General features: G+C 37.2%; 4 protein-coding genes across 4 annotated transcripts; 3 read left to right on the top strand and 1 right to left on the bottom strand.

Annotated features, from left to right (window-relative positions):
- The first annotated feature begins 31956 nt into the window (after positions 1 to 31956).
- LOC145771949 (gonadotropin-releasing hormone receptor-like) lies at positions 31957 to 48610 on the top strand. The gene is made up of 8 exons (XM_082583723.1): positions 31957 to 32061; positions 33630 to 33813; positions 35438 to 35544; positions 39965 to 40087; positions 41177 to 41387; positions 43379 to 43548; positions 45312 to 45442; positions 46013 to 48610. Exons 1-8 carry the CDS (start codon positions 31957 to 31959, stop codon positions 46197 to 46199), a joined length of 1218 nt encoding a protein of 405 aa, XP_082439849.1. The 3' UTR covers positions 46200 to 48610.
- Positions 48611 to 49758: 1148 nt separating this feature from the next.
- LOC145771806 (gonadotropin-releasing hormone receptor-like) lies at positions 49759 to 72108 on the bottom strand. The gene is made up of 8 exons (XM_082583536.1): positions 71898 to 72108; positions 68682 to 68874; positions 60649 to 60755; positions 57710 to 57835; positions 57094 to 57304; positions 56232 to 56407; positions 55795 to 55940; positions 49759 to 51308 (listed from the first exon to the last, which is right to left on the bottom strand). Exons 1-8 carry the CDS (start codon positions 72006 to 72008, stop codon positions 50987 to 50989), a joined length of 1392 nt encoding a protein of 463 aa, XP_082439662.1. The 5' UTR covers positions 72009 to 72108; the 3' UTR covers positions 49759 to 50986.
- LOC145771805 (uncharacterized) lies at positions 69541 to 116596 on the top strand. Its single transcript, XM_082583535.1, has 10 exons — positions 69541 to 69720; positions 90876 to 91106; positions 92189 to 92464; positions 94956 to 95166; positions 100297 to 100408; positions 112689 to 112851; positions 114153 to 114293; positions 115293 to 115396; positions 116184 to 116305; positions 116450 to 116596. Exons 1-10 carry the CDS (start codon positions 69675 to 69677, stop codon positions 116526 to 116528), a joined length of 1485 nt encoding a protein of 494 aa, XP_082439661.1. The 5' UTR covers positions 69541 to 69674; the 3' UTR covers positions 116529 to 116596.
- An 11736-nt stretch (positions 116597 to 128332) lies between these two features.
- On the top strand, positions 128333 to 143801 carry LOC145772782 (F-box/LRR-repeat protein 17-like). The gene is made up of 10 exons (XM_082584659.1): positions 128333 to 128515; positions 131646 to 131768; positions 132553 to 132704; positions 133282 to 133399; positions 133805 to 133936; positions 136044 to 136291; positions 136818 to 136894; positions 137313 to 137452; positions 141604 to 141824; positions 142270 to 143801. Exons 1-10 carry the CDS (start codon positions 128381 to 128383, stop codon positions 142313 to 142315), a joined length of 1392 nt encoding a protein of 463 aa, XP_082440785.1. The 5' UTR covers positions 128333 to 128380; the 3' UTR covers positions 142316 to 143801.
- Positions 143802 to 144179: the final 378 nt, after the last annotated feature.

Here is a 144179-nt window from a genome sequence, read left to right as displayed (position 1 = left end):
TTGACAGCGATAAACATTGTTTATCGATGCTTTTCTGTCATTGGCGATCTCACCTGTATAACTAGATAACAGCTACCACATGAATTAGTGATTCGGTACTGATGAGCCCGGCCTGATGGGCTAAATGCATGTCTATCGCGGTCAATTTTTGCTACACGCGACTGCCAAGAAAAATACCAAACACATAAACCATAGTAAGTCTCGAGGCTGGCATGTAAACTTCACTTATGGCGAGCGACACGCACTACTTTCTCACAATGCTTTAGGCTTTTAACAATCCTTTCTCAGCTCTCCAGATAGTTAAGCAATATCTTTTACCTATCCACAACGAAACGATTGTTTTTGAAAAACTAAGAATAATAAATTTTAAGAGCGCTTTTTCATGGTAACAATTTTCAAAATGCAACTTCTTCAGAAGCTTTATCAGCTTAAAAACAGCAGCACATCCTCTGTTGAGAAGCAACTATTACTTTTGAACATTTTTGACAACAGTTTTGATATATTTTGTTTTGCTTTTATTTTGACGCAAAATCAATTTTCTTTATTTCGTTTCAATTCGTTTCATGTTTACTTCGATTGTGATCATCAGAATGCCCTTGTTGAATATTCCATTCATTCGCTGTGTATTGAGAGCTTTAGTGGAGAGCTTATTGTAGGCTTACTACTGACAAATTAAAATCAATCAAAACCACAGGGTCATGATTGCATACAAACGTCAAAGAATATTAGTCTAAACAAGAGAAAAATAATTTCAGTGTTTTTGGTTTTTATGTAACAACGTCAGAACTTTAGACCCTATAGCACACAACCGACCCACGATACTATATTTGCAATAAACCTTAATCACCATCAACAACTTTCGTTGATCAATATCTAATAAAATTAAGAATCTCTCTAACCATCGGTGTTATTAGCCTACGGCAAAAACTGTACCTGCACATTTCGTGGCATAAATAGGGCTCTATATGAGTTATGACGCCACAAGCACTTAAATGCGATATCTCCTGTGCAATTGTCATAAGCAATATACGTTACTGCAGGTTACTTTAACGTTATAAAGTAAATGAAAAACCGATCACAAACATTCTTATGCAGTTTTTGGACCAAATCCTTTCTGTAGCAGTTATTCGGCTTTTGCGGACATTCCCAATGTCTCCAGGCGGTGAATCATTCTGTCCGTCCGCTCCGTGGTTAAGAGCTCGACTCAAAATCATGCGGCGCTGGTTCAGCTCTCTGAAGGTGCGCTTGAGCAACGCATTCTAAGGACTACTCTCCGTTCAGCAGCAACGAGAGAATAGAGTAATTCCCCGGTAAACAACATTTCGACAATCGGAAACTTTACTCTGTCAATCTCGGTGACCGGCCCTGCGTCCAAAGAACGTTGCGTTGGTTTTTTTAATTATGTTATATCTTTTTGTAATAAAACATGTTAAACCCGGTAAGGTTACTTTGTTTTGTTTGTCTATGGTTTTACGAAACTGCAAACAATCCAAAGGAACATCCTCATCTTGTGCGCAAGCAAGGCACACAAGCTGCAAGTAAAACTAATATTGCCAACTGTGATGGTTACATCCCATTCTCTGAGTTGAGTTGTAAGCCGTTTGTCATCTGTCAATTGCTTGTATGTTTAGAATTAAATCTGACACTTCCTTTTCTGCAGTAAATGTTCAACTTGCTGGTCAACAACAAATTCTAAACGAAGATCCGATTATATGATTTTTGAAGATATATAAGAATATCGATTCAGATGTCAGAAGATATTTCATCTTCTTGAATATGATTCTTGAAGGGTTTTTTACGCTGCTTCCTAAAAATTTTCTCATTTTTTTCTAGCACATCAGGTTTTAGAGAAATGAATTTTTGTGGTTGATGTTTAACCTATAGCGACCCATACAATGGTGCACAATGCGGATTTTAAAATGCGTTGTGATTATCAGTTACATTTTAGAAACGTATTTTTTTATGACTAAATAGCCTATGTAGCCTAAATTACTTAAAGTTTAAAGTGCAAATATTTTGAAAATCTTATGTGCAGGAGAAAAACCGAAGGCAGATTTGGAAGCAGTGCCGAAAATTTATCTAGAAAAGTTTCTGGTATCTCTGATTAAAAACAATTAGTTAAAATTTGTTGACCAGTGACTCTATAATGGATAATAATTAATTATCCAAAAGTATGTTTTGAATAACTTTCTCTTTTAAAGTTTTAGCAGTCAATCAAAACATAGCCTACCCCGCTAATCGCGTTTACACCAAACTACAAACGCTACTACAGAAGCAGTATTTTCCAGTTAGAACTACACACAAAAATGCAGACCACAATCAAGCCCGCCAGCTTAGAACGGCCAATTAATTCTGTTTTTTCCATGACAAATTAATGGTAATGAATTATCTCTCTAAATAAAACATCCGTGATTCAAACCCAGCCTACGTTATTTACAATTCTTGTGTCGGTGACAATCTTGAATTTTAAATTAACAATGTTTTTGCTCTAAGTCAGCAAAATTTGTCCTAATCACAGGGATTGAACGTCTGATCGATATTAATGTCTTATGATGTTGAATCAATATAAAAAAATATATGGATTTTGCGAGGTTGGTTTCAAGTGCAAACAAGAGGCATGTGAGCCAAGTATGCTACGGTATGAACTGTCTTGTCAAGACGAAGACACCAGCTTTCGATGAACGTCGATTGCACATGCTTTCAAACGCAATGCTCGCTGCTCCACTGTAGTGTACAGTGAGTTTGCTTAACTGTTTTATTTGCATCAATAACGCACGTCTACAAAGGATTGAAGCGGATAGACAAGCACAATAAACATAGCTTGGTTGGTTGCTTTTAAATCTTTATCCTCGAGCTGACAAATCCTTTGAAAGGTAATTTCTGTTAGTTTCGTATGCTTGTAAAATATAGAGGCTTTTGACGCAGGGTCGGTTACCGAGATAAATGTTGTTTGCCGAAGAATTATTCCATTCACTAGTTGCCGCTGAATGGAGAGCAGCCCTGAAATGCGTTGCTCAAGCGCACACCCGAGAGCCAAACCAGCGCCGCGTGATCTTGAGTTGAGCGCCCACTGAGCAAACGGAGCCGACAAAGACATAGCTAGGTGAAAGACTTTGAGAAACCGACCTGTCACATCCCACGGCTGGTAGAGACTTTGGGTTGGCAATGCATCCGGAGAGTCCACCAGCTTAGGGGGCCAGGCTGAAGAGTCGAATTACCTGTAGAGGGAGAGTGTGGATTGACAATGGGACACGTCCGCAAGATTTTTACTCAGCCTTGTTGACAGAAGAAAGGTCGGTCCATCTACATACACTGCACAATGTACATCCTTGGCGACAGCTGTTTTGTTTGTTTCCTTTCCACAAAAGTAAGCAGCAAACCCAGCGCTCGAGAGCTCTGTGACGTGAAATAGTGGTGCGATACTAGTCGACGCGAAAAATAAAAGGGGCACTTCCCGGCGCTCAATAACTGCCGGCTTCAGCGATCCCACTTCTGCACTACGCAAAAGGAAGCTGTCTCCCTGGTCCGCTCCGCCATCCTAAATTTGGGTACGGGTCACGTAGAGTTTTCGATTCGCACTCCCCCTCCACAGGTACCTCGACTCCCCAGCTTGGCCCCTCGACTCCTGGTCACAGCGGTAAACCATAATCTCTTCGTGGGAAAATTGTAACATAAGATTCCCAAATCCGTTCGTCTGCATGTAATGACCGAAAAATAAACACTCTTTTGAAACGTCTATTCAAAAGTGTATTCCTGTAAAATCAGCCCGCGGCTATCGAAAATGGGACGCAACACCGTACGCCTCTAAAACTGTCACTACAGAACAGATTACTTGGATAAAAGACGGAAAATTTGTCCAGCTAGCAAGCACCAAGCAAACAGTTAAACTTGCGACTGACTTCCAACAAACAATTTTACGAATGACTAGAATAATTTGCGATATCTCAAATGCACGTAGACAGTAACTGTGACGCAATAATGAAAGACAATTATGAAGTCATTCAAACAGGTGTTCAAGCGGCTAATGCAATATTTCATCAGGTCTTACGACCGATGGTGCAATATTTGGACATTTTCTAGCAATTTCCATGACGTAAGATGCCAGCTAGGTTAAGTAGACCATAACGGTTTTATATGACGTTTGATTTGGTGAATAATTGTCGGGAACAACTCCCCAGACCTAAGCTGGTGGACCTCCTCTTCTGGTGCATCACCCTCTCAAAATCATGCTGCTCCTCGGCGGGGTGTGGCGGGCCGGTGTCTTAAAGTCTTCGACCTTGCTATGTTTGTTGTGCTCTTCTCGCCACATCAATCTTTTGTAACCATGCGTTGTTGATGCCAATAAAATAGCACAACAAAGTGAAAAAAGATCCCAGCCTTATTGGCGAACTATCTCTCTATTTGTTGTCAACACTTCCTACACTCGATTACCGAGAAACATATGAAACATGTAGCCTACCATGGTTTTCACCAACAATATTTTGAGAACATTTAACCGGAACTTATCAGAATTGCAAAATGCAGTTCAACGTTGCAAATTCAAAACCTAAATTCCGCTCTCACGGAATCTAGGTCACGCTTCCCCACAAATGCTACTCTCACAGAATTTAGCTCACCACATTCGTATTCTGAAGCGCTATAATTGTGTAACCGGTTTCGCTTCATAATTCTCACGATAGGCTATCACTGATAAAAAGCACCATATTATGAAATAAGCGGGGAATTGAAAAATGCACACACTCAGGAACAGACTTTAATAGGGAACAGACAACACGGAAGAAAGGTTAAATTCACGACGGGAGAATGTCGCTTTTCTGACACCCGTCGCAACAACTAAATTGGTTAGAGACAGAATAAGTACTTTTCAATTTCCCGAATAAGAACTTGTAAAATTGATTAATAATAAATATATTTAATATTACATTTAACTTGTTTAATTTTTGTAGGTAGCCTAATCATACCCCTAGACTAGACAGACTAAATTATCTTTTTAATGACAAAAAAAAAAAGCCTCAGGTAACTAAAACCCTAAACATCCTTTCAGAGAACAAGAAACAAGAAACAATATTTTGAACAAAGATTGCAAACACAAATTTTATTGTTTATCGTTTTGTATCTAGCCAGAGTCGGAATCGAGCATTTTTTTAACGACTTCGACTTCGGGCAGCAACTTTCCAAATGGTACCATGAAAAAAGCCCCTACTTTGAAATTTGACCAATCAGAGTCGCCCTTGATTACTTTGAACTTTGTTTGGTAATTACAGAAGAAAAAACAGCAATAGCAGTGGTGGGAATCAAACCCACGTCAATGAAATGACTACCATCGCCCTAACCCTCTGCGCCAAGTCAGCCGATGGCAAACTTAATTTAGCTAAGAATTACGTTTTTCCTTTGTTCTTCCGAAGTTTCAACATAGGGGATTTTTTATGGTACCTTTTGAAAGTTGCCTCCGGGCACGCCAAAACCCTTCCGACTCCACAGCCCTGATTGTAATACCAAAATAAAAATTGTTCACTAAATGTTTCAGTAAAATTTTCTTTTGAATTTGCTAAGGATCCAAGACGAAGGGTTGCGCGACCAAAATAAAGAACAAAAGCAGAAAGTGTCTCACTAAATTGATGAAAACAAGTATTAGTTAATATAGAGCTTTCGCCACCCATGTGTAGCTTTGTGAGTTCAAATCTTATTTAGTAAATAGAAAGTTGGATAAAGTAGATTCTATTTGAATAAGATGTGTAGGCCTACTGACGAAGCCACAAAGGCCAATGCAAAGAAAATGCCCGAAAAAGCACGATAGTTTGCATGGTTGTGTAAGCAACAAAATTAGGGGTTTGAAGCAAATGCAGCATCTTGATTTAGGCACTTCCATAAAAGGTTATTATTACTTTATTACTATATTACTTTATTTATGGCAGCCAAAATTAACATGACACCGCCTTAAAGTACTTTCATCTCTTTATAAATAATATTACACATAAATATGATTAATTAAACTACCATTCAACGTTTTATAAGCAGAGAAAACTTTTTCTCAAACCGTAGAAAATTTCATTATTTAGTAGAAATTTTCATTTTGCACTCTGCAATGCTTGATGCAGATTTATCTGTAGATTTCCATCACGCATTGAAGCGGTGATCTGATAATGAAATTTTCTACGGTTTGAGAAAAAGTTTTCTCTGCTTATAAAACGTTAAATGGTAGTTTAATTAATTATTTCTGAAAGTTCCTTGGTTTCATATTACATAAATATGAGTGCGCCAAATGCAAATTCTACAGTAAACTACATATTTGTGCAACTTGTAATTTTTATAATTGATATAATTTTAGGGCTTTTTACTTAGCAACTTTTGCGCTAATTTGTTGTAAATTTTTTAGCCAAATCTGCAAATGTTTTGACAAAATGAAGAGGAGGGTCAGCTGCTCCCCCCCCCCCCATCGATCGTAAGCCTATGACTTCAGTGAGTAGATTTTGGCAATTTCAATTTTTAAAATTGTCATGTCAAAATGAAGTACATTTTAGCTTGGAGTTCAAAATCAAAAATACATGGGCCTCCAAGCATGATAATAAATTTGTAGGCCACTTTGGCAACACCTGTGTAGCCTATATTGGTTGTGCTGGTCGCCATGCTTGCAAGCATCGATGGTCCTGTCAGGCGAAGTAAATACACAGTCACCTACATTGGAGCGGCTGTGAATGACACCCCAGACTAAAATCGCTCCAAACACGATTAATTTATAAATAGCGTCATGCGAAACAACAACAACGCGTTGCTCAAGAGCTTGAGCAACGCACGTTTACTGCTCTCCATTTAGAGGCATCTAATGAATGGAATAATTCCACGGCAACAAGACTTCAACAATCGAAAAACTTCACTCTGCCAATCTCGGTAACCGGCCCTGCGTCAAGAGCCTCTACAAGTATGCGAAACTACCAGGAATAACCTACCAAGGCTTTGTCAGTGCAAGGATAAACATTCAAAACCAAACAACCAACCAACAACCGTGGATGTAGTTCTTGCAGTTCAATGTATAATGACGTTTCAAGTTCCTCTTGATGTCCTCATTGCTCAGAGACTTTTAAATTTATACATTAAATTATGTTTTTCTTTATCCATAGTCCAAATGTTATAATATTTTCTTCGAACTTTGTTTAACAAAAACACATTCTTTTTTGCTTTCATCAAAAGTTGGAGAACAAATTATTGATCATTTTTTCCTGCTAGGTGGCGATATAAAGCTTTCTGGTGTAACGATATCAATTATAAATTTTCAACCCAAGGCCCATATTGAAAGATGTTTGCTGCCTATGATTTCTTGTACAATTTATTTTGATTTAATCACTTCAAATCGTTCCAAAGCGATAGTTGCATTTGAAAACTGATGGTTGAAGCTGGCAACACTGCTTCAGAATCAATTTGTTATTATTTTGGCAAAGCATCTCAAAATGTATCAAGTTTTTTATGATTTGTTTTCGGGTGAGTTGATAGGTGTTAATACTGTCACAATGCGAAACATCAAAACTAATATTATCTGCATGGACTGTTCTTTTGTTGCACACACTGGTTAGCAGCATTGCAGCTTTCAATTGCGGTCAAAATGGACTTCGGAACTAGTTCGCTGCACTCTTTGCCCTTCTATTACTAGAACGTGGTAGTATTGCAGACTGCAGTATAGTTGGTGCCGATTAGCATTGTTGTCCGTTGTCCCAGCTGTAATATTTAACCTTGGAGTTCTAACATTTTAAAAAGATCATAAGCATAGACTTCTATGTCATAAAGTGAAAAGTTTTATTTGAAATGTTTTGCTTCAGCCTGAGAAAATCTATTTAAAAGCGTAATTCAGACACTTTTGCATAGCTTACTTGTAGAGGTGTTTAACTACTGACCCAAGCCCTGTCACTGAAATGGACCGAATAATTTTCTACTTTTTGACTTTGAGGGCGAGTGTTTTCTCTAATATATTCCTTCCATTGGGTGACGCTACACGGCAAACTGTCCTAGATCATAAAATTTGCTGCAGAACTTTTCATGACGAGATTTGAACCGCGGCTGCTTGATCTATCTTTGTATTTGTTATTTATGGAGGTTTTTGTCGAGTGAATTAATAAAACGTATGCTTACTATGACAACGTATGCTTACTATGACAAGTATGCTTACTATGATATGTTGTAATGAATATGATTCAAGAAAAATTTAGGTTTGAATAGGCCACAATTGATTTCATCAACAACCACAAGTGAGATGGCTGGCGACAGTTAGGAGCAAGCAGTGAGTTGTAAGTTAGACTAAATAGCTCATATCATAGTAAAATCTTAACGACTTCTATAAATGTTTTGTAGTCTGGTTTTTCTATGCAAATTGCAAATCAACAAGTTGCATTCATGCATTGTACTTGCCTGACCTTTCAAACGCATTTTACGTGCTAGAAGTGACTATGCTATTCTATAAGTAACTTTTTATTTAAATAAGTTGAAGGTGTTATTATTATAAAGAAATCGATTTTTTTATTAAGCGATGTTAATAGATAAGATTATTGTGCAAAAGCCAGAAATTGATGAAAGCAAGTTAGCAGTAGGCCACTACTACAAACAAGTAACTTGTTATTTTTATAATGCTTTAGGAGTTTACCGGAGGGGTTGTCTTTACAAAATCTATAATTTTATTTAAGTCAGCTTACCATTGCAGCTAAACAGGTCACTAACTAGCGCACTTTCTTGTGGTAGTTAGGCTTCGTGGTAGCAATCTGTCATAATTATGCGGGAGTGTGGTCATGAGACAAAATAGTGAGCGGACAACATAACATAAAATAAACGTAAGCTAATACAAATTCAACAAAAAAGATGCCCCTTTAGCGAATAATTGTTTGTTGATCCTGGGGTTGTGCTGCTTTATTTGGAGTGCCTCATGAATTTTATCACTTTAAAATTCACTTTTAAATCACTTTTATCACTTTTATATCACTTTTAAATCACTTCTTGTTGCCAAATGAAATTTACTTTACTAAGTCTAAAGTACGTTCGGACGGCTAGTGGCAATGCAATTGCTCTTTCATCTTCTATTCGCATTATTTCGTTTCAATCATGGCTGCAGCATAAAACAAGGTCAATCACGTTACTGCACCTTGATTGTAATCAAGCGTAGTAAAAGACTGTTTATCAGACAAGTGGGCTAATGCAGAAACAGGCTGCGTTTCTACTTCTTTTGCAGGCTACCACCTACAGTGGGCCGTGGTACCACTGTAGGATAAAACGTTGATGATGACATCACTTTTTTATGATTTCATAAAGATATGCATTTTGTACCAACTCAGCGGCAGAGTGGTTACCGGCTTCGGAGCTAGTGCTAGTAGGTTTAGGTTCGATTCCAGGTCCGGTCATACCGCAGGCTTTAAAATGGTACAGATTGTGTTTTTTTTTCAACTACGCAGTGGAGGATAGGTCGGGTAAAAATGTCATGGCATTTTAAATGTTATACCAAATTAAAAATGAGCCATATCGCTTAAAGACCTTTTCAATCAATCAATCAATGGTTTTGTTGTCAGAAACAGGCAGTAAATCCAGTAATGTAATCAGTAACAACTCTAGAAGTTGTAGAGCAACAGTAAATAAACTGTAACATTATTATTATGATTAGTAGCCTAATGTATTTTTGTACAACTACATGGTGTAGATAGACTGATACCAATCACCACGCATTTGTTTTTAAAATTCTTTGCGCTCTTTCTCATGATTTTGTATTAGACAAGACTGGTGCTTCTTAAGACCGGACAATAGGTTTTCCAAGACAAATAAATTTTTCAACAATAACGGAGATGTTTTTTTACAGTATTACGTTTTCCGTTTTCTTGCTTCGTCAGGAAAATTTGACTCTTTTCGGTTCAAGTGTCCAATTTACTACGTTTCTTCAAATTAGGTCGGATTAGCGAGGTTGCTTGATTAGCCAGGTGTGCAAGAAACTGTCCTCAGAAGCGATTTGAAGGAAAGCTGAAATAATTTTCAACACTGCTTCAGACAACGTGTTTTTTTCTCCAACGAGTCAGGATTTCGAGACTTTATGTTTTGTAGTTTTGCTGTATACGACTTCACCAAAACAATGCAGAATTGTAATATCACAGACAACGTTTATGTTGTTTTATGATGGAGAAAAGCAAAGAGAAAAACCCGTTTAGTAAATCTGTGTTGAACATAGAGATTTCTAGCCCTGGAAGCGCATCCGATGCCAGATTACAGCTTCAAAGTTTTAACTGAATTGCTCGATGAGAAAATTTTTCAACGCTTATGAAACCAATTTTATACCAACCAGTTTTCAAGCTTTCTGGATTCTGTTTACGACTGAAAATATTTGTACATGTTTATTTATGTCCATCGCCCCACCCATTATTAGGTAACGTTGTATTGATGACTCATAATAGCCTGGCACCTCTAGTTTTGCTTCATTGCGTTCAGATGACTAGATAATTTTCCGACAAAATTTTTGATTTTAAAGACTTACATAAGACACAAGATTCAGTTTGTTTTTTTATCAGGGGGTGTCTATTTGTGCGACGACACATGGAACGTTACTTTCATTTTGTGTTATTAGTGTCCGCACGAAAAAAACATTAACACATGCTCGCGATACAACATCACGTCAAAGACAGGTAACTATGCACCGACCCTAAAGGATTTCAGAAGAGCATAAACAATTGTTTAGCTGAATAATGGAAGTATGGCTGCAGCTAGCTGGGAGGGTGGTCGGTAAAAAGCCATACCAAAAATATATATACGGAAAATATCCATAAGGAAAATATCCATAAGGAAAATATCCATAAGGAAAATATCTATACGAAAAATATACATGCGGAAAATATACATACGGAAAATATACATACGGAAAATAGCCATACGGAAAATAGCCATATAGAAAATATTCAAACGGAAAATAAGGAGAATATATGGATGGAAAATATCCCAACGGGAAAATACTCCAACAGAATATAATCTCGAGTGGAAAATTACCACTCGAAAAATAAAGAATGAAGGTAAAAATCCATACAGAAAATATCCATACGGAAAATATCCATACGAAAATATTCCGACTAGAAAATATGAGCACAGCTTAACATTCCGACTGGAAAATTAAACAGCCATTAGTCTTTTCTCGAAAAATAATGAGATGTTCCAGTAGGGATATTTTTGGTATGGATTTTTCCTACATTCGCTAGGAGCACGGCAAACGTTACAACAGACAAGACACTGATGTTAACCCACAAATTTTCTACCATTAAAAAACTTCCTTAAAGGTTGTTGGAAAGGCTCAACCAACCTTCATGTTTGTAACTGTGCCAGTAGGCGCGGTGTGTGGGAATTTATAAAAGCCTTGACATCGAATTTTTCCCTTTTCCTCACTTTAACGCACTAATCTTTTGCAATCACCATTTGCAGACTGTTTGTTGGTATACAGAAGATTTACATACAATCTTGAAGTTGCCATGCTGAGATTTGGTTTTAAATTGAACTTTCTGCCATGGGCTTTAAATCAAAGCATTGTTGATGGTAATCTAATGATATGCTACTGAGTGCCCCAGTCGGCCAAATCAACCATTATCAGTGGTGTTAACGGGGGGGGGGTCCAAGGGGTACTTATGGACCCAGGTCCGGGATAGGGGGCCTGGGAATTTGAAGAAACCGCCTCGTATTCTTTGGATATTGTGCGTTTTTCTCCAAAGTACCTTGATTTGGCCCCCGAGAATCTCGTTGGTACCGGGACCGAAACATCCTCTCAACGACCCTGGCCATTGTTACATTGATTTAACGTCTGCAGAAGTTGCATCAATGTAAACAAGACAAAAAGTGACAGTGACTGAAATAAACTTTTTCTCTAATCAAAGCAATGTAAATATTGTGTGTTGATGTTTTTAGTGTTAGTGTGTTAGTGTTAGTGTTTGCTCCTGAAGTCTGTTTGCTTTCAATTATGTTGGAAGCAAACCGATAAAAGCAGATTGAGACGTGAAAGTCACAATTTTAACCAAATTGTCTTTAAACTTGCTATGATCTCACCCTCTCATGACACTGGGTTGACGTTGTGAGATGCACCTGCAACATTAGAACAAGATTAGAAACTACTTCAGTCACTGAGAGATACTAATAGTTATAAGCATAAGATATGTTAGACGATGGTATCTCCCAACACTTGGGTTTGCATTTGTGAATTGTAGGCTTTAATTTTAAAATATTAGGTTTTTGAATACAGTTCAAGCGCTCCTGCTTGTCTGCGGTAAGATCGATGCAATCATGTATTTCACAACATGAATCTTGAAATTGCATTAACATTACATTAGGAAATGGTTTGTGAAAAGTTGATCAGTTGAACGTAATTTTTGCACATGTAAAAAAGGCAGATTTTGTCGTTTAGGTATGCACCTCGCATATATGCACAGTTCATAACAACTTAGTTTAACTTGGGTGACCTCCATCAAAGTTTTCACTCAACGCCAAACTACAATCTCTTTTGCTCGAAAATGACAATTGTCCTTGCTCATTAAAATGTCGTTTTCTTGGAAGTTTATGCAACATTGATAGTTACGTAACAATCAGTAAAATGATGTACAAGCGCCTTAAATTGTTGTGACAGCTTTGGGCATTGGGCGGCAGCAATAAAATTCAATAAGCCTCTTGACGTAAAAAAAACAGACAAGTTTAATTTTCGCCTGACTAATTAGCTTAACCTCATGAGACAGCGTTGAAACGCCTTTTTTGTGACTGAACAAGAACTTTCTGGTCCTTGTCACGTCATAATCGCTTTTGGTGATGCAGAAGCAGCCTGACTTTGTTGAATTGATCAAACTGATCGGAATGCTGTGACCTTTGACCTTGTAGTTGACCTTCGCAGATAAACCTGAGGCCAAATTTTTGGCGTTATCTTAATTAAATGCGTGAAATGCCACCGCTAGTAAAATTTTGAAACAAGTAGAAAAATGCATTTTTTGATCATTTTTTTTTTAAACAAGAAATTGTTAACAGTAATCCCACTTATTTAGTCCACCTCGGGACCGGACGACTTTGGGCGTATTAAGCGGGGGACGATTTTTTGTCACTCCTATTAGTCCTATACATTCAGTGATTCCGGACCGGACCAAATTGGGCATGATAAGCGGGTGGGCCTATTAACCGTGGGCTTGATAAGCGGGGACTAATGTCGAATAAATAACTTTAAGCCAAGAATTGCGAATGAAGATAACGGTATGAAACATGAAGTTGATTTATTTTAAGCTTTTTGTATTTAAATCACAACCGTGATACCGATAAGCTAGCTTCCAAGTCGAAAAGGTTTCAAATTTGTAAATTAAGTTCTGAAATGAGACAACCTTCAAAACCTCAATATCCTAAAACAGTTATGATCTCTGTGGTGAATTTTATGATTGAAATAAACACGACATGTTGAATTATCGCAATTACTCTCGTGTAGTTTTTTAAAGTTTTAAGTTTTTATGCAAAAAGCCAATGAAAGAATTATATGGGCCCAGTACTAAACAAGGCTTGCCCACTTACCAAGCAAGACATCTTCACTTTCAAAGTGATTTCAAAGTGATTTGCATATTTGTTTACTTTTTCCAAAATGCAAAAGAGCAAGACACTATGTTTTGAAACAAAATTGCAAACAAAACCTTTCTTGTTCACCTTTTTCATCAAAATGATTCAGAGTTATCCCTTTGTTACCTACTCCGACTCCGTACACTTTAAAACCTCTCCAAATCCCACTCTACGACTCTTATTCGGACTTTGCAGCTTTGCAAACAAAACAGCTTGAAGAAAACAAAAATTTATTATAGGGAAAAAAGCTGCTGATAAGTTCATCCGGAAAAGAGGCAGTTTGCACGAAAAAGAAAAAGTTATCCCTAAAACAACAATCCGGAATGAATGAAACAGCATCACTTGACAATAATACTCCAGAGATCACGAGATATTCACTGTCACCGCCTGGGCCTACAGGAAAATTGCGAGATTGTAAAATCACCCCAGGCCCAAATCCAAAACCACCTCCTGGCAACACCGCTGTTGATCTCATTCGTGTATTGCTTCTTCCTTTCAGGGTAATTCTGACCAGCAAAGGCAAGTCCAAAAGGTCGCCGGTACGACACCGCTCAAGATCATGTGGTTGTGGTATTGGCAAGACACTTAAAGCAGGGATGGGCACTTGGGCAGCCTTAAGACATGCGCGGGTAAAAATGAAGTAGTGATAAAGCAGAAGCGGGCGCAACGATGCTTATTCAACAACAATAGTCTAGGCCAACTTCTTGTTGCCGTGGGCCGCACAAAAGCTGCACAAGAGGTGAGTCCGGCCTTCGGGCCGAAAATGGTTCATCTTTGTGTTGAAGAAATGCCCTGAAAATGGACACGAAGATTGCTTTCTTACCTTCGAGTCCATTTATTTGAATCTTCAATTATTGGACAAGAAATTGCAACGTCGCTAAACGTTCAAACTACATGAAAGTTGCGATATGTTTTTGCTGCAACAACATGGTTCTACTGCTGTCAGTTTCACATTGTATTTCGCAGGCTGAGCAGCCAATTGGTGAGAGCCACCAGCCCATTACACGGCGTTCGAAAATATGTCAGTTCGACTCCTACCGGGAGCACGCGGCAGTGGTTGGTTAAGGTACATCATTGCGTGCTTGAATTTGGAAGAGCAGACTATCTTCTTCGTCACTGATTAATTGTTTGCAAACGTTGAAACCGATTGCTTTGCTGTCTGGGGCTTGCAAATGGAAAAATTTTTAGTCAGAGAGTCTGTTGCTGGATTCTTTGCACCCCACCCTCTGCAATGAACTACACAAGCTCATCTAGGCCTTCCCCAGATTGGCTACCGTGTTTACTACATCTTTCACACAGTTTACACAAGCAATGTCACGTATGTCACCCTAAAGAACGATTACGATCACTTTATGACAATTTTGTTTACTTGATCAACATTATGCTCAATAATCCAAATCTGAAGGAGCTTTTTCTAAGCTGTAAATGCCGTGAGCACATTCCTTGTTCTCCAGTGTTGTCAATAGAATTTTACGTCAAATATGAACGACGAGCCGTCGAGAGATTGAAAAATAATTCTTGCAACGCAAAAGCTCATGGCGGATTTAGCAGGAGTTGTCAACATTGTCAATTTTTCGGCCTATGGTGTGGAAATAAATACTTGATTGCTTGCGTTTAGTTTCAGCTTGGCTCTGTATGACCTCTATTAATTCAGCTCGCTATTCAAACTTTTCCGAAGCACATTTCTGCAAGATTTTAACATCAATTAGCATTAAGTTAATGGATAAAAAAATTGATGCTGGGTAGGTTGAAGTGTTTATGCAGAAAATAAGCCTGATCAATTCTATTGGTTTCAAGCTTTCCCGCATGTAGGCATTCTGGCCAGGTCTTGTGGTTGTCTCAAGTATGCGATTGTTTGCTTTATGTTTTGAATAATTTCATGTTGTTTACAAAACTTGAAAGATGTTTGGTAATTGAATTAGGTCTGGGGTAAACATCTTAACCTGCAAATCAATAATACTTTTTTACATCAAACTGACGTTGGCGCACGTCGAATAAATGATATTGACTGGTTTGTTGGCTAAGATTCATTTCACTTTACCTGAAAGCAAAATGCCATCATGACATGCCAAGCAAACTACAAGCGTGGGGAGGGAGAAAATGTTTAGATCATCAGCTAAGAAAGAATTGGTTATTTATATATTTTTCAAAAACGTTTGACAGAAGTTGGATAAGGAGGTAAATGTTCAAGTTTAGAATCGATCGTAATAGAAAATAGAACAACAGCGTAACAAGCTGAAGAAGCAAAAAAAAGTAAGAAAAGAATCGGTTGTTTTGGAGCAAAATGGAATAAGAAAATACGTGCTTGACCAATCTGAATAAAAGCACAGAGCCGAAATGCAGAAAGTAAAGTAAGCAGGATGGAACAAAGTAGTTTGCAAGATGTTTTAATAGAACAAATACCTAACCTTTTATCTTTTTCCGGAGATACTTCTATTACCCAAATGCAGTGATTTTCAACAGTTGTTCCGCGTAACACTTGTGCTTCGGAAAAGATCGTCAGGTATTCCGCAAGAAAATATTAGTTGGCTATTAGTTCCATGGAACACCGATCGAAAATCATAATGACAAGCGTCTGTCTTTCTTCAATCATGAACTTTGTGCTCATCTAAAGTCTAAATAGGCCCAGATATCGCACTGAGAAAAACTGAGTGAATAAAGTGTTGTTGTATTGTTTAATTTATCCCATTAATACATAGAATTTTTTTTTAGTGTTCCACAAGATTATTTTAACGCATAAAGTGTTCCGTGGCTCAAAAAGGGTTGAAAAACACTGCCTAGTGAAACCCGATTTAACCAGCTTTGTATCAAACAAACAGAAAGGAACGAATCATTAAAACACGGATTACCTTTTTACTAAAATAACTCAAAGAAAGGCTGTACTAAAGGTGTTTACCATGTCATGCTCAGCAGACCATGACGAATGACGCCAACAAAGTGGACATTGTGAGCTGTTACGAATGTCTACATATTTTTGAGTTTGAAAATAAATCAGCTATTTGTAGAAGGAATTGATGAGGTTATAGTGAAAACGGAGATGTTATTTTTAGTTTTAATGTATGCGCTGTAAACGTTAGACTGAGCTCTATTTTACCCTTACCGCTTGTACGATTATATCATTATATGAATGTTCGTCTGAAAATATCTACGTTTAGTACAAAAATTTACGGTTACCTATTGTTATAGAGTAGAGCATCTGATTATCTTTTGTCTATTGATGATTATTATGTTGTTGTTTCGTATGACGCTGTAAGTCCAAGCAGTTTTCACTTAGCCAATCTATGAGCACGTTGTTACATTGGTGAGCTGTGCGGTATACTCCTTGAAGCTTGATTACTGGGCACTTCAATCTGTGGTCTGATTTGGGGCGTTGCATTTTGGGCAGTTCGGTTAAGTTGTCATCTCCTTCGATCAAACGTTGTCATTTGTTTTGGTTTGTTCTTATGCAGCTTGCAGTAGACCATACTTTTCTGGTAGCCGTGTCAAATCCTGGGAGAGCATTTGTTGGGTCTCCGAGTAATTCTCCACCAGGAAGGATTTTGTTATTCCAGAAGTTCCACCGCTTCTTTGTAATATTAATTATATGAATATTATCATTAAATATTAATGCCCATTGCTTGACAGTTTTATTCCAAAAGGGATCCAGAGCTCAGGATAAATCAAGTTTATCTTGTCTAGTATAACCTCAGGGTCCTCAGCACTCCAGGTCTACAACTTGAAGAATTCCAGAGTTTGTTCATGCTTGATTTAAATCGCTAGTTTACAAAGGTTAGCATGAAAAACAAAAGTTTCAGTGATTTTCCAAGAAAATCTAAAACTGGGAATTTTTTTGCAAATTTAATATGTATTTTTATGTACCTGTATTTGCATCAGACAGACATCAGAGCCAGTCAGACAGTGTTGCATTGAAGCCTAATTGGGCTGTAACAATAAAAACCTCAACAATAAAATTAATCTTCTTATTCAAGTTGAGCTGTAGTGTTTGTTTGCAATACTCTGCATGTCACATAAATGCAATGTTGTTTAGGACAGCTAGGGGCGAGTTTAACTGATGGGGGGCCGGGGCACTTTTAGGTCGGGGGCCTCCCATGAAAAAAATTTTCGCGCCAAGAGCGCGAAAAACTTTGCTAGGTAACTTAAAAGTCATCCACACCGCTACAGCTTTTACGCCAAGCTCAGTCACCACCTTGTGCCTAAAAATTAACCTTGAAAGAAAGAGGAGGCATTTTGCAGAATCTTCAAAGGCTGAGAGAAAATAATAATAATAATAACACAAAATCACATTTTTCCACGTCGGGGGGCCCTTCAAAATGGGGGCCCGGGGCAGCTGCACCCTCTGTCCCCCCTAAATCCGAGTCTGAGGACAGCCATCAGTATTTACAACCTGCTGCTATAAAGTGTAGCCGAATTCTATTCAGAGGGTTTGTATATGTTGCCACTATTGCTTTATCGTTGCATTGTTTTTGGATCTATCGATTTATGAAGTTACGAACAAGTTCGCGTTGGGAGCCAATTATGAAAAGGTTTCACTTCACATGAAGATAAATGTGAAAACAAAATTTAATGCATTTTAAACTACGAGACATTAAAAGCTGATTTTAAATTGAACACTTTGAAAAGAAACCTTAATAAATCAGTCAGGTTCGAGAACTGGTTTAGTTTATTGGCAAAGCTTTCGCGACCGTAAATGATGTTTCTTCATAAAATAAATAATGAAGAAGTAAATATATTGATGAAGTTCATCTTCATCATAAATATATTGATGAAGCTTTTTCCACCGTAAAAGCTGTTTCTTCAGTATCTTATTCAAATAGAATACTTTTCTAAACAGATCTCTGTTTGCTAAATAGTTTTACTTTAGTAGCTTTCTCGAAAAGAATCAAAGATTGATGACAATGGTTTGTTTTGTGGATTTGAATACAAAATGTTTTCAGAACTGAAGCGATTCCTAAAACATGTTTCATCACATATTTTGCTTAAGCTGAAATTTTACAAGAGAGTTTGCTTAAAAGATTCAAATCGCATTTTGAGTAGGTGAAAATATGTCCTTGCATAGTTTAGATCGAACCCGTGCAATTGATTGAGCAAAGATCTTGTATAGTTTATTTTTCCTGCCTGGAAATGAAGTTAACTAAATCAAAAAGCGCTTGAGTTAATCTTGGTGGTATGCCGAGATTGAGGAGCACGATAATCTCTAATGAATCTTTTAAAATCGTTATCAGACTCATTTTCGTTCGCTTCTAACTTTGCACATGAAACAAAGTATTTGCCATGCTACTTTTACGTTAAGAAATGTAAATTGCACAACATGTAAACAATGTGGTTTTCGTGAACAACAACCTATTTTTGAATGTCGTTTTTGCAACCAATTATGTTGGATAAATGTAAGTGAAAACGTATTTACAAACGGCGAGCTTGACTTTAGTTGCGGCATTTTTATGTAACAATTCCTTCTGCATCGGCTTGCTAATGTACTGTATGTTGCTGGCCTGTTCTTATGACGTTTGTTCTCGTTGACTATGACGTAAATATGGCCGTGAGATAGCCAAAAACTAAGCAAATCTTGAAACGTGTGTAACAAAAAGTTGGAGATTTTTATGTGAGATTCTTTAGAAGTTATCGGAGTTTGAAAAGTAAAACTGCTTTCAATCAAGTGTTTCTAGATATGCATCTGAAAAGACAGATTTAGAAAACTTTCATCATCCTCATCTTCTTCCCGCCAGTTTCGTATTCTTGCAGGCGATTTAAACCACTGACGGCAGGGTCGGTCACAAAGATCGATAGAGTAACGTTTCTGTTTGTTATCGAAGTGTCGCCGACTGAATGTTAGTCCTTCCACTGTTAAATAAGTAACGTTTCTTGTAGATCTCTGTTCAACCGCCTACACGAAGAATTGAATCGTAGTAATCTGATCTGGTCGTTTATTAGTTTACTAAGTAAGGTGTGTTTCCGTAGAGCAATATGAGTGGATGATGAATCTTTCCAGTGATCAACTGATTACGGTACCCGAAGGTTTCAATGTTGTAATGTGGATGAAAATTCGGTTGTATCCCATATCAAAACATTTGTAAGAAAAATATTTTAATTGTATTGAATTTCTGTAACCAGGACGTTAATCGTAACATAGTGAGAACTACTGTATGTGGACTATGTTGAGAACTATGTGGCAAGAACTAGTGGTGCGGTACTGATGAGCCCAGCCTCATGGGCGAAACACGTGTCTATCGATGAGTTCTTGCTACACTCGACTGCCGAGAAACACATAGTGAAGTTTGTGAGATGGAAAATGTTCCGATGCCTGCGTAGTGAAGTGTTCCGGTTGATTTTAAGCCCGATGTCTGTGTTGTTGCCGAGACAACGCTCGAGGTCCATTATTGGTAACAAACGGGTTGTTTTGAACCTTTTGACGCTTCTCCTCACTGTTACACGCACGTTTCCAATCTACAGTATTTTAAAAATGTTAACCAAACATAATAGTGTTTTGAAATCTAATAGCTGGCCAGAGCAAACATGAGTTTCGTACAAGACAGCCTTAAAATAGATCTTGCTTGATATAACACGCTCCCACGTATAAATAACGTGCATACAAGTTTGAAAGATAACTTTGAGTAATTTTGAAGAAAACAAGTTTGTGGAAGTCGAGGAACGTGAAATTGTTTATACTTCTATTGCTTGTAACCAGCAAAACCGCCCCATTTTTTTTAACAAGTTATACAGACACGGAAATAAATGTTTTTGTGGGGACCTTGTGAAGTTTCGTTGAATCTGGACTATTTTTTATACCATACCTTATATCTTCCTGTGAAAATAAAAGCATATTTTGAAATGAAACTGACTGCTTGCTAGGAAAAAATTTTAGAAGTGCACAAAAATAACAATATTTGTACACTAAGAGTATCAACTGGCAACAAAAATCACCCCGGCTCCTACTTTTACCAAGAACATCATACTCTGGCTTCTAAATATGACTCCGAAACTCCGGCTCATGTTCACCTCTGGTGTGAACAACTTACATTTAAACTTTAAAAGTCAGGATAAAGTTTTTCAACTAAATTCATGTGACCTTTTTAGTTGTAAGTTAAGTTAGTCAAAGTCAAACTTGTAAGCTAATAAAAATAAAGCGAAGTTTTGTATGCAGGAAAAACTTTGAATAGTAGCACAGAAATACTTCGATGATATTTTGTCTTCGTGCTATAAACTAAAGGTTGAAACTGAAAGAGTTGTGATAACAATCTTTGAAATTTCAAATCAAGAACTCGTTGTTTTGATATAAACTTCACCACTTTTTCATGGTTGGACCTCAATCTAAACTTTTTTCGTCACTTGACTATTTATTTATTTTTGAATAGAAAATAGTCCTTCTGTTTGCATTGGGCAAAATAATTGTTCTTGAAGTGCTCGTCGTGAATCGTCGAAGTTTTTGTTTGTTTGAAAAGCTCTCGCGTGTCTAGAAATTGTCGTCATTGCGTCAACTTTGACCTTGTACTATTTTGAAGGCAAGATATTGGTCCCATAATTTCCTGTGTCCAAGTCTGAATGCCATGTATGCTACTAGGAGTAGCATTGACAGGGAGTCGAGGGAGGTACTTTTGAACTCGGGCCAGGGGTGGTTAGGGCCCCATAACATTTTGAAGATGCCCGGAAATTTAATCAAGCCACCTTTACTAGTTAGATATATGGCGTTTTTCTTAGAAGTGTCTTAATTTGGGCTCTAAGGTCTCATCGATACCGGGTGTAAATTATCCTCTCAAAGGCCCTGGCTACAAGGCCATGCATTAGGCTACAATGCTACAAAAATTGATTAAAATTAGAGTGCATCTCTTCTGTCACCTTCGAGCAGGCTTTCCGTAAGCAAGGACTGCCAATCGGACCCACGTAATTTCTTAATTCTGAGAACTATGAAGGAACTTTGGTGACGTCAAACTTTTGAAGTGTTTCAGTATCGACTTGATAACAATAAAGCGACCCCTCTCCCTACTTTGTGACGGCGACCACTAGCAGTGTTGCCAGAAGAAGTTTAAACTTAACCCGTTTTGATATGTGTGTGATATTACTATAACTAAATCACTAATAACAGTAAATAATATTATCTGTGTTATTGATCTAATTATCGTGACATCACATACGTCCCAAAAGAGATGTTAAAGTTCACAAATCCCCTCTGGCAACACTACTCGTGGTCACCTGACATATGCCATAGCATACCAGTAGTGTACTGCGACAAAAGTACATGGTTGCAAAAATATTGTTTCAACTCATGACTATGATACTAAAGCACTTTTGAATTAATTGATAAAAATTAGCACTCTAAAACTGATTTCCTCGAGGCAATTATTGCATTTTTTCCAATCGTCATTAGAGATGTTCATTTCAGTGGAAGCCCAAAGTGTGGAGGGCAATCGTTATTGATTTATTGATGAATTAAAGAGCTAATTGCATGAAAAGTTACACAGGCGGTTTAGGCTACAAAGTCAATATTGTTACTATTCAATTGGGCGTAAGTGCGCTATTTTGAACCAATGTTTAATTTAAACCACGGCTCAGCAGCGCGAAACTACGCACTTCAACTTGCTGTGTCATAGGAATACCATTGTGGTGCGCTAGAAGCCGACGATACAGCTGAAGTCTGTCTTCGGTTAGCACGACACGAAAAAGTTAATGCATTATTTGTTTCGAGCATCAGCGTCACAGAGAGTCGCTCAGAACCGCGATTCTACTCAGAAATGTTCAGTAGAAAGAGCTGAAACAAAAAGTCGTTGTTTGCGAAAAAAGAACTTTCCACTTGCATAACGCAAAACTTCAATTGAGCAAAGTTCAGTTTGTTCTTGGTAAAGTTGAAGAGGAAGTTTAGAATGTAGTTCCATAGAATATTTATGCATGACTTTGCATTCTCAGAATGGCACTGTAAGAAATGCTAGTAAAGTGGTCTTACTGGAGCTTTTTGAAACAAACCTACGTTGAAATTATATTTTTTGAAGCAAAGTTGTAATTTAAAAAAAAAGCAGTTGCGTTGTTGAAAATTCAAAACGAAACAACCTTTTAATTAATCAGGTTTGCAACTGTTCAGCAAGAACGCATTTTAAAATAATTTGTATAGATTCAACATAAAAATCGATTGTCATAATTTATAAATTCGTTTTAATTAAACTGTAAAAGAATTCGTTTCGTACACTAGCTTACTACGTAAATGCTGCTTCAGTATTTTGCAAGAGAGGTCTCGGTATTATTGAGGTGATGCCAGTTGCTCATTGATTTGATAACTTGAAAGCAATAGCGTGTTGGCGTTGACATCACAAAGCAGTCGAGCGTTCACTGAAACGAGCATTTTTCCGCTTGTCAACCCAAGACCGAGGCCATTTGTAACAAAGTTAATAAATTTCGACTAATTGAACGAAACAAAATCACATGATTCGAGTCAGATGCAATCCGATGAAAATATTCATACAAAGTTAAGCTTTATTAAGTTGGTAATAGAGAGCATCTTATAAATTGCCATGCAAATATTATTTTATCAAAAAGTTCTTTTACATTTGATCATAGCTATTTTAATCTCGATTTGAGCTTTTAAATGTGAAACATCGATTTTGTTGTATTATATAGGCTCCATATATACATTATCCTATTTAAAGTACGTACTTGAATCAATGTGTAATTGATTTATACAGGTAATACCATAGTATCATAATAGCCTAATTACATCTTTTACAGCACTTGAACGGACTATAATAATAATGAAAAGCAAACCATAGAGATGATAAATAAATCAAACGAACAGCGACTTTCTATAGATCAAGTTCATATATTAATATCTTTAATCAGTGGGCAAGAAGTAATGAGTTCAAAGCAGCTTGGATTGAGTTAATTTTCTTCTGGCTACCCATTCAGTTCACGTTGAGGTTAACTCTTTGACCCAACCGACATTGCTAATGAAAGCTCATAACAAGAAGAACACACCGTAAACTAATTCAATCACTTACGAGCAACCAGGCCATGTTAACGCGTTCCAAAACCCGTCCATTTTACATTGATGCAACTCTTACAAACGTTTCATCAATGGAAAAACGACCGTTTTGCTTGATGGCATGCTGTGTATTGGAAAAAGGAGAAACTTTAGTGCGGAAAATAGATTTTGCCATTTTTAAATAAAGGAAATCTTTTAAAGTTGCATATATTTTTCATTCTTTCTCTTTTTAACGTTATCGTCATTTTGCAGCGTTAACTACAGTAAGATCACTTCAGATAGGCTACTTTAGAATAGTTTGTACCGATGATAGATCATGAAACTTTTCATCATCGGAATGAACAGCTGTGAAGATGATTTTAGTTGGAGCCATTTCAATAGCGGCGCTTTCTCCGGCAGCCATTTTTGAAGTTTATGTCAGGAAGTTTGAAAACAAAATAATGAAGATTTTGTGAAGTAAAAGACATGGAAAATTTTATTTCCATTTTCCTGTGCGCTGTGCTAGCAACGGAAAAAAAACGATTGATAGCCTAAATATTTTTTCTCACGTGGGAGATTTGTGACAAGGCGGTGAACCATAAATCCAGGGCTGCCAGTTTCGCGGTTTTCTCGCGGAATTCGCGAATTAATTTTTTGGTGTCGCTGAAAATTTTATCCGTCGATTTTTTTACGTTTGTTTTGTTAGATTTTTCACAAAATTGCTTCAATTTTAACTATACTTTGCGCAAGCTCGTAATGTTTTTAGCTTATTTCATCACTTGTGACGATTGGGCTATTTTTCTTTGGCAATTGGGCTGAAAATTTTAAAAACATCTGGCAAGTTTGCTTTGATCAGAAAGATGGCAGCATCATTTTCACATTGATTTGTTAAACGGTGCTTTCATTTTGACTGAAAAGATGAAGTAAAAATCTATTAAATTCTAATTGATTTCTTCATTTAAAATTACCAGTTTTAAAAAACGTTTTGTGGAAACATCAGTTGGTCGTCTGGGAAACAAAACTTGATGAATTTCTATCATAAGTTTGTTGCTTTGCACTTAAAGGGCTTTTTCCCAATTTTTCTGTCTTAAACATTCCTTAAAAATCTAACACAATTTATGTGGCATTATAAAACATATATTCATATACACATACAACCAGTGAGATTATTCATGTTAACAAAAGGTCGTGTTTCCAAATATACCCGAGTAGCGTAAAATTATTAAGTACAGGTGTGTTTAAGAATTTGTTATGGTTATTACAAGTCCATGTATCATATCAATCGGTAGAGTTGTTTGCCATTTGATATGCTTTGGGTCCCCGCGTCAACATTTCGGTCATGACTGAGACATTACAAAATTATTGAAAATTGAACATCTTTTGGATCATTTTCTGTTTCATTGTAGTAAGTGTAGACTGATTCTTCATCATAATCGATTTTTACATTGATACAACGTCGGCAGGTGTTAAGAACCATCGACTTGCTGTCTGGGTTGTCGATCTAACATGAGTAGGATCTGAATAAATGATATTCAAAACATCTTTTTTTTACATGTTCGGTGAGAAAGTGTTTTTTGAAAAAGTTTATTTATAAGTTTGAGCTTTTTTATAATTGCGAGTTTTGTTTTATACTACTAAATTTTTCTATGCTATCCTGATAAGCCACACGGTAGGCTACAGTAGTGGCACAAATTGACTGCTGTTTCTATTTTCCCTTGTTTGGTACTCGTATTGCAAACGCTATTTGATTTACCTGATATCTTTAAAATTTAACTTAGATGAAGCATTTAGATGTGGAAGTTAAATCTCATCAGAAATCGTTGTTTAACCGTCAGGAAATTTGTGACAGAGAAAGAAATCTATAGATTTAAATTTAATCGTCTGATTAGACCAGAAATCAATTTCAATGTGAAATTATTCAAAGTTTAGATCACGTCTTTGCCAATGCCTGAATAAAACTCTTTATCGGCTACAGTTTAAGATTGACTCTTGATTTAAACCTTTTTATTTCTTTTACTCAAAAATCGATAAAGTCTTACTCATTCTTGGTTGAAGGATTTAAATTAAGTGCTACTATGCAAGTCTATTTGTCCACCTTCAAAAATGCATAAAGTGTCCTTATACCCTAACACCAAAATCCGTCATTTTTACATTGATCCAACGTCTGCTGACGTTGAATCAATGTAAAAATGACGGATTTTGCTGTCTGGATAAAAACTTGTGCTTGAGATGAATTTAGAACGGACAACTTTGAATGGCCGGGTCACATGTTACAATCCGTCATGATCAGCAGAAGACTCACCAATCTTAGCAAAAAGATGAATTACGAATGTTCTTATAAACACTTAATACTAAACAGAACTACTCGTAAAGTTAGTGTGATATAATTTAAGACCTCAATCATATCATCAGTGGCACTTTTTGTTTTATCAAAAAAAAAAAAAAAAACGCCAACCAGGCATAAAATTATTGTTATTCTGAAATTCTACATTTTGCTCCAATAACAAAATAGAAAACGATGAAATTGCCCCTCTTCGAACGTTGTTTCGATAACACGTGACGTAGACTGTGGTTTATGCGACATGAAAATCAGCAGATGCCATTCACTTCACTCTATGTGCCAGATTTGTTTGTGAAAAATTTAAATATTATTTCCCTTCGAATGAGCCATTGTGAGCATTCTCTGAAGGCAGCTTTGTCGTACGGATCTTCCACGTTTTGAAATGTCAGCGCAACATGTTTTCATAGTTTTTTTTATATAAAATAAACAAACCCTCAAGCAAATCGCGGTCGCTGTGGTACAGTTAGTTGTAAATGACCTTTTGTTTAAGACAGTCAAGGCTAAAAGTTAAGCCATTTGTCGAAGTAGGATTAGATAGTTAGGTGATAATAATTTGATAGCATCTTAAAAGTAATCCATTGATATATCTCATCAGTCCGGCTGAGATACAATCAATGAAGTCGCCGAGTTTGACAGTTGTAGTTAACGAGTGAATATTTGCTACGAGTCAGCTTCAGAATTTAGCAGCATGTCTAACGTATAAATAGCGGCAAGCGTCCGGTTTTAAAGTCTACAAAATATACTTAGTCTTTAGCCGATGGTCCAAATTCCAATTTTTAAACGCAGAATGTTTCAGTGAGAAATTACAAAATGAAAAAAGCAAAAAGCTCTTGAAATAAAAAGTAACTACACTGCAAGAATTCAAAAGAATATCAGCTCTCTTTTTTGCAAATTGAACGCTAAATTGACACAACTCAATTATGCACACGAAACACTCGATCAAACTCATCATGAACGGGTTGAATAAGTGAAAAGTTTAGGCGTTCATTAGGATTATTATCTTTTTTAGCAGTGGCTGCAACGTTCATTTGATGAATGCAAAGGTAAAAGCATAAACATTGTACGCAACAAGCAACAAAATAACTTGTATGTTTCTGCTTTCACTTTCATCAAATGAATGTTGCAATTATACTGCTTTGCCCGTTGATGTGGCGCTATATAAATGTTCTTGTTAGTAGCCTATTATTATTTTTAATAAACGAGATAATAATCGTGCTGTTTGTAATGGTTGACGTGAACTAACTCAGAGTGACACGTAGCCATGAAGGGGGGGACCTTATGCCTTGGAAAACCTGAACGTGTTGGATAATAATTTAGAATCTAAATATATTTTTACCAACAATTCACAGTTTTTGATACAAAACTTCACCAAATTTCTCCCTAGGCCAGTTACTGATTTTATGTTTTGTGGCAGGCAATTGTTTGTTCAAACTAACACTGTTTCATCACATTTATTATTGTTCTCTAAAAGTTAAAGTCTTCTTAGCCGCTTTTAGTTACTTTTTAAACTTGCGTGATGTCACAGGTGACCGTATTATGATTCAAAACCTTCGAAACTACCCTGGACGTAAAGGAAGACAATTAATATTATTCAACAGGTTTTAATAATGACCGAATCTGGAATCGAACCCAGGTCTACCAGAATCGATGACAAAGACAACAACCTCTTGCCCCTCGACCTTGCTAACTTTTGTTGTTGGCTGTGAAAACGGTTTTAGTTGACTTTTGTTCTCCTGAAATGCCAGAAAAGGAATTTGAATGGTAAGAGAGACAAAGCGGATCATTTCATCGATTTTAAATCCGAAACACGTCGGTTATTGCGATGCTGTGCCAAGCATTGTTGGGCGTTGTACAAACAAAAGAGTTTTCTTAAATTCAAAATGTGTTTTGAATATCGTTGTTATTGAAAAGAGTTTATGATTTTAGTCAATTTTCTTTCCAAAAGGCGTTTTCAAAATAATGAATCATCGACTTATGAATTATTTTGACGTTAACAAATGTTATTTCGACAAAAATTTTGTTTTTTGTATGTTTGCATGAGTAACAGTTGAAAGAAGACCTTGGCTGTTGAAGGTCGCCAACAATACGCGCGGTGTATAGGCTATGACTTCACAAAGCCGGTTCTTGCAAAAATAATCGTCGTCGTTAGCAAAATGACTTCAAGCACCAAAACTACAAATGGACACTCTTGTGTTTCAGTATAAACACAACAATTGTGACATTTATTAGCGAATTGTGCTGAGTTGTCGACACCACTTTACAGGCATGGTGCAAAATTAAAGAAAGTGCCGGATGTTGATAAAGAGAAGTAAAAAAAAAATGAATAATGTTTTGTTTATTTATAAAAAAGCAGAAACACTGAAGGTACGTTTTGTAATACGAGACCCATCGATTTGTAGCAACAAGTGTAGGACATTTGGCTATGGTAACACAATCACGAAAACAATTGACTCGTAAAATTAAAATCTTACTCTCTTTCGAGCAGTGCCATACTATCTGGCTCCTTTTTGTCATTGAAGTTTGATATTGTTCAGTCGTGTAGCAAAACGAAACGACATAGTAGAAACGTCAGAAATAGTTGAGTAGCCTAGTTTTAGATTTGGTGGACAACTGGACAATGGACATCTCCCTCAGTAGTGTTCAAAGCATGAAGAAACACTCAATTACGGAACTCATTGTGTGGCACGTTATGAGAAAACGTGTCTGATCAGAGAAACTTAACTGTTGTTGCATAGGTACAGATTACAGAAGGTACAGAAAAGTAGTTTAAAATGCTGATATTTGTTTTTAAAATTCTGGACCACCATTTTACTTTGTAAAGACAAACTTGAGACAAAAGTTGGAAGTCCTCATCTAGTTAATGGCGGAAAGAAAGTACTTGATAAGTTGAAAGTCGGTCAGCAACCTTTATGAATTTTCAGTCAAGTAATTGAGTTTTGTCATGTGTTATACAATTATGTCAAACTAAAGTCAAGACTCATTTCTTTTCGTCATTATATGAGTTTCAAGGTTCTAAGGTTTTATCTTTTACAACAGAAGATCGCTCCTTCTCAACTGTGCATATCCTTGGCGACAGTTAGTTTAGTTATTTTTGCACAAAGGTAAGGATTCAATTGACTGAGAAAAGCAGCAGTTGAGAATTATGTGACATGAATTAGTGGTGCGATACTGATGAGCCCAGGCTCATGGGCAAAAAACGTGTCTTCCGCTGGTAATTTTTGCTACAGTCGACTGCCGAGAAACACGAAGTTATTGAACAGTCAGTTTAAAAATATTTTTATTTGGAAGTTGATGACTTTACTCACAAATAAAGTAACTTTACACTTATACAACGACAAAATAGGTTTTGATTTGTATTCAAGAAATTGAACCAACTCGATATTTTCCTGTGAGATATAAAATTATTAAGACATTGTTTTCCAGCATCTACTATCAGGTATGTGGTTAATCATGTCACTAATATTTGTTCATTTGTGCTTTCCAGCGACTGAGACTCATTTTATAGCCCACAGCTGAAAGTAACAACCAAAGTGATATCACAGCTAACTTAACAACAAAACAGTCTCATAGTTTTAGAAGGAAAAAAAACCCTAATGGAGATGTTATCTTTTTTTTTGACGAGGCAATGTATAAGAACGTGTTTTGTGTGAATCCACCTTGACGCTTGTCAACCGCTGCTGTAATTGAAATAGCCAAATATAGTCAGGCAAACGATGTTGCGTAGCTATATCACGTTTTTCATTTGGTTATGCATAACATCCAAGTGTACATATTTCTGTTAATCCTTGAAAGTAATTTCTGGTGCCATTCTGCGTGGACAGCTACATGACTAAACAAGAAGAGTTTTCAGATTGCGATTGTGAGGTGATTGTGAGGTAATTGTGCACACGAGAACTCCCCTTCTGGCATTTGCCCGAGTTTCGTTTCTCGAAACTATTTCCAAGCTTTGAACATCAGCTCATGTTTTCCAGCCTCAGTGGTGTTCAAGCATTTGTACAGCGAAGCAAGAGTAAAGTCGGTTAACATTTGGTCAGCAGTTTTTCCCAGATGGTCAAGTTACCATTCTGTGTTGGTTATTGTTATGAAAAGTCATAGTAGCGTCTTCTTCATGAAGTTGTTTCCTATTCACCAGACGTTGAAAAGATGTAAAAAATAAGACCTTGTATGACAAAGACTACGGTCATTACCATTACAGTAGAAGAAACTTTTTGAGCAACAGTGAAAATGAAAACGTAAGCAGACAAAACTTTTAACCAAATCCTTTAGTAAGTGACTAGGGAAGGGTACTTCATTTCCACCACACGACGCTGGTTCGGTACCCGGTCATGGTAGATATGGAAAAACATTGTTCACCTTCATAAGGTGTGCAATCAATTATTTAGACGCAGTTAATGAAAGGAAGGCGATTGAAAGGAATAGTCTTTCCACTTTTGTTTATTTTAGATGTAAATGGTAATAGGAAGTTCGTCTTCTAATCGTCAACTTGTAGTAGTCGTGTGTGAGAGTATGTGCTGTGACAACTCGGCTTATTTTCTGTAAGGTAGTCCCACACTCAGTTTCAGGGCTTTTGAGAAGATAAGGTTTTCATCACACTAGGCCTTGGACACTATCGAGAATAGGTGGCCAGTTCCTATGTCTCAGACAACTACGCCCACCAAATGTATTACACCCTGGGTAGAGGTGAGCGGTATATATCAACAACCAGCTGAAGCCAGGAGTCGAACCAGGTTGCATTAGTGGAAAGTGAACGCTTTGTCCGCTTCACCATCTCACCGCTGCGTCATCCCATCTTTGTTTTTTGTTCTACCTGATAAATTCACCACTTCGACATTGCTTCAACAACTGCCGAACGACGTTAAATCAATGTATAAAAACTTTAACTTTCTTACTAGCCATCATCAATGTTTCATAGTTTTTCGTGTTTAGGTGTAATTGTTGACAAAAACAAAGCAGATATAGAACACTTTTAGAATACATTGATCAAGTGGGCAAGTGGCAGATTTTCGACGCGACAACAGACTTTGGTTTTCATTGTGATGGGTTTTTAAATTAATAAGTTTTGAGGAAAATAGGAACTTTGAATTAAATCATTACTTTTTTAATCTTTTCTATTCCCTCAGCTTCTGACACATCTACCTCGTGATGCAACTGCTAAGTTACGATTCAAGAACGTAACTACACGTAGATTTATCGTTAACTGATGAAGAGAATCAAAGTGCATGTTTTGATGAGGTTTTAGTTGCCTTTAACGTTCAAACGGAGATTTAGAAACAAAAGAATGATATCGATTTTCAATCTACAGCATGGTTTGCTATTTCACCTTTCAAGGAACAGTGGACACCAAATCACGAGCCACTCATCTGGCTTCTCAAACAACTAATGGTTATAATAAAATTTTTTGAATTGCAAAATGACCTAATTTTAGGAATGAAACAATTTGTAAATATTGAAACAATTGAAAGATTAACAGACCCAGAGTGTCCTTCAAGTCACTGCGATGTTTTCAAGCTTCAGTTGAAACAGGTTTTACTTAAAACTGATATTTTATGTCGTATCCTGGTTTAAGCGGGGAGTTGATGATTTAGATTAAGTGGACGGGAAGGCAAGGGAGCCAATCTTCGTTTTCTCTTCAGGCATACCTTTAGGTGTCCTGCTAAAGACAAAGCTGCATGCTCTTGAGTAATGTCGAACCGGCGCATTTTCTAGAGTCTAACCAGAGTTGTCACACCGCGGTTATGTGACAAACAAATTTTTTGTTTTTTTTGCGTATTTGGAGAATCGCGGTCTGTAACATGATAGTTTGTTGTTTGGACTTTGTCGTACGTTCACCTTGGATACGAAAATCAATAGTTTAGATTGGTTGATAAATAATTTTAAACTTCACTGTTCAAGCGTTTAAAAAAAAAAGATTTTATTAAAGCAATTACTGCACCTGACAAAGGAAGTAAGCTGAAGCACTTCATCTTTTCTTGACCAGTAATTAAGTTTTTTTTTTCCGATCATAAACTATTGTTCGTATTCATTTGCAGGTATTTTGTGCTTTTTAAAAGTAAATAAAATATTTATGCTTTAAGTACTGCACTTGTCTTATGCAATCGTTGTCATGGAGAATAATAACTCTACGGTTTCCATGGTTGCGTCTGGATATACAATGGACCTAACTAACGTGACGGGAACACCATGCATACCTCATGACAAATATATGACGGTAAGAAAATGTTATTTCACTTGCAATGTATGATTTTTTAGAAAGGGATTCCAACTATAAAAGAAGGTTTCTCTGGTAATGCAAAATGTAATGCTGTCTTTTTGTTGTATTTTGCGTCGAAAAACTGCATTTACCTTTTAACATTTTGTTTTGGTTACTTTGAGCCACGTGACACAATCTTTTTATTACATCACTGGCAAAATGTTTGTCACTAAAGTAACAATTTTCAATCGTCTTCAATTTCATGTTTCTAAAGAAAGTTTTAAATTTTCAATCTTTCCTTCTAACTTTTTGCATGAATTTAGGGCATTTTGCGAAAGCATTATTTTTACTTTTGTTGTATGTTATTTGCTGTGAGGATGCGCATTGTCATGGTGCGAGAAACGTCAGTGAAGCAATAAACCAACCTGTTTATTGTTTCTTTTAATTTTAATCTCATCAGATGAACGTTGCAACTAGTACTAAAAACGATAATTGTCCTGATGAACACCCAAACTTTTCAGTATTGGTAAATCCAAGTAATCGTTTTTTTTTCAAACTTATTAAATATATTCCATAATATTCAAAATCACGTGACTTTTCAACTTGAGAAGTTGTCATTTGTTGAGTCTTCGACATCTAGTTTATTTTCCGGTGGTCAACCCAACGTTTTTAATATACTTTTTATTTTCATCAAAGTCACAATATTTACAATAAATGGCCTACTGGAACTATAAAGGAATACCCATGTTTTTCTATTTTCACCAGGTCTCGATATCAAAACCACAGATTTATTACCTACCAGAAAATCTCCTTTTGTCATACTAATAGTTTACTGAAAGTAAGATACAAGAACGTGGTCAGTTGACTGCTTGACTCGAAGAGTGTCATGGTCACTTCGCAGCTTCCTGTGGTAGTTTACTTGAAGCATTTGCTTACTTGAACGATACAGTGCGCATTTACTGTTTTCCATTGTTATATATGATCGTTATGCGTGCTGTGCTGCTCTGTCAATTAATGTTTAGTTCTTGTGGTATTATTTTTGTGAATAGAAAGTGGCACATCAAAATAAACCAATCAATTAGTCAACTAAGAACATGGTGCGAGAATACAGTATTAGAATAGCGAATATTATTTGAGCTGGGATATAAGAACATTAAGAGTGTAAGCAATATAAAGAATAACATAATAATAAACGGTGTATCGGCGTAAAACGGTGTTGCGATCAAAGAGTATTCTTTTGAAAAGGTAATATTTAAATTAGGTTTTTTCATAATGTAAGAAATTTTAAAATACCTCATTTTGTTTTAATCATGTTTGTGTGAAGTCAATAAATCGATTTTGATTTTTAAGGTGATTGGTTGGCAAGACATTCATTTAAAGTGATTACAAAAATGCAGTAAAAATAGAATCCATCAACCTTTTCATGCTGCCAAATGCCTGTGTTGAGCACTAAAAAAACTTTGAACTTTTACACAATTGACGCTTGCACAATGGAAAAGTACCTTACATTGATTTGAATTTTAAACGCTTCAATTTCATTGAGTTTGCAGAAAAATTCAATTTTAATCTTTTTTTCTCTATTTTAGACCTGGTTCCATTTTACCACCATCAGTCTGATACGTGTCTTGATCACGTGGTTCCTCTTCGTCCTGAGCATGATTGGTAACAGCTTCGTCATCTGCTGCTTCAGTAAAAGGAAGGCTCATCATTTCATCATGTTCCATCTTGCCATAAGCAATATCGTATACACTCTCTTCGTAATGCCCATAGGTAAGAATAATGGTAACTTGAAGCTCACGATCCAGGCAGCAAATCTACCATTTTTTACACTGATTCAACGTCTGCAGACGTTGAAACAGTGTGAAAACGGCTGATTTGCTGCCTGGAGATGCCTCTCAATTTGTTCATTTCCAATTCCCATTCACCGATGTAACTTTTAGGGTTAGGTACACCCAGTAGCATTGACAGAGTGTCCAGAGATATTTTTGGGCCCTGATCCGTAATGATTTTATGGGCCCCTAACCTCTCCAAAGGGCCCGGCAACTTGAAGAAACTAACGCTTATTCTTTGAAGTGTTTTGATTTGGGGTCCGAGGATCTCATTCGTACCAGGCCCAAATTATCCCTTTCAACGGTCTTGGGTGCACCAACCATTGAACATTCAAAGAAAGAAAATCAAGTGATTAAGGAGATTAATTTGTGGATATTTTCGTTCTTACAAGTCACCAGAAGTCTGCTGATTACTATCATCATTTTCAGCCTGTGAGAGCCCACTGCAGAGCGTAAGCCTTTTCCCTTGCTGATTACTATGCTGCATGCAAAATCCGCTGTTGGCGTATCTAACCCTTCAAGATAAATTTGTCCAACTAGTTACTGAGCAAAAACTCTAATTTTATTATTCAAGAAAATGAAATATCTTCTGACAGGTGTCAAACCCACAACAATGCTTGATGTGAACGACTCGGTTACATGTCTTGTAATACAAACGAATTATTTTTCACATTAGTCTGTTCAATCATAAACAGCTAGTAATCGATTTCGATCAGCTAGCAGCAAGATCATCTCCGGTTAAGCTTATTCAAATAGATTCTATTTGAATTTATTTAGTGTTGTCATTGGCACAGTGTGATGAATCTATGCTTTAGTCTTTGTATTAGTAGCCTACATATGTACACTTTAGAAACCTTAAACAAGGTGTTGGGATTTTAAAACATACTGTAGGTTTTACCAATAAAATAATATTAATACCTTCAATGCTTCAAAGAATATCTTCAAGCTTGGATACATCTAGAAGCCCTTACCGTCTCTAGTGTTCCAGTAACACCTCATCTGGTTTACTGCCAAAGAATAATAATATATTTTTCATGAGTATCCGACGCTGGCATTCAATAAATTGATTGCACTTTTTTATATTCATTTTGTGCTTTAACTTTGCAAATTAAACTTAACTATGTACGCCTTAGATGCAATTTTGCAGAGCTAAATATTGTTTTTAATTTACTTGGTGAAAAGTAGACAGGTCTCTTCGACAACGAAAACTTTTCCTTTGGCTTTATTCAGATGACGGGCATGTTTAATTGACATCACTGCAAATCAATACAGCTTCAAAAATGAGCAAATGTTTAATTTTGCTTTTGATCGTTCGATACTTCTCAGCGAAATAACTCAACTATTTTTCTTAATAGAGAAACACCTTTGTCTTGATTTTTTAACGTTTGAAATAAAGTGTCTTGGGGATTTGATTTTGTTTTGCTCGGAATCGTTTATTACGCAGTAAACAATTTCTCCCTGGTCAAATCATCATAACAATGGTTTCTTTTAGAAATTCTAATAGGTCTTTTGTCGATCAAATACAATGCGTTTTAAATACTCTTCAAAAAACGATTTCACTCCAGATGCTATATGGAACACAACCATGTTATGGATGACTGAGGACCTTGGCTGCCGAATTTGTCAGATGATGAAACAATTTGGAATGTACGCTAGTTCCTTTATGATGGTGGTGAGTGTTGCCATTTTCATATTAGCTATAATAATCATCATCCATCAGGCAGCTTCAGCAACCAAAGTTCACGGCGGAATTCAGGTGACACTTTTGGACCCTAACCAGAGATCTTTTTTATTGGCCAAGAAATTTTTGAAAAGGTGAAATGTGTAAAAAACTCTCAAAAATGCCTTGCTTTTGTTGTACCTGGTCAAAAGTGTCCTTTCTTACCCATTATTTTGCAACGTTTTCTGAGAAAGATCTTCTTATACTTTCAGAAAGTCCTCAGTGTTGTGTCCACGTTTGGCTCTTCTGAGATAACCTTATTTTTTTAAAAGCGCCTTAGCTTTTTTCAAAGTTTAATATAATTTCGGTGCCATTTGTATATTGCTTTCCTTTGTAGGCTATCATATTTGCTTCATTAGTATCACAAATGTATGCAACCAAGTAAAACAATAGGGTTTAAAATTTATTGATGCAGACTCACCCAAAACATAGAATGTGAAGAGATTGAATGTTTTCAGCGCTGCGCAGTGCTGCGTCAAGATCAAATAATGATTTAATTTTAACTGCATATCTGGAAAAAAAATACAGTTCTGACAATAAACTTTTTATTGAACGAAAACTTCAAACTGATGGAATTAAACTGTTTACCAAAAACATATTATGCGTGTCTCATTTTGATGATCATCCGTGAAAGTGATGTCTATGGTACTTTGTACCTGTCCACAGAGCAAGTAAGGTTAACCAGGACACCAAGTCACAAAGTTTAATCGTTTAACTGTCAATTACTTTACTCATTTCGATTGACTATGTGGCAAGAACTAGTGGTGCGGTGCTGATGAGCCCAGCTTCATGGGCGAAACACGTGTATATCGCCGAGTTCTTGGTACACTCGACTGCCGAGAAACACATGTTTCTTGGAAAGGTCTTGATAGCTAGTGTGGAGGCTACACCGGTATGGTTAGCAAAACACAATGCTCGCTGTTCTATATTGAGTAGTCAGGTAAGGCTGACGCCAGGAAGATCGCTCCTTCTCAACTGTACTAAAGAAACAGTTAATTTTTCGAAGCATTTGCTTGGCATTGAGCATTTTTGTAGTAGGCCTATTAATTGTCTAATTTCCACACTCCATACTTACATCAAAGTTTTATTTATATCTCCTTATATGATTTGTTATATTAATGATTTGGCAACAATAGGCTACCTCGTGTCCTTATTTGTGGGGTCACTGGGGGATATTTTGAGCCCCAAGTTAAAAAATTTCAAAGAAAAACGCTTTTTTTGTATATTTCCTAGTATTTATTCAAACCGCTTCATTTTGAACCAGCTTACTTAATTAGAGCAAAACGCAATCTCATAACCTTTACTTTCATTAAAGCTTAATCCAATTAAATTTTGATTTTTTATTATTTTTTTTTCAATTTTGATCGTTTTTTTTGTGTGAAATGTCATCGCATCAGAAATATAAATTTATTTCTGCCTTGAAGGCCAAAGTAAATATTCAATTAGCGAAAATAGTATTACCCTACTGCAGTTAAACAATGAAATTACAAAACCTTTTACAAACTTTTACGTTGGGTCGCCTAGTTGTAATAGTGTAGTCTACAATTTAGTCTCGGGAGACGTACCCTTGACAACGAGCAACAATTCTATATAATTTTTAACAACATCAATCAATCAGCCAACTGAGAACACAGTGGATACAATGCAGTGGATCTAGTTGCTAGTTTTAGAGTAAATTTAGTATCATTTGTCTTTTTTAGACTTGAGTGTCTTTAAACACCTGCTCATTGTTGTCATAAAATTTTATCAATTTATTTCTTCTGCTGTGCCCAGTAGCGCTTACAGAGAGGTCCAGGGGATACTTTTGGACGCGGGCTCGGAATAATTTTAGAAGCCCGAAACTTTCTCAGGGAGGCCGGTAACTTGAAGAAACCACCGAGTATCCTTTAAGCACTAAGTACCCTTTGGATAGAGTGCGTTTTTCTTAGTAGTGTCTTGATTTATGGGGCTGAGGATCTCATTGTTACTGGGTCAAAATAATCCTTTTAACGGCACTGTCTGTGCCAATCACAAACACTTACAGTAGAAACAGATAGAAGTAATGTTAGAAACAGATGCTGTCATTTAAATCCTTGTGGTAGCAAGTTTAAAATAGGATTTGCATGAATTATTTAGTGCAACAAACATATTAAATTGAAACACAGCACGCATCCCAAGAGTGGTAGCATTCTAATACGTTTTGCTTAATTGGCGGCGTCAAGATTGGCTCCCAAGAAGAATATTGGATTTTTGGCGCGTTATTGGAACTGGTTTGATTTAAGTGAGAGGGGCTTTTTAGCGATGACAACATCTGTAGGAATATTATACTTTCAAGTTTTTTTTGTTTAAATGAGTTAAATTAATATTGAATAATTTCAAGTCAGCGAGATAATCACTTTTGTTTTTCAACCACTGGGCAATATACATTACACTGCAATCCAAATACAACACTACAAGCAGCTGGAAGCAACAAAGAGCAATGTAGTCATCAAGTTAACTGTTCTCAATTATTTTGACATGCCATTAAGAGTTTTGCCGAGATACAGCCGCATGCTCTGGCCACTTGACCAAACAGCCTACAATCTTTTCCTCTTCTGGCCCGCGGATTTTTCTATTTTATGCAAAAACGGACTGACTCTTTGTTTGTTGAAAATTTACTTGTGCATTGTGTGTCACAAAATAACGTTGAACTGACCATAAGCCTGTCATTGTTATGTATCATTGCATCTCACAAAAGGTATAATTGATAAACATGGCAACTTTCACGCATTGTCTCACCACGAAGATGACAATGGATATGATTTTTGCTCCTTCAAACTCTGATGCTTCCTCTTTGGACCCAAGCAAATGCGCAATGACTTCAATGTGACATTACAATCTTTATTTGAGACGTCAGAAATAATTAACTGTGACGTTTAATAAAACAATTAATTAGATCAGACAGACGTCATAATGTTCCAGGGTTATTTTCAACTTGTCCTTCATTTCTCTTGAGAATTATACCAGCAACCTCCCCTCGAATCGTTTCTTTTTAACGTTGATTCAATGCATGCAGACGTTGAGTTATTGATTAAAAGGAGCCGATTTACTATATGTGTGTAGATATCTTTAAAAAGGATCAAGAAATAGTTTAGTATGCTTCCTTGGTTTGTTTAACAAGCGAAAACAGTGTTGATGTCAAGATTTCAATTCTATTGGCCAATCAAATGATACATACATTGATTTACTACTTTAAATCTGTAACCGTTTTGAAAAGGTTTTATTCTTGAGTGATTTTAGAAAAAAATGTTTGTAATTGCAAGGGTATCCATCATCGATGTAGTTATTTACAACCAAGGGCATACACTCAAAGGGGTGGGAAAAGTATATCACTCCCCAGACCATCAAAATTTTGAAATCGACCTTAAAATTACTTATAATTTTCTTCAATTTACCCTGAAACAAAGTTTTACCTATTTTATTGGTTCACTGAGTGAAAAATGAAACAAGCAAACGGCATATTTTGTGCATAACTTACATTCTACAGTATTAGACAGATAAAACCAAGCAACCACACGGCATTTAACATAATACATTTTATCTGTGTAACGGTTCAAGAAAGTCACCTCTTTACCAAAATTGTATTACATTCTATTATAAAAGAAATTCATACACAGATTGAAGAGTGTTGATTTGGCTTTGTCTATTGTATCCATCGCCGTTGAGAGGATGATTAGGGCCCGGTATCAATAAAATTTTGGAAGTGGCTATTTTTACACACTTGTTGCCATGGTTACAATCAGGTGCTGCCAGAGTTAGGATTAAAGTTAGGAAAGGTTAAGGCAAGGGTTAGAGTTAGGATTAAGGTTAGAGTTTTGATCTTTGCACAGGACTAAACAAAATTTCCAAAATACTAGTTTTTGTTTTCAACAGCTTTAAACTTTTCTCGAATTAGGGCAGAATTTCTTATCTGGCAACACTATTGAGGCTATATTTACACTGCACAGCCTAAAATTTGTCAGGTTTTAAATCAAGACACTTCTAAGAAAAACTCACTACATTCAATGAATATGAGGTTCCCGAGCCACTTGAAATGGTTACTGGCTTTAAACCCATTTCTGCCCGCTCTAAAAGTACCCCATAGACCTCTTTGTTAACGCTACCAGTTGTATCCGTAATTGTGTTTGCCCACTGGAGCGATGAGTTATTTGGTTTATGGGTTCCTCACAGAAGTGCAACTCGCGTCATTGGCTACAAGAAAATTATTTTCCAGTAACATTTCGTTAATCTGACCAAATATTTATCTACTGACTTATATGGGTGGACACATATTATTATTTAGAATAAATTTACGACAATAAATACACAATGCCGCCAGCGATCTAACTATAAATAAACTTGTTTCATTATCCAGGTGATAGCCCTTGACAGAGCAACTGCCATTCTTTTCCCAATCCCTCCAGAACAACACAAAAAGAGAGGTGTTGTCATGGTGATAATTGCTTGGTGCGCAAGTGTCCTCTGCTGCATTCCAGCGGTACGTGTGTAGATTAAGCTCATTATTTTTATGCAAAGAATAAACATTACATTACCATACATTAAGCAAACAAAAAAACTTGAGAAGATTTTAGGCTTCATAGTGATGTTCAAAGCAAACTATTGAAAGCAGTTTTCTGTAAATCAAGTTGTAAGAGCATCTTAAAGAACCTATTTTTATCGCAAATGCTTGAATCTTCACATAAGGATGAATGGACTCAGTGCCGGTCTTTGGGGTGTGCAAACCGTGCGATCGCACAGGGCCCGCAAATTAGGGGGCCCGCAATTTACTCAGAAGTTTGTCATTTCCAATGGAAAAATTCAACAAAGGATTTATCAACAAGAAAACATAGAAACTCAACGGATGCAACCTATTTCGTCCCCTGAAAAGATCGAGAAAAAAAAACAGAACCGAAGTCTCTGATCGGAGTTGCCGCAAACATTTCAAAATTTCTCTCGATCTTTTCAGGGGACGAAATAGGTCGAAATTTGATTATGTTACTTCGATTTCAGGGTACGAAATCGGAGTACGAATTTTTCAGGGGACGAAATAGGTTGCACCCAGACTCAACATAGAGACATAGCTTTATTTCCGAAAAATGCCGAAGAAAGCATGATCTTATCCTTTTGCTATGCCACCAGACAGCACCATTTAACAGTAATATTCATATCGAAACTTTTGTTGAACATGCTCTCAGAAAGCCCCAAATTCAAAGTAATGTTTCAAATTTTTTTGGGGTGGCCCCCCAGACCTCCCGCCACTGGGTGTCGCCTTTGCCCACCGACCGTCAAACCACCCCCTCCCCTTTCAAAATACCTAGCTACGCTACTGAGTTGGATAATTGTCATTGGGGCCCGCAAAGCATATTCCGCACAGGGCCCGAAATACCCTAAAACAGGCACTGATGGACTGTTCTGTTCAGATAGTCATCGAAAAGTCCGGTTCGTCAGCAGTGATGGTGTTTAGTGATCTCCAGTGACGCGTTTGAAAAGTTGCTAATGTAGTTTTGTTTCTTTGATAAAGATGCCGTATAAACGCCTGAGTTATTTTGATGTATATTTTGTGAAACTCATACCTGTTGTGTTTTAGGGGGTGCTGTTCAAACTGGCTCGTATTAAGACCTGCGAAGAAACTATACTTACCCAATGCGTCGACTTCCTTATTGTTAAGAATCACAACGACAGAGCTGGCTATTATTTCTTCACAATGATTATGAGCTTCATCCTCCCCCTGTTCGCCAGTGTGGTCTCTTACTCCCTCATCGTTTGTGAAATCTCTAACATGAAGGAGCGAGAACAAAGTAAGACAATGACATCATATGATGATGATGTAATAAAGCTGCAAACGATTCATAATGCCAACATTATGAGATCGCAATCCTCACAGTCACGACACAAAGGCTTTTCGAAAATTAGGCTATCACCAAGTGCAGTGCATAGGGTTAGTGTATACCGTATAGTTACGTTTTCATAATTTATGATTTGACCAAGCAAAGCTTAAGATGTGCTTTCATAGCATCATATTTCATAGGCAGCAGCATTATTGGTAAGAAATGTGTCGCTTTACGTTTTAAGATGTAAATGAGATCAAGGCTTCTGCAAATATGAAAACTATGATTTAGACCAGGGCTACTTAACTAATGTTAGCAAAGGTCCATTTTGACAAGTTGAATATTTTTGCGGTCTTATATTTCATATGCAACCACGAAAATGAAACAACCAACACTTTTCAGGTAGTATGTAACACGAATTGAATTTTTGTCTGACACAAACAGAGAAATAAAAAAGGAAAAAATGTATTGTGTTTCTTTGTAGTGTAGCTGTGTGGATCGCACATCAGAGTAGATGGCAAAGCGTTGGGGGGTCTTGGGGCGAAGTCCCCAGCTCCTTGGATAATCACAAAAAATGCTTTTCCCTAATGGAAATCTGTTTAAAGAGGCCCTAAAATGTGGCAATGAGGTTATTCTTCCGGAAGCCCGAAGTCCACCTTCAACACCCAGAAGGTCCGGATTCGGACCGCGGTCCGCCAGTTGAGTAGCCCTGGTTTAGACTGCAAAAATGCTTTCTTCAGTTTGAAAATAGAGATTCTCACGATCAATCAAGGTATTGAAACTTGTATAGAATCTTATAAAAACACTTCATTTTTTCAAAACCTAATGTCATCATGATTTGTTTGTCAAGTCTAAAACTTTATCAGCTTTAAGTCTAATAGTCATCATCAAAATAGGAAAAGAATCTTAGAAACCAAATAACGAGAGCTTGTGTTTTTAGACTTTTTCTGTTACAACATACACTTAAAATGACAAGCTTAGATGTTTATTTCGATCTTTCTCACTTGGTTCTATTGCCAAGCGATCAAAATAAGGAGAAACACTTTTAGTATCTCGCTTTTTAACTTTGATGCAATCACTGCAATCAATCGATAGCAATGTGTCAATCAAACAGAATAAAACCTTGCACGAATAATTGAATGTTATTTGCTTGAAATAAGAAAAGAGTTTTTGCTTCAAGTAATAGAGTTTCATCATAAATCGGGTCATTTACGAAACTATTATTGAATAAGACACAACAATACAATGGGGTTGAGCATTATAACAATCTATTTTACATTTTTAGGAATAGTTTAACAGTCAAACGTTTTCAGCTTAACTTAAGTCCTCATCAGGAATCTGATAATATTTATAAAAATGGTTCAGATTCCTGATGAGGGCTTAAGTTAAGCTGAAAACGTTTGACTGTTCAACTATTTGTAAATATGTAAAATATATTGTTATAATGCTCAACCCTGTTGTATTGTTGTGTCTTGCCTGTCATTGGTACAAGAAAGCAAACTCTTTCCGGAAACTATATTTTTGAATAAGTTTATTAATCTCTTAACATTTATCATTATTGAATAGTATCTGGAATAACGAAAAGTGTCCATTATGTTCAATATGTGTCACATCCCAGACAGCAAATCAGTCTCTTTTTACATTGATTCAACGTCAGTCGATGTTAGCCTACTGTCTGTTGTTTGTCGACGTTGAATCAATGTAAAAAGAGACTGATTTGCTATCTGGGACTCCACAGCCTTTTCAAGCTCGAGATATAAATATATTTCACATATAAATATTAAACTCAACAGTCAATGTTGAATTTTTAATTACAGTAACATAAACGATTTAATTAGTAATGGTAGCCTATGCATTTGTAACATTAGTTATTAAAATGTTAATATCATTATTATTATTTATGATACTTATTAAAAGCAATAGTCTGTTTAGTCAACATTAACGTTTGAAATAATTTTCAGATCTTGTGGGAAGAAGAAATAGCTCATGTTCAGGAATGCAAAAAGCAAAGAGAAAAACAGCTTTGATGCGAACTGTGGTAACAATGTCCTTTGTAATATGTTGGGGTCCTTACTATGTGAAGGGAATCTACGATTGGTTCCAGACCGAGCATGAAAGCTCCCCAGATGCGGTAAGGAAAAATGATAAATTTTCAAACTTTGATGATGATTTTGATTTTTTCATATTTTATATTTTTATCTTTTAACGATTATATGTTGCAACCGGAAAGTTTTATTCCCAGTGAGCAAAGTCTTATTTTTTCATTCAATGTAAAAATAACGGATTTTACTGTCCAACTTTTTGTTATTATTAGCCTCAACCCCACAGAGAGCAACTACTATAACCAACTAAAGTCGGTTACATAGCTGAGTGCTGAGAACCCTCGTACGGCATTCGAATGTCACCGGTTTGAAACCGCTCTAGAGCTTGCGGCTGTGACAGGACACTTAAAGGCATGCCCGAAAGTGGACACGAAGATTGGCTTCCTTGCTTTTCCCCTTCACTTAATTCAAATCTTCAACCACTGTATCTGGGAGTATTGCGTTACAATTGAGAATTATTATATTTCGGAAAGGTAAAATTAAAGCAACAAAAATAGTTTGCAGTACAAAACGTTGTAGATTTGCAATATTGCGATATAAAAGATTAGTTTGAATATTTTTTTTAAGTATTCAATTCATTCTCCAAAGTCCATCTACTCTCCCATTTTTGCGACATAGGGTACTACTATGTTGAAGCTTTCCCCCCCCCTCCCCCAAATTCTGACATTCTCTTGGTCAAGGCTAAATGGTTTGGCTGAACCCAGCCGGGCAGAACCAGGTTACAAGGCCCATCAATCCAAAAGCCGATATGTTTTGCAGAATTTTGGAAAAATAATATGTACAAACTTTATTTTTGCGGTTTTAGTTCCTCGTTTTGGGTAATTTTTTTTTTGTTGCAACACTTTTAGCTTCCCTTGCACACAACAGGAGAATTGTTCACCATGGTAATGAAGGTAACAGCTTCCTGAATGTGCTTTCAAATTTTTCCCTTCTATTTTTTTTTTTTGACTGACTATTGCATCGCGTGCAAAGTAAAGTAAGATCTCTGCATTTTTTTTTTGTTCGAAAGCAGCAAAAGTTATTTTGGTATCATGCAAACTACACTTTATCTCCGTAGTTTGATACGAGTGTAAATAGTGGCCTTTTCAGTTAGGCCAGGGTAAATAAACACCGCCTCCAATTTTTTATAAGCACTGGTTCCCGGCCGTCTACAAATAGTTTTGATTGCTTCCGTCTGTTTCAATGTTGTCCTAACCAAATAATTACCTTTGACCCTTTTCCGACTTTTTCCGTGATGAAATCATTTGCTCAAGATAATCTGAAACACTTTTACCATAAAGTTCAACGCGCATTTTTTATCAGTTTATTTATCTTATTTTTGACATGTGATGTTAAAGGTTTTCGTTTAAAGTCTCAAACGTGTAAAGTCTAATGTTCGCCTTAGTGGCTTCTTACCACCGCCAGCTAATCGGCCCTTTTTCGTCGATTTAACGTCTGCAGACGTAAATACCCAATGGGTGGGAAAAGTGCACTCACTTGTTAACGTTAACCACTATTTCGTATCTGTGATAGGTCCAACCAACAAGGTAAGATAAAATGTTTATGTGGGCGAGATTGGGGCATGGTCCAATTTCTCACCCCTGTGTACGCCACTAATACTGTCTATAGGCATGTACATTGTACAGTACCTTGCCACCTGAGGAATTATTTATGCAAAGACCTTAAATTTTTGAAGGTTTTGCTATGTTTTCCCACCACTGGCATACAGTTTATCATGCACAGTAGTTGGTTGCTCACAACTTTTTTATTCGTTTCGGACAGATTGATGACAAAAAATAAAAATGTTTTTCAGGCAGAAATGGTGATGTATGTGGCTATGTATCTGAATCCCGTTGTACATCCTTTAGTATTTGGGATGTTTATGAAAGAAATTCGAAATACCTTCAAGTCATTTATGTACAGCATCCGTGACGTCATAAAAGGGTGAGTGAGCATAAGTTACGCTGTTTTTCAATTGGTTGATTTATTTTAATTTCTTGTCAAAAACTAGAGCTCTGTGCCATCTCTCTAGCGATCTCTAGTGGTTTCTACAAGTTTGTGAAGTTGCAAAGATGAAGGAGTGAAGGACCTACCTGGAAACGTTGAGCATTTACATTTGAACGTTTCAAATAGCGACCTGGAAGTCTAATTGCAGTGTTAACAATTATAATAATATGTGTTGGTTTAGTACGACCATGTACCAGTGACAGATATGTGTGGTCTCTCAACGCTGTGGACTGTGGTCTACAATGCAAAGAGTTTTTGATAGAACTGAATAGAGAGGCAAGCGAGTAGATTATTACCCCAGAAAACAAAATCCGCCAATTATACAATGATTGATTGATTGATTCAACGTCTGCAAACGTTGAATTATGTAAAGATGACAGATTTTGCTATGTGGAATTTCTTTACTTCCATTTCCTCAATGCCAGTGGTAAGAACTTGATTTAGAGCCAATTTCATGCTATTTTACATCTCGGTACAGTTTCTATGAAGTTTATTGTATTTTCACAGCAACCGAAGAATAAGCTTCACACCAACTCACTCCTTCAGCACTTCTGTTACCGGTCACACGAATGTTCATCTGAATTCTCGAACGTCGTGTAAAGTGACCTTTAAAGCCGAGTCCCCAGACAATCACTTGAAGGTGAAACTGATCAAACAACTGGACCAGAACAGCCTCAACGATTCTGCACTGTGAGAAGCAACTTCGAGACATCAGAGCTGGAAAGCTCTTGTTTCGTCGCAAGAAGGTCGTCTTCAATTCGATGTATTTGTGTTGTGATACCGGTACTTTGAAAGAAGACTTTATTATCAGATGTGGGGCTCAGTAATTGTTGTCGACCAGCAACGTCACGTAAAACATTTTCTAAACGTTTTTGAAGCTTTCTAGAACATTTCCAATCAATTTTTAAATCCCAGTTCTTTCAAAAGAACAAAAACTAAAAATTCAGATAGACCACAATCTCATCTAATTTTTATTTGCTGGAAACAAACGTTGGCTTGGCATATAAAACTATCCTAGAAATAGAGAAAACATCAAATACTGGCAGCAGTGGTATTTTGTCGGGTTGTTTAAATATCTTCGAGAACCAGGGGTGACTGAGATTACCAAGCGTGTCCATAAATATGATCTTCTTTACAGTATGTACAGTTAAATCTTCTACCACAGAATAGGATGCTAGTAATGTTCTACTTTTGAAGTCCCGTTTGGTTGCAACGTATGGGCTACAGCAAGAAGAACTGTTGGTTTGTGGAAGTCAACTCTTTTGTTGTTTGGGTCAAATTTTCCTTTTGTCTGATATTCTTCAAGACTTTTACGTAGCAGAAGAGGATTTGTTTTATACAATCCTACAATCCGTCTCATCACATTGTTCTACCAAATAACGGCATCTAGCGGCGATCGATTTGCCGTGATTTTCACTCAAAGCAAGAAACCTTAACTGCATTGTAATCTGCATGACTAGGGCGATTATGAAACAATGTGTATTTCATATGATTGTTCGTAGTCATCATTACACATAAGAATGTAGTGCAATGAATTTACTGACTAAGTTTTGACGCAAATTCTGCCAGCAATTAAGCTTGTCTCAGCTCGCAAAAGTTGCCTCTTACCTTGTTTCAACTTCGCTATGCGTTGAAATAACGTGAAAGGCGACTTTTGCCTGCAGAGGATCCCGGGCAGCAAACCAACCGTTTTTTTACATTGATTCAACGTCCGCAAACGTTGAATCAATGTAAAAAAACGGTTGGTTTGTTTTCTGGGATATTGAACCTAAAACTGTTACTTGTATTGCTGCAAAGGATGTTATTTTTTGGGTGTAATTGTATTGTTTAATCGTATTTCCAAAAACCTATTTACCAACATATCTCAAGAGTACTACTTGTACAGCAAACGTTTAGTGGCTCGTTTTTACATCTGTCTTTGAGCGATGATAGGCGACATATAATAATGTGAAGGCCTAACTTCGCTACTGAACTTTCGAATTCGAAGCGAGGAGTTCCGAACAATGTACCTCGTGCTTTTCTTCCAAGGTTCTTTTTGTGCTTATCCCACAACTTGACATGGTATCGGTTGATTATTGAAATTTAGCAATGCCAAACGTATTTTAAATTTAGTTTTAAAACCAATCGCTTATTTAAAGAACTATCATCTGTGACATATTGATGCCATGCATCAAAAATAGTACTTTTGCGTTGTTATAAATCAATTAATGTTAGTTTTTAATCCTTTTAAATGTTTTAGGTTATTGAGTTGCCGCCACTTAAATCAATTTATTTTTTTGACAGAGTACGCTAGTTAGGAATTAACATCGTATTTCAGTTGATGAAAGGCAATGTCTTAATTTTTCGAAGCATTAAGCTATCTTGGTGAGACATTAATCAGTTTACTTCGCTGTAGCGGTTTATATTCCAATTTTTATTCAAATGGCGATATCTACTTGTTACACAAAGCAATGTACTGTACAATGGATATGCTGCACTATTTCGTTATAATCTGATATTGCATACAACCTGTTGTTATAACATATGCTTCATTGTCACATCATCATCTGGAAAGTCTGCTTCATTCTTGAGATAAGAACGTTATTTGCAGCATATTAGCCTACCCCGTCCAAAGCTTTTTGTGTCAACCTTGGAAGTGACTGCAAAAGCAAACTTTCATGCTAATAACTTGCCACGGGATATTCGACTATTAGCCTACCGTATTTTTACTTGTTTCTTATAATGAACTAATGAGGAAACAGTTTGTCTTAGCGACAGGACTTACCTTGAAGTTATTTGAATAGAAAATGTTTTGAGCTGATTTTGGCACAAAAGCTTTGAAAGGTGTAAAATAGAGATTATAAAATCTATCCCTTCTCCCTTGAAAGTTATTAAGTTATGTAGGCCTATTCAAAATTTAAATTATACCTCGCATCAATTATAGTGGAACTATTTTAAGCTCTTGTTTTTTTTTCTATCATTGTATCAAGACATTTATTATGTTATCAACAGTGTACTTTGTTTGCTGTTAAAAATATAATAAAAACAGAAAATATTTAAATGTCATCTTTTTCTTTAAGAGTAACGTATTTTGTACCCACCCGTCACAACAGTTATGTTGGGTACTTTTTCTCGTCATTGCAAACAAAAAAAATTGATAGCTGCCTATGACATTTAACGTGATGTGTATGGTATTCTAAGAACATACCGCATCAGTTTTTGAATTGCTGATACCTCTGATACACCTACAATACCATTACAATGGGGTTTCACGTTGATAAAATCTACAGGAAATTCTAAAAAGCACAGGTATTTCAAAATAGAAGTAAGTAAAATCACAAGGAAACCATGTTAATCTTGTAAGTTGCTTAACCTTTTTAACCTTACCAAAGGTTATATTTTCTAAACTTAACTTTACCTACAGTAATTACTACTGAATTTTACACTTCTAAAGCTCATTGAATCTTCTGAATGATTGATTGTGGTAAAACAAGTTGTACAGGTTGGAAAGGTCAGGAGTGATTTTATTTCCTGCTTTTAGCTCTTATTGGTGCAACATTGAGACTTGGGGAACCAACTACCTTGACATAAATTCGATTCCAGTGCGGGTCATATCATAGTACAAACGGTACGGATTGACTTCATGCTTGTGTAAAGACTTATTCTCACTGCGTTATGCAGGAAAGAACACAATCGGTACCGTTTTTAAAGTTTTCGGTTTGACCTGACCTGGAATCGATCTCACCTACCAGCACCAGAGCCGAAGTTGAAACCACTCGGCCAATGAGCTGGTCACGGAATGTGACGCGTTTCATTTGGACTGGCAGCTTTATGGACAATTGGACACGAACGCCAGAAAAAACACTCATTTCTACACACCGTAAGGAGCGGAGTTATTTTTTTTACTTGGATGCCTAGGGCGGACTGGTTGGTTGGTTTTGAATCTTTATCCCCGGACTGACAAAACCTTGATTGGTTATTCCTGGTAGTTTCGCATACTTATAGAGGCTCTTGACACAGGGTCGGTCACCGAGATTGGCAGAGTGAAGTTTTCTGATTGTTGAAGTCTTGTGGCCGGGGAATTATTCCATTCACTAGGTGCCGGTGAATGGAGAGCAGTCCTGAAATGCGTTGCTCAAGCGCACGCCCTGAGAGTCGAACCAGCGCCACGTGATCTTGAACCAGGCGCGTAACCACTGAGCTGGCCTAACTTCCTAGACATGGTGATAGCAATGATACAAAATGAAGTAGTCGCTGAAAACTGGCGAGTGGTTGAGGATAAAAAATAAAACGATTACAATGACACGAACATAATTAAAAAAGCAATCGAGGAAAGAGACGAAAGAAATTAGTTGAATTTAACGTTTAACCAAAGCGTACAGATCGATTATACTTTACATGAAAAATGCATCGATGTGATGCAGTAAACACAACTACATTAGTCCACGATAATTATAAATACAGTTTTGTCCAAAAAAAAAAAATTAGAAATACAACTTTTTCAAATTACCCAATACCCAAATAACTCAAAAATTAAAAAATAATTTTTACTGTTGTTGTTATCATAATAACAGGCAATATGATTTCTCTTTGGTTAGAGAATATGCAGGGACCGTGTGGAAGAGCTTAAAATCTCTGTAGGCCAGAAACGCAGCCACGAGGGGTGGGGCTTGGGAGTAAACGCTCCGAAAGATTTTATTTTGCCCTGCCACCAAAATAGGTTTTTAATGCTATTACAACGTTTTAGTTACATTGGATTTGCTGGCTGAGATATTATGCAACATGTATTCAACATGTTAAGGAGTTGCAAAACGGTGACGTTTCAACGTAAAGTTGTTCGACAATCGATATGCATACTGCACAGTTGACCAACAGCGCACTTCAGGAGACGTGTAGGTCTCACATTAATATGTTATTAGGTATTTCATGTTACAGCAGTGCATGTTCTATAGTCCTGTTCATATTGCTATTGTGCTTAGTGTGATTTTGTAGGTAATTGATAAAAAATTCATACAGAAAATATCCACTCGCAAGATATCTTTCGAAAAAATAAGGATATTTTCCAGTCGGGATATTTTCCGTATGGATATTTTCCGTAAGGATATTTTCCGTATGGACATTTTCCGTATGGATATTTTCTGTAAGAATTTTCACATACAATAGTTTTTGTAGCAATACACATAACGCCAACACCAAACGGAAAGATTGGAATTCGTATAAATCAGTACGGTAGTTTTTGTTTTTTCACAACTCTTACGGTAAAAAGAATTGTTTTCTCAAATGTAGAATAACAATCATTTGTTACAAGTGGCAGCCCACTTATGAGGCTCAGAAGAACGACTAAATGTTCAGATCCGATTTTTTTCCACTTTTAACTGCTGAAACATGAGACGCTTCATTTTTTTGCATCATTCACTAGCGCCATACTGCCCTCCAGCGACTTGTGTCTCTCCAACCGTCGTTTTTAACTGGCATGCCAACGTGAAGTACTTTTTCTACAGCTCACCAGACGCTTTTCTGGTTCACATTGATAAAATGTTGCTTTTCGTCTCTGATGGTGTGATCAAGACATTTGGCATCCCTGGACAGGAAGAGATTTCTGTTTCTCTCTCCAAAAGGCTCCACATTGAGTAGATGGTCATCAGTGAGGGCCACATGGCTTGTTCTTGTTGACGAGTAGGGAGTTGAATTAGTCTTGAATTCAGGAGTTTGTTGCATTTTACAAAACGACAGGAAGTCCATCTTGCTACAAGGACGGCAGCGGTTTAAACTGGATCTTTTACTTCGTTTCACACTTATAGTTGGTGTACGTAACGTTTTGGACCTGAAAGTGCGAGAAAAACAATTCAGATTTAAACGGCAATAACAGCATAACTGTTAAAAAGCGCTTTCAAAAAGTATTTCACTTTTTAAAGACTTAGCAACAACACTACATTTAACATTATAAAAACAAAAAACAATAAACGAAAGTTTTCGGCCAGTTATACAGCCCTTTTCAAGCCTACAAGAAAAATATTTTTAAAAGAAATGCTAAAGAATAATACACTATCACAACAAAGATATCGACAAATCTAAACATTTAAGAAACTTGCTTAACTAGCTCACACAAACTGATAACTGAAAATTACGCAGCACAACGGGTCAAGTATTTGAGAGGTAAAAGTAATTAATTGTTCAGAAAAGGACTCAAGCAGATTACGCAAGATAGACAGAAGCACAGCACGAGATAGTGGCACAAACAAAGTGAAAATACGAAAAGAACAAGACGTGACAATTCAATCAAAAACTTATTTGCTGGCGGAGCCTCCTATCGTTTAACAGTGTGAATTGTCACGTCTTGTGCGTATCTTGCATAATCTGCTTGAGTCCTTCTGAACAATCAATTAATTTTACCTCTCAAATATTTGACCCGTTGTGCTGCGTAATTTTCAGTTATCAGTTTGTGTGAGCTAGTTAAGCAAGTTCCTCAAATGTTTAGATTTGTCCGTATTTTGGTTGTGAATTGCGATAGTGTATTATTTTTTATTTAGTATTTCTTTTAAAAATATTTTTAAAAGGCTTGAAAAGGGCTGTATGACTAGCCGAAAACGTTAGCTTATTGTTTTTGTTTTTTTGTTTTTATAATGTTAAATGTAGTGTTGTTGCTGAGTTATGTCTGTTTATGGTTTAAAAAAGTTACCTCTCTACCCAAATTGTATTTTAAAGACTTACTAGCAAAACTTTTCTGTTTTTGTGAACTAACCCAGCAAACTGTCCACTTGAAGCGGCTGACTGTCTCGTATCATTACGATCTGTCCTCATACTCAAGACAACAAACAGTGTACCAGCCTCACTTTTTTAATTTTAAATTAAAAAAAAGGTTAAAAAAAATTTTTAATTAAAAAAAAACAGCCATATTTTTTATTTTTTCAAACTGTTTGTTGCGTTGAGTAACAGGAAGATACTAGCAAAACCATGCCTCATTGTTTGATAAGCCTGCATCACAATCACATCAACAACTAACCAGCCAATCACTAATTCCATAAATTAAATTGTAGATGAACAAGAATGCCTGTTTAAAACAAGCAGCAACACTTCCACATGCACATTCCTGAGCCACAATTTGTTAGGAACTTTGATTCCTCCTTCTTGGGAAGGCACATCTCCGACGGATGGGAGAAGATATAGCATGAACTGACAGGTAGGGTAGTAGTTTTTGCGTAAAACAAATGTAAGCAAACTCAGTGACTTAGTTTTATGAAAAAGTTTGCCAAACTGAATATTATTTCATTGGGAACCTTATTCAAATAGAATTTTGATACAATTAAGCCACAAAAAGTCAACTTCAATGACACAACCACATCGACACAAACGCAATCATGCATGACCACGAAACTCTGATCTTGCAGTGGAGACATGATCAACATGCTTGATCGACTCTGACGTATAAATCTATGATGCCACAACAAAATCTCACCGATTACAAAAATGATACTTTTTCTTCTAAACTATGCTCAGCGTTTGTGTCATTTGAAAGTAACGTCACAAGTGACGTCACTGTCTTGACGGATGACGCAGCATTAGAAGCTGAGCGGACGTAGTTGTTTGGACGACGACATTTATACATACAACGCGCTGGGACTGTTTCATCACTGCATTATAAAAAAAGTTAACGGATGGTGTCAGTTGTTGACAGAACATTTCAGTCATGTGATGTATTTGAAATTAAATTAATCTCAACCTGCTTAGAGCTGTTAGCTATCGAATAAACCACGTAATGAGATGAGCGATTGTTAAGTCTTTAGTTGACGACGCTAAAATGGCGCAACAAAGAAGACGCTCGCTTTCAAATCATGAGATCACTTTTTCACACCCGGCTTGAGCTTGAAGTTGAAAAACACAGTTCATCTCTACTCAGGGTGTAATAAATCGGGTGGGTGCAGTTGCTGAAAAAAAAAATGACCGAGAGAAATAAACTGGTCACTCTACTGTCGGAAGTACTTAAGACCAAGTTGAATGAGAACATTATCTTATTATTAGAATCTCAATGTCTGCATAAACAACTCCATATGACATGTGTAAAAATTTTCAGTGTTGCCAAGGAAATATATTGCACAGTTGGGATGCGAGCTATTTTTGTTATGGAGGGATTGAAGGCGTTAGATTATGTTTGTCACTTTGTGCAACATGAACTTCATGTGACTATTTTGGATAATTAGTTCATAACAAAATCCACAGCAATGTGAATTTCATGCTTGGTTGATCAAGTGGCGACAATGCGTCAGCAGAAAGGAAATCGACACTTTCGAAACAATTAAGTTCTTATACATTCATGATACACCTTGAATAATCCGACTTGTGACATTTTTAAAAATGCATTGCTGCATTTAAACGAAGGTTGCAATCAATCAGATACTATTCCGATGACCTCACATTCGTTTAATGTAATAGTGTACTCATGGTTTTGATAACTTTCATGTTCCTTATAAAATGCAGTGAATACGATTCGACACTAATTCAAAGTGGTGGGACCCAAAACGTAGGCGGCTATCTGCTTCTTTTCATTTCCATAACCAATTGCAAGAGTAGGCCTAGCCTACGTCAAATAATTCGGTGTTTATTTTTTTAGACCTAATATAATCCAGCCCTTGTTAGGGGATAAGTTCTAAAAGAAATTTTGCTGGATTATGCCGTTACCGAGTGTGGAAGAGATTTTAGATTAGATGTCTCTCTCATAAATCCTGAAACGAGATTTCAATCGTTTTTCATTCCGAACTTGCATTCATTGGTACAACACTACTCACGCCTAAATGTCCATGTTTTTCATTTTTGATTACCATTTGCTCGAAATTTGTAATCACAATGACTTGTCTCGCATTAAAGCCTCGTAATCAATGCCGTGATACCATCTATAATGAGGAAACGCTTACGTCAAGAGTTCGCTGTCCAAACTTATCCCTCGAAATATCACGCATTCTACCGTGTAGATATAAGCCAAGCTCACAAGAGGGCAGGTGTTGTAACTTGTTATTAAAGCTTATCTAGCAAATCTAATGATAGCTAGATTTTGAAACATTTAAAAACGAAGGTCAGTGCATAAGTTGCAATTTGTTATAAACACGTGATCCTTGCCTTTAGCAAATCAACACTTGCTAAAAACTAGGAATATATTTAATAATAGTAATAAAGCTTGATTTCACATCAGGAGGGTGCAAAATAGCGACAGGTATTTAGTAAAATGTAAGGTAAAACAGAATTCAAACTACGTTGCCTACTATAGTTGTGCTTCAGAATAACTTCGCACAAGCGCAACTTATCTAACACGCTTTCAATCACTTTCAATGCTAATTGCAAATGTCTTTAAACGAAAATCAGTTTCAATGCTACGAGATCAAGAAAATGGTTGTGCTTATAAATTTGTATAATCACTTAATAACCAAACTCAATGGATAAGAAACGTAGCACCAACAAATAGGGCTGATCGAAACAGAAATGTTTTCTTTGATTTTTCCGTGTCAAGATATTATTTCTTTGTATTAGTGTCGTTACGAAGTCCAAGATATTTTATTTTGCAGCGAGCTCGAAACAAAACGCATGAAAATCTTTTTCAAGCAAACGGGTGTTGGAAATAAAACTTTGTGGAAACGTTTTGATTTGAAGAAAAATTAATTACCTTTTCATGTTTAGGCTAAATATTTTTTTTTCAGATTCTCCTAACAAAGTTGTGATAGTTGAGGCAGCCCAAGGTAAATAAACCTAAGCCAGGATAAAGTTAGTTGTGGTAACTTGTTTGTGAGGGTTATAACACACCCAAGATTGCTTAGATGCAAATCCGAGCAACCAAAATCCAAACCAATCAATTGAATAATTAGCTTATAGCCCTTGATGAAAGAGATAGATTTAATGGACACCAAACAAATCATTATCTGCTCTATGCAGTTTTTGTGCTGAGCTCAAAAACCGAAATTACTTCCCTAACCACAACGAAAAACATAACCTTTAAGATAAGGCAAAGACAAGACCTCGTTTATCTTGCCTAATTACCGACACCATTTTTAAGTGTTGCTTCGATTGTATCTCTCTTTACACCACATTAGCTAATGTATATTAAATTATTTCATAACACAAACAATAGCAAGCCTTGCACTTCCTGATTGTGACGTAACAATGCAGCAATGTGAACGAACAATATGATAAATGCAAGCACAGGAACCTCACTCATACAAAAAAATTCAGCATCGCTTGCATAGAGATTCATTAATTATAATCTTGATGTTGGTTTTGAAGTGTACGGGTGGTTTAACATAGAGACAATTAAGCAATTCTCTTACTTCAGTGTTCTTTCACAAGAAAAACAGCTTGAAATCTGCGTCACAATGTGGATAAACCTCTTCCTTACATCTTTCATGAAAATCCCATACATGAATGGGTGAACAGAAGGATGTACGTACATCGGCAGCATAAGCCACATGGAAACCTAACAATGTATATTTGCAATGTTAGGTGTGAATCGAATAATAATTACCATCTTGCTGACATGAATGGGTTTGAATTATGTATACTAACGTGTAGATTGTGTATCTAGATTGTGCTTCTGTTGGGCAAGGTTCGATTCCAAGCCAGTTTATATAGATTTACAAAATTTGGCGAAGTATTGCTAAATGTGTTTTTTCTTATAGATTTTATTTTTATTGTCATTGCTCTGTTGGTTGTAGGCCCACAGAAGCAATGCCATACGTACAAAAATGAAAAGAGTAACAGCACTTACCGTCTTTGGAATCTGCCTAGCGTTCTCTTGCTCAAACCAAATGTACATCCCAAACCCATAATATGGTCCCCACAATAATACGAAGGTGGCTGTGACCATTGAGGTTAAAATCATTGTCTTCTTTCGTGCTTTCGCGATGCTCGAACCACTTGTGGAACCTTTCCGTCCTCTCATATCTGTTAGAATGAGAAATATGCATAAGTGCGATAAAGTCATACTATCTTCCCCTGACTTACTGTCGATTCCAAAATGGATACACATAGTTTTATGGCCTGGCACGGCACTCTAAAGGGCGCTGGTTCGATGCCGCTCAAGAGCATGCGGCTATGTCTTTGGCAGAACACTTAGAAGCACACCTGAAGGTAGACACAAAGATTGGCTTCTTTGCCTTTCCGTCCACTTAATCTAAACCTTCAACCACCGGGTGTAAGCCTGGTTACTACAACAATAACAACATGTTGTATATTTTGTCTCATTTTGTATTTTATGCTGCTTTTTTGCTCCTTCCCTGAAAGATTCGGTTTGTTTTGTAAACTTTGATATTGATAATGGTTGAATACTGTACAACAGCTACACACACTTTCATCAATACAATGTAACCATGCAACAAATGCAGTTACTTGTCTTTAAAATCCTTTACAGGCTGTTGCTGTTTCCCCCTTAGTTTGGGGTCATCAGTTATTTGAATTGGAACCTTCTGATGATCCCAACTAAGGGTGAAACAACCTGTGAAGAGTTTTAGAAACTTGCATTTGATGTAATTCGCTCTGCTGGGATTTTTTGCTTGGCTAAGAGCACTTTTTGTAGTATTAATAGTATTTATTGTTTAATATGATTATATAACAATGCTGTAACTTCTTACTTCTGTCTCTTTCTTGCATATTTTTCATTTCATAAAGAATAAGTGAATAAGAAATAACAGCGATGACAAGGGGAAGAATGAAACTCATCATCATTGTGAAGAAATAATAGGGGTGCAAATGCTCCTTTGCTACAACTTTGAAGTCGACGCACTGAGTGAAAGGGGGTTCGTCTTCACAAAACACTTTGATAACCAATGAGAATAAAACCGCCTGAAAAAAATCAAACATCAATCGACTGAGTAAGCAAAAACTAAATAAGTAAATACGTGATTACAAGTAGTAAGATAGAAAGTAACCGAGCGAAGTTAAGTCAGTGTGCAAGCTAGTCGGCGCATTAGTGAATGGATAAACGCGTTATTGGGTCAAATGAATAAAGTAAATTATGTGAACAAGGTCATTGCTTGCCACGTTTAACCGCCAAGTGGCGCTAATCTTCTCTGTACGAATAAACAAAACTTTTAGAACGTCATAAGTGAGAACCCAACCATTAAATGTGACCTTTTTATATTCATTTAACGTCGTCGTTGAAGCAATCTAAAAAAGGCTTGATTTGCTGGTTGGAAGATACAGCCATCTGCCTTCTCCTTACGCTTAGGCACTGACAAACGAACTTACCGGAGGTATGGAACAAAGAATGCTGATTGTCCAGGCCACGGCTAGAAAGACTTTGGTTCTTCTCTTATGCGTAGGTATGGAAGACATTGGGGCCAGGATACTACATACACGATCCAACCCAATTACCTTGAAAACAATTAAAAGTTATAGTGAAAAAACTAGAGAAATTAAATAGAATAACCTAATACAAAAGCAATAAAGCATTCTGAGGTACATCAAGAATAAAGGGTGATAGCTAACTTTGTACCAAAGCTGGTTTGCGAGCAATTTTCCATAAAATCATTCACATCAATTAACTGCTTAAACTTTAGTTAATTACAGTTTATCGTTGAAATTGGTAGGTTGCATAGCCGAGTGATGAGAGCCTTGGCACGCACTCGAAAGGGCGTGGGTTCGACACCGCTCAAGAGCATGTGGCTGTGTCTTTGACAGGACACTTAAAGGCATGCCTGAAGGTGGACATGAAGATTGGCTTCCCGTCCACTTAATTTAAATTTTCAATTATGGAGCGTCAGCCTGGATACGACAAAAACAAAGAAATTGTGAGATACTTTCAACAACTGACAAACTCGATATTATTAACAAAAGTGTTTAGATCTCTGTCACGCTTGAGTGCACAGGAAATAAAAGAAATTGTAAATTTATTGATTTTTGGGAAATATTAAAACTGAAAGTTGAATCGTTATTTTTTTGGTCCATCACAATATTTATAAATCCTATTGTTGATTTGGAATAGTTCAGTTTCGTCTTAGAAGAGAATTCTTTAAAGGATGTCGGTCTTCACTTAGTCAAAAAATTAACGTTAAAAATATACGTTTTAAAATGGTAGGAAAAATCGAAACCATGTCAACCTTTTCCAAAAGTATCACGCTTTGCCATTAATAGTTGATGAAAACATGGTCCACTGCCAAAGGGACAAGATATTAAAGCATAAACTCATCAATCCTGTATGAAACAAACTATTCCGAGACTGTGTTTATGAAAGCCCAAGTGCTTAATTCGAAATATTTTTGGAAATTGACGCATTTCTACCAATTATTTTGACGTAAAATATAAAAAAAAAGTTTGTAGTAGATCTGCATCAAAGCCAATTTACTACCTTGACAAGATGACATGAAAAATCGTTAACCGCAAGCCTCAAAATTGGGGATATAACTAATTGGAAAAAAAGGGGGAATATTCTCGCTTTGCAGCAAGTTAAATGTGAATGCTGGGCCTTACTTGTTTTAAAATTCTTTGTTTTTGAATAATTTCTCTTTTCAAAAACGTTAAATGTGAAAACACGGCTTTATTATAATAATCTGTGGATGCATCTGACCCAAAATTGGGTGCATTTCCTTCAAAGATATAGCCAGTGAGACCTTTCTTGATAAAATGGTTCGTAGTTTGAAATGAAGCACAAGCGAGGAGCGATAGAGATGCAAGTGCTAAAATATAAACCAAGTGAAGCAAAATGAGGGAAGTTTAAAACGAATATTTTCGTTCGAAGCCGAGGCCGAGGTTGAAACCAACTTGTTTCAAAAGGAACTATTTGAAAAGTTGCAAAAGTTTGTAAATAGGTCTAGAATGAGCTCATCCCCTTTCTCTGGTGGGAAACGGAAACTGGCTTTTCAGTTATGCGACACTGCCAGTATTTAACTTTCCAGTAGCGCGGACAGAGGGGTCCTGGGCGTACTTTTGAATCCGAGAACTTGACTAAACCATCGGGAGATCTTTGGATATGATGCGTTTTTCCCAGAAGTGTCTTGATTAAGGCCCAAGGATCTCATTGGTACCGGGCCCAAATTACTCTCTCAACGGCCCTGTGCATTTCTCTAAAGTGCTGGTTTTCGTAATATCGCGAGGAAAGTTACGCAATCAATTCTAAGCGTGTCGTGTCGGTGTGACTTCCATGATGATCGGATCATAATGGAATAATCTTATTGAAAGGAAATTAAGATCTATAATGTAATTCATAAATTATTGATAAATAATACCCTCAAGACCGTACATGATAATCTGACATTAATTAAAGACGTTGATTTAATTGATATGATTTTTGCACCAAACTTTGCAAAACCAGACTTAAAATTTACAAATGCAGAAAAAACCTATGAAAAAAGAGCTAGACAAAACGACTATTCATCAAATAAGTTCGTGAAATGTTTATCAGCAAAAATACCGCACAAATTCGTGATCTGTTTTCCAGTATAAACGTAACGCGAAAGGAAAAATATTGCTTTTTGTTTACAATTTTTCAGGTTTTCCATTCATTCAATAATTATATTTGCGTTCATTGCGGCAACATGTAGTGTAATGGGTTTACAGATTCAAAACTCCAGCGCTTGAAATCTCGACGCTTTTTTTCCCACCATGCTGCAGCTATCTGCAACTCTAATTTCAGTATTTCCAAAGTTTGAAACAGTGAATGGAAAGAAGTCGCGAGACCAATTCAATTCACAGTCCTTCCCACCTGCAGCGCCGCCGCCCTTCATGGTGTTACTAACCCTCTTTCACCAATTTGGTCAAGTAGCCATTGCAAAAAAATAAGAAAATCACATTAAAATGCTTCAAGTAAGATTTTTATTCAAGCTTGAGGGGATAACTTCTGCTCAAGTAAAAGCTAAACGATTCGTTGTAAAAAGAATGGAACGACGAGGTTAGACAACTTTTGTTAAAATGAAATTTGCTGAAATTTAAAACAAGATTTCACCACACAACAACAAGCTACAACTAAGCGAAAAAAATGTCTTGCTTTGTTTGAAATGAGCAATAAAGTAGACCCCGATACCTTTTCAACACCTGTTCAGGCATCTCGATGTTTCGGCAGATTATAAGTTACAAAGATCCACCAACTAGGAACTAATCGAAAGATTAAACATTTGACTACTACTGTTTTAAAGACCCCTAACACTACCTCTATTGTTATGCGACAATGGCAACTGTTGCAGCATACTCACCACCACCATAAACGAACTGATGTACATTCCAAACTGCTTCAGCATCTGGGCTATCTTGCACAACGCTTCTCCACCGAGCCAGGCCATTGTGACGTTCCAAACCGCGTCTGAAACGCGACAAACAAGTTTCGAAGATTTATAGGTACTCAGACAATAGCAAACGCCTGCATTTTAGTGATGCAAATAAAAATAAAAATTATTTTAAGTAAAAATAACGTTGTTATGTGCATATAATAATCATAATGTTCTTGTATTTATATAGCGCTGTATCCCACGCAGATACGCGTTACTTCTCTGCGCTTTACAAAACAGAGAGTGTCAGTGCAACCGTATAGAGATGCAGCTGAGCATTGTTTGAAGAATGTTTACGTCAAAAACAATGAATGCTTTTATTGTCACTTTACAAATGCTTCTAAACCCAACCTAGTCTACACACAACCCAGATAGCAAAACCTGTCAATTTGACATTGATTCAACGTATGCAGACCTCTTTAGATGCACAAAGCTAAGTGAATTATCACCTGTTTTTAACGACTGTACGTTTTTCGACTTCGTAGTATGATAATAACATTGGTTGTTATGGCCGGTCTTAACTGATTTAAGCAACAAAAATAAACAACAGAACATTTTTACCTGTTTAGGAATGGCCTGATGTAACAACATTTTTTAGATTTGAAAATGAATATCAACATAACGTTTTGCTTCAACGCAACAGTGCACATTGTGATTCAAATAATGTAATTTCCAAAAACCACTTCGGTCTCACCTCAAAACAAGCATTTTTAAGTTTTGCGTGAATTTAACGTCAGGAATGGTCAGAAACAAGAATATAATTGGCAGCCAGGGCAAAGGTTGCAACTCCAAGGCGCGGTTCAAAGACAAGATGTATGTGACCTCTCACGAAATCAACCTCCGCTGCCAAGTATTTGGCATAACAAAAACAAACTTATTAACTCTTATGTTTGTGCAACTACTGTAGTTTCAAAGGCTTCAACTGCGTTGCACGCAAAAGTAAACTGTTGATTTTAAGAAGTTTGTCACTGGAAAGAAAAGTTACTGCATCTTTTCCTATGTATCAAAACTTGTTTTTCTTTCATTGATCCAAACTTTGCAGAAGCAAAACCAAAAAATAGCTAAAACGACCATTCGGTCACATTCTCAACATAAATAGACTAAATACGACATTTGGATACAAATCGTAAGAGAAAGTGATAGTTTTTACATTATAAATATTATTACTAAAAGGATGTACCGTATGTAACATTACAATTTTTGGTATTCGGAAAAATCCGACCCCCGTAAAATCTACACTGGTCCGAGAGGGTGGACTAAGTGGTAGACTGAAACAAAATGCCGGTTGTTCTTTGTAGATTTGTGATGATACCTTCCCATATATTTCAATGTTTTTTTTTCAGAGACGACTCTGTCTTATTGGGTGAAACCTATTTTTTAAGGGAGACCGGGTTTTGCATGGTAGGCCTACAGGGCACAAATTATTCTCTTTATTAACTGTCTTGCCTTCTGCAAAATTAAACGTTTCATACTTGGGAATGTTTAAGCTTCACTAATCGCATCTTAGATTTCCACTTCTTTCAGAAAACACAATATAATAAACAACACTGTAATCATTTTTCACTCAACTGCTCGAAGAAATAAACTTTGCCTTCGTGATTTCATTTTGATTGACAATGTAAAACCCCAAGTCTCACGTTTCAACCAGGTGTTTTTCAGGGTCATAAAAACTTAATGTATTTATTTTAAAAAGATAACAAGAAGTTATTTTTATATAGGCTGCTCTACTATTTTTATATTGACAACGCTTCCTTTGTAAAGCGCCGAGAGAAACGAATGTCTATGATGGATAGCCTACAGCTCTACATAAAAACACACTGAAGTGATATTACTATAATAACCATGCAGCAAAGTGAAATCATTGTACAAGTTTCGCGAGACAACAAAGTCAGGTGTTCTTGAGGACTCGTTTTGTGAAAGATTGATTTCCAGACAATCATGAAATAATAATATGTTATGGTTTATTTATTGTTGCTTTACAACTGCTAAGGGTTTTATTAACGACATGCCTTATTTTCAATTCTTGTATCAGATTTGCAATGTCACTCAATTATTACCCGACTTATTCTTACTGCATTATGCAAGAAAGAACACAATCGGTTCTGTTTTTAAAGCCTTTGGTTTGACCAAACCTGGAATCGAACTCAGATCTATTAGCACTGGAGTCAAAGGCGAAACCACTTGGCCGCAAATTATTCAGCAATAATTGGTTTTGTTTGCCTACATTACAATATCACCTTCAAAAATTTAGTAAGTTTGCGCCAAAGAAGTATCAGAGAATCTGTCACACAAAAGTCATTCTATAGATTTTGAAGATATTATGACTAATACCAAAAGATGTTTTTTCACTGTTGTTGAACTTATGACCCTCCGTTCAACTTCTATCAATTAAGTTGCAGCAATGTGTCAAATAAAGGTACTTGGAACAACTAGGTACAGAATGTTGTTGGTAAAGAATTTTTCAAATTCCGTTAAATTCTGTGATTCAGTGTTCCACACAAGCAAATTAACTCATGGAGAGATTTAAATTTGATAAAATGAACAGTGAATACAAGTTTACAAAAAATACCAACTTTTTTTACGTAACAAAAACAGTTTAATCTTTTGAGGAATAGCCTACTATTGTACACTTTTGATGACGAAATAAATGAATGCATTCTAGGCTTCAAAGCAATACATAAATGATAATACAACTATATTATACATACATTATAATACAACTATCATAAATCAAATGTAACTATATTTGATGTAGTTTGCTCTGCTTGGCTTTTTGGTTGGCATCGAATACTTTTTGTACGGTAGTATTAATAGTATTTATTGTTTATTAAAATACAACTATACGTCGGCTTTATACAACATACTCTATTTGAATAAGTTCCTTCGGATGATCCTATTAAGATGAAGCAGGCTGTTAAGGTTTTTGGTAAACTAGTAACTAATTTTGATGTAAATGACCATACAAGCATAAGACGTTTTTAATCCAACAATACAAGCAATAAATTTAGCATTCAAGGTAAATGTACGTCAAAGTCAAAAGAACACTAAATTATTATGTTGCAGACCGCGATTTCGAATATTGAATTCTTTTCAGTAACAACTTTATAGTAATAGGTACAGTAAAAGTTACACCAGGTCTTCACTGGCCAAATAGATGTTCTTTAATACATTCAAATGCCTCGCCCATCATTTTTGCATAAATTGAGTGATCGCAACTTTGGCAGTTTTTAGTGTCTTTATATGTTATTCTTAGCGATTACTGCACTTGTTTAATGACATTGTATTGTGTACGCAACAATTGCATTGGTATTATAATAATGAAACTAAAATAGCATTGTTATAATTATTGTGACGTAATTATTGTTCTCACTTGTAGCGAGCTTGTTAATATAACCTGACTAAATTGGTAGGCCGATGTCTGACCTTACAATTTCTCATGCAAATTTAGCAATCACCTTAACAAGACACAATCTTATCATCGCCATTTGTTTACATGTTTAGAACTTCTATACTAGAGATGCTTCTAATTACTTAACAATTTCACAGTCGCCACTCAGTAGTTTTGCAAAATCTGTCAGCTTAGGTTTTTAGGAGATCACATTACAAATCCTTGTATTCGAAACTAAATTTATTTGTGACTGTTGTTTAACACTTTGCTCCTCAAAGGGAGGCCGGATTTGGCCCCCCCCTCATATTTCCTTTAATTATTTGAAGCACAGTAATGCCATGCACTTGGTTTTTCTTGACTTTTCCTAAAATTGCCAGGCGGATCTGATGATATTAAATTTGATGCTAAAAGTTGTGTAGTTTTCTTGTAAATTCAAGATTTTGGTGAATTTTTGCTATTTCTAGCTAACTTCCAGCAAAGCGTGAAATGGATTACATTGCGATGACAAGCCATAAGCTCATAATTGCTTCGTGCATCGATATGCGCGAGCAGAGAGAAGCATCCTCTTGCTTTCTTTTGTTTGGTTTGACCTCAATAATACAAAGCGCGTTATTTCTTATGCTACAAAGAAAAGCCAGTGATCGCAAAGCTGTTAATTAGAAACAATAATAGCAAACGTTTTTTGCGTTATCAGCTCTACAAAGAAGAATAGCAATCCACGATCAAAATAGTAGGCTATGGAGGCCACAAACTATTCAAAACAGTTGTTTCAAGCAGATAATATTCATTGACGAATAAAAAACGTTACAATAAGAAATCTTCTCTTGGATAAAGACACGAAAACCTGGTTTCGAAATAAACGTTCTATGGAAATGCTCTCATTGACAAAACTTGCAATTGAGGAAATGTATCACTGCAAATGCTTTTGGGAGAAGCCGGAGAAATAGCGTTTTTGCAAACAGTAATTGTGAGATACTCAAAATTATGAGATAGGCTCCATTTACACGTAGCAGCTAACTCGATGGCGTCCCTTCACTGCTTTATGTCGCCTACTTGTTGTTATGTCCTGTATTTTTGTTTCACAGTGCACTGTGTTTTGTTCCAAAGATCGCAAAATAAAGATGATAATGCCTCATCTACATTACAAAATATTTTGTAATGTAAGCCTACAAACAAAATGTACAATGTACACAATGTACATTACAAAATATTTTGTACTATAGACGAGGCATAAAGTTAGGCGTCACATAAGACAAACAACAAATCAGCTTTCTTCATCATTGATTCAACATCTGAATACGTTGCGCCAATGTATAAAAGGCCGGCTATTGTGAAGACCCGCCATTTATAAACGATCCGATTATACCAAAAGTGGGACAAACTAGTGGATCAAAGAATGAATAAACAATGCTGAGAAAACTAAATCTAAGTGACGAACAATACCGATGTCTTCATTTATCTTGGAAAAATGCTGCCCAAACTTATCAACAAAAAATACCGTAAATAACGGCAAGGATCCCGAAAGCAGAATTTGCTCGACGTTGGCATGAATTTAGTCAGACATCTACAGTAATAATTCCACACATACAATAACGGGCTCTCAACTGCTGTAAGATAACACGATGGTTCTGGTTCTGGGCGATTTGTGTAACAGTTTAGGGGAAGACACTACTTGAAATGATGCACCACACAAAAGATTTTCAATGAAGACTGAGTCTAAAAACCGATGTGGATTGTGCTGCACAATGACTTCAAGTTCAGGACAGACAAGGCACAAAAATATCACGATAAAAATAAAGACCTTGTGGGAAATTTTCGAGAATCATAACACGATGCAAATACCATAACGCTTAGTTTGCATGCTGCTCTAAGCTGGCCGGCAACCACAAAGGTAGACAATACAGGCAGTTTATAATTCGATAACAGCGCAATAAACATTATAAATACGTAAACCGACAATTTTCTTTTACAAACGTTTTACGTCTAATAGTAAATTTTCCCTCAACAATTTTTTGTGAAGCACTTACAAACCACGGTTTTGTAAAATAATTCATCATTATTATTTTTTACTTCCAGGATATTGTAAAACGTCATCAGCAAAATCACAAAAAAAATTTCATTACTTCAATGTAGTAGGCCTAAGAATTTCTTATAGAATTGTAGCCACGTTGTTTCAACAAAGAAGCCATTGTTTAGCAATATAAAGTTATAGAAAATAATTTGCAATCATGCAAATGGTTGGAAAGAATCTAGGAAGTCTTCTCACAATCTGGCACAAAATGATTATGTTTATTGTATCTCTGTAAAATGTTTTACGACAAACTTTGAAGCTTCGTTATAATCATTTTTATCTTTGAAGTCAAAAGTTTTTTTTTTTTTTTGGCCAGAAACATAATCACTGCCTTGCTGATGTTGTCGATATTACGCGTATTTTTAGTGCTTCAAACAATAAGGACCCAGTCAGCAATCCAGTCCTTTTACATTGATTCAACATTTGTAAACGTTAAATTTATGTAGATTTGCTGACTGTGGGTTATTTCACATTTCCTTTGTTTACGCACGTTCCTCAATTCGCTGTTGCATTATTTCGACGCTGGCGGACTAAAAATGTATTTTCAAATTGATTGACACAATCTTCAATAAAAAGTGAGCTTCGAACTTAGCTTTGTTGATGTAAATGCTGTATTTTTTGTGGATGTAATTTATGAGTCATGTTTATAAACACCCGTAAGCGAAATGACTTATGATGTGGCCTGCATGATATTTGTGATGCGACTTGACACAAATCCACAATTTCAAAAGCACCTAATTTGAACTTAGAAATTTCAAATAATTTCAACAACTTGTTCAAATGTCTTCTCTCTACTAAAAATATTCATACTACAAACTCAATTGTAGACCTAAATACACAAACGAAGATGTAAACAGCTATTCAAGCAGGCTAAGGTGTTACTTATGAGAAATTTGGTTCCATAAAACTAGAAGCTAGCCATGAGTTTCGGAATGCATTAGTTTAGGATAAAAATGTAAGACAACAAACGCAGTTTTTTTTTTTTTTTCAAATTCGTGTAACAATGTTACTCTGATTGTAACTATTTTAGAATCAGTGAGTAGCTTACAATAAGATTTGCTCGCAAGTCGTAAATTCTAATCAATGCAATGATTCGGCACACCGCACACACACTTCGTGCGTTCGATCGAGCTCTTTGTTATTTAGAAGTTTGCATGAAATCGGATTAGCACGGTAATTAAATAGCGGCAAGTTAAATCAAAATTGTCGTTTTTGGGTACCTTTGCAAAAATTGAAATATCAAGTTTAACATATAAAATTTTAAAATAATGACTTTTCAAACTTATAGACAAATGATTTGCTTTCACACCAGTGCAACTTCTGTTCAAATAGCATCAGCGGATAACACGTAACAGCTGATTGAATTTGATCCAAAAACGGCCCCCCCTTGAGCAGTTAACTTCCAAAAAAACGTTGAAAAGCAAAGGGTTAAAAGATAAATTAACTGAATTGTAAAAAAATAATCTTAATATAACCTTTATTAGCCGAAGCGTCCATGTCTTTTGTATCTTTATAATTCTGAAGTTGAAACAGAACTCATCTCAACATGGGTGTTGGGCGGCGTATTGTAAGAATGCCAAAGTTGGCAAAAAAAATGAACCAAAAATCACGTACAACCAGCTTAAATTGCAACAAATTGCTTAACCAACTGAACGAACTTAAAAATTAATTATTTATCAATGTCAAGGTTCCAGGCTTGTTGTTCCAGTGAGCAAAACACAATGCTCGCAGATATAGTGAGCATCTAGCTTTGTTTGTTTTGTTTGTTTTTGTTTGTTTATCTTTATCCTGCATTGCGGGAAAGCGGACTTGAGCGCTATGCATCGGTGTACGCCTTCCGACATACACCTGACCCACGCTGCAGCCGACCGCAATGTTTGTTTCCGGTTGTCTACTCTACTTATGACTTAAATTTGGTACTACCCATTCATTTCGAAATGTACTCGAAATCGATCACGGGGTAGAGGCAATTATCGTAAAGTTTCTTGCCCAGAGAAACAACAGCAATTGCAGGTGGCTGGAGTCGAACATGCAGGCTCTCGACTGCGAGCCCAACGCGCTAACCACTCGACCACGTGCTGACAACCAGGAGAAAAGTCACATGGTACATTATTTATAACATTACATATATAATACACAGCAAGAAAGGAACACAGTTATTGTTGTAAGAAACACAGTCATCAACAATGAGTAGTATGCATTGTGACGTGAAGTGCATGGCTCGTTTGTGTTTGATATTGTGGTGTATACGCAGTAGTGTTGACAGGGGGATCAAAGGGGTACTTTTTGACCGGAGGTCCGGAGCCCGAGATAATTTTAGAAGCCCATGACCTTTCCAAGGGGCCGGGAAACTTGAAGAAACCATCGTACTTTTTGGGCACACTGCGTTTCTTCGAAGTGTCTTGATTTGTGCCCCCGAGAATCTCATTATTACCCGGCCCAAACTATTCTTTCAACTGCCTTGTACATACCCAGACACACTGTAATTACCATGTAACTTACCTGTTGGTATAGTGAACAATGTAAAAGCGAGATCAGCTAAGGTAAGATGAAGAGTTATGATATGAACATGGGATCGCCGCTTCTTCATCCAAAGACAATACAAGACGAAACAATTCCCGCACGAGCTTATGAGAAACAGAATCCACATAATTATGACCCTCCACATTTGGATACTGTCGAAAACGAGTTTTTCCTGCAAAAGATTGAAACGTCAGTTACATAATACTTTGCAACGTATTCTTCAATGTTATGGGCTTGGGTTTTATGTGACTTGGCTGTGCCAGTTACAAGGCAAGTGTTGTACTTTCCAAACAACTGTACAATCAACACTATGCAAGGGTTTGCTAATTTTTCCTTTTATTGGTATGCTAGTAGGTTATATCGTAATGCTTCAACTGGTATTGGCTTTTTGTTGCCAACACATAAGGCTAATAGGAAAGATAACAAAATATTTGTTACCAAAATTTATGGATCGGATACAAGAAAAAAGTCAAGAAAATTATTTTTACTCATTCTACGGTATGTTCAAAATGTAATCTAATCTTTTCATTTAATGCTTAACTAAGCAAATTAAAAATTTTAATTCGATTGACTTTCAATCAATGAACTATAGTGAAAAGAAGAAGCGATATGGAAAATTTTCAGGGCAATTTTCGATTTATTGTCTACACTACGACATTAATCATGCCATGGACTCCGATCAACTTGCCTTGGGGCATTCAATACAATTGTCATACGTCATAATCCAACCATACAAGGTCATATATGCGTCATAATGCCTTTACATATTAATCTTGTCTTATACGAACAAAAGAAAAAACAAGATTAGAATAGAATCTGCTTTTTGTAAAAGGCTTGATAGCATGAAACCGCGTGTCAGCTACGCGGTTGGGGATAAGAACGTCTGCAAGACGTCGTTTCAACCCTATTGAGACCACAGGCTATGTTTAGGCAAGACACTTGATCCTTTACGCCAGGGGTTCTTAACCAGGGATGCAAGACCTGTTCCTAGGCGGTGCGGGGATGCTGAATTATCAAGGTTTGTTATAATATGACGTAAGAAGCAAAGTTTTTTTACCAGGTTTCAACAAAAATTTCGAACTGTAGGCAACTATCACTATTCAGATAACCCTATGAGGGAGTGCGAGAACTGGTTGGTAATTTCAAGGTGGTGCCGACAAGGCAAAAGGTTAAGAACCGCTGCTTTAAGCGAAAGTGGCCTCAAACTGCTTTTCTTGCTTTCTCCTCGATTGCTTTACAGGTGGAAAAAAGTCAATATTGGAAAAATATTGTCTTCAATTGTCGTTAGCTTTTTGAAAGAACATTTCGAAGGAGTCATAACTATCACTGAATTTAGAAAAAACCTAGTTCTATTAACATTACTAACACATCTCTATCCAGCCAGAAAGTCATTGAAAATAACTGAGTTGTTAAGTTGGAGTAGCTTCACCATAGTCATAGCTGATCACTATCGTCCACAATCATGACATAATCATGGCCAGTCTACACTCACATCATGGCTGGCGTATAAAAAAGACAAAATTTAATACGTTTAACAAACGTAACGTTGCGTTTACTTGATGCAAATCGATCAAATGGTATGGTTTTTTTTCGGAATGTGACTAACTCCGTTTATCACCACCACATTGGCCACAAACAAAAGGTTTTGAATTTTGGTGACCACCGATCAACAGATAGGAAAGAATGTTACATCAATGACAAATAAAACACGGAAAATTGAAGGTGACTATTGTGTTGTTTGCTATTAAGTACTAACCGCAAATGGGCATGAACGGATTGAAGGCGTACCGAAAATCTAACCAGCAGGATCTAGCCTACCATCAGGGCCATGATAGTAGCCGCTTACTACTCTGGCAATCCTGTAGTCGGCTGCACAGCCGAGTGGTGAGAGCCCTGGAACGGCAATCGAAAGGGCGCCAATTTGACACCGCGGCTGTGTCTTTGGCAGGACACTTAAAGGCATGCCTGAAGGTGGACACGAAGATTGGCTTCTTTGCCTTCCCGTCCACTAAATCTAAATCTTCAACCACCGGGTGTAAGCCTGGATACGGTAAACAAAACAATCAAAACAATCCTGTAGTTGCAACGTTCGTCTTGTAAAAGAAGGAACATACGAGTTGTTGTCTTCCTTCACTGACGTTTCGCGCAACATGACAATACGCATCATGACAATGCGCAATATCACAGCGAATAAAATGAATAACATGATATCCTATTAGCCTTGAGGTTGCGCATTGGGTGATATAGGAAACGTATGAACATTGCAATTATAGCTACTGAAGAGAAGTAAGTTTAAAAAAAATTGATCTTGCTTTTATTTTTTACAGCACTTTTGTAATTGGCTATAAGCATAAAATTATGTTAATTATGTAAAGAAAATCACCCAAATAATGTGCAGTGAAGTGCAAAAAATCAAAAAAGTTGCATTTCATTCATTTCAACTTCAATTTCCTTGTATTGATTGTAAAGTTGTTGGCGCACATTTGTAAAAGCATCGGACCATGAAGACAATTTACTTTGAAATTGATCGAGAACAAAAACGCTGCGTCTATTTTTGAAAAGTGCATCACAGTGATGTGTTTTTGACTTAAGTAAAAAAAAAACGACTAAACAGAACTCGTACAGTCATTCTAAACGCAATGGAATTCTAATTAGGCGACTCAGTGCATGAATCGATAACAATGCTAAGTTTTATCTCAAAACTTATCAGAAGACTGTTTCCTCAAATTCAAGCTACATGACAAAACAATGACACGACAGAGCAATAACTGCCGTAGAAGAACACGGCGGCCACAACAAAGCTGCTTGCTGAAATTTACAAAGGCAACACCTTTACGGAGATTTGAGCTCTGAACAACGAATCTTGGAAAGCATTAGGAAATATTTACAAAGTTCAACAAATAAGGTCAATTGCTAATATGCCAATCTCGCGTGCATTGTGGTTCAATTGGCTTTATCATAAACAACAACAAGCTATTTTCAGCAATCTAGAAACTAAATTCAAAGCTTACATCAACAATCTCTGCAACCAAATTTGTAGTAAAGGTTCTACACCTCTGCAAGTATGGGATTCCAAGCAGTAGCTTCCAAAAAAGCTTTCTCATTGCAAAATTTATAACGATCGTTGAAAAACTCGTTTTTGTACTACGAATAAATCTTTTGTTTTTTTCAAAACAGGAGTTTCAAAAGTCTCACCTTGTAATATGCACACCAGTCTGTCTTGTTGCCACTGGAAGCCATGGTTGCGTCAGAAACCATCTCAAATGACATTGCAGGAACAACCAGTGTTGAGTTGTAGGAATGCATGTTTGTTCCAACGTGTTTCAGTGAAGTTTATTAGCGAGACTAAAAAGTGTAACTCTACAAGGACTTCAAATACATACAGCTTATTCCATGGGTAACATAAATTTCACTGAAAAAAAAAAAAAAAAAAAAACGTTTATCTTGATTGCAACGTTTATCTGATGAACTCGAACGTAAAAGCAGAAACATAGGAGTTGTTTTATTGCTTTGCGTGTTCATTACAACACGAAACGTCAAACTGCAAATTCTTTCGCATTTATCAATTGAATTATACAGCTAGAAAAGACAATAATCCTAATAAACACCCAAACTTTTCAATGAGCGGTGTCTTTTCTACTTCCGTTCTGGATTCTCGTTGTTAGGAAAATTGCAGACCTAAATTTTTTTAGGATTCATGTTCAAGAATGCGGCAAACGAAGGAAATAAAACAAGCAGGTTTGGCAACTGAATAAAATTTATTTGCAGAGCATTCGCCGTCGTAAAGGTGGTTGAATAAATTTCATTTATTTGATAAAACTACCATTCAACGTTTTATAGGCAGAGAAAACTTTTTCTCGAAACTTTTTCTCTGCCTATAAAACGTTGAATGGTAGTTTTATCAAATATTTCTGAAAGTTCCTTGGTTTCGTATGATCTGAAATTTCATTTAGTTGCCACACCTGCTTGTTTTATTTATCAAACTTTTTCAAAATCCTTTTTCCTTTTTTGCTTTTGTTCAAAAATTCACAATAAATTCAGTTTTCGGAAAAAGATTGTGGCTTTAGTAAATTTATTCAAAAATGTTCTGGTTCACTTTTAAAGCGCTTAAGAATCATTGTTTATTTGGGAAACTTTGTTCCTGCTGATTTATTTCAGGTAGCAAGCAACTTGTAACCAAAAGTTTTCATTAGTATAACAACGTAGTTATCGTTCAAAATCAACATTTTTCTGCAAACTAATCATATATCAATATTGACAACTCTTGAACACTCCAGATAGCAAAGTTTGTCATTTTTACATTGATTCAACGTCTGTTGGCGTTGAATCAATGTAAACATGACAGATTTTGTTGACTGCAAACTTAAATGTTCAAGAAAAATGCCTTGAGAGAAAGAAATTAAATTGATGACACTATTCAATCTTAGTCTTATTGACTTAAAATTGAATCAAGTATCACAGAACACGACAAAAACCTCTCCAAATTGGATTTATTTCAAATCTGTTGTTTTAGCAAATCAAAAATTAAAGAAGAAATTTTAGTTTACTCAATTTTTTCAAGTCAGCTTTAGTTTAGCGTCTACTTTGGCTCTATAATTTTTGTTCAGCTGATCAAGTGCATCAACCACTTCAACTATTTTTGTTTCTTAAATTCAACCAATTTTCAACGTCAAACAACTGAAAGGTGATGTTAGTTACTGCTGTTTCACCGTTTTTTGATTAGCAACAACAAAGCAAAACGTAATTTTGTTAGTCAACTATACTAGCTCTTTTTACATTGCTTCAACGTTTTCAATTTTTAAGTCACTTTGACCACAGCATGGTGGGCTAACAATACAAAACTTCATGGTTTTATACCTCACCCGGTGGCGCCCCCCCCCCCCCCCTGGTATGGACCTGCCCTGGCCGACTTGGGTCAAGCTCAATAGAATTCGAACAAGAGTCGGCCGCTTCCATTCCAATATGTACATGTTGCACAAATGCCTGCAGTTAGCATGCTTCCTTGATTACTTCTGCACTCCTTTTGTCACGTGTACTCCGCGAGGCAGTACTCTGTTTTATTCGTATCATTTCATTCTGGCAGGCTAGCGAACAACAGCTTCTTTTGTTCTAGTTCTAGTGTTGAGTTTAACAATCTTACGTTGTGTATTTTGTTGCAGAAATTGCGATTCGATCATTTTTCTTTTGTTAATACATTCAAGAAAAATAACCGTCTTTGTTCATGATCGAATCGCAATAGGATAAGGTTAATTTAAAGAAATTTGTGGAATGGTGGTGATAACATGCGCCTTTCCCAACTGTAATTTTGAAACAGCCGACGTGCCCGAAGCGGTTGCTTGTGTGGTGCTGCAAAGTCACACGTACAGTCATGCTGCTACGACGCGCAACGCTCCAGCGCCCGTAAACCTTGGCCCGAAGCTAAATCGACCTACTGTAGATATTGGAGTTTCTCCAGAAGAATGGAGCGTGTTCACCAGAAGATGGAAGGCTTTTAAAGAAGGTTGCAGCATTCCTGATGAAGCAGCGTCAGTCCAGTTATTTCAATGTACCGGCCAAGCCCTAGGGGACAGCCTTCTCCAAGCTGACGCTGAGACAGTGAGCAAACCTGTAGATGAACTTTTGCTTGCAATGCGACAACTGGCCGTTATACCTGTCGCCACAGGGGTGTTACGGTCAGAGTTTATGGCGATGCACCAAATGCGCGACGAAAAATTTCGCGCTTTTGCAGCTCGTGCTCGAGGAAAAGCGGATATATGTGCGTTCACTACGAAATGTTCCTGCGGGCTGAAAGTTAGTTATACAGATCACATGATCCGCGACACACTACTCAGTGGAATTTCGGACAGTGAGATTCGTCGCGAAATGATGGGAATGGACAAAGTATTGTCGATTCCCATCAACGATATCATCGCCCTTGTCGAGATTAAAGAAATGGCTCGCAATGCGGTACCATCTCATGACGTTTCGGCAGTGTCGACGTTCAAGCGCAAGAAAAGCCAAAGCCCTATTCCAAGAGACCGTGGACACATCCAGGCAGCACCTTCCTCTCCCAATTGGTCACAAAAAACTCACTGCCCTAAATGCAATAGATTATTCAATCGTTACAGAGAAGGCCCCAGAGGTTGGAACACTACGCCTTATTCCCTTTGTCTCGAATGCTTTCGGTCATCTCGTCATAAAAACAAATGGGGCGCTCCTCCTAAAGATGCATCAGTCGGAGCACTCTGTGTAGCACCTACTGTACCTCAAATAGGCACATTTGCCTCAACACAAACTGACATCGCAGCCCGAGACCCAATGTTCTCAACAATTCGTGGTCCTCACCACACATTCCAAAAAGGGCATTGGACACCATCCCGCATGCGAGAACATCCCACAGTTCGGGTAGACATATCTATGGATGACTCATGTCATCAAGGCAGGTACACTAGCGTGATAGCACAAGTAACAGCAATCGCAGATACTGGTGCCCAAATAAATGTATGGTCACTGAAGAACTTTGTGCAATCCGGCTTTGGACAAGAGACCCTTGTACCCGCACCAAACCTAATAGCTGCAAATCGCTCTACTATTTCCATTACAGGAGCATTTCGTGCCATCATTCGGGGTACAGCGCACGGCTGCAATGTTGAACGTCGGTGCATGATTTACATCAGTCCAGACGTTGACAAGTTATACTTATCTCATGACACACTATTGCATTTAGGTGCCCTATCCCCGAAGTTCCCAACTCTAGGGGAACATCAGATCAAGCAAGAAATGGCGCACAATCTTATCGAACCAGAAATCAACGTCGTCAGACTTGTCAACGGTGGATGCACAGTACCCAGCAAGCAACTGGAGTCGTGCACTTGCCCTCAACGTGGTGCAGTTCCAGCTCCCCCAACCAAGCTTCCGTTCCCATGCACACCTGAAAACAATGACAAGATGGCAAACTGGCTACTCCAGAGGTACGCCGCATCCACTTTCAACACTTGCCCGCACCGCGCGCTACATTGTATGGCTGGTCCTCCCATAGAAATACATGTTGACCCCAACGCGAAACCAGTGGCCGTTCATACACCAGCGTCTATCCCCTTGCATTGGCAAGAAAAAGTATACGCTGATCTCCTCCGCGACGAGGCTCTGGGAATCCTTGAAAAAGTCCCCCACGGCGAACCCACCACATGGTGTCATCGCATGGTTATCACACGCAAAAATGATGGCTCACCACGCCGTACTGTCGACCTGTCCCCCTTAAACAAATTCTGCCAGAGAGAAACCTTCGCCTCCGAAGCTCCATTCCAGCTGTCCCGTCGTGTCCCCGGAAACACTTGGAAATCGGTGACTGACGCATGGAACGGCTATCACAGTGTTCCACTGCGTCCTTCTGATCGGCATCTCACAACTTTCATCACTCCCTTTGGAAGATGGCGCTACACTAGGGCACCGCAAGGATTCCTATCCTCTGGGGATGGCTACAATCGCCGTTTCAATACCATATTAACCGATTTTGTGCGCAAAGAACGCTGTGTCGACGACACAGTGTTCTATGATAGCCAACTGGAGGAACATTGGTGGCGAACCATAAAATTCCTCACTTTAGTGGGACGGGCGGGCATTGTCCTTAACCCTGACAAGTTTCAATTTGCCCAACGCACCGTAGATTTCGCTGGATTCCGTATCTCAGAAGCAATGGTCGAGCCCCTCCCTAAATACTTGCTCGCCATCCAAGAATTTCCAGTCCCGAATAATATCACAGACATACGCAGCTGGTTCGGATTAATCAACCAAGTAGGAAACTATGCTCAACTGCGTGACCTAATGGCACCGTTCAAGCCGTTCCTTAGCCCAAAGCATAAGTTCGAATGGTCTCAGGAGCTGGATTCCGCATTTGCCGCCTCCAAATCGGCAATCGTTGATGCTATTCGCCATGGGGTAGAAATCTTTGACCCCTGCCGTCGAACATGTTTGCGCCCTGACTGGTCCAACAAAGGCATCGGATATTTCCTTCTCCAAAAACATTGCGTATGTGCTTCCACTATACCGGACTGCTGCTCATCAGGTTGGAAAGTGACTCTTGCAGGATCCCGATTCCTCTCATCGGCCGAACGACGTTATGCTCCCATAGAAGGCGAAGCCCTAGCAGTTGCGTGGGGCCTAGAACAGACAAAGTATTTTACGCAAGGCTGTGATAATTTGGTTATTGTAACGGATCATAAGCCATTGGTAAAAATATTCGGTGACCGTACGTTGGACGAAATCACTAACACTCGCCTGTTTCGTTTAAAACAGCGTACACTAATGTGGCGCTTTGATATCGCACACTTACCTGGCACAACCAACTGCGCAGCCGATGCTGCCTCACGTCACCCAGTATCATGCGATCTCATTGCTGTAGCGTCGTGTGCAGAAAATAATGTAGCAGAAATGGCGCTGGTTACTGCCATACAGGCAGATGCCGCCCATGCCTTTTGCTTGCAATGGCCTGAAATCGTTCGGGAAACAGCCGCCGATCCAAACCTTAGCAAGTTAATGGTAGCTATTGAAACGGGATTCACCTTTCCCAACACCGGCGACATTCGCCCATATCTCCCCTATCGTGACGGGTTCTTTGTTGAAGACGACGTTATTCTATATCATGATCGTATTGTTGTACCACCATCGCTTAGGCCTAGAGTACTCTCAACGTTGCATGCTGGTCATCAAGGTGTGTCTGCCATGGAACGCCGGGCACGTGCTATAGTATTTTGGCCCGGTATGACTAATGATATCCATGCTATTCGTGACTCGTGTACTTCATGTAATCGTAATGCTCCATCTCAAGCAGCTCCTCCCCCGACGCCATGTGATCCCCCAGCTACACCATTTGAGAAAATTTTTGCAGATTATTTTGACTATGGGGGCCGTCACTTTTTGGTCATTGGGGACAGATTCTCTGGGTGGTCGGATGTATTTGCCACGCCATCAGGATCGAGTGCCGCAGGAGCAGCTGCTTTGACTCAACTCTTGCGCTCGTACTTTGCCACGTTTGGTGTTCCTGAGGAAATATCTACAGATGGGGGTCCCGAATTTACGGCTGCCGTTACTGAACTCTTTCTTAAAAATTGGGGTGTGCAGCACCGCATATCGTCATCTTACTTCCCTCAATCTAATGGTCGAGCTGAGGTGGCTGTCAAAACTGTAAAACGCTTGCTCATGACTAATGTGAGCCCAAACGGAGACCTGAACAACGATTCCTTCTTACGTGCATTGTTACAGTTGCGAAACACACCTGATCCTGACTGTGACATCTCTCCAGCAGAGATCGTGTTCGGTCACCCTCTGCGCGACGCATTCGGTTTTGTAAACCGCCTAGTCAAGTTCTCCAATCGTCACATTCGTCGTACATGGCGGGATACATGGAAGGCAAAGGAAGACGCCCTTCGCCTGCGAGCTGGTCGAACCGATAAGGCGCTGTCTCAGCATACTCGTCCTTTACGTACCTTACAATGCGGAAAACGCGTATTTATCCAAAACCAAAACGGCAACTATCCTCGAAAATGGGACAAAGTGGGAATGGTTGTCGAAACGTTGCCGCATGACAAATATGTAGTGAAAGTTGACGGGTCGGGCAGAATCACAAAACGGAATCGACGTTTCTTGCGAGTAATTCCACATACTAAAGCATGTGCCGATCCCATCCCTCCTCAACCAAACATCATTGCTCACCCACAGAGCCTCCCATCATCTTCTTTTGCCCAGCCTCCTGAAACGGACTACTGCCCTCCCCACCCTCCGCATCACGAAATAGGCCCTAGCCCAGAAATTGGAGAATCTCCGATGTTGCTTCTCGATGCAGATCACAGTCCGCCCGCACTCACCTGCCCGACACCAGCCTCAAGCCCGAAGCTTTGTGAGCCACAGCACTCACCTGAACCTCCAAAGCAGCCGCTACCTTTCGATTCAGTGGAACCAACCGAACCTACAAGTGGAGTCCCTCACATTGAAAAATCGCCTGTTTTGCGCCGTTCCACGCGGTCCCGACGGCCGGCATTGGATTTAGACGCATCCTCTGGTCAATGGGTAATCAAGGGGTCGAGCTCGTAAGTCTACAGTTTCGCCTTACGAGCTGGGGGGGATGCACAAATGCCTGCAGTTAGCATGCTTCCTTGATTACTTCTGCACTCCTTTTGTCACGTGTACTCCGCGAGGCAGTACTCTGTTTTATTCGTATCATTTCATTCTGGCAGGCTAGCGAACAACAGCTTCTTTTGTTCTAGTTCTAGTGTTGAGTTTAACAATCTTACGTTGTGTATTTTGTTGCAGAAATTGCGATTCGATCATTTTTCTTTTGTTAATACATTCAAGAAAAATAACCGTCTTTGTTCACATGTGGGCTATGGCTCCCTCATCTGCCTGCGAGTGCGGCCCCGAGGAACAAACTGCTGACCATGTCGTTCTTAAATGTCCCATTTACAAGGCACCAAATGGAATGCATGGCATAGCAGCACTGGACGAAGCTACACTCCCCTGGCTCTCCATCATCTATTCTACCCTAAAATCTAAAAATTTCCTTTCTCACACAAAAGAAGAAGAGCGTAAATAAGACCATCTAGCTGGCTAGGTTGTGGTGCACTGAGCAATAGTCACTTTGCAACATATGCATTTATTGATGTGCAGTTTGGAAAAATTGTCACATCATGGAAGAAAATAGATCAATAGTAATTTAGAAAATAAATTGAGTTTTAAAATCTCATACCAATTTTATCACTTCAACTGTTGGACAAGCTTTGGCGGAGAGTTCGATTTGCGGTACCACAGACAAACAAAACAAAGTAACTTTAACAGGTTTGACATTTTTTTTGTTACACAAAGAAATACAAATTAATTAAAATAAACACAAGCATTTTCGACACGTTCTTGTGTCTTCATCAGTTATACAGTTATAGTGCATAGTCAGATCATCATCATCATCATCATCATAATCCATCGTCGGTTTGTTCTTATATCTATCTTATAATTCTCATTTTTATGTATATTTCAAATTTAAAGTAATTCCTGATGAGGACACAAGGACGTGTCGAAGTCGTTTCATTTTATTTTATTTATGTTAGATTTTTTTGTGTAACAAAAACTGTTAAACCCATTGAAGTTATTTTGATTTGAATGTCTGACTGTTGGATAGGCAAAAACACTGCCTAAGACTTCAATTTACAGCAAATTGAAAACCAGGTTCAATATCTCAGCGAAAGCGATTTCAAACGTTGAACAGTTTCACTTTGTGTTGCTAATATTGCTGCTGAAATGTCTTTGATCACAACTAAACAACAACGTTGTCGATTGAAGAATTTGCACTCAGCATTGCAGACAGCCTGTGTGTACACAAGTATGCCCTTGGTTTAATTAACATTCATATCTAGCAGGCTTACGTCTGATGGATAGCCATGCAAGTGGAATACAATACAATGCAGTATTTTGCGTTGAATTGCCATTCAAGGACGTTGAAAACATGTAAAAATGCATTGTTTAACAATGCAGGTAGCCTACTTAGCAATGTGACATTTAGCGGAATGACGCAATTTGGCCAACCGTGTCTTGCTCATTATTTTCACAATACGCTTGATTGGTTCACAACAGAACTTTGTTTTAATCATTAATAGATTTATCTTCCACCAGTGTCGTTGTATTGAATATCGATACCGCATGAACAAAATATTTTCTGTTTTTTTACTTTATTTTGTAAAACAGTTTACGTCTAAATGCGTCACTAAATATTTAATGTTTTACTAAAAATGTTAAAACTTGTCTCATTATGATAAACGGCTCATTCACTTATCAGTCATCACAACGAATAGGTTACAGGTTTTCTTGCACTGACGCATATACGCAAATCGCATTAAACTGCTGGTATCTACTTTAAGGTCCGAAAAATATTTCCTCCTCAAACATTCCATCTTTATGCCTTTTTGTATGCTGTCTTTTTATTTTAACTGCTTTAAGTTTTAGATTCTTTTTTAGGTACATTGATGGGTACATCGGTACTGCACTTGGTAGTATACATTGTAAAGAGAAAAACAGAAGAATGTAAAAAATCCTCGTTCCAGACTCAATTTTGCACCCAACTTGTGTAAAATGAATTACTATTATCTTCTTTCCCTGCCGTACGTAATTCTCTCCTCTTTGTATCAAGCGTCTTATCTACCTCGGTATTGTCAGCTTTTCTTTTACTCTGCAAGCTTTCCTGGTGAATGAAGATCTCGAATAAACTTGTGAGCAGGACACTTGCTTTCAATTACTATTCGTTTCAATTTGCAAACTCTCTCATCGCAGAGTGAAATCAAAGACTTGGAGACCGTCATGCTTCGTACACAGCATATGTGGTGCTCCAATGACTTTTTATGCTCTGTAAATCTTAAAGCTCGACATTCTATCAACAGTAGCCTACCTAAAGAACTCGTTTAAAAAAAAAGGTAAATTCTCTACAATTAAAACATCGCTGCAAACCACTTTTGACTCATCTTTATTGCGGCAACTGTAAGGCTAAATGCAGTAAGCGGTTAAAAAAATAAAACAATCTGCAGGCTATTTTTTACGTATTTAAAACGATAACTTGACTTAAAGTCAAACCAAGCCAGAGGTTAAATTCACGGTTTTGAACCAACTTTAGCGTGGAACTAACGTTTTTGAACTTAACTACTATACCAACTTCCAGTTTCAATATTCTGTCTAATTTCTTACCGATGAAGCCTACACCCTGTTTGCCTGAAATTAAGGCATCCATTCCATAACACGGCAACCCTCAACTGTATTTGGTCATTCAGAGCAAAATTTAAAACCGACTCATTTCTGCCTAGAACTTTTTTCTCGCATTGGTGTTGCGCTTTTTCTTGTCACGCCGTACTGAAAGAATTCTATAGTTAAAGTGGTGCTGAGAAACAGGCGACAAACCGTTTTATTAATCTTTGTGCCATCTCACTTTGTTCCTATAGCAACCTTCCAGTGTAGTCCGGGAGCATCGCGAATAGGATAGAGCTTCGACCCCAGAAGCTCATATGAAGAAGAGTTCACGTCTACCCCCATGGATCAGCAAGTCTGCTGGGTTTTTGTCCCAACTTGACTGCCCTCTAATAGTTTACCGGTGTCGTCTTAGAGAGCATCAGGATTCACGAACTTAGATAGCAAAAAGTGAACGATATAGATTCTAGGGCTCTGGTGACGCATATAATGAACAAATTAATTAACTTCCAAAACACTGGTTGTCTGATTTCGACAGCCATCGAGCTAATGTCTTTAAAAATGTGATCAAACTTTTTTAATCAATATGACTTTGATTTTTGAATAATAGATTTCCTAGGTTGTTGGGAGCATTCTTGTGTTTGGTTTCATTCAGTCGTGAAACGTATTATACCGGTCCTGGCAACAGAAACTAAAATATTCAAACAAACTTTCCGCTAACACAATCATTGGTTCCCTACGGCAAGCTGCTGGTTATCATTGACATGTCATTCGATATTTGTAATCCAGTAATGCCTGTAATCTGATATGCGTAGGTAAAGAGTGTCATGCTTTTGTAAAATTTAGTGAAACAAAAATTCAGCGACAATTGACGAGAAAACCTGTTGTGGTTTCCAATGAGAGCTTTCGTGGAAATTCTTAATGTTTTGAAAAGCATAATACATTCAAGCAACGTTTATAAAATATACGCATCAAGGTGTTTTTCACCTACCACCATCAACACTCTTTATTGATGACGTACTGCGGCTTATCTTCATGACAATTGTCTATGTACACAATTTCCGATATAACTTACAGTATATAGTGTACGACTCTAAATTTACACGGTACATTTTTTTATCTTTAATTTTTTCAAAGGTTTTACAAACGTGCTAATTTGTTTTAATTAAATAAATTATTTCGATCTGTACTTCGTTTTGTCTCTTCTTTCTGTTTCTAGACCTCTGCTATGTTTGACATGTTTTGTTTTTGCTGTGATGGTCAGAAATAAAAACAGCTGAACTGAACATTTTGGTAGTAAGTAGTTCAACAATGAAATCTTGTGCATGTGATGAGGCGTGAAATTCTACACTTATGTGAACGTCGCAACTCAAACAACTCATGAAACGGCTTTGCGTCACTTGCAATGTCATAATGGTTCTTGTGTATTGACTGTTACATGACAAGAGAGTGGGCCAACGTTGAATTACGTAATAATAAAATTATTTTTAACTTCATGCACACTCGCAACACAAAAGTGGCGACACAAATTGCTCTGCGAAGGCTAAATGAAATGCATGTAGACTAAGCTGTAATGGGATCTCCCACTTACCCTGATTCAACAATCTGCCTCACATGGAAAATGATGCTTTATTTCATAACAATTGATTCAACAACTAACTAGACAGACCAGGCTGGATTTAGATTTCTTCGGAAAAAGAATAAGGCTACTGCTAGAAGACGACGTAGGCTACTGTGACGAAATAAAAGAGACCATCTGAACTCGATCTTGCTGACAAAGCGGTGCAGCTTTTTGCGTCTGAACTTCGACAAAATGATTTGTAATCAAGCAAAAAGTCAAAGGAGAAAATCTCACTTGCTGAAGATAATTGACAAAGATAGCATCTGGCTGTGTGTGGGCTGTGCAGTGTGCATAGGTGAGTTTATGAACTCGGACAAGATGCTACAACTAATTCCTGTTGCAGCCAATTTGCTCTCAAATGACAATGTTAGTCATACAAAAATTTATATCGGTTTGCAAACTGCAAAATCGTTTGATTGATAAGAACAACTGCTACAAAATGAATAAAAATTGCAGCCAAATTCTTCTTGAGATTAAACTAAACTTGATAATATCTTAAAAAAAGTAAAGTTTATTTCATTCAATATAAAGTTTAATTTATAGAAAAAAAGTCTACAGAATATAGGTAAATTGCACAATTTGATACTCCTGAAAGCAATCCTGTGACACTATAATGAACAGTGCGTAATATACTTATGGCGTCACAGTTAATATAGCGCTTTACGATCAGTGGCCACCAAGCTTTTTTGATGCAGCCACGAAACGTTTCAAACTTTCATATAAACATCAGTCAAGTCTATTCTGGTCGTTCATCATCACACACTTGCGTATCGGGCTTCTCAAAGTAAAATATTGGTACTCAGAGTAAAGCACAACATCTTCAAAACAATTGGTAAGCACACTCGGTGAGGTAAAAAACAAATAGAGGTTCAAAATATGTTCAAAAATTTTCTGTGCTTAGCGAATTATTTTACCAATTGAAACATTACTTTGGTATTCATGTCCTCGTTGCAATTTTAGGAAAATTTAGAACAAGAACTGAACTGAACTGAAGATGATAAAACAGATATTACTTTATGGGTTTTACAAGAGAAACTTTTTGGCATCTTTTGCACTGATGCAGGAGATTTTGGATAGCCTATACTTTTGAAATTGACTGATTTCTTAAAGTGTTTATCCTTCTTACCGTTATTGCTTTAGCTTCATAATTTTGTGATAGGCCAATAAGACAAAGCAGCGTGCACATTCTGATGCCAATTCCAATACTGGTTATGCGAAGGTAGCAGAGCAAAAAAATCTTACTTCTCTTAAAGATTTAGTGGAAAAATTAAATTTCTTATCACAAGATACTAATGGGCTAACCATTTAGTAATCGCATAGATTTCCAACTGAAAGGCAATTTGCGGACCTATTTTGAAGCTTATCTCATTTTAGGCCCTTTGATATATTTTGATATCAGTGTTTTTTTCTTACCGCAATAAATTCCATAAAATTGAACACAAGAATCAACTTTGCAATAAAAAATAACTCACAGGAAACAAAAAAAAAAATTAATTTGGTATTTCACTTTCAAATGAATAGAAAAAGTAAGTAAGAATGATTTGTTAACTTTTGTTACGTCACGCTTTGTTGAATAAATATCCCATTTAAGAAACTTTAGTAAGTTGTCACGGTTTTCAGACAATTTATTACTGAAGTGTGAATTCATTTCGTTCACTAACCCTAAAATTATCCCAGTATAAGTAATAAAATGCTTCGTCCGTGTTTTCAACGTTGTTATTATAGCTTAACAGGGCTGCCAATTCCAAAACCAAATGTTTAATATTTCTCACCTGCAACGACATTGATTAATAAAGACGTGAAAAGATTAATTGCTTTCATAAGGTTTGTAATAAATTGATAAGATATTAACACCACCAAGCCAAGGTTATGTAAATAAATGCATAGTTTGTTGTGACAACTTGCAACAGTCGAATGATTGGCTATAAACTTGTGAATTAATTGCTTCGGGCGACTAAAAGACAGGGAGATTGTTCAGATGATGGCGCAAAATCTGTCATGACATGAAAATATCTTGTTTTGGACATAAATGACTTTTTAATATCCCCTTGCTTAAATTTTTGTGCGTTGATGTTGTTGCTTCAATCTTATTGATATAATTTTCATTTCAAAAGCATCAGCAACCTTAAATACGTTTAAAAACTGTTAATAAAACTTAGATTATTTTAACAACAACTTAATTTTACCACCCACTAAATTATTTTGTAATTATTTTAATTCTTCAATTTCCCTTTAGCGTTAGGTGGCGCTAAAGATAAACGACAAAGCAGTTAGGCATATATTTCTAAAACAACAATAATAGAGTAAGCGATGCAATAATGATTTAATCAAGATTCTTCATCTACAACAAATCTTTTTTGTGTTGTTTTCAATTTCAAAGCCATCTCTCGTGTTTTATGACGTCGTTTTATTAACAAAAAATCTCGTACCTCGCCATTGCTGCATGACAATTGCAATGTTACACAACAAATATTGCAAGGATGCAAAAACACCGGAAAGCTTATTAAAACCCCCAAGGCAACTCGGTTGCTCAGACTGATATATTTCTTGTTGAAGACCAACAGTTTTCAATATTGTTCCATTTCTATAACCATAGCTAGCTATGCGAGACACTCGTCACTGGTTTTGCATTTTGACAGTTGAAATGTAATCGCTATCTTGTTTAATGTCATTGGTAGGCTACTTGGTAGGATCACGGACATGAAATTGGAGTCGAAAAAATTTCTTACACTTTTGAAACCGGAATCGGTTGTTCCCAATCAAATATTCAATTTACGACTTCGATGTATTTATGGTTAAAGTGCTCTGTCACTTGTAATGGGCTTACCGACCAACCGCTTAATGTGGCTCAGAGTAGGACTTGGAAAGGATTTTGGTGACGTTCAGTTAAATATTAGTGCTATTAAATATTAAATATTAGTGCTTGCATTTATTGCACTGAATATGAAGACAGTATAGTTTTCGAAATGTTTGTTTGCTGAACATGAGTTTAGCATCTACATTTTGGGTTCTTCATTTTGTGGTTAGATTAACCCGGTGTTAGAACCATTTTGCTCCTAAATTTTAGTGTCGTTTTTAAACATATTAGAGTCGGACGTCTCTATCAACTCTGCTGCACTTCATTACAGGACTGTGAAATATTGGAATTTGGAAATAAAAATCGTGTTTTGAATTAGAATTTGAAAAGAATTTTGATGTTTTGAAGTCGATTGTTCAAATTCTGGTTTAAAATCTTGTATTTTTAACCAAATTATTTTCTCCAGGTGTCAGTGAAAAATTGTGACGCAGCAAAGAGGCACAAAGTTGCTGTTTGATGTGATAAATAGATTAGACTTGTATCTTGCCTCAACAGAAGTTAGCCTATTAAAAATCAGGTTAAGTGACCAATAAAATAATTAGATCAATAATTCAATAAGACCGTACGACTCATCTAAGTTGATTAAAGAAACTCTAAAGTTCAATTGCTGCATATAAAAATAACTGCATCAATGCATTTGCAACAAAAATTTTAAAATGCTCCATCTAGCGATGAACTATATTTATCTTCCTTCCCGCAAGTTTTTCGTTTTTCAAGCAAAGAAGTTGCAAGGGAGAGTTTATTGGCGTAAGCAAGTTAAATCAAATTTTAATTTGCAATTCCAAGAATTTCTCTTGCCCAAAGGCAAAGCAACATGGCAATCAAGAAATGCAATAACAGTGTGGTTTCAAAGTCAACGGATTAAAAAAAACATGGAAAAAGATGTATCTTTTGAAGCAGTAAATTTGAAGTTATTCGTTCAATTATTTTTATTTCAGACCATCAAAATTAACAAATACTTGCTAGAGCATGGAAGAGAATTAGAAAAGGTAGAAACGACAAAACACCAATGATCAAACGTGTCAGAGAACCAAATAAAAGATTAAGTAAAAATGCAATAAATAAAATGATTTAGTCTAATTTCAACACCTCTTGCTGCACTGATGCTTATCATGTCTTTTATAGTGTTGCACCTTTGCAATAAAATCTTTATTCTCTCGATAGGCTCATTTATACAACTGTAAACAGAATAACCAAAGTAAGCGGGTCTTTTTGCAACTTGATACTTTCTAGGCCCCAGTTGCATCTACTGCACACTAGAAGCATAGGCTACCACACTGCCACAGTACCACAAAATCAAAACTAAATATTAGTATAAGCTTACAACTTTTATTGCTGCTAGATTATATTTTTCTTGCTTATCGTTTTTTTTGTATCACCAATCAACTCATCAATTATATTTTTCTACATGTTTGAAATCATTTCCTGAGTACATGCTTTTGCGACACGGTTCAAGTGGAGAAAAAGAACCGTTCGACACAAAGACAAGAACCGTTTGTGCGCTTGAGTACAACATAATGAAAGCAGGAAGTCACAAATAAATAAAATAATTTTTGTCTTTGTTAAGACTGGAGTTAAATTACGAAATAAAAGAAAACAGAAAAGAAAACCAAGCAGTAATCATTAGTTAAACTGGTCATTTTTTTGTCTACTTTCATGCATTTTATTCAGCGCCTTGCCAAATTTACAGCGGCATGCTTTTTAGAGGTGTCGAACTGGTGCCTTTGCGAGCGTCGCACCAAGGCATTCACCACTTAGCTATGCAGCCGATGTGAATGTCAGCTAATACACGGATTATCCATGTTCAACTTGAATACTTTAGAAAAAAACGTCCCTAACCCAAGGTTTCCTACAAAAGCATTTAACCAAAACATTTTCTACTTTGCAATAGTTTGTGATCAGTAGGCGGCAATGCTGTTAAAATATGAAAACCGTGAAACTAAGTTTTTTTAATTGCAAAATATACCAACTTTGCTTAGCCTACTCGAAACTAACTTGTCGCCAACTCGAGCATGGCATTCGTTTCATGTTTTTGATAAGGTGCATTCCAAACGTGAAGAGCTCACACAGAGTTCGCATCGTAGGTCGAGTAGGTTAGGCGGAACTTCAGTCATTCCTGTCGTTTGGTTTCGAGTTGTTTAGCTTCAAAAGTAGCATTTGCTAACTTAAATTAGGCAATATTGTTGCCTGTAAGTTTATTAAAAGCTGATTTTTTTCGTCTCTTTAGATTTTCTGGTACGACAAAGAAAAAAAAATATTTGGTCTGTTTTTGTGTTTTCATATGGCAAGGAGAAGGTTTGTCATTGCGTGAAGTTGTAGGACATTTTGTCTGACTCTCTTTAGGAGCTTTTCTTCAGAACAAAATCAGCCTAAATGTGGTGAGGTATTTAAAGTAGAAGAAAAGAAGAAAAGTAATTTTGGCTAATAACTTGAACTAAATTCAGACCAACGAAGAGTCGTCAAGTATAGACGATTTTTTTTTATTTGAATTTTTTCTTTCCATCTATAAATATTTTACTTTTAAGTTGACTTTGTTCTGACCACAAGCTCTTGAAGAGAGTTAGACGAAAAGTTATGCTTACAGTAGGTGTTAAGCTACTCTGCTTTGACCTAGACCAGAATTATCAAATATATGTTATTTGAAAACTAAGCAAAAGTTTAAAGTTTAATCCATTTCAATCAAACCAGGACTGATAGGCTACATCACCACATTAATAATGTGATTAATGTGGTTCAGGAAGATGCTATCTGATAAACAACATTAGATCTTTTTATATCTTTGTAACCGATAATTCTTTAATGAGAACCCAGTCAAGAGGCATGCAAGAGCTTTGATATGGGATTCCAGAGGTTGTTGCTTTATGATCTAGGCCAGATAATTGCTTAGGGCCGAACATTCCAGAGAGCAGCAAGTTGAAGAAATTGCTACATGTTTCTTATTACAGTGCATGGGCAATTGTGCGTGAGAACAATTGGAACAGTTTGTTTGAATTGAAATACTAAATCGAAATTATTTGTATTATTTTAATGACAGATACTTCTGTAATTTATGTTGCATTGATATATCTAACGTAAATACATTACTCCTAACGTATAAGGCTCTTGACATGATCATACTGACGATGCTGTGATAGCGAAATCGATTTATGATAAAGAAAATAAGGCTGGTAGGCTACACTGTTTGTTGCATTGAGTAATATAAGGCTTATAGTGTTGATACGAGACAGTCAACTGCTTCAAGTGAACAGTTTGCTGGGTTGGTTCACAAAAACAGAAAAGTTTTACCCCTAACGTAATGTAATAATATTAGCTAGCTCCCTACCTTTGCGTTTTTCTCTTCCTCACATTCCTATCTTCTGCTCTCTTCTTTATTTTACTATAACTAATCTTTTCATTGAAAACATTTAAACGTTCATTCTGTTTCTTCCTCTTTGAGTTCTACCTTCAAAAAGTCTTAGACTAGATCTTTTAGTTTACCTCTAAGCAAAGAAGCGTGCCCGTTCCATTGATGCTGGTGCCTTCTTCTTATCGCATCCATTAAATGTCTCCTTTCTGATCATTTAATTATAAGAATCAGTCAATGAAGTGGTTTCCCAATGCTGCGGTTGGCACACATTGGAAGATTTGGGCTCTGGCCGCTTGTCAAGATTTTACCTCAGCAAATCGTTTATGATTGGATGAAGATTATTCCCCTATTGCTTACGCATGTTAAATTATCACTCTAGTTTATCATGGTCACTGTTTAAAATCGACCATTTGATCATAGTTGAAAGCTTGTCAGACCCTGCCATTCCCCGCCAGAGTGCATGGTCCTTAAAAAATTGCAATTAAGAGCAGTCCCAATTTCCCCAAAGCCCTAGCATCCTTAAACCAAAGTGCCTGGAACATGTTGTACGAAGAGATGAAGACTAGGTTGGAAAAAGAATCGGGCGACGAAAGTTGGGAAACGAAAGCAAAGAAAGCTGAACAAATGATGGCGAGACTGGAAGGCAAAAACTTAACAATTGGAGGGAAAAAACATATTGCTGACAGAGTGGTGTGGAGGACTGCAACCTGCAGCGGTTACCCCACAAGTGGGGAATAAATCTTGAAAAAGAAGGAATTTTACACTGATTACAGTCTGCATTCTTTAGCGACTGTGTTACCGAGAAAGAAAACTATTGAAAAACAATGTTTTATATTTGACGCATGCAATACAATGTGATGAAAAAACGAGCTACAAGTAGTGTTTGTTTGTTTATCTTTATCCTGCATTGCGGGAAAGCGGACTTGAGCGCTATGCATCGGTGTACGCCTTCCGACATACACCTGACCCACGCTGCAGCCGACTGCAATGTCTGTTTCCGGTTGTCTACTTTACTTATGACTTAAATTTTGTACTACCCATTACTCGAAATCGATCACTAGGTAGAGGCAATTATCGTAAAGTTTCTTGCCCAGAGAAACAACAGCAAGTGCGGGTGGCTGGAGTGGAACATGCAGGCTCTCGATTGCGAGCCCAACGCGCTAACCACTCGGCCACGGCTGCCGACAAGGTCAATTCTTTTTGTAAATTGTACATGGAATACAGAGCAATTTTTTTTATTCAGACGTATTGTTATCATTTTAGGAAAAAAATAAATACCACAGTACATAGCAAGTAAGGAACATTAGTTCAAGTTGTATCTGATAGTCTGTTTTTCATATAAATATACTGAGCGGCATGGGTTACTGGATGCTTATGGCTTTCATTCTTTTTGTTTGTTCAAGCAAAGGTGAGTTATTTGATAAACAAGCTTCTCTCGTCTTTAACTCCATTTTGTGAAAGCAAATACTAGAAAAACACTTCTATATGTATCGTTTTTTTAAACTTACCTGTTAATAAAAATGCTTAAAAATACTTTTTTATGATCAAAAACTTTGCTGTGATGTTACTAAAATGAGAATTAATGTAAGGTGTTGTAAAAGTGTAACTTCAAAACTTGAAGCCTTTGCAACAATATTGTTTATCACTTTGTAGCAAACGAGAATTCAAATTGTGACAAGTGGACGTGTGAATACGGAGCTGAGTGTAGAAACGTGTCTAAAAACACGCAAAAGTGTGTTTGTCCAAAATTCCAATGCTCTGATGCCGAACGAACACTGCCAGTATGCGTCACAGGCGGCGTGACGTATTCCAACTTGTGTGACGTCAAGAAGGAAGCTTGCAAGAGGCAGGAGTTTATTGGAATAGATCATCTGGGAAAATGTGGTAGGGCAAAGTTGACATTTCGCAACAACAATGAAAAAACTTTTTTGTCAGTATAAATTCGAACATATTGTACTCTTTACTTGTTTTACTGATTTTAGTTTACTTTTTACTCAAACGAGTGTGTTTAAAATCTCACTAGATAGAAACGAAGCTTTGCATTAAGAAACATAATTCGTACAAAAACAAGATCAAAGCAAAATCTTACTTTGAAGTTTTTCTTCTGTACACACCTTCATAGTTAAAACACGTCATATTTCATATTTCAAGATTCTTTTGCATTCCATTTCACTTTCATCAGATGAACGTTGCAACCAGTGCTAGTAACGATAATTGTCCTGATGAACATCCAAACTTTTCAGTATTCAATCCATTATACTTGCAAAATCACAGAAAGAGAAAAGTCTTCGCATTTCGAAATGAAACCAAATCTAAAATTTTCGTTGGAAACGAAACAAATTTTCATTTCTTTTTAAAATAATGACATTGGTTTTGGTTGGAATATCAGTTACTAGAACAAGCTGATAGATCACCGGTGCAAAAACATGCAGTGAATGTTTGCAGTTTTTGCAACATTTCGATTCACATGGGAAACATTATCCCGATTTTAATTGTTACTCGATTACGTTGCGATACAAGTAGTTGCAGGTCACAAAACTGGCTGTTTGACATTGATTCAACATCGAACCTTCTGCTAATTGTCAGCCGTAAATGACTTCATAATCACCAGGACAAGCAAACTCAAGATAACAGATTGTGTAGCAGTCACTCAGATGGAAAAAAACGGCTGTTTTTGCATTGATTCAACGCTTTCAAACGTCAATACAATCTCTTAAATTTTGCTAGCTTGGTTCCATGCTTTGAAAGGAAAACTTTTGATCTTTCGATGCATGGAAGGACGTAAGTCACGTGACCGACACAGAGCCAAGGCTAATGACCCCATCGAAGATATCAACGTAAAATGTAATTGTTGTAATTGCCCTGATTGTTACGATTTCTCTAAAAATTTACAAAATTACCAAGTATTATTACTAACAATACGTCTTTAAAAAGTTATACTAGTGGTATATGTTTTTTTCTGGCAGGACCCCAAATATGCACCACCAAGTGGGATTGCTTGTTCGGGGGAGAGTGTTTGAGAGGGGAGTGCGTTTGTGTAAAATGCAGGGATGTTATGGATAGACGAATCTATTACCAGAGGAACCATGGCGACTTTCCAGGGGCGAACAGGGCGTGGAAGAGAACCTCTGTGTGTGGGTCTGATGGAATCACATACGATTCAGAATGCCATTTAAATTATCACGCCTGCAAAGCAAGAAGGTTGACAGTAATACAAAGAAGAGGTCTCTGCCCACAAGACAGTAAGAGCAAAAGTTGATTATTATTAATAAAAAAAATCGTAAGTCTGTTTTATTTTAGGCTTTAATTAATACGTGACCTCACATACACAGCAACTTAGAGAACTAAAATAGACTACCAGAAATATAGGCCAATAATTACTGCATATTCGGTTCAAAACTAGGGATGAAGTAACTTCAACAACAATGGGTTGGATCTTACGATTGCCAACACTTGTGCAGCAGTGGCCGACAGGTTAGCGCGTTTGGCTCGCAGTCGACAGCCTGCATGTTCGACTCCAGCCACCCGCACTTGCTGTTGTTTCTCTGGGCAAGAAACTTTACGATAATTGCCTCTACCCAGTGATCGATTTCGAGTAATGGCTAGTACCAAATTTAAGTCATAAGTGGAGTAGGAAACAGACATTGCCGTCGGCTGCAGCGTGGGTCAGGTGTACGTCGGAAGGCATACACCGATGCATAGCGCTCAGGTCCGCTTTCCCGCAATGCTATGCATAGCGCTCAGGTCCGCTTACCTGCAGGATAAAGATATGACAAAAAAATGATATAACCAGACTTTATTTCGTTTAACTTAATAATACAAATTAGCAAAGTAAACGATCGGGCCACAATTCAAGTCCAACGTAAACAAACAAAGTAGCCAAACTAACCATTTACCCAAACAACAGATGTAAATTTAGATTGTGGTTAACAATTAAGATTTTCATCAGCAGTAAATCCCAATGCCATTTGATCATCATGTCGGCTTCAGACATTAGTAGCTAAACCAGAGTTTTCATTTAGCGTCACAACACCCATTCTGAGCTTGTTATTACGATTACTTAAATTTTGAAAGTCATAGATTACAATCACGTGACAATGCATTAAATTATAATTACAGGTGTACTAGTGTGTATGAAATCGTTTACTATTATACGATAAATTGGCCTTCGGTTTCAAACGACTACGATTAATCTCGTGTGTGGTCTAGATCTACGACCAGAAGTTTTCGAATTAATATTCACCAGTCCGTTTATAACTTAGTTAATTTAATTACAATTTAAAAAAACTAACTTTTGAGGCTATTTTGGTCTTTCGATTCATTATGAGTTTGAGGTCAAAGTTTATCAGCTGATAGCAACTCTGAATGTACAAGGTTTTTCTGCTCATAGGTTTCTGTATAAGAATAGAGAAGAATCACTTTAGGAGAAAATATTCATGTTTGTGCAATGCCACTTACCTGTACATTTTGTTGTCGCGAATTTCATAACTTTTTTCCAGCATCTGTCAGTTTTGATGTCTTTGGTGAGAAGAAAAGTTTGCTTACTATTGCTATGGAATGGTCATTTTTGTATTTACAACCGCTCGTAATTTTAGAAATATGTTTTGTCGAGTTTACTGGGACTGTTGAAAATAAATATGTTTTGTAATAAAGCAAAATTTCACTTTACACAAATTATTTCTCTTGATTTCGATTCATTTCTGTTCTAACCGCTCATCTTGCAATGCAATTTCATGACATTTCGTCAATCCTAATTTGTTTCAAACACATCTAGTGTTTGCATTTTTATCTCAATGTATTTTTTAATCCAAAATTCACAAGCTTTGAGCGCACACAAAGACTTCTTAAACATGGATAACCTTTTTCATTACATTCATAAACGTGCTTAGGCTATAAAACAAAACTTTAGCTCATTAAATACAATTCAGTTTAAACAACTGTTGATTGGCGATGTGTATATAATGGATTATTGGAAACGTTGTGTCAACGTCACTTAGCATTAAATTTATACAAATAAATTAAACGCAGTGACATTCATGAAGGTTTGCTGTGGCAACCCCTTGTTACAACACCTGGCTTATGAAGACGCAGTGACAAGTTCCATAAATTGTCAGCAATCCAAGTAGATTTCACTTCATTTACCAAATATTATATCACAGCTGAGTCTGGAATGTATTTAAGGTTCTTAGCTTGCTTCCAGCGGCTTCTCTTTTGATGTGCATAACTGAACGTGTGTCGTATTGTGATTTATCAATTGTAGCCTTTAGTTGGTCTATGGCGCTGTATGGTGTAATAAACCATCAAGGATAATTTGCAACCAGACCGTGACATAATCACGCTGAAAGCAATAGCCGGTCTCTAAAATAAAAAGATTCTAAAACAACGCTATTTGGCGAAGGCCAAGGATGTTTGAAATTGGGATTTTTTTCAAGAAAAAAATTGTCACAAAGGCTTCCTGTCGAAACGAAATATTCTTGTTTCAAACACCATAATCCTAGATAACTGGAAATGGAACTTTGTTTCGAACTTACAACGAAACCAAATTGTTTTTTAGAAAGCGAAAGGAAACCAAGAGAAAAAACATTTTGTACCAAAATATTTCAAAATTTTAAACATTTTTGATGCAACAACCCGACACAATTACTACATTTTAATACTTTAAATTATGTCATTTATGATTAGATTTTGTATAATTTACATTTGTATCGTTTTCGTTTATTTGTTTACAAATAGAAGTTCGATTGCATCAGAGAATCAACTCAGCACCAACTCTCGATGTGGTGCAAAGATCCCTGGTGGCAGACGGACAAGCAAATTGTTCGGTGTTGGAGTTCTCTCAATGTGTATCTATGAATCATCCTCGTTTGAAGTATATGGGAAGATATGCACAAATTGCAGGGAAGACAAGCGCAAATGCACCCGTGTATAAGCTGGTTAGACCGGGGTAAGTGCTACGCAGGCATATCATCCCGACATTTACATCTCCACATAATGTATGAAGTTTTAAAGGGGGAAGACAAACTTTTTGAACTAACAAGCATATAAAAGTGACAAAAGTTACTAGAAAATGAAACATTTTTATAAAAAAATATATTGTGGTCATAAATTGCATGAAAGATTTATAGACAGTGACGTAAATCCAAAGTTTTAATCAGAGAGAGAGAGAGTAAACGCAGATGAAAGGAGCCCACGTCCATTCCATTCCAATTTTTTTTTTTGAATCGAAACGTAAACGATATAAACCAGTAATAACCAGTAGGTCATATTGTGTAAGATTAGACTACCATACTCGGCTTGCATTGACGATATTTTGGTAGATTTCAGCAACTGGTTTACTCAATTAGATAGATCTTGTATTGAAACCAAGAAACTGTGATATAACACTCGACGTTGCATATAATGTCTTACGTAGACGACGAAATGAGCTTATTCAACCCAATAAATCACCCGTATTGAGGGTACGTTCACTCGTTCAGTGGTTACTGGGGTAGTAGAGCGTTCGATATAACTTGACAATTTTTATCAAGAGTAGCCCAATGCTACTTTATAGTCTGACCAAGGTTTAAGGTAGCTGAGACTTTTGTTGATGAAATGTAAACTATCATGGTCTTTGCGTATGTCACTGTACTTTTAGATTGAATTATGAGATATGTGAATATGAAAAGCATGATGGTAGACCTAAACGGAAAGGCAGTGCCGGTCTTTGGGGTGTGCGAACCGTGCGATCGCACAGGGCCCGCAAATTAGGGGGCCCGCAATTTACTCAGAAAATGCAGTAATTTTTGTCATTTCCAATGGAAAAAATTTAATTCGATTCACAAGCAAGTACCGGTATCCTTGAAGTCAGTTGCGGCTTTAGGGTGAGGCAAGTAATGAGATTGTCGCGTCGGGCCACCTTTACAAGCTTACATGCTTTTAGGCCACCCACGACATTTCACCATGTGCCAAATAGTTAACATTGCAGTGTGACAACATAATTTCATTTTGTGGCAATCGCGTTTAAATAGAATACATGTTACTTTCAATACAAACCCATCGCTATTATGCCATATATTTGTAGTTTTAAAACTAAACATTTAAAGGGCCCGGATTTTTTAAACGCCATGTATCAAATTGCTTAATATTCTATAAATTCAGGAAACTTCACTCTTGTGAAAATTTAAATGCATGTTACTTCCAGTATTAAACTATCATTATTATGCCCTATGCATGTAATTTTTAAAATCTACTATTGAGGGGCCCAGTTTTTTTCAAAACGCCATGTACCAAATGTGTAACATTGCTCAGTGACAACATAAACCAAAAATTTCACTCTTGTAGCAACTGTATTTAGACATATGTTACTTCCAGTACTGAAATGTCATTGTTATTCCATAGCTTCAAAAATAACATTTAAGGGGCCCGGATCTTTTCAAATTGTTTCAAGTTGATTACTCTGTAGTACCCAACCTAAACAATTTTTAAATCTTAATACACTTGTTATTGTATTTAGATACAGTTTGTGCAGTAGGCTACATTTTACACTTATTCATTGTTTGGATTTTTTTCACTGAATGGTAATATAATCCTTTGATTGATTGATGATATATCAATGTAATTTTTGTACCAGCAAAGGTTGTTGAGCTCAACAATAGAGTACCATTAGTGATTTATCCATTAGCTATACCTAATCATTGTAAAAGTGGAGCAAAGAAAAAAAAGCAATTTTTAAGAAAAAAAAGCAAGTTCAATGCTTTGCAATTATGCAAAGCATTCTTCAATTTCTAAGTTTTTAAAATATAAGCTTACTAGTTGCAGTAATGACACTGGTCAGTGAGTCTACTTCTTTGACAACATCTTAAATGATGTCACTACTGGTGGTAACAGATTAACTCTACTAAATTCTGAGGTCAGCTTTGCCTTATTCAAACTCCAGCTGCTTCCTATAATGTTAAATCAATAGCAAAAATGCTTGATTTCCTCTAAGTGTGATGTGCTGGCTAACTTTTACCCAAATGACCTGAACACCAAGTCTTTGCTCGAAAAGCTATTATATAGTGTGCTTATAAAATGTAACTATTATTTAACTTATTGAGATATACATCTCAATGTGCTTTTTCCCTTGGATTGAGTAGCTGTATTTATTTTTCAATATTTGTATAACATGAGGTATTTCACCGCAAAGTATTAAGATGCATGGTGTACGTACTTGATGCATGATGTCTTCAATGATAACACCTTCACTCGTCTTCAAAATTTCCCCTTGTTGCATGTTGTGGCTTAGTTTCATGATATACGAATCCATTTCTAGCCTGCTTGATTATGTTTTAACTTGCATTTGCAGGAATGAGGCAAACAATTTAAATAAATGCTGCTCTGCCACTGTTTTACAGTATATAGAAAATGACTCTGACAGAGTATATTGCCCATCTTCAGTTGCAAGGTTACTTTGAGTTTGACAGCCAGCAGTTTTAGTAAAAACTTTTTCTAAAGTGAACCTGCTGGACATTTTGCAAGCATTTCAGACAACTTCAATCTACCTACTTCTGAGTTCAGATAGATTCCGACAATTTAAGCATAATAAGGAGTCCTTGTTGCACAGGTACATTTGGTTGGGTTTGTGTCTTTTGCATTGTTATAGTTCATGCTTAAATATTCCCATAAGACAACATGCACACATTTCTTGGAAGTTGAGCATTGTGTTTTTGATGTATTTTCATTCATGCTTTCTATCCATCTTTATGCAACCAAGTAAAAGTAAACCGATTTTTTTAAAACAAATTGGATCAGTAGCGTAGCCAAGTGGGGGTTTGGGGGTTACAACCCCTTCCCCCCTTTGGAACGCGTGTGATGTCACGATATTGATAATGATGCTTTCAGTGTTTTGTGCTTTCTAATTTTCAAATCAACACTAACTTAGTATGGTATAGGACATAGGATCTATAATGCTCTACAACTGTTTAACATCCATAGTAGTCTGCAGCTGACTCGTGCAGTCCATGGAAACACCGCAATATCCACGCCTGTGAAAAATTGCACTGACCTTCACCTTTTATATATAGCTGATTCCAGTGATTCGTTATAAAAAACTTGAAAATATCAGAAATGAAGTTAGTTCACTGTCTTAAAGCTTTTTGTCTGACACTCATCAAGATGTATGACGTCTATAACGTTACATTTTCTAAACTTTAGGTTAACTTTAAAGCATAAAAGTTGGTGACTTACCGGAATAAGATCGTTTTTTTATCAACCAAGGACAAAATCAATAATAAAACAGTAATAATCTGGCAAAAAAAGCAATCAACCTATGTCTCTTAACAAAGTTTGCCTAATTTTAAACGAAACTACATTAAAAGAGCGAGTTTTGCCAATACCAAACATTTAAATATCTCAGCCAGGAATTAGCAACAAGAAAACGTAGAGACTCAGCTTTCCGAAAAATGCCAAAGAAAACATGATCTTATCCTTTTGCTATGCCACTGGACAGCACCATTTTACAGTAATATTCATATCCAAATTTTTGTGGAACATGCTCTCAGAATGCACCAAAATCAAAGTAATTTTTCAAAATTTTGTGCTGGAGGCCCCCCAGACCCTCGCCGCTTGGTGTCGCCTTTGGCGAACACGCCGTCAGGCTTTGCCTGCCTGCCGTCAAAACCCCCTCTCCCCTTTCAAAATACCTATCTACACTACTGAATTGGATCATTGTCATTGGGGCCCGCAAAACATATTCCGCACAGGGCCCGAAATGCCCTAAGACCGGCACTGCTGATAGGCTACGTAAAAACTGTAATAGTTCGATTAACAGGCAATGTCCTAAGATTAAAACATAAATCGAACCCTCTCACTGAAAGTTTAAAGATCGAATGCAATATATTACGGTAGGCTACTTTCAACAAAAATTGTTGCACTCTGAGTAGCCAATAACGAAAAAGAAGACCTATCCTACAGGGTACCCGGTCATTTGGTCGACAGGACGTTTGGTCGACAGACATTTGGTCGACAGGACGTTTGGTCGACAGGACGTTAGGTCGACAGAACGATTTATTTTAGGGTTAGGGTTAGTTAACAAACCATAACCCTAATCTAACCCTGACTCTAACCCTAACCCTAAAATAAATCGTTCTGTCGACTTAACGTCCTGTCGACCAAACGTCCTGTCGACCAAACGTCCTGTCGACCAAATGTCTGTCGACCAAACGACCGTGCACCATCCTACAGGACTGTGTGAGCACCATCTCAAAACTTGCAAACCTGACAATCCTTAAAAACTATCTGGCAATGTCGAGCATTTCCGGGCACTGTCAGCATTTTATGGAATAGGCAGCAATTTTGAAGTGTTGTCTCAACAAAGTGTTAACTTGAAACTTCAATCGTAAACCAAACCATAATCAGCAAAACTGGACCAATTGGCAACTGGCAACCCTGACAATGCCCGAAAATGCTTGACAATGGGTGTTGAGAGATGGGCTACCGCTTCTGTAGCAGCATTTTTGTAGCAGCATTTACAACATTTTTTTTTTCATTTCAAATAGCCAAAAATAAATTAAACAAATGGAAATGAGTTAGCTCTTTAACAACCGTGACCCCGGGACCTATGAGGGACGGTTAATAGCTACGTCCCTGCTATTAACCGTCCCTCCCCTACTACGTCCCTGCTACCCAAGACCACTCTTGAACAACAATATGTTTGCACTACACAATCGCAACAACGCTGGAAAAGAACATTTTTGAAAGGGGGGCATGGCCCAATGCTCCTGAGTACGCCACTGCCTATCAGGTTGCTGTTCTATTGCACCCCTGCTTGTCATTCAGAATAAATTACGTTGCTTTTTGTTTGTCTGAGTGACGTTCTGACCAACTCTTGAACTTGGAGTTAACTTTGGAAACGTTACTGCGGCTCCGTATGTCTGGTGCCCGGTAATCTACTTTAACTGGAATCAATCATAACAATATGATTTGAAACATTTCAGATGGGATTAAATTATCTGCTTGGATTAAAGCGCCCCTGGGGATGTCATGTAAGGGGTAGTTGATACAATTAAACCTGGAATGAAAGACCTTTGATATAATCGTAGATAAACATTTGTTCTAGTTTCATTGGTTATCCAAACGACACTGAAGTGAAGCGCAATGCAAAGCCAATTTTCTTATCGAGAGTCGTTTCATCTCGTCATCCTAATGGGGCCTGGATTATAGGGTCAAAGGTGAAACTTTATACTAGTAGTGATGTATCAAGCTGATGCGAAAATCAAATGATTCATGACATTCTTTCTCTCATTCTCTCTGGCGCTAAGGTTCTTCAAATTAGATGCAAAATGAAACCATTTTCAATAAAGCAGCACATCAGTCTTTTTTTACATTGATTTAACGCCTGCAGACGTTGAATCAATCTAAAAAACGACTGATTTGCTGTCTGGGTCAATTCAACACATTCATCGAAGAATGTTGAATAAAAAATGAATGTCAGAACTTTGTACATAAAAAAAACGCAAGATCAAGTCTTGATGGTTCGGCTCTCTGGATGTGCACTTGAAAAAACCATCTTAAGGTCTTCTCTTCATTTAGCTCCAAATCCGGAAACTCCAATGCCAATCTCGGTAAATGTGCCTGCGTCAATGGTTCAAAGCCTCTGCAAGTAGCCTATATGCAATACTGCCTTTGAATAACCCTTGAAAGGCTTTCTTAGTAAAGATTCCAAACTAACCAAGCATTTACAATTCCATTGTATTTTCAGTACTTGCTGTAGTATTCATGAGTCCCTTTCATTTATATTCTCATATTGATATTGCATGAACCGTTGTGTATTTATGTTACTTCGCACATGTAAACGGATTTTACAATTATTAAAAAGAAACTGTAAGCAAGCAAGGTGTACTAGTGAGTAAAGGCAGAACATTATAACTGGCGACGAGTAGAGTTTCAGAAACCACGTAGGCTAAACACATCAACGTAAGACAGCAAGATGACTGGTCTTTCGCAAGCATTTCCATCTTTTGAAGAGGGTGATCCTTCATCAACTGGACAACGGTGGAACAAGTGGGTTTGTCGTTTAGAAAACTTCTTTATTGTCAATAAAATTAAAGAAGATAAAATCAAACGAGCATACCTACTGCACTATGCAGGTGAATGGTTGTTCGACATTTTTATAACTTTGCCTAACACTGGTAATGAAAATGATTATGAGGCTGCCAAACAAGCCATCAGTAACTACTTCAAGCCTCAGATAAACATTGACTATGAAGTGCTGCAATTTCGTGAAATGGCACAACTGCCAGATGAAACCATCAATCAGTTTTACGCCAGACTTAGAAAAAAGGCTCAAACTTGTGATTTTGGTGGCGAAATTGACAAAGAAATTAAAAGGCAAATCATCAGCAAAACTTCTGACAAAAAACTGCGTACCAGAGCTCTAGAAGCAAAAAATCTGAATCTAACAAATTTGCTTGAAATAGGAAAAACCCTTGAAACTTCACGACAGCAAACAGAACATCTAGAACAACAGGCTCACAGTCAACCACAATCAATCAACAAAATGCACAAACTCTCAACAAATAAACAGCATTCATTCAAGCCAAAACCTACTAAGCCAATACAACTCAGACAGTCAACAAGCATCAGCAAGTGCTATTTTTGCAATGGCAGTTATCATCATGCTAAGGGAAGGCAATCATGCCCTGCATTTGGAAAGACCTGTAGAAATTGTGGAAAACTAAATCATTTTGAAAAATGCTGTTTAACTAAACAAAAACAATATCAAAGAAATGTTAGAGCTACATCTGAACAGCAAAGCAGTAATGACACATCAGATTCTAATGAAGAAATTGCTTATGTATGTAGAGTAAATTCAGAAAAGAATCCTACTGCAAATCTAAACATCAATGGAAAAAACATCAAATTTTTGCTTGATTCTGGATCATCAGCTAATCTCATTGATGAAGAAAACTTCATCAAAATACAATGCAAACTTTTCAAAACCAATGTTCAAATTTTTACATATGGTTCTTGCAAGCCAATGAAACTACTTGGCAAATGTCATGCTGACATAAAGACAGAAAATAAATCAACTTATGCCACACTTTATGTAGTGGAAGGAACACATGGCTGTTTGTTGAGCTACAACAGTGCTGTTAATCTAAACCTGTTACACATAATCAATCAAACTGTCACTGGTACAAATTCTAGCATCATTAACAAGTATGCTGACCGTTTTCAAGGCATAGGCAAACTCAAAGACTTCAAAGCCAAACTCCACATTGACAAATCAGTGATACCTATAGCTATACCCATGGCCACCTAAAGATACGGCCTGATTTGTCACATTTTGCAGAAATTTTCAGGTTTTTCTAACTTTGGGCGAACGTTTGAATAAATTTTTCTAAAAATTAGATTTTTACGCTTTCTTTATTCTTTTCCCCACATGACACAATAGTTCAGTTCAGTTCAGTTCAGTTGTTTTTTTATTTCTGACCATCATATCAAAACAATACACATCAACATAGCAAAGGTCAAGAAAAAGGTAGAAGCGACAAAACGCGAACGTTAAAACGTGCTTGTGATCGAAGTAAGTTATTGAGTTGAAAAAAATTTGGCACGGTCGCAACACCTTCAGAAAAATTTAAGATATAAAGGGAAAAAAAAAAATAAAAAATGTTACAAAACAAATAAACATATATAGGCTACAACTTTATTAGCCTACATAACTTTAGCTGATATATTGAAGATTTGTATGGACAGTTGCTATGAAGATCGGCCATGGTGCGTTATCAAGAGTGCTGATGGTCGTAAGGGGAACACGTCTTGATGCGTTTAGCTCATAGCAAAGAGCAAGGCAGGCAAAGAAAACCCCACAAAGAAATCCTACCACGGGCAAAGCCATTTCAAGCGCAACGCACCAGGCCTTGCACGACTCACAAAATAGATAGGCTATAACTTGACGACATGAAACAATGACAAAAAAACAAATAAAACAAACTAGCAAAAAACAACATCATCATCTTGCGGAAATTCAATTATACCCAGGGAAGTTATGTCTTAAAGATATCAAGCGTGCTTTGATAAAAGTTGCGTTGATAAAGCGATAATTTTAGACCCCTGTCAGCTAAACTCGCCACTTCCACACCGATTCAACGTTGGCTAACGTTGAATTAATGCAAAAATGACAGTCATCGCCAGCTGGGATGTAGTAGTGGTATGTCCCAGTAATATGATAAATTTGGGTTACCGTATGTTTTACACGTTAAACCATATTAAAGTGACAAAAAATATCCAATTTGGCATATTACGTTAAAAAAAATAGTTAAACAATCAGACAATAGCATGACGATCCAGTCCAAGATATTGAAATAAAACAACTGGTTGGAGCACATGGCCACCGCTTCACCGAAAGATGGAGATTGGTCAAAAAGGATGGAAAAACTTCTGCAGACTCTGTAGAACTTCTGTGGACAAAAAAAAACACAAGAACCAGAAGGCCAGTAGGAGTACTTACAATCTTACTATTTTGCTAATAAATCTACACACATTGGCTAATCATTGCTGGGCAATAAAAAAAAAAAAAATATTAGTATGTTTGGTGCATGATGTAATACTTAGATGGGATTATTTCAAGGAAGATTTAGCTTGTTTATTTTTGATTTAAAGCCTTTTACAGTTTTACATTCATTTCTTATAGTAGTTGGAAGCTTGTTCCAAACTGTTGGCCCCGTGTACCGTATTGATTGTTTGCAAGTGTTAATTCTGCAATATATCGGAATATAAGGAGAATTACTTCTTGTTGTTAGGCTACTTGATTGTTTACACATAAGTATATCATTGAATGTTGTGGGAAGCAGCTTTTTTGAATATTTAAACATGAAAGTTGCAATCTCTGTAGTTTTCATGTGGTTAATTGACTTTAAATTATTGAGTTCCATTACACCTTTTATGCTTTCTCTGCGTTCAATGTCAAATACAGTACGAAGAAAGTTATTGCATGTACGTTGTAGCTTTTGCAATGTAGTTTTGTTTTTATGACACCACGTTGAGATACAATATAATATCTGACTCTCAACTAGAGAATGGTAAATGGAGAGAAGTGCTTGTTTGTTTAGGAAAGGCTTAATTTTTTTTGTCACGCAGAGTGTTGATCTTATTTTTTGAAGCAAGATTTCCATATGAGATTTCCATGACAAATGCTCGTTTACAATTATTCCCAGAAACTTTATTGAGGCAACTTGTTCTATGTTGCTTTTTCGTATATTCAAGGGTGGGTGGTATGATAGTGTCTTGCTTCCTTGACTTGAAAATAATATATGTTTGGTTTTGGTGACATTTAGAGACAATCGATTTGTTGATAGCCATTGATCTATGCATACAAGCTCTTGATTTGCCGTATCATATACTGTAGAAACGGTTTTATTTTTATATATAATGGTGGTGTCATCTGCAAACATAATTGCAGTTTCGTGTTGAAGGCAGTTAGGAAAGTCATTTACATAAATCAGGAATAGAAGAGGGCCTAAGATAGACCCTTGTGGGACACCCAAAGATATGTTGTTAACATTAGAAGATAGTGTGCCATTGAAAACCACTCTTTGTTTTCTATTACTCAGGTAACTCATGAACCAATCATAGGCCACGCCTCTTATTCCGAAATGATATAATTTAGCTAGCAATATTTTATGGTCAATGGTGTCAAATGCTTTAGATAAATCAAGAAAGATTCCTAATGCAAGGTGGTTGTCATTGAGTATACTAGTGATACTATCTATTAGCATTGAAGCAGCATGGCTTGTGGAATGATTTTTTCTGAAACCAAATTGATTGTTATAGAAAAATTTATGTCTAATTAAAAACGAGTATAATCTGTTGTACATGAGTCTTTCTAATATCTTTGAAAAAACAGGTAGTAGGCTGACTGGTCTGTAGTTGTTTGAATCTTTGCAGCTACCCTTTTTAAAGATAGGTATCACCTTCCCCAACTTAAATGAATTTATGAATTTTCCACTCGTTAAAGATAAGTTAAATATATGAGTTAAAGCATGCAGTATGTTGTTTGGGGTTGACTTTACAACTATGGATGGTATTTCATCGATGCCACTGCTAGTTTTTGTTGGCATAGCATGAATAATATTGTTTATTTCATTTAAAGTAGTTTGATAAATATAAATTGTCTCAGAGCATGGAGAATCAAGATATGTTGAAAATATTGCATTTGATTTGGGAACTTTTTTTGTAAGGGAATGGGCAACACAGGAAAAGTGATCATTGAAGTGATTTGCAATAGTTAATCTGTCAGTGACTGTACTATCATTTATTTTGATGCCATGGTTAGTAAGGCGATGTGAAAATCAAAAAATTTAAAAAAATCAAAAATCGAATTATCACACAGGGTGACTATTGCTATGTAGAGTATTTCTGTAAAATTTCACGCAAAAATATTCAGTAACCTTAAACATGTAGTCGATTTTGTCTTTGGCATTTGTTGCCAGCACAGAGTTGCCAGGTACAAATTTTTTGAAGAAAAAACTTTGTTTATCTTTTTTAAATTGTAAAAATTTCCAACTTTAACAACCACAACAACAATTACATATGATGCGACTGCTAGTTGCCCTTTTAGGTAAAGGCTGGCGGTGTACGGTAAGATATTAAACAATCACCTGGCAACCCTATTTTTGCTTGGTCAGCAAAAACTGATGATATTAAAGCCTTTTTCCCTTCGATGGCAAGAGTAGGAATGCACTGTGCATAAGATGACACTTTGGTTTTGTTGTAGTAATATAATATGTATTACATAATCACACAACGCACTGCATTAATATTCGATTGTTTTCGCCGATTTACATTTGTTTTTTGACAGATATAGTAACTGCAACTCTCCAATGGTAGCTTATACATCAACCAACCAACTTTATATGTGCTTGCAAAACGTGCACAAACGAATGAAAAATAAAGACAATGAACAAGAAACAATGGTGAATATCAAAACATTGTACTGCAGCCAATGAAAGAAAGTCAGATTTCGTGTCTGCTTTCGGCAAGACCCTACGCGAAGCAATTCTCGCCCGAATGAAACTATACCGTCGTTGATGGCCAGCAACACTTCCACAGTCGTTAGTGACTTCCCAAATGATACGCTGCACAGCCTGAGTATGGGCAGGAAAATGAGGGCATTCAAACTTTGTGTTTATCAAACCCTTTAGTTCATCTATGGTCAAGTGTGAAGTAAGGATAGACTCAGTAAGCGTGGCATGGTCCCAATCAAAGAGAACCGTGAGTTGGCATCCAAATTTAATTTTGGTTGGGTAAAAGTGAGGACAGAAACATCACAAGAGTTACTGCCTTTGCGAATATTTTCTAACATGTTCACAGAAAAAGATCGCAGAGCAGGATCATCACTGGATACCGGGGCATTGTCACATTCAGATGTACAAGGTGCAGCTGGTTCGCAAGGAGAGTCAATTTCTTCATCAATTGCTGCAGAAAACTGCTGTTTTTTTCCAGTTCTCTTCCTCTATCACTTGTGACTTTTTTGCTGCAGCGAAATCATCTCCTCGCTGTTGTTTGAGGCTCTTGAAAAACAAGTTTTTTGTGTGAATGATAAATGTAAAGAACACAAAATAATCCATGTAAATCAGTTCAGTTTGTTTTTATTTCTGACTATCACAACGAAAAACAATATATGCCAAGCATAACAAATAATACTCTTTCGGACAAATGACAGTAAAAATCAGTGATAGTCAAGAAAAATCTTCTCGCCATAGCACGACTAGCTTATAGTGAAAGCACAAGCTGCCTGCCTTTACAGACATAGAAATCAGAACATCTGAATCACTTTCCCCACGAGGAAATGCTTTAGGAAAGCGAAAAATCCTTAAACCACCTACTATCTAGAGTTGGTTGCACTACATCTGCAATAGTGAAGTGGGGTTGTAGAATTGGCAGTAACCCATTCTCCTTCTCATATGGCTCCATTCAACAAATGTTGTTAGAAGAGCCATGTCAATGACAACAACTGACCAACCCCAGTACACAACATGGGACATGTCTAAAGTCTTAGACTGGGATTTACCTAATAGATTGTTGATTGTTTGCCAAGTAGCTTTCATATTAAACTTTTGCTTTTCAAATTTAGATTTATAAAATTCCTTCTTTTTTTGCTGAACTGTATGGAAGTATAAGTTTCTTGCAGAGGTGTAGTTCTGTTTGGAGTGAATAGTTTTATTTGATATGTACTTTTTAAACAAACGCTCTTTTCTTCGTAATAGATGTAGTAGTTCTTTATCAAACCAAGAATTATTCTTTTTTAAAGGTGTTTTTTGCAAAGGAAAATGCTTATTAAATTGACTGGTATATTCTCCTATGAATGACTCATAAGCTTCATCAGCATCAGTTTGATTTAAGCAACAAGTGATGTCCATATTTTCCAGAGCATTTGAGAAATTCTGTATGTTTGAGAGATTAAATGATCTGGTATATTGATGACATGTAACTGAGGGTTTTCCAATGTTAGTACAATACATAACTGGGAAGTGGTCTGAGATTTCATTAATTAGAATTCCACAGCGAGTTTCATTACCTGTTTGCACATTGGACCATATTTGATCTAAGACTGTTGCACTGGTGTCAGTTATTCTGGTAGGTTTATTAATTAGTGGGTAAAAAGAATTTGAAAACATCAAGTCTGTAAAATTGCCTACATTGAATGATGTTTTCATAATCCAATAGATTATAATTAAAATCTCCCATTATATAGCATTGTTTTGATGCACCTATGTTATTTATGCACTCACTAAGCAGATCAAGAAATTCCAAATTTGACTTAGCTTCCAATACAGGTGCTCGATAAACGCTACCACAGGTCACTTGTTTACCACCAACAAAAATATCAATAAAAATAGACTCAAATACTTTTTCTTTCATAATGGTTAGGTCATCACGCTTGGTATACATAATATCACTTTTTAAGTATATTCCTACTCCTCCACCGCGACTGTTTTTTCGAGCATTTGATATGAATGTATAGCCCGGTAGGTTTAAGTAAGGACCTTTTGAATTAGGCTGAATCCATGTTTCGACTACAGAAATTAAATCAGGACTGATGTTTATAGACATCAGCAGGGCCTCAAGTTTGGTGAAATTTTTTACATTAACAATAGATCGAGCATTGATGCATAATGAAGAGAATACTGGCCCCAGTGAGCAGTCCATTTTTAGTTTGTTGACAGTTGTTAAGTCTACATATGTTTCAGATATGTTAGGCATAAAAAGGTCATCTATGTCATTGTTATTTGTGTAAGATGTGCTAGCAAACATATCATTCAAATGATCAGGCTTGAAGGTAAGATTTGTTGATACACTGTGGCTTTCAACCAGTGTAATTAATTCGGTGTTGGATAGATGGACAAAAGGGGGATTCCAGTCACTGCACAAGGTACATGTCCAATTTTGTATGTCATGATAATTTGCACTTTTTTTACAACATTTGACATGAACTTCAATGGGACAAGTTAAACACTTAATATATTTTTGATTTTTTCTGATTGTTTTTATACAGTAGTTACATTTTGGTTTTATTATCATGTATAAACAAGGAATTGAAAAACAAAAGGTATAAGATAGGGTTGGTTTAAAGCTAAGCTTAAACGATAGCTAAGCTAAGGTTTAAGAGAATGCATAAAGTAAAAAGGTTCCTGAGTTTGGTTTTATTGTCATTGGTAAATATCATATGATTTGTTTAGCTTCAAAATGATAATTGAAAACTGCATAATGTTATAGCCTAACAAAATAGATTAAGATGCCTCATGGTTAAAAATTTTTGCAATATCTGAAAAATCGTCTATCACTTGCCTTTTGTTATTCCAGAAGCACCACACTGTTCCTTTGGATGTCCAGACGTCCTTGAAACCAAAAGCATCTCTCGCTTGACGAAGTAATGACAGACGTCGTTTGGTCAAGGACTCTGTGATCGATAGTTTAGGACCATCAGAATCAGTTTTTAATTTGCTTTTTGAATAAAAAATTTCGTCCCTTGTCATCCTTCCAACAAATTTAATAATTATTGGTTTGTTGAGTTTTTTAGATGGCAAGGGGTGGCATGCGTCTATGTCACTCACAGGTTTTAACATCCTCACATGTTGAAAAACAAAGAAAATTTGATTTCGAAGATTTTAGTCAGACTGTTAATTTTCAATAACAGTCTGGTTTTGCGTTTTTCAACTTACTTTTTCTCATTTGCTATTGCTTCCCCAAGGCAACAAAAAAGTTTTATGTCATTAGGAAACCGCAAAAAGTAAAAACATCTCAAAAAATGTCAGTCAAGCACTAGCAGTAGCTGTAATCAAAATCTGCAAAATGTGACAAATCAGGCCGCATCTCCAGGTGGCCATGCTATACCACACAGGCGAATACCATTTCACATTCGGAAAAAAGTCAACACAGAACTGAAATACTTGGAAGACCATGATATAATTGAAAAAGTCAATGGTCCAACACCTTGGGTATCTCCCATTGTCACACCACCAAAACCAAACAACCCAGAAGAAGTAAGAATCTGTGTGGACATGAGAATGCCAAACAAGGCTATACATCGTGAAAGACACATCTGCCCAACTGTGGATGACCTTATTCATGCACTAAATGGAGCCAAAATGTTTTCAAAGCTAGATCTGAACAAAGGATATCACCAAATTGAGTTGGATGATGACAGCAGATACATAACAACATTCTCAACTCATAATGGGTTATATCGCTACAAACGTTTAAACTTTGGTGTGAGTTCAGCAGCCGAACTTTTTCAAAAAACCATTCAGCAAGCACTCGATGGCTTACCCGGTACACTCAACATTAGCGATGACATCATTGTCTATGGAAAGACTGAAGCAGACCACAACAAGAATCTTGATGCTTTATTGCAACGATTGCGAGAAAAGAATCTCACTCTGAACAAAAGAAAATGTGAATTTAACAAAACAAAATTGGAATTTTATGGATACACATTTTCTGACAAAGGCATTTCTGCACAAGACACCAAAATAAATGCTATAAAGAATGCTGCAACGCCAAAATCAGTCGGTGAAGTGCGAAGTCTACTGGGATTAGCAAACTATTGTGCAAGAACAATCAGAAACTTTTCAACAATCACTCAACCGTTGCGAGAGTTAACACATCAGAACACAGAGTGGAAATGGACTGCTGTGCATGATGACGCAATACAAGCTCTCAAAGACAGCCTGACAGGGAATGAAGTCTTAACATACTTTGACCTGAACAAAGAAACAGAGCTTATTGTAGATGCCAGTCCCGTAGGACTCGGAGCCATTCTCACTCAACGAAGCAATGTTAACGAACCGGCACGGACTGTTGCATACGCAAGTAAAGTTCTCACCCCTGTCGAACAAAGATATTCTCAAACTGAGAGAGAAGCACTAGCAATTGTTTGGGGCTGTGAACATTTTCATCTGTATCTATATGGCATGCAAAAACCCTTCAATTTGATTACAGATCATAAGCCATTAGAACTCATATTCAGAAATGCATCATCCAAGCCTCCAGCAAGAATTGAGCGTTGGAATTTAAGATTGCAACCCTACAACTTCGTTGTGACGTATAAACCGGGAAAAGACAACCCTGCTGACTACATGTCTCGACATCCCGTGGGAAGCACACATTGCACTTCACTGTGTGATGCCACTGAACAATATGTGAACTTTATTTCTCAATCAGCAATTCCACTAGCAATGACAATTGATGATGTCACAAATGCTGTCAAAGGTGACGACACAATGCAGAAAATCATCAACATCATCAAAAGCAACGCATGGAAATCTGCCATGAAGAATCCAGATCAAGACATCAAGCCATACATTCCTATCAGGAACGAGCTGACATTAACAAACTCTGATTTGGTTCTTAAACAGAACAAAATCGTTATGCCGCGAGTGTTAGAAAAACAAGCCGTAACTCTTGCACACCAAGAACATCAAGGCATCATGAAAACAAAAGCTTTGATTCGAGAAAAAGTTTGGTTTCCTGGCATTGATAAAACTGTTGAAAACGCTGTTAAAAATTGCATTTATTGCCAAGCTGCAACCGTTAAAAACACTGTTGAACCATTAAAAATGTCACCATTGCCTAACGCACCATGGACTGAACTGTGTATTGACTTTTCTGGACCGTATAACACTGGTAAATACTTGCTAGTAATTGTCGATGAGTACTCGCGATTTCCTGTTGTAGAAATTGTCAATTCTACCAAAGCTTCATCTGTGATACCGGTAGTTGACAAAATTTTCTCAATGTTTGGAATTCCACTTGTGCTTAAATCAGATAATGGCCCGCCATTCAATAGTTACGATTTTAAGCAATTTGCCCAACATTTAGGTTTCAAACATCGAAAGATAACTCCGTTGTGGCCGAAAAGCAACAGCGAAGCTGAACGCTTCATGAAAACACTTAACAAATCTGTTCGCATTTCAAATGTTCAACACAATTCATGGCAATCTGACTTGAATAACTTTTTGAGAAATTATCGAGCTACGCCACACTGCACGACCAGAACGAGTCCCGCAGAACTCTTGTTTGGGAGGAAAGCTAATATTACTATTCCTCAAGCTCTCACTACTGTAAATGACCAATCGTTGAGAGAGAAAGACACTCGTGCAAAATGTAAAATGAAAAAATATGCAGACAAACGTACACATGCTAAAAATTGTGATATTTCAATTGGTGACTTGGTTTTGTTGAAAGTTAAAAGAGAAAGTAAACTATCACTCCCATATGGATTGCGTCCTTACAAAGTGACCAACATAAATGGTTCGATGATCACTGCAGAAAAAGGATCTCATGTGGTCACAAGAAACTCTTCATTCTTCAAACCAGTCAAAAATGACCTTTGTATAGATTGATGACAAGTATGTTTGATTAATTCTTGTTCTGTGTAAAACTGTAATTCGAGTAAGCAACGTTTTGTTATCATCAGACTGAAAATTTGTGACAACTATAATTTATCGTACTCGTTATATAAAAAGCATACCCCTTAATCCAAATCTACAACTTGGGGAGGATTGTAGTATTCATGAGTCCCTTTCATTTATATTCTCATATTGATATTGCATGAACCGTTGTGTATTTATGTTACTTCGCACATGTAAACGGATTTTACAATTATTAAAAAGAAACTGTAAGCAAGCAAGGTGTACTAGTGAGTAAAGGCAGAACATTATACTTGCCAATCCTTAAAAAGTTTTGTTACTACAATGTAATGCTACATGAATTATATTTCTTGTGTACGTGTAGTGTCGCTTTGCAAACTACCAACCAGGAACTATCAACACATAAACTATTAGGCCAAAGTTATATGCAAACATCTTGCTTGAGTTTAGGTTGTTTCTATGTCTGCATTCGATTTCAAATCCAAAAGGAAATGTAATTTAGGTTCTGGTCTTCTGGGAATAGCAAACAGCATAGCAACTCAGAATTTCCATTATAATTTTCTTTATCTCCTAGATTGCCTCTGGAAGAGGCTGGCTCGGGACTGTGAGCACTGCTCTGCTTCCATATAATATACGCACAGTTTGGAAATCTTACAACAACAGAGTGAAGCCGAGAAAGTGGCTGAAAGAGATATCTCTTTCGGTACATTGCCATGTAACAATAGATGCAATTAATGGTAAGAACATAATGTAAAATATAGCACCATCTAACAACACTAAATGAGTGAATCTATAAATATTTCCTAGTTTTATTTTTGTAAGCTCTTGTAACCTAGACGTTTTAGCTTTCTATATACCTTATCCTGCAATCATCGTGAAAACTGATGCAATGCCGACAAACAATTTTTGTATTTTTTTACACCCACAATTCGATTACAAAAATTACAAAAATAAACCAACTGACGATGATTTTTATTACTGCGTACAATGCATTTCAAGTAAACAATTTTCTAAGCTTATTTTACTGTAGTATGACCAAAGTGTAGTGTATGTGCATAACTGTTTAAGTACCAGAGAGTTATCATTCTCCGCTTGGATTTTAAAGGATTTAAACCAATGTTTCTCGGCAGTTGAGTGTAGCAAAAATTGACGGCGATAGACACTTGTTTCACCCATGAGGCTGGGCTCATTCTCAACCACTGCTTTTGCTGACACCGAAAAAACCGCTCCTTCTCAATTGATTTAAACTATTTGATATTTGTTTTAACAAAGCAAAACAAAATTCTTCACTTAAACAAAGATATTTTGCGTTAAAAAATTATACTGCACAGTAATACGGAAATACTGTTTTCTTTGCAGCAACTATACGAGATACTTTAAATCAGTATTGCTTGACAAACTCACACTACTTCACTCCTAAACGCACAGTCATTTACTTACAGTAGAAGTCCTGTAATTAACATGATGCTTGAAAAAAGAGACATCAATCAATGTGGAAAGCCTGAGAATATCAATTTTCCTTTGCTTAGATTTTATTTCCGCCCCTTAGTTTTATCCTCTAGTCCGCCCCCATAGCTCAGTTGGTTAGCGCGTGACTTCGTGAACGAAGAAGCTTCAAATGGGCCATGGCCCTAGTTCGACTCTTGGAGTGTGCGCTTGAGAAAATCATTTTCCATTAAGCGGCATCTAGTGGATGGAATAATTTTCCGGCAACAACACTTCAACAATCGGAAACTTCACTCTGTCAATCTCGGTTACTGGCCCTGTGTCAAAAGCCTCTACAAGTATGCGAAACTACCAGGAATAACCTATCAAGGCTTTGTTAGTCCGAGGATAAAGATTCAAAACCAACCAAACCTTATAGCAATTGTTCCTTTATGTGTAATACGTTGTTAAAGAGCAGCCTGCAGTTACAACATTGCATGACACTATTGTTTAGAAATTAACTATAGCCTATTGAGCTACAAATTCCCCCATTATAATAAATGTATTATTTATAAATGTTTTGGTCGAATCATTTCCAATCTTTTTTTTTTAGAATGCACTCAGTCGTATGTGATCAATGGGCCAAGGGAACCGAACTGGCAGCCTGTAGAACCTTGGACACCGTATTATGAGCTGAGGGTTTCTCAGCAGATAACCCACAGAGCTAAACACAAAAGCAATAGAAAAATCACTGGTAACTGGTTGAAAAGTTGTTAACTTACGTCAATAGTTTCTTGAATGATTGATTGATTAAGGTGTTGCTCAGAACAATCTGAAATTGAAAAATGATGGAACATTTTGACAGTTTTTCCTAAGCGTGGCAATAGACAATACCGTCGGAATTCTCCATCATCATCGGTAGCATTACATGTTATCGTTGTGATCGCGCCTGCCAGTCAGGCATTGGACTTTTTAGCCACAAGAGGGCTTGCAAATGACATGATTTTTAAACTGCTATCTTCGTTCCGATGTACTACCATATACATATGTTCAGAAGAACCTAAAACAGATTGTTTTTGTTTTTTTGTTTACCAATGTCAAGTAGGCCCCTGATGAACGAGGTAACAAATTTCACTTTACGTGGAACAGAAAATAGAAACCTGTAAGGCGTAACCTAGCGAAATATCGACCTAGACTTCTGAGCGTTGAAAGAAAATTCAGCCTACATGAGTGGCTCAGCAGTGAAAGCATTGTAATGGTGTTCTAATGGACCTCAGTTCGAAGCTGATCAGAAGCACAAGTCCGTAGGCCTATCATCTTTGAAATATTCAATTTCTTTATTTTTTATTGTTGAATGCATAAAAAACAAACGATATATTAACAATCATTCAAAAGCAAAACAAAGGGAGAATGTGGGAAAACCTGAGTCACTGACATAGTGGTGAAAAAACCACAACTGTTTAATATGCATAAAGGGGCAGATTAGCAAACCAAGCCGGTGGGGGAATTTAGATACAAAAGCGGCCCACTTTTATCAAACCAAATGTTTTTCGATGTTCTTTCTAACAAAATGTAAAATCACTGTCAGGATTAAGCATTCAAAAAGCTTTCCCAGTTCATGACTAAAGATTATCACAATCAAAGGTAGCAATAGTTAGTCGAAATTCTCCCTCCACTCCTTCAAATGATCTTATCGTGCGAACAACATCTTCTTTAATACGTCACTGACATGAAGTCTCGCGTTCTGTTGCAGTGGAACTGGTGGCAAAGAGAAAAACATCTAGATTTGTGTCTTACATCTTGAGATTATCCACCGACCGGCCATCGTGTGGGCTTCCTTTCTTGGTTGGACTCAAGGTAGGAATAAAAGTTGGGTAAATATCGAATTATAGTCTATCATAGATTGGTGAAAAGTTTAGAACTTCAAATCGTTGAAAGATCAAATTACGAGACATCTTCAAGGAAAAATAAATGATGTCGGTCGTCAGGGCTGGAACCCATTTTTTCAAACCAGTAACGAAACGAGATTTGAAAACATCGAATCAAAGCATCAGCTTTTTGTATAACAAATGCTAGTTTGCTATGACCTTTGAAAGACGAAATAAAGTAGCTGACAAACAGCCCAAGAACAAGTGATGAAATAAATGCTCTAGTCTACTGGTTCTTAACCTTTTGCCTTGTCGGCACCACCTTGAAATTACCAACCAGTTCTCGCACCCCCTCCTAAGATTGGCTGAAAAGTGATAGTCGCCTACAGTTTGAAATTTTTGTTGAAACCTGGTAAAAAAACTTTGCTTCTTACGTCATATTATAACAAACCTTGATAATTCAGCATCTCCGCACCGCCTAGGAACTGGTCTCGCACCCCTTAGTGGTGCGTGCACCCCTGGTTAAGAACCCCTGCTCTAGTCTCTTAACCTTTGTGCCTGTTCCTCGATGTTATTGAGAATGGAAAGTGATATAAGAATCCTGGATGTTGTTTTGTGACGAGTAGCTCACTCCAAATTGCAGTGATAAGAATTGTGACAACTTTTCTTTCCAGAACACAAACCACTCTTGCATGTTCTCATGTATTTGGAAGTAAAAGAAGAAATTGCCTCTAGCGCCGTCTAGCTTTTTTTGTAATCTTGTTTGCTTTTTTCAGAATCGAAGAAAACATGAGAAAAAGTGTGAAGGTAGCATAATTATACGGAAAGGAAAGCAGAAGAAGTTGATAAAGACGAAGATTCCTTTTAAGGCTCCAACATACGGATGTACAGATTTCAGGTAGACTAAGCTTAGACGAAATGCCTTTTCCTTTTCTATTCCTCTTCTACATCAGGGCGAACACACAAATAAATTTTGGCAGGTGCCTTGAAATGTATATGCTCAGGGTCAACATCTATCGTTGATATGATATTTTGTTTGCAGCGCCACTGTCTTGTCGGTACATGGCCACGTGTATGAAGATGATGCTCTTACCAAGCGAATTTGTTCAACAGAAATGTGAAAAAAGAAAAGAAATTTGTTGGCGATAATTCCAAGCAACCTGTTATTCAAACGTTGAATTCACAAATACCTCAAGATTTGTTGAAAAAAAAAAGAATAAATATGAAGTTTGGTGTGTGCTGTGCTTTTGATATCAATAATACCAACCTGCTATGTGGACAGAAACGTTCTTCCTGGCAGTTAGGGTTAGCACAAGGCTGAATAGGCCTACTCATCACGATCGGTTGCCATATGGCTTTATCCACGCATTGTCGTACGCTTGAAAACTTCATTACTCCAGTAGGCTATGTCGATCACTTCTACATCTAGCCTACGTATTGTCGCTACAAGAAACAAATACGAAAATCTATACAATTGGGCAGCTTACAGCTTAGTTTGAAAATGCTTGGAAATAAAACGCTTCCGAGCGGTGTCGAACTGATATCTTTGATATGTGGATCCCAGACGGATACGATGCACCACTGAACCGCACGGCGAAAAACTTCGAGTTCAGAGGTAATCAGGTAGCCTAATGAGTAGCTTTTCTTCGTAGTTGAAGGGAAGGTGAAAGAAAAAAATGTGTAAGAATATCTATGTTGCCATTATAATATAAATTACTAATATTTTGAACTACTGTGGGAAACTCAACTCAGACTACATTTTGTAAAATGTTGTTGTGCAAATGGGCTGCCCAAGCTGAATCCACATGAGATCTCACATTAATCATTGCAATAATTATTTGCAGTATCAAAACAGCATTGACAAAGTTGTTTTTATACAGTCAATAAATATTTTTGTTAAAACATTTTTTTAATGTTGGGCGACCCACTTTCCACCCATGTTTGGCTGATTTTACAACTGGGCTGCCCAAATTCAGCCCACATTAGTGCTCATATTTTCTACTTTTTTTTAAAACTAAAAAAATATTAAGAAGTGGAAATTAAGAGATGGGGCAATTAATTAAACAAACGACTATACAGTATAGGCCTAGTCCGCGTCGTGCAAACAGGCCCGTAACTAGGAGGGCGCAGAGGGGGCGAAGCCCCCCTGCAAAAATGTTCGCCCCCCTGGGAAGAATGATATTAATTACCTCTTTTCGCTGACTTTTCAGTTCTATACCCAATGGGTTGTTTCATTGTAAACATTGTGTGTTTAATAGGAATAAAGGTGTGGTCGAATGTTGTGTTAAACAGACAGACTCGAGATTTATTGCTTGTTAGATCCAGAGTAGGCCTACAGTGCAGTAGATAGAGAAATAGTGCAGTTTCTGGAAGTAAATAAACTGAATTTTCGAGGTACTTATGATAAAATTGTGCTTGAAAAGCGAGGCCTGCTCATAAACTTGTTTAATTACACCATGAAAAAAGATTCCAAGTTATCACAAATTGTCAAAGAAATTTTTAAAAACGAGTTCTGCGCTCTGTTGATGAAAAAAATACTCGAAATTTTGAAGCCAACCGACACCTGCCACCAGATGCGCGAAACAGACATAAATGAATCGTTAAAGTTGATAGACACTTCAACCAACATGATTCAGTTACTATGGAGGCTATACCGTAGTGACGATGGATATGATGCACTTGTACAGGAATGCAACAAATTGCATGATTAGATAACTAAGAAGAACATGATCATGAAACTGGTGAAGCACTGCTACGACGTAAGCGCAATCTAAATACACGCCTTACTGGTTTCTTGGTGATGGAAGAGTTACTAGTTGCTGCAGGAATGGAGGAGGAAAGGGATCTGAGAAAGTTACTTATGCTGTGATAGACAAAATAGGTTTGGCGATGAAGCTCAGATTTGCATACAATTCATGGTTTTACACATCTGTTCGTGTCCTTTCTAGAAGAAAATACAAATTTCTTGGATCGTGAATTGCTCATTTCACTATATATGCAACTGAAGATAGATATTCCATCAGAGGCGGAATTGCAAGTCTCAAAACAGTTCCTACATGACCATGTGGAAGTTGCAGAACACCAGGATTCCAATATAGTATAGGCTACTGAAAGAACTGTACAATCAATGACTGGCATTCCCGAATGCATGTGAGCTTGCCGCTATACTGTGGAATCATTCGGGTCCAGTAATACGTTTGTGAGAGTGGCTTCTCGATCTTATCTCGAATACACAAGCTCGGGACTTTACTAAGTCCCGGAAACAAGCTTACACGCAGGTCTATGTTCCAGATGAGACAGTCGAACTTGGTTCTGTTGGTGTTTGAAAAGGAAATGATCGAGAAAATAGACCTGGACATTTTTGTTAATAGATTCAGTGAAGTCCATACACGCCTTCTGTTAAGATAGGATAGGACCTAACCTATCTATGGCGAAGATAGATGATGTGAAATACATTCTCACTATTATCATTAAAGGATTGATCTTGAAGAGATGATTGTTGATTCTGCACTAGAGAAAATGAGGTGCGATGTACACACTGTAGCCTACAATTGTTTACAAAACGATCAGTGATAGGTGCAGCGGCTGCACCCCTCTTTGATCATAGTTAAACGCCTATTTTCTATTTGTAGGCTATAGTACAGTCGGTATATTTTATGTGATTTATGCAACGCATTAGAATAAACCAAAACAAACTCGAAGTCCATGAAAAGCAATGGATTAACTAACAAAAGAATCAACTACAAAATCATAAATTTCACTGCGGTTTCTATGCCAATTTTTTAACCATTTTATCACTAGTTGATGGTCGGATGTTTTAAAAATGACTTTGCTTCTCCTGTCGTCATTATAACTGTTTAAGCTAAAGCATGTAATTATTGACTTTATAATGCCAGTTCACGCTGCTGTTTCTACGATAATCTATGCTAATATAAACGCTGTAATACGATTAGCCTAATGCTTTTGCGTAATACCCACATTGTGTACAAACGTCGTTTTCGTACATGATACGGAAGGTAAAAGTTGGGCTCCCTCTGGAATACTTTTTGCCCCCCCCCTCGTGCTCCAAGCTAGTTACGGGCCTGCGTGCAAACAAGTGAACTTGTACAGGACATTTGAACACAGAAAAGAGTGAGTTTCAGATTTAAGCTGAAAATAATAACCAACTTTAAATGTTTTATACATGATAATAATATCACTGTTGAACTTCAATTTAATAAAATTAGACATATTCAATTTCGAGCAATCGATCCGCCGGAACACTCGGGTTTTTGTTCAGTCCTTGACATAATTTGTTTGAGGTGTAGAACAATGAGCCTACAAACAAAGTGTTCATATCTTGAGGAAAGCAAATCTAACTGCCACCTGATATGTTACATCAAAAACACGGGAATCAGATCACTTCATGATTGACATTGTTTTTGGCTGCTTTCTGCGAACTTCAATTTTTCGCCGGAGTCCTTTTTCATATTTGTCACACTTGCACCTGAGCCACTCTGCTTGCACCATTTTATTTTAAACAATAGACCATGAATAAATTCTCACCTATTTTTTTAACATTTTTGTGATTTTCTTAGATCGGTGTTAAAAAAATCACAAACTGATCATCGCAATCAATCACTTCACTGTGGTTTTCAAGTCATGAATGTTTTGGTGCGAGAAAACCTTTAATGATATTGCCATTCCAAACTTCCTTTTTCCGTTGAGTAGTTTTTGCTTTTAGCGGAAAATTTCTTAAAAGTGCGGCAACATCGCCTGCCAAAAGCAAAGCGCCGCTGCAAGTGTTAGCATTAGCAATGAAAGCGATGCCTTAAGGTGCGTCTACACGAGAAAATGTTCTTGCTTAGAAATTCTTGCTTAAGCTAGTGATTAAGCTCGTTTCGTCTACACTGGCGATCTCGACGAAGATTTTGCTCGCTTGAATCGCGGTCACGTGAGTTTCTAATCCTCAATGACGTCACGTTTTAGAAAGTTCGCGCCAAAACATAGCAGTTCGCGCTAAAGTACAGCAGAGTAGACAAAGCAACTGACTGTTGTTTAACTAGTTGGTGTGAGCTGGCATTTGAAGTTGTTGCAGTCTTTCAGTCATGGCTTCCAAGAAGTTGTGTACAAAATGCTGCAAAAAGCGAAGGATGCAAACCCGCAATTTACTGCTTATTGAAGCATTCAGACACCTCAGTTGGAATGCATTGATGGAAAGCACGTAGTTATTCAGGCTCCTGCAAATTCTGGATCGTTGCACTTTAATTATAAGAAAACACACAGTATTGTTCTGCTTGCAGTCGTTGATGCCAGCTATAACTTCATAGCTGTGGATGTTGGGGCATATGGCCGTCAGTGCGACGCCAGCGTTTTTGCCAATTCCACTTTTGGGACACTGCTGAAAGAAAAGAAGTTGCCCCTCCCAGATGCAGAATCGCTCCCATTCAGTAATGGCCCGTCTATTCCGTACGTTTTTGTGGGAGACGAAGCATTTCCACTGTTGGAAAACCTGATGCGACCGTACCCAGGGTCCAACTTGTCACAGCAAAGAAGGATTTTCAATTATCGTCTCTCTCGAGCACGGAACATGGTGGAAAACGCCTTCGGGATACTGGCAGCACGCTTCCGTGTTTTCCGGCGACCTCTACTCCTTCAACCGAACAACGTCGACAGTGTCATCAAAGCATGCGTGGTTTTGCACAACTTTTTGCGCAAGGAGACGGAAACGCAATATGTTTCCGAAGCTAGTGTGGACCGCGAAGACTTATCTGGTCGTACCCACCCAGGTGACTGGAGGCAACAAGCAGCATCACCACAGCAACTGCTTCCGCTGGCTCGCATAGGGAGAAGAAACGCTAATCGTGCAACTGAAGTTCGCGAAGAATTCTCAAAGTACTTTGTAAGCGACGTTGGTGAACTTCCTTGGCAAACTGACTATGTCAACAGAACGCGTTAATCGTTGTGCATGTGTATTTCATTGCAATAAATGCTTTCTAATATGAATGTCGCGTGTTTGCAACCCTTTGCTGCAGTGCAATGAACAGACATGCGGCACTGACTGCGACATGACAACCAAACAAGTCGATAAAAAACATACGATGAAACATATTAATTCAGACATAAACTTTTGAGAGTTTAGCAATGCATTTAGCATATTAAAAGGCATATAAGGGACAATCAACATGCAAATCGTAAAAAGTCCTAGGACTTTCTGTTCACCCTGTATGCAATGAAAGAAATAAACGCCAGAAACGATAAAACATAAACAAAGAGAAATTGAGACAAGTAACAAAGGAGGTTTACTGTTGACATGGTCACCTTGGACATTTGACCGTTGACATGGACATTTACTGTTGACAATTCTCACTCCTCGGTCTGCCACATCATTTACAACTTTGATACTGTTTATCACTTTTTCCAATCTTTTGCAATTCTGAAACTCCGACCATCTTTCTACTGCATACTTCAAGAAACCAATGTCTTCCATGCCTATGAAACCATAAAGCAGATCTTGAACCAACAAATTCATGCAATTTTGTGTCTGCAGACAGACCGAAGGAATCCTAGGCTTTTGTGGAGCCAAATGAACCCCATGATTTTTTGGGTAGTTGTGACAACGGCAATACTTGCAATTCCTGAAAATAATTGCTTTATTGTTTCATAAGCATGGGAGACATTGGCTTCTTGAAGTATGCAGTAGAAAGATGGTCGGAGTTTCAGAATTGCAAAACATTGGAAAAAGTGATAAACAGTATCAAAGTTGTAAATGATGTGGCAAGACCGAGGAGTGAGAATTATGGAAGAGTACAAAGGGATTTAAACCCATGATGCAGAAGAAATGTAATTCTTCATTGTGTAGAAAGGGCAAGGCAGGGTCAGTGGTCACATGGTCAGTGGTCACGCATAGCAAATGCATGGGTCGTCCGCCAGAGATATTTCATGGTGGGGCCATATAACAAATCAGTTGCCGTAAAATTGTGGTATAGTTCCATCACTCTCGATTTCCAATTTGTATCTCTAACAAACACTTAAAAATGCTTAGGCTAAATCACTGACCACATTGACTGCTGTTATTGCAGCTATTAAACGGTCAGTGTGAGATGCAGCGTTCTGAAGCTTCCTCTTTTTGCTTGAGCCTGCTTTTCGACCTGCAATAGTAAAACGCCAAGTTGCGAATGTACTATATTGTAGACTTTTACTGTAGCTCGGGTAAATCAGGACTTTTGTCCACCGTCTTGATAAACCTTTGTGTGAAATGTACGTTTGTTTAAGCTTACAGAGGTTTGTGACCATGGCCTGTTCAGTAGGCTATTGCACCAAACAGCATAAATAAACATACAATATATAGTTGATGTCTTTGAATGCAAATTTATAACAAAACCGTTATCAACCACAATCTAACCTGATTTGTTATGCAATGAAGCAGAGCCAAGCAGTTCAGGCTGCAAACTATTGCCTTCCAAAGAAAATTCTTCAATGACACAACTTTCGTTAGGTGGAGAGCATGTCGTCTGCACTGATGTCGAGCTTGCAGGCTCAGACATGCTTGTGTCCTGGCATTGGATAAGGACATCACTGTCGTTTAACTGCACTCCTTCAGCACTAACATGGTCATCAGCAATGAACATTGAAGGCTGTGTCTGCAAATGATGAAAATCACATACATCGGCGGTGGTACGATTGCATTGAAATTAGAAAGGTGTTGTGATTGGGTACTGCAGAATAACTAACTTGAGACAATTTGAAAACATGTGGGGCTGGGTTTTTTTTTTTCGGTCATTTATCGGTCATTGACCAATTTTTTAGCAAAATGACCGAAAAAAATATAGTCAATTCGGTCAAAATGTCCGAAAAAATATGTAGGCAATTGACTATATATGACCAAAAATGACTAAAAATGACCGAATTTTTTCAAGTCATTTTGGGCAAATGACCGAAAAGTTTCAGCGAAAAAATAAACCCAGATGTGGGGCATTTCAATACTCTTTTTAAAAGTATGGAAAACAAACGTGAAGTGTCAACGCTATTGCTTGAAGTTAATCCAAACCCAATATCTTATAATAAAACTACTTGTGGCAAAACAAGCGACACAAACAAGGCATTACCTACAGAAACAAGTTAGCTTCAGCCTCATCAAATTAAAAAAGCAAAAAATTACCGCATCATTATCCATTTCTTCATACGAGGCCAGGGTTCTTGGCAATAATTCTTTGTCCGAGACAAAATTTGAGGAAGTGCTATGCAATGTATAACAATCAGTTAAATAAAGGCAGAAATCAACCTTTTTGGCTTTTCAAGTAGCAGCACAAGTGAAAGTGTGGTTTGACCACTAAATATGCTATGCAACTTTTAAAATGCTTTCCATACAACACAAGAGATAAAAATCATACTTTCTTGTCTTGAAAAAGGGTTCCATAAAGCGCAATCCTTCATAAAAGTTCCACACCTTAATACTCCTTCCCGCATCGCCCGAACGTGACTGCAAGACTTTTTCTCTCTCCCTTCTAAACTTTTCCTTCACAAGCCTTGCAATCTTCAACTGCAAGATGAATTTGTTTAACTGATAGATTGGCGTTTATTTTTGTTGCAAGTATAAATACACACATTCAAAGCAAAGTCATATAATACAAACAATCACGTAAAATGTGTGGATAGTGGCTATTTGACCGGCTCCGGTCTTTGAATCTGAAACACCAGCCCGTGAAAAATCGCACGCGCCACAGACTCAGTTGAATAAAATTGTTGAATTTAGAACTTATATTATATATATAGGCACTTTTTTCTTCTCTCATCTTTTGCTTTGAAAGAGAAAAATAAAAAAGAATACGTCATGACCGGTCAAATAGTGTTTCAGATTCAAAGACCGGAGCCGGTCAAATAGCCACTGCCTAAAATTTCTCCTTGTCAATTGCATTTCTGGTACTGCGGATGGCAGAGAATTGTTTTCATATTTGTGCATTAATTTTGAGGTTTCGAGTTTGAACTTTGCAGTTTTGAGTTTGAACAAATCTTTTATTTTAAGAACATTTAGTTGTTTGAAATATGGAGTCACGTGATCTGACCATCTACTGCCCGCAATGATTTTTATTGCTTTGCTTTGGAATGCTTGGAGTTTGTCGACATATGATTGTTGTTTTTAGAAAGCTTATTATTACTACTATCCACTGTCTAAAAACAATTAGTTTGAACATAGCCAACACAGCCTGATTGAAAAATGTACCTCATTTGTACTTTTTTTTTTGGTCAGGAATCCAAACCTTTGTGAAATGTCCGTTGAAATTTGAAATGACACACAAATGTGTTGCGACGTAGTTTGAGAATCACACTAATACACAAAACTAATTTATAAATTTTGTAATTAATAAATCATGCTTCAAATTCGAAAACTTTCACTGACTTCCTTGGGGTCGGCAGACCCATGGTTGGGAACCACAGTTCTAAAAGTTTGTATCTGCCTTCTGTGGACCCAAGTTTAAAAATAAACTATAAAATAATAATAACAACCCACATCAATTTTAAGGTTGTAACGTAAAGTTTGTAAGATATTGGAAACCTTACCTTTACCAGGTATACCACAGTTTATGGCAATATTTTCCCAGGCATTGCACCTGACAGTTTTCATGTGGTATGACTGCAGGGTGTGGTTGTACAAGCAGTCATACTTTTGGACTTCAATAATCAATCTCTCTTTCATCTCTTCGGAGGAAAAAGCAACTAAACCAGTCGGCATTGTTAGAAAAAGGGTTTTAAAACTTAAATGATAAGGAACTGCAATCAAAGACAAACTAATCTTGATGAAATAAAGTCACAGTAGCCAAATTGTTTTCATAACTGTCACCTTATTACTTACAAAAAAGAGCTAGATACACTACCTTCCTTCTTAACTACATTTCCAGGTTATCCAACCGCAGTACTAAGAAATATTGGTGTATCCAAAGCTTGTTAATCACTTTCAACAATTACAATACAAGCTTCCTAGTTCCTAGACGATACCGCCCTGCCCTGTCTGGATACTGAGAGGAGACCTGAGATTTTGGCGGGAAAAACATTTCTAAGCAAGAGAACTCACTTAAGCGCCCAGTTTTTCGCTCCGGAGCGTATTTTTTCTCGACGGCTCGCTTACTCGCCCACTTTCTTAAAAGTAAGCGGCACAAACTGCGATTAACTTAAAGAAACAAGAAGTTTCGCTAGCTTAAGCAAGAAAACAGTCGTCGTGTAGACGCACCTTTAGTTGTGAATGTCAAGTTTCTGAATTCTGATAACAGTACGGTACCTTGTACCAGTAGCGTAGCCAGGAATTTTGAAAGGGGGGGGGGTTTTGACCACCCAACGGCGGGGGGTCTGGGGGGCCTCCCCCAGAAAATTTTGAAAAATTACTTTCAATTTGGTGCATTCTGAGAGCATTTTCAACAAAAATGTGGGTACGAATATTCCTGTAAAATGGTGCTTTTCGGTGGCATAGCAAAAGGATAAGATCATGTTTTCTTCGGCATTTTTCGGAAATAAAGCTAAGTCTCTATGTTTTCTTGTTGCTAATTCCTGGCTGAGATGTTTGGTATTGGCAAAACTCGCTCTTTTAATGCAGCTTTGTTTAAAATTAGGCAATTTTTTTTACTAAAAGCATCATTCTCAATATCGTGACGTCACACGCGTGCCAAAGGGGGGGGTTGTAACCCCCAAAACCCCCCCCTTGGCTACGCCACTGCCTTGTACTGTACCTGCTTTAGTTCAGTTTATTTTGTTCTGTTGGCGAACAAACAAAGGTATACAAAACACAATTTAGAAAGTGTTTTGGATTAAATGCAGTCAGTATTTCTACTGGAATCAAAATATTTTTTGCTAATAATGGTATTCTCAATCAATCAGTTTATTTATTTGTCACAAACACAAACATGAAAAAAAAACAAAATATGTAATAATCTGCTGTGTGTCATATGACGAGGAGACTGCGAAAAGGCCAAGCGGTCATCTAGTCAGCAGCCACCTCAAGCTAGGTGATGTAGGCTAGGTCTAAGTAACATACCGGTACACAGTAAATACACAAACAATCATACAAAAAATCAAGCATTTGCTGATATAGATACACATGTTTTTATTAAGCAAAAAAAAAACTAAGCAGGTTTACTACCGTGGCCGTGCTACTGCATTAATGATTGTGGAGTTTTTCTCATCATTGCCATTCTTATATTTTGCCAACTTGTCCGACTACCGTACCTTGTTCATCACTTACTTTTTCGTCAAAGGTTGTTGAAAACTAAACAAACTTCACTGCAGTAAAACTGCATTGGCTAAAACCTACTGGCTACCACAATTAAGCGTTTGTTCATAACCCCAAGCGTCGCTTTGAGTTGTCTGAAGTTTTTTTTATTGCAGCAGCCTATGTACTGTAACATTCAGGGGATATTCAAATCCCATATGATGATGCTTTTAGAAATGGGATAGCCCATTATAAAATGTCCAATATTTGAACAGTGTCTGACAAAAGTAGACTGACCATTGACGACAGAAATATCAACAGAAGTTGATTTTGACAAACAGGGGTGTTCAAACTTTTTCTCAGACATTCCGCATTTGATAATGACGGAAGTGCCCACGGGCTAACAGACTCTAACAATCTTGTTTTGTGTAAAAAAAGTGCATATATAGTAGCCTAATATTGTGTTATTTAAAGTCATTTTCTAAGGGTGCAACCTAGATCGTACCCTGAACAGTTCGTACCCTCAGATCGTACTCTGAAAAGATGGTGAGAAAAAATTAAAAAAAGCCGAAGTCGGTGATCGCAGTTAAATAGCACAAAGCCAAAGTCGTTGATCGGAGTTTCCGCAAACAAACTCGAGAGTTAGGGCTAACGGAAACTGCGGAAAAATATTTGCAGAAACTGCGATCAGTTAGGGTTAGAGAGCATAGATTACTCGATGGTTAGGGTAAGCGGAAACTGCGGAAAAATATTTGCAGAAACTGCGATCAGCGAGGGTTAGAGAGCATAGATTACTCGATGGTTAAGATTAGGGTAAGCGGAAACTGCGGAAAAACGTTTGCGGAAACTGCAATCAGCGAGGGTTAAGGTTAGAGCATAGATTAGTCCATGGTTAGGGTTAGTGGAAAATGCGGTTAGCGGAAGCTACGGGAAATTGTTTGTGGAAACTGCGGTCAGCGAGGGTTAGGGTTAGAGCATAGATTACTCTATGGTTAGAGTTAGGGTAAGGGTTAGCGGAAACTGCGGAAAAATGTTTGCGGAAACTGCGATGAGCGAGGGTTAGCGTTAGGGTAAGGGTTACGGTTAGGGTTAGCGAAAACTGCGATCAGTGACTTCGGCTTTGTGCTATCTTTCTCTCGATCTTTTTAGGGGGAAAATTTTAAAATGTTTGCGGAAACTGCGATCAGCAACTTCCTCTTTTTTTAATTTTTCCTCTCGATCTTTTCAGGATACGAACTGAGGGTATGAACTGTTCAGGGTACAAACTAGGTTGCATCCATTTTCTAACAGCAAAGCAATATGCAGGTTATCACAAGATATGATAAGTTCCCAGACAGCTAATCAGTCATTTTTTACATTGATTTAACGTTTGCAAACCTTGAATCAATGACTTTTCTCACTTAGCTTTTGTCTGTGAGAAGTTCAGCAGTTTTTATATCTAACCATTTTAGATCACCAAGTGCTGCCCACTAAATTTTTAAGAATACTGCAAGTTCAATTTATATGATTTCTGTATGTCTGCGGGTCAAAAATAACACATTGTGCAACATTAGTCACGGCCATGCAAAAACGTATTGCGGACGGATTTGGCCCATGGCTCAGACTTTGAACACCTCTGAAGTAGAACAATAGACGACTTATTTATGCCTTCCGTAGATATCCGGATATAATTTTATGTGATTGTTCATTCACGCAAGCCCATGTTCATCTTTTTAAAGCTTTAATTGTTATGGAATTTGTTTTTAATTTAACCATTCACTAGGCTACCCAACTTGATTTGTATATAAATACTTCATGAAATCGTCAAATGAATCAGCTGCTTTTGATCAATCCTTGCATGGTGATTGCAAAATTACTATGATCGAAAAGAAAGATATCCAGGATGAATCAAGACATATCAACAGTCTCCCCTATCACATCCTGATGAAGGTATGTTGTTCAGTTTATTTTTTGTTTTGTTGGCGAAAAAGAAAGACACAAAAAGCAAAAACACAATAAACACAAATAATTCGCACAACAAGGATGGCAGCGAAAGACCAAAAGGTCACCAAAGTCAGCTGCCACCCAAACATTTAAACAAAAGACCCAAAATTAAGAACATTAACACATCTCATATATAATATATGTATAGCACAATACCAGCACTTTACATAATACATTTAACAATGGAATAACACAGGGCAACATAAAAAAAACTGTGTAGAGAAATAAGCGGATGATACGTTTCAGGAGTGATCATTGTACAAATTCTTTAATAAACATTTATATTTAAATTTAAAAACATTATATATAAGACTTTTCTTTTATTTCTTTTGGTACTTAATTCCATAGTTTCACTCCATTAAAACATAGCATCTTCTTACCAGAGTTTGACGTTGTAGAAGGCAAATATAAATCATTCTTTTGGTTCTGACGGATTTTATGATGGTGAATTTCGTTTACAAAAATGGTTATAATTCTGCATGCATCAGTAAGTATAATACATTATAGGTAAATATTCTTATTACAGATTGAAGGCTGTTAAAGTATCATGTAACACAACTGAGGTTGTCTACTTGGGACTTTACACTTACTCGCTATACAATCTATCCGTTCCGAATAGAGAAAACTTTTATTTCGTCTGTTGCGAGAATAGAACGATACAATTATAAACAATACGAACAAATTAGCACCATAACAATCCAAATTCCACAACAGACAGGAAGCAGTCCTTGACTAACAGTCATCGAGTCAGCTGCTTTCCTGTTCTTAATGTGACACATGTCAAGCATCAGCAAATTACGTTGAAACAAGATTGGCTGATGTTCAATAATGCTGCGATACTCAAGTGAAGTCCTGTGGTTTTATTCAAATGTCAAAGAATGTCATGCCCTACAAAAGTGGACTGAGAACTTTAAATTTTTTTTGAAAGTTTTTAAACCCGTAACCCTGATCAATTCTGAAGGTAAATCATACGTAACACAACAGGAAAAACTATTGCATAATCAAGCATTTTTGATAACTTTCACCCACCAATTAGTAGGCTACCTAAATAACGGGTCCACGTCTTTTAGGCGCTGACAGTTAGGCGCTGGTCTAATAGGCGCGCACACTGTGGCGTCTGGATATTTAGGTGCGGAGCACTGTGGCGCCCGGTCATTTAGGTGCTATTCCTAGTAAAGTCTGTAGATTGTATCAGCTTGGCAGGTAGGGGCGTAGGGCAATGCTTTTCACACAAAATATTACATTGAACAGGAAAAAAAATTGTTTTGGTAATGCGTGTGCGTTATTGGTCATGGCTTCAGTGAGTGAAGTTGCTGAGTAATGCTGAGCGGCAGCGCTGACTGCTGAGTAATAGTGTATTCAGGTAGGCTATTTTTCAACATAAATGCTTTACTTGACTAGGTCAATAGTAAACCAGTGCTTGTTTGTTAAATGACTTTCAAAATGTTTAAAAGCGCACAACTTTGATTAATTAATGCTATAATGTGTACAAACTTGAGATGTCCAAAGCGGTTAAGCTATAGCCTGAAAAACTGTAGCCTACATTAAAAACTATTAGATAGATTTTCCTATTAGTTTACATGTAATGTATTAGTTTACATGTAATAAAATTTTAACCACCCGCTTCAATATAGGCCACGGTATGATATTTTTTTTACTGATGTTTAGTGTAGTTATTATTTGACTCTTTCGCAACCACCGAGGTCAAGACGTTTAATCTAAATAGTACCAGACATTTTTCACACAAATCTGTTGTATTTACTCCGTAAAAACATCTCATGTGATCGACATAGACGCACAATCTTGACATCAAATGAAAGCATACATCTTCAGCTATCCGAAGATGCAAAGCTTTGCAATAAAATTTAAAACATTCAATGTACAACTAGCAACTTTCCACACGGTATTTTTTCTAATTTCTAAAAAAATTAAAAATTGGCAGAAAAGTGTAGCCTACTTCATTATAATCCTTACTACCCAAGCATGATACAATAATATGAAAATATATGTAGTTTAATCGAATGCCAAAACAATTCTGCACATGAGAAAAATTTCATTTGCCATCATTTACATTTTTTTTGCTTGAAATAGGCTACCTTTCAACCTTGGACGTAGGGATACTTGGGGATACTTCCTTGGTCATCATGGCAAAAAAATAGTTAACTAAAAATGAACTCAATAATGTTCGGAAGCTTGAATGATTTATTGATAAAGCTTTCACCAACGCAAACCTGGACTAACAACAAATAAAACAATAATAAATCAATAAAACAACAATATATTTTTCTGTTCAATATAACATTTTGTGTGAAAAGCATTGCCGGTTTAAGCAGCTTCACTCACGGAAGTCAGGATATAATTTTCTGGCAAGCTGATACAATCTACAGACTTTACTAGGAATAGCACCTAAATGACCGGGCGCCACAGTGCTCCGCACCTAAATATCCAGACGCCACAGTGTGCGCGCCAATTAGACCAGCGCCTAACTGTCAGCGCCTAAAAGACTTGCTCCCTAAATAACCAGGCGCGCACTTAAATAAATATCCTGATGCCACATTGTATGCACCTATTTGGCAGGCGCCTAACTGTCTGCGCTTAAAAGACATGGACCCCAAGTTCGCACATGGACTATGGTATATATGTTATTTTTGCAGCCCTCTGTGGGACATGAAATCAATTTTAATGCAACTAAGATCACTATGCTATGGATTAGTTACAAAAGCAACTTCGTTTATTATGATTACCTTTGCTCAAAACCTCTATAGATAAGCTGCTGGATTCAGTTCAGTTTGTTTTTATTTCTGACCATCACAACGAAAAAACAATATACGACAAACATAGCAGAGGTCTAGAAAAAAGTGGAAGCAACAAAACGCGGACGTTTCGTGATTGACGGACGGAATGTGTGTCATAAATATATAAAGCCAAACATGCCAATATATTCAACACCTTCATTAAATATCTTTTCACTGTTCTGTTTTTGAATGTGTTTATATGAACCGTGGATATATTAAGTCTTTTTAATATTTTATGTTAGTCAGCGTGATTGCAATTATCGGTATGCGAGTTCTTTCAGATATTTTCTTTCCTCACGTTGGAAGACAGAGTTTTGGATGCCTGTTTTGTCTGCAAATTTTGGTATGATATCTGCTTTGATGGTCACTTTTGGCAAGATATTGATTTTGAAGACAGAAAACATGTATGTATAATTAAGTAACTTTATTTTTGACTAACTGAAAGTCTTATGATTGATGGTAAAATTGTTCACACAGTTTAATTATGTAAGTTTTGGTCAGCAGTGACTTTTGTACACCACAAACCAGCGTTTGTCAAAGGTACCTTTCTTATCCCATGGCCTAAACTTTACTGATTTTTTATTGAAATTACTTTTGCGATCCCCACTTATAATCTCACTTCAGTCTAACATCCCAAGCAATAAAAACCTTTGTGGCCAAAATCAGTTGATAGCGTAAGTTTGCACCTTGATTCTTGACTGAGAACCACTTCCATGAACAGGTGATTGACTACAACGTGATTGGGTTGATTTTGTGACAAGGCGCTATGCTGTATTTGACTTTGTTTCTATTATATTGACTTTTGTGTGGTTTAAAAAAACTGTACAGTCCGCCTATCATACTTCAACAGAATGGCCCGTTTCGGCGAATCCGATTCGGAGAAATCCCATTTCGGAGAAAATGCAAATTTCAGCCTTTTTTTGGCTGAGAGTTTATTTAATTAACCTTTATTGTTAATCATAAAACGCCGTTTGATAAATTTTTTTTCGTTTAGTTGAGACTTTTTCGCTGACACTTTACTTGGTTAACCTCTATTACTAAGCTAATACCTTTGAATAAACAGATGCTGCTGTGGAAATTTAAAATTTTCCGAACTTGGATTTCTCCGAAATGGATTCTCGGAATAGTAGCAGACCGTACGTTAATGACCTCTCAATATTGAAAATTCATCCACTTCTTTAATTGCAGATATCTGATGAAATTTTACTTCGTTCAGTGAAATGCAGCAAAAATGTTACTGTCTTGAATTTGTGCGATTGCTACAGCAAACAACTGACCATTGAAGGAATAGTAGAAGCAACAAAATATTGTCCTAATTTGAAATCATTAAATCTGAAAGGGTAAAGTTTTGTTGGACTTTTTTGTATGGTCTTTAAATCTAGTGGAGTAATTGTTGTCTAAAGAGGTATATAATTAAGATTTCAGTGTCAGAACAATGGTGTCTTTATTGGAATGAATTTGTTTTGTTTGGCTGTGTGCCCAAAGGTTTTAGTGTTGTGTCATCAATTGCATATTATTTTTTCATGTGTTTCTTATCACATATTATTCAGTTGTTGACGTTATGATTTGCGAGCAAAGATTGAAACGTAGCAGATGTTAACTAGAAGGGGGAAGGACAAGATATATGTTAACCATACGTAAGCATTTTGCCAAGACACGGTCAGTCACCTACTCTCTTCGGGTATCGAACGAAAGTTTCATCGCTCATCATACAAGCTGTAGTGGTTATCGTTTCAATGTGCAGTTGATCCGAGGCCACTTTCATTCGTCGAATTGACCCGAGAAAAAACTGCGCCTTTAAGTCTGCTTCAACTACTCAAACGTTTTAAACATATGCACAGCAGTCAGGATTAACAGTCCGATTAAATGATTTAATCATTAATGACATGACAGTACGATATGTGCTTTGTTTTGTAGAGCTATCTGCAATGACATCGGGGATGAGGCAATGATTGCGATTTCGGAGAATTGTCCACAGTTGCAACATTTAGAAGCAGATGCGCAGAGTCTGTCTGACCTTGCCATTGTTCTAGGAGTAAGTTTCTGTTTATCTGAAACTTTATTGAATGTTTAGGGAATAAGATTATAAACGCTACGCAACGTTTTCGAGTGTAGCACTGTATTTCTTTTTGCTGTTTATTTAAAAGCGGATTACTCACATTGTAATCCATAAGTTGGATTAACCGAGATAATTCTTTGGAGCATTTCATTTAGTAAGTGCTACTATATCACGATTGGCGGCTTCGGATAGTTTGTTCTCAAACGTTGACCGTAGTAGAAAGGTGCTGCGTCAATAAATTTTAATTTCCTTCTGTTTTGTAATCTAAACATGTTGCTGCCTTAGTAGAGCTTCATTTTGTGTTGAGACCAAGTATTTGTCGAGTGGAATCCATGAACAAACCTTGTTTCTTTTTCAAACTTTTTTACCTTGTTTTCTCAGTTTGCAGAAAACCTACGCGATTTGGAAAACTTGAACATCAATCAAAATAGGAAAGTAACGGACAAAGGAATTCAGGCTCTCATTAAATGTTGCCCCAAACTTAAAAAGCTCAAAGTTAATCAAATAGCTCAAGTAAGTATTTATGTCAGCTCACAAAGCTTTGGTAGCAGCAGCATCAAATCTTTTGACGAAGGAAAGTTTTTGCATGTGAAGTTTAACTCAGTGAACAATAGGTTGTCAAAGAACCCCATCTTAGTGTTCACCTTCAAACTTGTGCCTACGTGCTGTGTGTAACCGAGCGGTTAGGACCCTCGTAGGGCGCCTGAAAGGACACCAGTTCGATACCGCTCAAAAGCACCCCTTCCAAACGCTACTCAATGACTTGCTTTAAGGTGTATGCAATGATCAGCTCCCGCACCCTCCCGTTCACTTAACCAATATTGTAATACACCGGTCGTAAGTTTGGATAAAAATGATACTAAATACCGGTAATATATATTTAAAAAAGAGCGTATTCCGATAGCTTCCCTAGAGCGTATTAATAATCTGCAGTTTGCTGCGGCAGATGGAGTATTTTGACCTGTAGACGCCTTTAAGATACGACAATTTTCTCTGTGAACCGGCTGACAGCAGTCATTGTGACCCTTCTAGCACTCAGTCAGTGAATTGATTTTTGCTTTAAGGGGGCAATTCTACTTAGAATCGCATTTTTCGTACTTGTCATAAATAACAATCTACACACAAAAGTTCACCCACAAACCCCAACGAACCATATATTGCTGGAAAAAGGAGGAAACAAGCTATCCAAAAATATTTACTTTGTTAGGCTGGGGCAATCCATTAAGGGTTTATACCATTTTGAATTTGTACATAAAATCAACCGATTGTATCCATTGCAGCCCTAAAAACTCGAAAATGGCTAGAGGTAGGGACTTCAAACTGCATGGTGATCTAGTAGGGTGTCCTAGCCATAAATTGATAGAGGGGATTTCTTTTAACTTTTTTATATTTTTAAATATAAAAAAATTCGTAATTGCTATGCATCGAGAGCAAATTTGACTTCAGGATTTGGTAATAAAATATTTATTACTCTGAATATTGAAACAAAACTCAATCATTATGTCCGTAAGGGCCTACTGTACAGTGTGCATCTGTTAAAAATTTTAGCCAATTCTGACTAGTAGTTTTCTAGAAGAAAGATTTTTAGTGCACAAAAACATGATTTTGACTTTGAGTAAATCGCATTTGAAAAATAGAATTAGGTAAATTTATGCCTTTGACTTTAAATGTGACTCTTTTTCTTCTACGTCCATTCACAACAACTAAAATATACATAATGAACAAAATATTGAGTTTTGAAAAGGTGGCGCTATTTAGCTTATTCATTATTAGATTTTGTAAGGGAAAATACAAAACATCTTGCAACTAACATTCTCACAAAAATGCAAATTTTTATTCACATTTTAAACTGAAGTGCGTTCAGAAAATCTTCCGTTTGAAGCCTAATGAGGGCAAATAGGTAAAAAGTGACTGCATGTTCGGAATCTACGATAAATTTCCAATATCAATCAAATCAATATACTGTATCAATAAAATAAAAAAAAAATTGAAAAGTTTTTTTTCTAAGTAGAACTGCCCCCTTAAACTTATTTTGATAGGTAATTAAAGAACAAAATAATGGGAACAGTGGGAATCGAACCCACGTCGTCAAAATGACTATCTCCCAAACTCTATCGACCAAACCCTTAAGCCAATCTGCGGATACTAAATCGTGCGCTTTATTCACTTCAGAAAGTGTGGAGAAAGACGCTCATAATATTGCTGCAGCGACCTGCAGATTAGAAATACGCTTCCCCGATACACATCTGAGTGACCCGGACATTGAACAACGTTTGGAGTATTGGCTCTGTTGTGTCATACAAGGCAGTGCTTCTTTACAGACAAATGTAGTTTGTTGTCCCGCCAATTGCACTTTCCCCTATAAATACACGGTCAAATTTGTGACAAATAGGCACCGTTAAAATGACTCCAAGAAAATCTATCTTTTTGGTAATAGTGCATTATTTTGACCCATCTTTTGCGACCCATTTCTATGCTTTGTGACGTGTGAGTTGGACAATGTCTCTTGTTCCATTTGAGCGCAGATACATGCACCTACGTCCTACGTCATGTTTTCAATGATTTTCGCTGATACAGTAATTCAAAATAAAAAAAACCTTAATGTCTTGTGATGGTTTAGGTGACAGACGAATGCATTCAAGTGCTTGCTGAGCGGGAACGAACCAACCCCAAGATGGAGCTACTGAGCATTTCCATGACCGGGGTCACTGGAAAGGGAACAAGACCGATTTGCCATTTTTCAAACTTGACCTTCTTGGACCTAACGAAGTGTGTGGGATTAGATGCCACGGATGTGGAGATCATAGTATCTCGGGCTACAAGACTGACCCACTTTTATGTAGCTATGTTAAGCTCGTTTGACGACAAGTAAGTAAAGTCCTGCGTTTTTATTGAAACTTTCCAACAACATTGCCTAATTCAGTTTCTTTGAATACTGAAAAGTTGGGCGTTCGTCAAGATTGTTATATTTTCTTGCACTGGTTGCTACGCCTGTACGGCAACAAATCACCTTGTATATCTTCGCTCTTACTTTCACTTTCATCATATGATCGCTGCAACTAGTGCTTGAAAAGATAAGTTTCTTTGCTTGCCCTTTTCTTTATCCCCTTCACTTTGTTCCAATCTTTTCTTAACAACTACCATGAGCAGCTTAAGTTGATGAAGTATCTCTCTTGAAGTCTTTGGGTGATTCCTTCTGCAGTTCAACGAGACCGTCCGGCGCATGAAGATTTTAAAACTATCTACATGGACTGACGAATTTTTATCAAATTAACTTTGAAAGTCAGCTCCAACATTGAATAATATCGACATGTTTTATACATTGAAATGTTTTAAATTTACTTATTTCAATAATGAATAAGAATATTTCTCTCTAAACCCTGACCCTTTTTAGATGTGTGGAGCTTTCGATGAAGCATTTGAAACAATTGATTGAAGTTTACTTTGGGTCCACAACTTTAACTGACATAGGTACAACCAGCTTTCTGACCGTACATTTGCTCAAAGCTTGCATTTTTAGAAGCCAATTTAAAACATTTTTTTCACGACTACCTGTATTTAATTAAAAAAGAGGGGGGTTTGCGACACTTTTTAACCTTGAATGGGCGTAAAGTCCACAAGGGATCCACGTAAAGCAGATACTTAAATCATCTAAATATAGTGATATCTATAGTGATATCACTACCTGTATTTTATCTTTGATTACGATATCTTTTGAGTCGATAACTTTTCTATGACGACAGTTAATTACTTTCACCTCCCTTGTTTTCTAACGGAATTCATTGTGTTGAAATATTTTGTATTTCATTCTCTTAAAGAAGGCAATGGTGTCTCTGCTGCTTAAGCTTTTATGAATTTACTGTCAACTTCAAATATTTGATTGATGCAGCGATGAAGCATATGGCTGAACACGGCAAGACTTTAGAGAGAATAGACGTGCCTTATACCTTAGTCACTCATAAAGGCGCGGAGAACGTCTGCGTTAATCTGCCTAAGCTAAAAAGACTTGGATTAACTCGCTGTGATGAAGTAAGTAGCTGAGTAGCAAGATCAAAAAGTATTCTAGTATCGCATTTGGCTATTTTATTGTTTTTCCTATTCCCTTCCACGTGACAACCATAAACATTTAGCATGTGGACTAGGGTGTACCATTTTGCAAAAAGTTTTTAGAAATTAGTGCGGCTATGTATTACGGGTTTCCACTTCTGTTAAAAAGTATTTTGGTGGATTTTCAGAATTTTCCCGCCAAAACTGTGGTTCTGCCGCCATTTTGAAAAAATGGCGGCCATATAAGATATTATGAAAATCTACAGCTTTAAACTAGCGTAATGTGATCATATAATACGTCGATTACGGGGTTTTTGGGGTCACAGAACACGAATTTGGAGTCAAAAATGCTCTACGACAACAATTTTGAAAAGTGAAATTTTACCACTTGAAATTTATGGTGAAATTTTACAGACATGGACACAACCTGACCAAGAATACCTCACCCCAGAATGAATATTCCTGAAATATTGTCAAACTTTTGAAATAACAACACGATTCATTTACAAACAAATTGAGTTAATCACTCTCAAACATGATCCATCCCCGTTTCTTCTGCATGCTAATTCCTTATGCTTCAGCCCTGATTGATTTCACTTCCCAGTATTTCATCAACATAATAGCCCACCAGAGTTATGCACACACTCAATTCACTGAATTCTTGATGCATTTCTTTAACAATTGAGTTTGATTGAGATAGCTTTTTTGTAATCTGAGAACTGTTCTCTGTGCCATTGCACGACAAGCAAGAGAGCTTGCCGGTGGCTCTCGTCAGAACACTTATCAATAAAATCACTGATTAGCTTAATCCCGCGTTCCGCAATACCTTTGAGGCGTTGACCACCCTTACGTTCAAAACAAATTTGTTTAGTTTCTTATAGCCTAATCACTGAAATTTTTCCATTCTGATACTGGCATTTGTTGCCACTCTTGATCAGGAAGTTCCAAATTGCTTTTCCAGTTGTTGCCTCGAGCAATGTACAAGCACCTTACCACTTCTCTGAATTGGCCGCAGTCGTACCAAACACCCACCACCAATGGCACCTTTCACTCTCCAGTCTTCCACCAATTTTATTACCGCCTGTTCCTGAGATGATCCGGTGACGTCTGGTAGCTCAGGCAACCCCAGCAGCTGCTTCATTTCTGCATTACTTTCATCATCAAAACTAACGCCGGACACATTATACACAGCACTGTTCTGATGAAACATTTCCTCTCATTTTCAGAATCTTACAGTCCCAGTAAATTATTGCCAAATCAGAGGGCTGAAACTTATCTCTGATATTTTAGGAGTGAGAGGACCTAGTTTTATTAGCCAGTCTATGAGCTGTTGTGACTGAGATATTAGTATCTTCGACTTGTATGCCGGACGCTTGAGCCACAACGAAAATTGTTCTTTGCCGATAGCTCAATCCAAGTCGATCAGATGTTAAAGCTGTAGGCGACATAATACCCATTTTCTTTGTCTTCCTTTCAGGAGTTTTCCAGTTGTCACTGTCACTTTCTGTTTCTTCATCTGTACTTAAGACCAACTTTACTGTTTTCAGATTGTCAGCAACACCCTCTCTCTGTTTCCTTGCACCAGCTGCGCTTTGTCATTTTTCTCTAGCTGTCCCGTCTCTTCTACAGAGCATCTCTGCCAAATGCGCAACCTACTTGATCTCGCTGGAGCTGATTTTTCAGATGTTCCAGATCTACCTTCCAGTCGATGATACCAGAATGCATGAGAATTGGCCGAATTGACCAAGTAGTCTTTCATATATCCAGAGGATCCTTGAGATTTTCTTCCATATCATGCAAACGTTTTTTCAAATGAATCACTATTATTTCTCTCACGCCTGGAATCATGTTCTAGTTGATACCAAGTTTCATACAAATTCCTCAGATGCCGGTCTATATCCGCATTTTTAACAATAACCTTACACGATTCCTTCTCTGTTCAGATTGCTTCTCGTTTTTCTTACCAAATACCAAACCCACGCCAAAATGATGTTTCCATACCTGGCGAATTTCCTCCCTTGCCATCACGATGGATTGATTGATCGTTCTGTGACTTTCGTCTCTGAGGAACAACAGCCTAGCAAGAACATCAGAGCTTTTAGGAAGCTTAGCAACACCTAGTCTTTCGCTAGTGTTCCCAATGAGGAAATACTTTCTTTTTGGTTTTTGTGCCAATGACGGGCGTGCTTCACCGGCCGTCTCATTCAGTGGCATAACTGATATGAATCTTGTAACTTGCATACGATCACTAGCTACTCTTCGAGTTAATGTAGCTAATGGTGATCTCCGTCGTGTAGAAGTAAAGCATTTACCCAGTTGGGAGAGTTCACTTCGGTTTTTCGAACCTTTTGGTCTGCCGTGGGGTACTCTTCTGCCGTCCATTAGTTAATAAGTAGGTAGGTTAGTAACTATATAAGTCACAGGCTACAGGCTACTGTAGACTAGTTAGTAGGTTTTTATCGGATGTGAAAGTACACGAGAAAGTACATGCTAATTTTTCCCTTATGCTGATTGATATAATCACACCAACTAGAAAAGTTTATGCATACATGCATTTTAAGGTTAAAATGACAATAAGATGCTCTTTTTATGTGAATCTGCAATCCAAAATAGTGTGGTCACACAGTGGCGTAGCCAGAAAAAATTGTTGGGGGGGGCCAAATATTTGATGAATTGAAGAGAACGACAAAATGTTTGATTTAAGACATCGCCACCTGATGTGCAGTGGCGCATCCTGGTGGGCTAAGCAAGAAAAGCAATAAAGCTGGTGGGGGTTAGAGCGTGCCGAAGGCACGCGTATTCTAGGGGGGTCCGGGGGCATGCTCCCCCGGAAAATTTTTGCAAAATTACACTTAAATAATGGATTATAACGCTTTCTGGAAACACTTTCAGGGTAATATTTGTATGAAACTTATTAGCAGATAAACAGCTATTAACTTATTAAAGGTAGCTCTTATCTACACACAAACGGGCAAAAACTGCGGCTAAAATTAGAGAACACAAAAAACTCAGCTACACAAAAATCCTACAAAGTAAGCGATTCTGAAATTGCTTCCACAGATTAGTTAAAAGAAGCCTAAATCGCGTAAACTTTGCGCGATTTACGATTTGCAAAATTTATTGGTGTCTTTCTGTGTGTCTAAAACAAGTCCTGGGGGGTGTTAATAGCCAGATGTCTTGGAAAACAATATAAATTTATACAAATTATAAAATCAAATATAGTTATTACTATCTGAAGCCTTTACAAATTGCTTCACCTAACGGATCATCAGAAGGTCTTATTCAATATTTTCAACAAAGGGTTCAACTTCGGAATCCAAACTTTGAAAATTTGGGGGGGGCCATGGCCCCGTTCGCCCCCCCCCTGGCTACGCCTATGTGGTCACATCTATATGTCAAAATTTACTTTACAAAATTGTTGCCGTAGAGCATTTTTGACTCCAAATTCGTGTTCTGTGACCCCAAAAACCCCGTAATCGACGTATTATATGATCACATTACGCTAGTTTAAAGCTGTAGATTTTCATAATATCTTATATGGCCGCCATTTTTTCAAAATGGCGGCAGAACCACAGTTTTGGCGGGAAAATTCTGAAACTCCACCAAAATACTTTTTAACAAAGGTGGAAACCCGTATCACATAGCCGCACTAATTTATAAAAACTTTTTGCAAAATGGTACACCCTAATGTGGACAACATATATGACGATTTTGGCAACTCTCCATGACATCCCACGAGCGTCATATAATATTTGCACGCTTTGTATTGAGTTGGACATACTTCACAGGTACCAAAGTCACGTGTTGAAACCAGTACAATGAAAGCCCCATTGCCAGCTTCACATTTAACTCTTGTGGGCGGTACTTTGAATTTCTGGATCTCATAGCACACAAGTTTTGATCAATAAGTCCTGTTTTCCGATCATTTTTAGCTTTTAAATATTTTTTAAAACTTATAAATGCATCCAACTTTTTCTAACATCAATTGTTTTTAACGTTTGTCAAAATTTTGCTTCACACAATCTTGACATACCATGGCATTGTAATTGCGTGTTGTTCAAATGACGCTCATCGCTTGTAAACCATTACATGGTATTGTTGGTTGCAACTAATGTGTTTGTTTCCTCACAAAGGCGAAAGACGAGGAGCTCGAGAAACTTGTACAACGCTTTCCACATATCGCTTTCTCAACGTTTTTGCAAGACGCGAAGAGAATGCTCATAAGATCAGGGCAATGGGCGGTGGAGGACAAAGGGATTGTTACGCAAGAATTGATCATGGAAAAGCTTCACGCGTCTACGCCACGCCCCCGGGAGAAACCTCGTCGTGTAATCGCGTCTGGGGGGAAGATAGAGTACGTACCCTTTTGAGTGCTCGCCAGTGTTGTCTATTGTTTTTGGAGGATTTTCAAAATGACGTTTTGTTGCAAGTTTAGTTTCAACTTTGGTCGGAAGGTGGTGCTCATGTAGTTTTCACTTACCTCTGGCTGTCTGCGTCATTATCACTCTCGGGTGTAGAGTGCCTCAGTGATACATCCTTAAAGCATTGGCTTCTATTCTCAAAGGATACATTATATTGGTACCCGGACATTTTGCCGAAAGGACATTTTGCTGAATGGACATTTTGCCGAAACTCCTTTTTGTGTCATATGTATCGATATTCTCCACAGTGTGTTTTAGTCTATCGTTCACAACCTTAATCCTTTCGGCAATTTGTCCATCGGCAAAATGTCCTTTCGGCAAAATGTCCGTGCACGCATTATATTATATCAAAAAATAATCACATTTACAAAATTACAGAAAAAAACCTCTCGTCCTGACCAAGACCAAATTACAAATCGTTTAAATCTTGTCATCAACCTTGGCTGAGATGGGTTTGGGACATTCGTGGTACGATTAAAGCTCAAGAGATGTAAGATGCTCTAACTCGAAAGGGTGAACAATGATTTTGGACCCAAAGAAATGTTTGGGTTTGTCTAGTTATGAGGCGTTCGTCCGAGATGTGCCGCAAGGCCCTTAAAGTGAACAGGATCAGTGAAATTTGGAAGGTTTTAAGTATCTGGATATTACAACTTGCGCATTTGATAGTTTCAGTTTCTATTGATGTCTTGACGGTACAATGTTAGTTCACATTGGGGTTCAAGTATCAAATGACAGCTTCACTTCCTCCATATAATACCAAATGTGATGTGTCATATGACAGTTTTGACACCCCTCATGGACATCATATGATAATTGACCAACAGCAGCGTCTTGAATTGAAATGTTGTGGTGCGTCAAATGCGTGACGATTTAAACTGTTTTATACATTCAGTGTTAAAATACAGGCTTTGTGAAAAAGGTGGTAAATTCCACCTTTGTGTTGGCCTGTTCTGAAGTATGTCATGTCCACAACACCATCGAATAACTTTGTCGTTTGTATTGAACTTGAAGGACAAGAAGCTGCAATCATATTGCCCAGCTTTTGAAATATTTTTCACAAGTTACTCTTAGTCAACGTTTCTCATTTTTCCCAACACGCCTGAACAGTATAGCTCTCCCTGGTGTTAATATTCGACTTCTACAATGCATGCTGTTTGTTGGTACATGGTGGGATATGCTTGTGTTCCCATGTATTCAGCACTGCACAGTACCCCTTAAAGTTTGTACACCGAGAAGCCACTAGAGAGCTGTCATGTCATCCAAGACCCACAAATCTTCTCCGTTTGATGAAGTAAGAACATCGAGAAAAGTGAGGTCACGTGATATGGCGCTTCAACAGCCCTACTGATGAAGTGCTGGCACATGCTCACTTGTCCTGCAATGCTCAATGACATCGTAGAGCTGTGCTTTAACTGTAGTCCAAATATTTAATGTCTCATGGTTAAGTTCTAATGTTGATTTCGTGTAGTTCAATATGACAACTCATTTCAAGTCGATACACTGTACATTGTACAAGTATTGCAACCTTTGATGAAGTTTTACTTATTATTGCACCTATTGCTCTGCTTGACGAGACAGCAGCGTATAATGAACGGGGATAGCTAATTTCTCGCTACTTAAGTAGCCTACTTAACCAACAAAATCCGTCATTTTTACATTGATTCAATTCAACGTTGGCAGACGTTGAATCATTGTAAAAACGAACTTCTTTAAAGTGAAACCGTTGAAAATTATTCAATTTTGACGTCATTGTTTTGCAAGGTCTTTAGTTTTCAACAAGCAACAGTTAAAAGTCGCTGACGTATTGTTGCTGTGCTGTAGATTTGTTAAGTTTCCTTATTGGTGTATTTGCGAGCGTTTAAAAAAATCATACAATTTGTTATTTGTTACTGTTTGAATACAGTCGGCTTGCTCTACTTGGCTGTTCACTTCAACAATTATGTGACGACATAAACATTAAACAGCGTGAAACCGCCCGAAGCTTCAGGATTACAAACCTTTATTTACGGCTGAACCTGGAGGCCTAATTTACTTTACCAAGCACTTTATCCCCAATGGGGCCGAAGGTAATTGCGTTAGTATGACGCTCAAAATGACTTCAGTTCAACGCCGCTGTAAAGCACGGGATCTTTACAACGCATTTTTAAAAATTAAATCATTTTTTTTCCTACACTAGCTTTCAATTAATATTGTCTGGCCTATTGAATAAACCGACGAGCTCAATGCATTGAGTGTAGAGCTGCCGGATAAGGCTAAAGTGCAAGTTAGTATTGATGTTGGTGACATTG

The sequence above is a fragment of the Aplidium turbinatum genome, chromosome 6, assembly GCF_918807975.1.
Source record: "Aplidium turbinatum chromosome 6, kaAplTurb1.1, whole genome shotgun sequence".
NCBI classification, from domain to species: domain Eukaryota; kingdom Metazoa; phylum Chordata; class Ascidiacea; order Aplousobranchia; family Polyclinidae; genus Aplidium; species Aplidium turbinatum.
Note: the sequence above shows the minus strand (reverse complement) of the source record. Positions and strands in the feature narration are given on the sequence as shown.

What these genes read in the sequence shown, in the direction of transcription:
- LOC145771949 (XM_082583723.1), top strand. Translation starts at nt 31,957, where the DNA reads ATGGAGAATAATAACTCTACGGTTTCCATGGTTGCGTCTGGATATACA. An exon ending in ATGAAAGCTCCCCAGATGCG is followed by an intron (nt 43,549 to 45,311) that starts GTAAGGAAAAAT and finishes AATGTTTTTCAG; the next exon opens with GCAGAAATGGTGATGTATGT. An exon ending in ATCCGTGACGTCATAAAAGG is followed by an intron (nt 45,443 to 46,012) that starts GTGAGTGAGCAT and finishes GTATTTTCACAG; the next exon opens with CAACCGAAGAATAAGCTTCA.
- LOC145771805 (XM_082583535.1), top strand. Translation starts at nt 69,675, where the DNA reads ATGCAAGACCTGTTCCTAGGCGGTGCGGGGATGCTGAATTATCAAG. An exon ending in AAGCAATAGAAAAATCACTG is followed by an intron (nt 114,294 to 115,292) that starts GTAACTGGTTGA and finishes GTTCTGTTGCAG; the next exon opens with TGGAACTGGTGGCAAAGAGA. An exon ending in CTTTCTTGGTTGGACTCAAG is followed by an intron (nt 115,397 to 116,183) that starts GTAGGAATAAAA and finishes TGCTTTTTTCAG; the next exon opens with AATCGAAGAAAACATGAGAA.
- LOC145771806 (XM_082583536.1), bottom strand. Translation starts at nt 72,008, where the DNA reads ATGCATTCCTACAACTCAACACTGGTTGTTCCTGCAATGTCATTTGAG. An exon ending in ACTGGTGTGCATATTACAAG is followed by an intron (nt 68,875 to 71,897) that starts GTGAGACTTTTG and finishes AATCTTTTGCAG; the next exon opens with GAAAAACTCGTTTTCGACAG. An exon ending in CTAGGCAGATTCCAAAGACG is followed by an intron (nt 55,941 to 56,231) that starts GTAAGTGCTGTT and finishes ATACATTGTTAG; the next exon opens with GTTTCCATGTGGCTTATGCT.
- LOC145772782 (XM_082584659.1), top strand. Translation starts at nt 128,381, where the DNA reads ATGAAATCGTCAAATGAATCAGCTGCTTTTGATCAATCCTTGCATGGT. An exon ending in ATTTTGAAGACAGAAAACAT is followed by an intron (nt 131,769 to 132,552) that starts GTATGTATAATT and finishes CTTTAATTGCAG; the next exon opens with ATATCTGATGAAATTTTACT. An exon ending in CACAACTTTAACTGACATAG is followed by an intron (nt 136,895 to 137,312) that starts GTACAACCAGCT and finishes TGATTGATGCAG; the next exon opens with CGATGAAGCATATGGCTGAA.